Here is a 121,896-nt window from a genome sequence, read left to right as displayed (position 1 = left end):
CAGTTTGGGGCTAAACTTTTTCCATTTTAGTTTTTCCAAGAGCTTATAATTGCTAAAAGTATTATGGAAGAGTGGCACTACCCTATTATTCCATGAAGATGAACCTGGGTTTGAATTTCTCTTCCCTCACTTCACTTGTGCCATTTGGACGTGTCACATTGAATGGCCTACAGATAGTAACGTATACAATAGATAACAAGGAAAGCACCAGACATCAGAAATAGTTCAGGCTGAATTGATATGCATGCATGTAAGCAGCATTAGAACTTAGAAGAGACACATCTCACAGTTCAAGAATCTGGTTGAAATGTAACAGCCCAACTTGGAGATCTGCTTAAATGATGATCAAAGTTACCAAAAAATTCTAACTCTTTATTGAAGAAATCTCAAAATTGTACAAGGTAACACTCACGGGTATACACAATTTGCCGACTGGCATGTTCAAATTAATACACAGAACAAATGACTAATCAACAACAAATACATTATTCTGATTCAAGGATTATTTATACACCGGGAGTTGTGGAACCAAGAGATGGTCTATGATTTCTACTAATGGGTAGCTGAACATAAACCTCATGAACCTCCTGCTTATAAACCTCTCCTCTGTCCCTGTCTATAGCATAACAAACATATACAGTATCAATCACGTTGTCCAGCACATGTACAAAGAAACCCAGCAACACAATCAGTAGCAACCATGCCAAAGCAGCAACAAAGTATGAATCAACCCCAAGATCGCTCACACCCTTTAATATAGCACAGACCTGCTTATGCACATCCATTAATATCAAGAATTTAGAAACAGAAAGGAGAGATAGAAAGAAAGAAAGCTTCAAAAAGTTTTTTAAGCTCAGAAAGTAATGAAGATCATATAAACAAAGACAGAGAAATTATCAATGTTGGTCTAATAGTATTGAAGGCCTTCTCAATTGACTGATGTCAGAGGTTCGCAACTAAGACTTGCCATCTTTTGATAAGTTAAGAGTGGCACAGTAACACAGTTTTATTTTTTATGATATTTAATCATTTCATGTATGCTTTGGAGAGAGAGAGAGAGAGAGAGAGAGATCTTTCTTTTTTAGTTCCAACAAAGACTATACATGTGAATCGGGGATTTTCTCCTCACATCATCAATTCATGACAAGATCCACTTGAATCAGTAATCATTGAAAAGCAAAAATGATTAGGAAGTCAGAAAGACTACATACCACAATGGCATATATAGCTGAGAGGACAAAAATAATTCCACTCAATAGGCGAGTGGAGATGGTCTCCACAAAGACAGCCGAGAGAAGATTACGTTTGAGAAGCTCATATGTCATTCTTGCAGATGTGCAATAGGATTCACCAGTTATTGCCACAAAATTAATTGTAAATTTGTTAAGAAAATCAACTGCTGACAGCAAAACATTAACACAGCAACGTAGTACAAGGTTCACAATCCCTGGAGTATCATGTCTTGCACTATCAACAGCAGCACGCACCACACGTACAGCACAAATAAGTAGACCAGATAGACATATTGTGCCTGATGAGGGGCCGAAAGCATTTCTGCAAGTGTTTACAATAAAAACATAAGGAATCATATACCAGACTGTTGACATTTTTCTCAATAAAAAGTACTCAGCTAGGCATAGTTAATACTTAATTCTTTTCTTTTCCTTTTTTTTTTTTTTTTTTTTTTTGGGGGGGGGGGGGGGGGGGGGGGGGGGGGGGGGGGTTGTGGGGGGGGAGGAGAGGGGTGGTGTACTCTTCTCCTTCAAGGTTTGGAGAAATATAAGAAACCTCCTCCTCTGTTCATAAACGACACTCTAGCCCCCCCCCCCCCCCCCCCCCCCCCCCCCAATGTTCAAGGTTTGGAGAAACATGAGAAATATATGCTGTATGGCCATATATGTGCTATTATAATTGAGTCAAAACAGATTTAAAAAAAAAAAAAATTAAAATCACATCCAAAACAACCATGGATGGTTTACTACCACATCAGTTATATGATAACATAAATCACGAAAAATAAAATAAAATAAAAGTAATAGTCTACGGGCTAAGTGTCATTTCTGAAAATAAGAGGAGGTTTCTAACACTTCCCAAACCTCAAAGGAGGTTAGTCCTCCCCTCCCTTTTTTCTTAATGTGCTGAAAGGTTTGGCAGACAAGTAGAGGGAAACACTAAATAAGAGGCATTTTGATAGTGAGAACATAATCTTAATCCTATTTACTGAAGATTGATTTGGTTCTGAGCATATTCAACAGGATATAGGACATTATAAAGAATGTGAGATTCATTGCACCAAATCAAAGTACAGATTTACAAACAAAAGATCAAAAACTTAAGAGTTCAATAGTTACAGTAAATTTCCAATGTTCTACAATTCAAAGGCTTGAGCTGGACATCTATGCCAGGTGTGGCCATGCAACTGAAGGCCAGAGTGATCTGACACTACCAAGTGAACAGACATCCACGGAAACATGCTGCTATTAATATTCAAAACAAAGAAAAGAGTGTGGGAGGCACCAAAAAGTTACTGAAAATAACATACAAATAAGACATTTTCACTTTCCAATTCCATTAACACAATTGATTGAATTGAAGTATTCAAGCAAATATATATTATCCGTTTATCCTGATCATATGATGTTTATTTCCATTTAGTATGCTTGTCGGTTAGTCGAACAGAATTTTGTGTGAAGGTTGCAAAACCACAATAGAAGAGGCCACTTGACAGCACCCTATCCCACAAGTGCTGCTCTCCAACATGGTAATTTTAAAGCATACATGAACTACAAAACAAAGTTGGTCCTCAGACTACACAATAACAAAAATTTTAGAGCAACACAAACTTGGTCTCCATTGGTCCAATAGAAACCCTTTTCCAGAGGAAGGTAGCTATCCAGTTCCATAAGGGCAATAAGAAGGGTTGCACATTTCACCAAGGCAGGGAATTTCAAGTAGTGTCTTAATTCTTGGTACCCCATGGCAACAAGTAGCGATCAATGCCCAATAGACACAATGCAAGCACTGCTATTATCTATGCCTTCCATGACAAAACAATCATAGTAGCTTACCAATTCTTTTATCACCAACAAGCATTATTGTTTATGTTGATATATAACAATTCAGCACCAAGAAGCTATTATCTATCCTAGATTCAATCATTCATAAACTTCTTCAACTAATCCTAATTTCATTTAGCCTCCATTTGTCACAACGAAAGTGTCACATCTATGACACTATACCCAAAAACAGTAGTCACAATTGGATCTCCTTGTATTTGCTTATATACTCTTTCTTAACCTAGTACATGCCCGAGATGAGACTTAGTACACACCAAAACACACACACACACACACTAGATTTAAACACAATCTCCAACAGCTAATTCTATTTTCATTTAGCCTCAAATTGTTAAAACAAAAGTGCCGTATATACATTATGCCCAAAAAGGAGCAGTCACAATTGGAGCTCATCATGATTGCTTATATAAACTACAGCAGCCTAGGACACGCCCGGGATGAGACTTAGTACACACACAACCTACAGCAGCCTAGTACACACCCTGGATGACACATACATACATGCATATGTAATGACAAATTACATGTGTTTGTTGACAAAATATCCTAGATTCAATCACAATCTCCGACAACTAATCCTAATTTTACAAAAATAGCACCACATTTGTGCTATACCCAGAAAAGAGCAGTCACAATCAGAGCTCATTGTAATTGCTTATATTACCCACATCAAACTAGTAAACACTTGAGAATTTCATTTAGCCTCCAATTGTTACAACAAGTGCCACATCTAAGCTATACCCAAAAAAGAACAGTCATAATTGGAACTCCTCACAATTGCCTACATAAGAATATAACCTACATCAACCTAGTAAACACCTGATATGAGACTCAATAAACATGAAAACACACACACATACATAATGACATGTTATATGTGTTTGTTGACACTATATCCTAGATTCAATCACAATCTCCAACAACTAATCCTAATTTCATTTAGCCTCCAATTGTCACAACGAAAACACCACATCTACACTATAACGAAAAAAAAAAAAATCACAATTAAAATTCCTCATAATTACTTACATAACCTACATCAACCTAATACACACCCAAGATGACACGCAGTCACACACGTTATAGGTGTTTATTGACACTATATCCTAGATTCATCACAATCTCCGAAAACTAATCCTAAAAATTTTATTTAGCAACCAATTGTCATGACGAAAGCACTACAACTACACTATACCCAAAAACAGTAGTCACAATTGGATCTCCTCGATCTCTTAATTGCTTATATACTCTATGTTAACCTAGTATACGCCCGAGATGAGACTTAGTACACACCAAAACACACACACACTAGACTCAATCACCATCTCTGACAACTAATAATATTTCATTTTGGCTCCAAATCTTGTAAGTCACAACAAAAGCTCCTCATCTGCGCTATGCCCAAACAAGAGCAGCTACAATTGGAGCTCCCGTTATTGCTTGTATAACCTACATGAACCTAGTGCACACCTGAGATGAAACTCAGTATACACTAAAACACACAAAGTCATACATTCATACATAATGACACATTATATCTGTTTGTTGACACCACATCCTAAATTCAATCAAAATCTCCAACAACAAATCTTAATTTCATTTAGCATCGCCACATATTCGCTATACCCAAAAAAAGAGGAATCACAATAAAAACTCCTCATAATTACTTATATAACCGACATTAACCTAATACATGCCCAAGATGACACTCAGTCTCACACACGCACACACACATTATACTTGTCTGTTAACGCTATATCCTAGATTCATCAAAATCTTTAACAATTTGTCCTAATTTTATTTAGCCACCAATTATTACAACAAAAGTGCCACATCTACACTATACCCCAAACAAGAGAGCAAACACAATCAGAACTCCTCGTGATCACTTATATAACCTACATCAACCTAGTACACAGCCCAATATGAAACTCAGTACACACCAAAACACACACACATGCATACATATAAAAAATGACACATTACACTTATGGTAGCAGAAATTCACCTCAAGGAAGTCCTTATGCTCCGCCTCGGAGGCTCATCCTTAGAGAAATACCACTGTGCAATAGTCCCACTGATCACAAAAACCTGAGCTTCCACCATAACCGCAGCAGACCACAGCATTGTCAATATGGCGAGCGCAAAGTATGCAGGCACCCACCCATCTTGCTTCCACACACAACTATACTCTCCACTCGATTCCTCAACCACAATCTCCCCATTCTGCCTCGAAAAAACCAAGAACACCACGATTGGCGCATAGTACACCACCAACCCAATCGTCAAAGACGGCAACACCACGAACAAGCCCAAATTCCTATAAAGCGCATCGGAGGCAATCTTAATGATCTCCACAGTGAGCTCGATTCGATGCCAATTGACCACGAAGATCCAGATAACCACGGCGATTATGCAGAACACGAAGATGAGGACGAGAATTCGGTAAACCAAGGGGAAATCGTCGCTGCAAGTGGAGCTAAGAGTGCAGGCGACGAACCAATAAACATTGAAGAAGACTGGCATGACGACAAAGAAAGGAAGCGAAACGTAGACAAGCTGTTTGGTGTAACGCTTGAGAGAAAGAAGTAAGAGAAAGCAAATGGGTACGGTCAAAATTAAGGTAATAACGAAAACCCATATCAAAGAATTTGAAAAACTCGAAGAAAAACCCGTCAGAACTGAAAACGAAAACGAAAACGAAAGGTTTGTTGAATTTGACAGAGTGGATTCGGTGCACGAAGTTGAATTGGAGTCATAGGTGAAAGAAGAGAGGTTGGAATAGCTGGTGTTGCGGTGGAAGATGGAGAAGATGCCGAGGACGAAAGTGCAGAGAACGAAGAGGAGGAAGAGGAAGAGGAAAGGGAGGTCTTTGAAGGATCTGGGAGAGTGGTTGTACGTGATTTGAAGGTACTGTGTGGGATCGGAGTCCTGTTCCGAGTCGGCTGGGGTGGCGTGCGGCGGCGGCTGCGGGTCTTCGAGCGGCGGAAAAGGGTGGTGAGGAGGAGAGGAAGGAAAGGGAAGTGGTGGTGGTGGTGGAGGTGGTTTGGAGAGAAGGGGTTGTGATGGGGAGGAAGAAGTGTCGTATAGAGATATGGGTTTGCTGGGTTGCTCCTCTGTGCTGCCCATTACACAGAGAGAGAGAGAGAGAAAGAGAGAGAGAGAGAGAGAAGTGTTGCTGTGTTGGAGATGGTGGTGTGTGGGACTAGGAGTCTAGGATGGAATCATGTTGTTGTTTTTGACTGTTAAAACTGATTTTTGTAAGGTGTCTTTGGTGTGTTTAGGTGTAAACTGGTGCAGGTGAACTTGTGATTGTGTACATGTGTGCATGCAGCAACTTACCATTTCTAAAATTGAGCACTCACATCACATGGATAAGTATATTAGCATTAAAAGGGTTAAATTTAGCCCATCAAACCCCAAAAATCACCTGTAGTTAAAAAATAAAATTGTGTAAGTTTATATTGTTGCTATGTGATTTTTTTTTTAAAAGTAAATTCTTATGCCAAGGGGAATACTCTTATAGTGACTTAAAAAAATTAGTTTATTTATTTATTTTTGGATAAACTAAAATTGGTTCTTCTATTTTGTCACAACTTGATAAAAAGATTAATGAATGCAAATAATTGATTCTTTCTTTTTTTAATTTTTTATAATTTAACAATGCCACTGGGAAAATTTGAAATCTGTACATTTATGTTAAAAATATCAAAAAAATGTTAATTAGTTGAAAACTTTCTAACCATACTTAAAAGAAGATATCAAAACTTTTTCCTCTAATAGAAAAATGCATATGTTCCTCTCATGTACTTCCTTCTTATTATTCTTTATAACTCCATCCATTATCTTCTGTATTCTTGTTGCCTTCACTTCACTTCTTCTCTCCTCTCTCCCTCCCAATTTTCATATTCATATCATAGTGTGTTACAGTTATTCCCAACCAACTTGCATTAATTAAATGTGCTTGGCTGTGTACCCAATTAGAAAACCCTGTGGATAATTGGTAATTGACCATTAGGCTTCAAACAATGGGACAAAGTCAAAACCCAACTCAAAAGCACGTTATAGCCTCTACAAAACTAATTTTAAAAGCCAATCATATCAACATAGCACTTGCCGCTTGGGCTTCTTAATAATACACATTGTGGGGGCTGTCTGTCTTTGCCGACTTACGTAATTGATAATTCTACAATTAAGTGCCTTGTGATCTATTCTGATTTTCATCCACCAATTACTTCTATAGCCTATAGCGTAATTCTTTTATGCTTAGTTGGTTTCGCTCTATCAAATAATTTAAATAAAAATAGATATCACATGACATATAACTTTTAAAACATGAAGTGCCTTTTAATCGCTAAAGTTTAGCTTATCTAATCAACGGCCCAACCACTAGATGAGAGGAGAGCCACTATATTTTTTGTTGGTAAAACATGTTACAAAATTTTACAAAAAATTTTACAATCGACAAATTTTTTTTTTTTCAAATTTAACTAAATTTTATAATGAAACAAAGAGCAGCATAGCAATAACATGAACAAAAATAGGGCCTTTATAGCACTCCCTCCAAATTCAATTTGGATACACTTCTTCACAGCCATGTCCAAATGAGCTTGAGACCTATATACCATATCTCATAGAATTTGGGCCTGCTTCTTCATATTCTCACATAGAAAGCACTGAAGGAAATTAGGGCGTCCGTAATGCCCAAAAGACTTGAAAAGTGAACAGAGTGACATGCCATAGCTCCAGGCCCATTATTTTCTACAATAAAAGGGCTAGTGAACTTTATGTTACTGTCCAACATTAAGCCATAAATCATGATTCATGAATATTGCTCTCCCTCTTTTTAAATCCACTTTCCATGGCATATGCTTGAAAAGTTATTACTTCAAATTAGTTCTATTGCGCACGATGAAAGTGATGTATCACATGATTCTCTTGTTGTATTTTACAATGAAGTTGACATTATAATACTTTTTTATATAAAAAAAAAATTAAATTCATTTTTGTTCACAAGAGAAAAGCAAAAGAACGAAGGAATTAAGTAAAGTTCAAAATGCAAATTAAGATGTGCATTCACCGAAATTTTGAAAGTGATTCAAAAAGTTAATAATGACTAAGGAAACCAAAAGTATATCAAAGAATATGCATAGAAAATGTAGATTTACAATTAGAAAATTTCAAAGTGATTCATAAAGCCAATAATGACATGTGAAACTAAAAGCAAATCAAAAACCAAATGATAACATTCAAGATCGAAGAAGTCAACAAGTCAATCAAAGGCCATGGAGACTTAAAGAGAGTAGTAACAAAATTCAAAGGGAAGTATATGCTGCACAAAAACTGTGTAAAACATACTATGTGTAATAAATACAATCCAAATTCAAAAGTCTATAAAAATTAAATTTCACTGCAGAAGAAGACACTATCTATCGTAAATCTCTCCACGCATACATTTCACTTTATGTGTTAAAAATTTTGTTCAACACCACACACTAATATATACTAGGGTGTATAATTTTTTTTTTAAGTAAAAAAAAAAAAAAAAAAAAAAATCATCAACAACAACAACAAGAAAGAAGTACACATGATGTATACAAGAAAAGAGAGCTAAAAAATAAATAAAAACAAAATAGTTATCTATAGCCCTGGGAGTCCATAAAATCTAGTAACTCCTTAATCAAAGAAGACATTGAGCAAGTTCAAAACGATTTTACGTCAGCCACAAACCCAGCTCTATCGAGTTTATAATTGCAACATGTAGTCTTTGCTAGGATTCCTTTGGAATATTAGGAATACATAAATGTCAAAATGAAAAGATAATAAAATCAGCAGTGATGAACTTTATCTCAACTAACATTTTATCTTTGCAACGGAACTGGAGAAAGTATACCGAAAAGATAGATATTTTCTATCATATTAGTACTAACTTATAACCTCATGCATATACATGGATACATTTAAAGATATACAATAAGATACATAATATAATTCATATATATATATAATTTAAACACTATTGATAGTCATTTTTATATTTTGTTAACAAAATTTTTTGTAAAGATATTATTAGATATTAAATGTAAATTGTCCATTTTTTTTTAATTATTGTGAAACATTTTTTTTTTTTTACTATTCATTTATTCTAGACTCTTTAGTTTTTGTACTTAGGGTAAGTTTGGATATCGCTTATTTTGCTGAAAACTGAAAACAATAAAAAAGTTACTGTTCACCAAAGGGTTACTATAGATATGCCTATTTGCACTGTTCATAAAAAAAAAGGCCTGAAATGCGTTTTGACATAAAACGTGGTCGCAATAATTGGTACCTAAACAGTACCTTAATAACTTACTTGACGAATATTTATGATTTGGTCTCACATTCGATTCAAAAATTAAGAAATAAAACTCTTTAAGAATAAATAATTTAGAACACATGACGCAAAATCGGAACTCTAATTTGGAATTCTAATTTGAATTTCTCTCAGTTTCACCTATTATTATATATATAGATCAGTTAGCAATCGTAATGTTTTGAGAATATGGATTCAATCCCACTATTATTATAGATGAATTAATTTATGATTTAAAAAAAAAAATGACCATTCAAATTCAAATGCTATAAATTCTAATAATCATGACTTGCAATACAAGGTACCAAGTAGGACGGGCCAATAATCCAAGTAATTTGCTAAAACTTATATAAATATGAGTGGATAAGTTTATAAAACATAAACAACTAGTCGCTAACCCGTGCGATGCACGGGAAAGCACAAAGATTATCTACAAAATCTATATAACATTATAGTTATATTTGTTAGTTTCAAACACCCTGTTCTTGAATTATCAAATTATTAAAAAAAATTAACCCTCTTGTTTTCATAGCTCATATTTAAACAATCGCAGCAAAAAATTTTTCTATTAATAGTAAAATTTGTGTAAAGACAAATTACAGTTTCATGTAAAGTGTACATACCCATACTCTATACCTCTAAGGAAGGAAACATCACAAACCCTTTACATATGTAGGATAGATTTAAAACAAACTACATATATTCCAAGTTTGATAAGCCAACTCAATTGTAGAAAAATGTTCTTTATAAAATTAGATAGTAACATATTTTACAAAAGGGGGCAATTTTTTGTAACTCTATCTTGCTGCTCATATTCTGCAGTATACAACAAAGTGATTTATTTATCTAGGTATAATGGGCAATAGCATTGGTTGTTCTTAAGCACAATTCAATATAGACAAATGAGATAGAAAAGAAAAAAAGTAACATAACAAATATAAAAAGTACCACTGTTCCAGCCCTCCATAACTCCATAAACAAAATCCTTTCCTAGCCTAGAAATACAAAAAGTTCCCTCCTTCCCCACATACCTGAGAGGGCCAAGACCACCAACAACTCTCCACAGCAGTCAAACTAACCTCTCAAAGAAACCCAAGGAAAGCACGACCAAAAACATATAAAGCTTCCTCCTTTTTCTTATTGAACCAAGAAACCTAACAAAGGCAGCTTCTTTTCCCATTCACCTTGCACAACCAACAGCAAGAACATATACAACAAAGCAAGCAGCAAGGCATAGGAGCAAAAAATAGAAAATAACTCTATCTCTACCTGATGACGTTGAAAATTGTCACCAATGGGTCACACCGTACTCGCGACTCGAATCGAACCTGCACGACAAGAACAATCGACGGACGTCCTTCACAGGGCACCGGTGTGGTGCCGGCCAAAGGTTCTCCGACGGTCAAGTTAGAATTATTCTTGTTTTTACTTAGAGCGTTAGAGAGGGTCAATTAAAGCGTACCTCGATTACTGTGGGTATTAGACCTTTTATAGTGATAGAGGGTTGACTTTTCCTTTTTGGTTTTCACATCTTTTCAATGTGGGACTCTAGTCCCAATTCTTCTAAGCGTGGTGAGCAAGGATTCCCGTTTCCGGATCATGGGCCCTTATTGGGCCTGTCAGCGATGGACCTTCAACGCGCGTGGGATAGCCCTTGCACAGGCCCAACAGTCCCAACCCGTCAGGCCCGTTCAGGTAGCCCTTCAAGAACGGCCGTCAGGCCCGTTCAGGCGGGCCCGTCAATCAGGGCCGTCATGCCCGTTCAGGCGGGCCCGTCAATCAGGGCCGTCATGCCCGTTCAGGTGGACCCGTCAAGCAGGGACGTCATGCCCGTCCAGGTGGGCCCGTCATGTATTCCGCATTTCTAACCGTCTTCAGTTGCCCCCTTCACCCCAATGGTCCGCCAGTTTTTAGGATATAGGATCAATGGGGTGACGATCCTAAAGTGAGGGTATGACGGGTATTTTTACGACGGAAGGAGGCTCATGTGATGGGGAGTTTAAAGTTGTCATAACGGGTTTGACGGATCTACACAAGATAGGATGACGGTTCAAATGAGGAGTCCGTCGATTACACCAATTACAGACAGGCTGTACGAAGGTAATTAATGCCGATGACACGTGTTGCAAGCTGATTGGACCTTGTCTCGGATCGAAGCGACGCTTCGACTTCCGTGCATCTCTCTTATAAATAATGGAGAGATTCCTCTCATTTCTTCAGATTCAGTAGAAATCAAGCTGTCAGAGCTCACCCGTCACCCTTGTCAGAGCGTACCCGTCGTAATTTGCTGATCCGTTCATTTACCTTAGTCGTCAACGCCGTCCTTCGTCACTTCGTTGGCAAAACTGGTAAGTGCTCTTCTTAAAACTCATACTTGTTTTAATTTTCCTTACAATCCACATCCGTTATAGACACATAGACCGTCAGAGTCTTAGGCTCTTGTCATTTCGTGTAGGAAATGTCTAGTGCGTCGAGTAATCAGTCAGTTATTCGTGATGGGGTGGATTACGAGGAAGTATATCCGTCCAGTCAACGAGAACAAGGTAGTCCAGATGATAGTAGTCCGTCCACATCTTCCTCGTCCTCAACATATGAGGATCTGGAGGTGGTTGATCCAGACGAGGGACCTGGTGTTGGTGAGGATCAAGTTGTCAGATCCGTCATTGGTGCTGATGGGCTTAGGAAGTTCGTCATGCTACCAGAGTGGACGGTGAATTTCTTCACGTCCGTTATCAAGGAAAAGCACTTTAAGACATTTAGAGATAATTACCAACTTCCAGAGAATGTTACGATCCGTCTACCCTACAAATCAGAGAGGTGTTACTATGACGGGGTAGAGGGAGTCGGGGTGTATGAGCAAATGTTGAAGGCCGGACTTAGATTTCCATTGAGTTCGCTTCACCGTTTGCTCCTCCGTCAGCTGGGGTTATCTGTGAACCAGATTTCCCCTAACGCTTGGAGAGTTTTTATAGCGATGGAGGTACTGTACGGTGCCATGTCCAACGGAGAAAGGAGGCTGACGGTTAGGGAGTTTTTCCACTACTACCGTCCGGACGAGATTGACAAATCCAGGGGGATTTATAGCTTCGTCCCTAGGAGTCCGTTGCTGAAAGTAATCTATGATACGCCGGACTCAAATAGGGATTGGAAGAGTCGGTTCTTCTTCCTAGAAGGCGACGGTTGGATGGGTCGTCCTGGGGAGACAGATTTCATGCCCGTCGACACTACTTGGGGCATATTGGATCCGTCTAGTATGGACTATCCTCCAAACTCTAACATTACTAAGTTTCTTTTTTTTTTTTTTTTTTTTTTTTTTTTTTTTTTGAATATAATCTAACCGTCCTCTTTCTTCTTTTGCAGTTAGACGACGGCCCCAAATTGACCTTGAGGAGTTTGCTTTCATTGAGAAAATCCTTAAAAAGACCAAGCCGGAGGAAAGGACTTGGGCGAAGCTGGTAACACTAAATACCATTCACTGGTATTGCGACGGACCGGAACCTACAGCGGCTGCCGTCAAGTACGAAACACAGATAAGGAGACGTAAGTTCGTCACCCTTTAGTTAAAGAAATTGTGCATCTTATTTTTTGTTAATTAACTCCCCCGTCCACGTTTCAGAGATGGACGATGCCAAGAGAAGAGCCTTGATTCGGTCAAAGGCTGCAAAGAAGACTGCTGACGACACTCCTCCTGCGACGGGCCCAAGCAATCCGTCTGCTAAGCGGAAGACTCAGCCCAAAGCGGACCGTCAGGCCAAGAAGGCCAAAGTGTCTCTAGATCCCGTCGTGGGACTCATGGCGGAGCCCCCGAAGACGGTCACTCCAACCAAGCACGGGGTTGGCAAGGGTTTGATGAAAGGCCCGTCGAAGGTTGACGAGAAGCCGCCCGTCCTTCTTCGAGAGGATTCTAAGCATGCCTTAGAACAGATTTCCTCCATCATCTCGGCGGAGGATTATGAAGACTTAGGCAACCACTCGACGGAGGCCATGGGGGAGACGGGCCTGTTTGCCATCACACAGGTAAGATAGTTCGTCTACTATTCAAATGCAACTTAAATCATCTGTCGAAAGTTTGTTTTATAACTGTTGTGATTTTTCAGGCAATGGTCATGATGAAGGGGCTGATGGGACGGTGCCTCAGCCAAGAGACGGCCTTGGATCGTGTACGGGCCAAGGCGGAGAAGACGGAGGAGGAACTCCTCCAACTGCAAAACTGGAGACCTAAAATAGAGAAAAAGCTTGAGCTGTCGGAGAAGGCAAGGAAGAGCCTTGAACAGACGACGAAGGAGGCAAAGAAGGCTCTAGAGAGCAAGGACAAAGAGATAGCCGAGCTGAAGAACAAAGTCCGTCAGGCTAAGGACGCGGCGGTCCGTGAATACCGTGACTCCGACGCCCTAATCACTGAGCTGGGCGATTCTTTCCATCAGGGCTTCATGGATGCCTTCCGTCAAGTCAGGCAAGCTTATCCAGACGTGGACCCTTCCAAGTTCAAAGTTGAAGACCCGGTCCAGTCATCCGTCGTGCCTGTTGCCTCTGAGGATACAGACGACCTCTTTGATGTCGACGACGCCGTTGTTGACGAGGCGCCTGCACCAGCAAAAGATGACCAAGCTGAGGCTGACATGGAGACAGTTCCACAGCCCGTCGATAATGCGGACAAGGCTCAGTAGAAGGATTTTTATTTTTATTTTATTATTTTTCTTTTTGGAACAATTCTCATCTGTTGTTGATGATGTGTAAACATTGCCGTTTAATGGCCTATTTTGTTAAATGAATCCGTGCACTTCATTTTATATGTTTTGTCGTTGCTTGACCTGTTTACATCCGCTTGCGTATGAGTATGCTTTTGATCTTAAAAACTTATTCTTTGCAAGACCTGTGGAATGCTCCGTCCATCTTTTTGATACTACTTTGTTATGTAAGATGATTAGTCCGTCTTCTTTGCTTCATCTTAATTCCGTCCACGTTGTGGACGATCCGTCCAACCTGTGAACTTTAAGTGGTCATTTTGTGGACTAAGTTATCCCCATTTAGTATAGTCCGTCCACCTTATGGTGATCGTCCTTGTAGGATGATCCGTCCATCTTGTGGACTTAAGGTGGACTTGAAGTGGTCGTCCATGCAGGATGATCTGTCCATCTTGTGGACATAAAGCGATCGTCCTTGCAGGATGGTCCGTCCAGCTCGTGGACTTATATTTTTCATCCGTCTATCTTGTGGACTTAAGGCTATCATCCGTGTAGGATGATCCGTCCACCTTGTGGACTTAAGGTTGTCATCCCTGTGGGATGATCCGTCCACCTTGTGGACTTAGGGTGATCGTCCTTGTAGGATGATCCGTCCATATTGTGGACTTCATATTGTATCCGTCCATCTTGTGGACTTTAAGGTTATCATCCCTGTAGGATGCTCCGTCCATTTTATGGACTTAAGGTTATCATCCATGTAGGATGATCCGTCCACCTTGCGGACTTAGGGTGATCGTCCACGTAGGACGATCCGTCCATCTTGTGGACTTCATAGTTTATCCGTCCATCTTGTGGACTTAAGGTTATCATTCCTGTTGGATGATCCGTCCACCTTGTGGACTTAGGGTGATCGTCCTTGTAGGACGATCCGTCCATCTTGTGGACTTCATAGTGCATCCGTCCATCTTGTGGACTTTATTTTCTGCTCGTCCATCTTGTGGACTTATGGTTATCACCCCTGTAGGATGATCCGTCCACCTTGTGGAATTAGGGTGATCGTCCTTGTAGGACGATCCGTCCATCTTGTGGACTTCATAGTGCATCCGTCCATCTTGTGGACTTTATTTTCTGCTCGTCCATCTTGTGGACTTATGGTTATCACCCCTGTAGGATGATCCGTCCGCCTTGTGGACTTCATTTTGTTTCCGTTAACTTTGTGGACAATCGCAATGACATACATTCAAGTAGAAGATCAAAATTGCATCTGACTATAGAAATGCGTAAAGGAAAAGTGCCTGCCCCCTTGGGCTTAAAAAAGGCACGTCAATATTGTAGCAAAAATATAGTTAAACAGTTGAAAGAAAAGTTAATAATGCCAAAAAGTCTTAAAAGAAAAACTGGTTGTCGTGTCGCTATCACTGGTAGTATTTCCTCAAGTGCTCGGCATTCCACGGATGTGGTAGCTTTTCTCCGTCTATTGTCTCCAGGTGGTATGTCCCTTTCCTTTTCCACGACGTAACTCTGTAGGGTCCTTCCCAGTTGGGGCCTAGTTTTCCCTGTGTAGGGTCTCTAGTTGTACCCATGACCCTCCTGAGTACGAGGTCTCCTACTTGGAAGCTTCTTTGTCGGACCCGGGAGTTGAAATGTCTGGACATGCGATCCTGGTATCTAGCGATCCTCTGCTCTGCTGCCGACCTGACCTCATCTATAAGGTCCAGCTGTAGCCTCATGGATTTGTCATTCCTTCCCTCGTCGTGGTTGTGAACCCTGTAGCTTGTGAGCCCAACTTCCGCTGGGATGACTGCCTCGCTCCCGTATGTCAGTCGAAACGGTGTCTCTCCTGTCGGAGTCCTCGCCGTTGTCCTATATGCCCACAGTATGCTTGGCAGTTCTTCTGGCCATATGCCCTTTGCCCCCTCGAGCCGAGTCTTGATAATCTTTAGCAGGGATCGGTTTGTGACCTCAACCTGACCGTTAGCCTGAGGATGGGCGGGGGACGAGTAGTGGTTTTTTATTCCTAGCTGTGAGCAGAAATCACGGAAGGGGCCGTTATCGAACTGCCTCCCGTTATCTGAGACAAGGACTCTAGGAATACCAAACCTACATACTATGTTCCGCCAGACAAAACTTCTAATGTTCTTTTCTGTAATGGTGGCCAAGGCTTCCGCTTCTACCCATTTCGTGAAGTAGTCAATGCCCACTACCAAGAACTTTAGCTGTCTTATCGCCGTTGGGAAAGGTCCCATGATGTCCAGTCCCCACTGAGCGAACGGCCATGGAGCCGTTATGGGGGTTAGCTCTTCAGCTGGCTGTCCGATAAAATTGCTGAACCTCTGGCATTTGTCGCATCTTTTAACGTAGGACTCAGCATCCTTTTGCATGGTCGGCCAGTAATACCCAGCTCGTAACAGTTTGTGCACCAACGACCGCGATCCAGAATGATTCCCGCATATTCCTTCGTGTACTTCCCTCATCACGTAGTCTGCCTCTTCAACCCCGAGACATCTTAGGTAAGGACGGGAGAAACCTCTCTTGTAAAGAATGTCTTTTATCAAGACGAACCTTGCCGCTCGGACTTTTAACTTTCTCGCTGCCTCCTTCTCTTCAGGCAATATCCCGTCCTTTAGGTATGAAGTTATCTGCGTAGTCCAGTTTCTTTCGGAGCGTATCTCCTGCATGTTGTCGGGGTCTATTAGCGGAAAGATTTGAACAAAGGAAAGCACATTACCCGGTGTTATCATATGTTCTGCTGAAGCGGCTTTGGCTAGCCGATCAGCGGGCTCATTGTCTCCCCTGGGGATCTGGACGAATATTGCTTTTAGCCCGTCGACTCTAGCCCTCACTTGATCAAGATATCTCTTCAACCTTTCCCCTTTGCATTCATAATCTCCGTTTACTTGATTGGTCACGACTTGAGAGTCGCAATGCACGACCACACTTTCAGCTCCGGCGGCTTTGACTAGGTCGAGTCCTGCTGCTACCGCTTCGTATTCTGCTTCGTTGTTGGTAATGGGGAAGTCGAGACGGACCATAGATTCAATCTCGTCTCCTTCAGGTGACAGCAATATTATGCCGGCTCCTCCAACTCGCTTATTGGATGATCCGTCGGTGTAGATGTTCCACTGGGGGGGTTCTTCTGCCCCCTTGTCCGCGTCATGCGTGAACTCTGCTATGAAGTCGGCTACAGCTTGTCCTTTAAAGGCCACACGTGGGCGGTATTTGATGTCAAACTCACTCAATTCTATTGCCCACAGCGTCAGTCGACCTGCGGCCTCAGGATTACTTAGTGCCCTTCGCAAGGGCTTGTTGGTCATTACGTTCACGGTATGGGCTTGAAAGTAGGGCTTGAGCTTGCGAGCCGCCGTGACCAACGCAAAAGCGAGTTTCTCCATAGGTTGGTATCTTTCCTCGGCACCGCGGAGCGCCCGGCTGGCGTAGTACACGGGCTTCTGTGCCCTGTCCTCCTCTTTGATTAAGGCCGCGCTGACGGCCACAGTGGAGACGGCCAAATAGAGGAAGAGCTCTTCACCTGGTTGCGAGGGGCTCAGTAGAGGTGGTGAAGATAGATAGGTTTTTAACTCCTCGAATGCTCGTTGACACTCGTCCGTCCACTCGAATGACTTTTTCAATGTTCGGAAGAAAGGTAAACATTTGTCCGTCGCTCTCGACACGAATCTATTCAATGCCGCTACCTTGCCGTTAAGGCTCTGTACTTCCTTCACGTTTCTCGGGGGGGCCATCTCCATTATGGCTCGGATTTTGTCCGGGTTAGCTTCAATCCCCCTTTGAGATACCATGAATCCTAGGAATTTTCCTGCCGTTACACCAAACGCGCACTTTCCTGGATTGAGCTTCATGTTGTAGGATCGAAGTGTGCCGAATGTTTCCTTGAGATCTTCCAAATGGTCTTCCTCCTTCCGGCTCTTCACCAGCATGTCGTCGACATAAACTTGGACGTTCCTCCCGATTTGCTGTGCGAACATCTTGTTCATTAGTCTCTGGTATGTTGCCCCTGCATTCTTCAGACCGAATGGCATTACTTTGTAACAGAAGAGACCTTGACTGGTTACAAACGAAGTCTTCTCCTGGTCGTCCTCGTGCATGCGGATCTGGTTATAACCCGAGAAAGCATCCATGAAGCTTAACAATTGGTGTTGAGCCGTCGAGTCCACTAGGATGTCGACCCTTGGAAGGGGATAGCTATCTTTGGGGCATGCTTTGTTAAGATCGGTGAAGTCCACGCACATCCGCCATTTGCCACTCGTTTTCTTCACCATTACCACATTCGCCAGCCAATCGGGGTAGTAGACTTCCCTGATGAAGCTTGCATCTTGGAGTTTGCGGACCTCTTCCGCTATTGCTTGGTCTCGTTCCGGGGCGAATACTCTCTTCTTTTGTCGGACGGGTGGAAACGAGGGCAACACGTTCAACTTATGTACCATGACCGAGGGATCGATTCCTGGCATATCGTCATGGCTCCAGGCGAACACATCCTTATTGCTTCTCAAGAAAGCCACGAGCTCTTGACGGATTGCGGGTTTTGCAAGCGTTCCGATCCTGGTGGTTCGGTCTGGATTGGAACCGTCGAGAGTTATCTCCTCTAGCTTCTCTGTAGGTTCTGTCGTCGTTCGGTGTTCTTCTATGTTCAAAGCCTGGATCTGGTCTTCCACCTCCATCATAGCTACGTAGCATTCTCGTGCGGCAATTTGACTTCCGCGTAGCTCTCCTACCCCATACTCTGTTGGGAACTTGATCATCAGGTGGTAAGTTGATGTTGCCGCCTTCCACGAGTTGAGCGTGGGTCGCCCAATAATAGCATTGTAGGCTGACGAGCAATCGACCACCAAGAATGTTACGTCCTTGGTGATTTGTTGTGGGTAATCTCCTACCGTCACCGATAACGTGACTGCGCCCAAAGGGAATATTCTACTCCCTCCGAAACCAACGAGCGGGGCGTTTGTTGGTATCAGCAGCTCCCTATCAATCCTCATTTGTTGGAACGCCGGATAATACAAGATGTCGGCCGAACTACCGTTGTCGACCAACACTCGGTGGATGTTGTAATCGCCTGCCCGCAAGGTGACGACGAGGGCATCGTCGTGTGGATGGTGTAGGCGCCTTGCATCCTCTTCCGAGAACCCGATGATAGGGCCTTCCCTTCTTGCCATCTTTGGCACTGTGCCTGCTAATTGGACATTCTATACCATCCGAAGATATGTTTTGCGAGCCTTTTTTGACGATCCGGCCGCACCTGTTCCTCCAATTATCATCCTTATGTCCCCCAATGGGGGCCTTGGTCGCTCGTTCTCTCGGCGGGGGTGTTGTTCTTGTGGGGGTTGATCCGTTCTCTCCTTACTAACGAACTTCTTCAATTTCCCTTGTCGGATAAGGGTTTCGATTTGTTGCGTCAAATCATAGCAGTCGGCCGTGTCGTGACCATGGTCACGGTGGAAGCGGCAATATTTGTCTCTGGACCTTTTGTTGGGATCACTCTTCAACTTTCCCGGAAACGTCAGGGATCCTTCGTCCTTAATCTGCATTAGGACTTGGTCTATCGGGGCGGTCAACGGAGTGAAACTTGTGAACCTTCCGCCCATTGGTTTTGGGCGTCTCTCCTCCCTTCGATCTCCCATCCGTCCTCTCTTCCGCCCCTGGTCCTGTCGGGGGTCCTCTTGTCTGTCCCTTTTCTTGGGTCTGTCTTCTCGGGCTAACAATGCGTCTTCAGCGTTCATGTACTTGGTGGCCCTGTAAAGCACCTCTGACATGGTCTTTGGGTCGTTTTTGTATAGGGAGAACAAAAACTTACCCCCCTTCAGCCCGTTCGTGAACGCTGCCACCAATATCTTGTCGTCGGCTTCGTCGATCGTGAGCGCTTCTTTATTGAAGCGTGATATGTAGGCCCGTAACGTCTCCTCCTCTCTCTGCTTGATATTCATTAAACAAGCTGTGGACTTCTTATACCGATGTCCTCCGATGAAGTGCGTAGTGAACTGAGCGCTCAGCTCCCTGAAGGTGCCGATGGAGTTTGGTGTCAGCCGGCTGAACCAAATCCTTGCCGCGCCCTTCAGGGTTGTAGGGAATGCCCTACACATAATTGCGTCCGCCACTCCCTGAAGGTGCATCAGGGTCTTGAAGGTCTCTAGGTGATCGAGGGGGTCCTTGATTCCGTCATAGCTTTCCATGCTCGGCATGCGGAACTTACTCGGCAGGGGGAAGGAGTTGACGGACGCTGTAAATGGCGAGTCAGTCCGGTTGACAAGGTCGTCAAGATCGCTGGACACTCGCCCCTTGAGAGCGTTCATCAGGACTTCCATCTGTTCCTTCATCGCCTGCATCTCCGCGATGATGGGTTGTGGAGCTGTGTCCGTCACTGAGGGGATGCTAGCGTCCCGTCGCACTTGTTTGCTCGGGGCGTTACTCTCCTGTGGTCCGTCATTATTTCTCCTTTCCTCACTGTTCCCTTCTTGATCTTCTCCTTGGCTATTCACCGCTGCACTCTTTTGATTCAGCTGCTCTGTCAGGTCGTGGTTTTGTTTGGTGAGGCGCTCCACGGCTGCGGCGAGCGTCTTGACCTGTCTCTCAAGGGCAGTCGTAGGGGCTTCTTCTTGGACGTCATTTGTGGTTGCCATCGAGCGCGTGAGTACCATGTAACTCCTTTATCTAGGAAATGTTACCGTATCCGGTCGTCTTTCCCACAGACGGCGCCAACTGATGACGTTGAAAATTGTCACCAATGGGTCACACCGTACTCGCGACTCGAATCGAACCTGCACGACAAGAACAATCGACGGACGTCCTTCACAGGGCACCGGTGTGGTGCCGGCCAAAGGTTCTCCGACGGTCAAGTTAGAATTATTCTTGTTTTTACTTAGAGCGTTAGAGAGGGTCAATTAAAGCGTACCTCGATTACTGTGGGTATTAGACCTTTTATAGTGATAGAGGGTTGACTTTTCCTTTTTGGTTTTCACATCTTTTCAATGTGGGACTCTAGTCCCAATTCTTCTAAGCGTGGTGAGCAAGGATTCCCGTTTCCGGATCATGGGCCCTTATTGGGCCTGTCAGCGATGGACCTTCAACGCGCGTGGGATAGCCCTTGCACAGGCCCAACAGTCCCAACCCGTCAGGCCCGTTCAGGTAGCCCTTCAAGAACGGCCGTCAGGCCCGTTCAGGCGGGCCCGTCAATCAGGGCCGTCATGCCCGTTCAGGCGGGCCCGTCAATCAGGGCCGTCATGCCCGTTCAGGTGGACCCGTCAAGCAGGGACGTCATGCCCGTCCAGGTGGGCCCGTCATGTATTCCGCATTTCTAACCGTCTTCACTACCTTTCCCAACATCCTTGATTGTAGGTCCTTACTTTCTCTTATCTTCTGCTTTAACATATATAGTATTAGATTAGATATTGATTTGAAATCACGTGAATAAACTGCTAGCCCCGTCCTTGCAATAGGATTTCAGAAAGAGCAATTAAGAATTTTGATTGAATAATTAAATTTATTAGTTTCTAACAATTTACGATTTTTAGATAAGTGGTAATTTATTTATAAATAGCTTCTCTCTCTCTCTCTCTCTCTCTCTCTCTCTCTGTGTTTCTCAATTAATCATTATATCTCTGTCAAAGACCTAAACTCTCAACCTAATAATATAGATTCAATTTTGAATGTGTGTTTGTCTTCCTTATAATCTCAAAATTGAGTTGTGTGTTCAAAACTACGCAGCAAACCATTACTACCAATCCATATAACAAAATGTAATAAGGGAAACAAAAATCATCAAGCAAAAAAACATTTCTTGACAAAAAAAAAAACCATTTGTAAGTGAATTTAATATCAGGGTCTGAATTGTAATTTGTGAGCTTGATTGAATAATTTAAAATTGGAAAATAAATTGAATATAAATTAAGTCAAATCAATGTCAAGACCATGTAAGAAAACATTTTTTTTTTCACATTAAATTCAATAAAGAAAATTGAGTATAGCACATACACAGCAAACTGAATTAGTGAAAAAACCTTCAACTGATCCAAGTTCAATCAAACATAAACTTTGTCAATTTATATAAAATAAAAATCGGACATAGTAACTTTATTTTTTTGCTTAGAATCAAGACAAAAAAATTTACTATTAAATTCCCACGTTACTATCATAGTATCATCATAAGAGAATCAGACCCAATCTTATAAAAGGATAACATGAGTAAGACCTAGTAGTTGAAGGAATTGAGTTTTATAAAAAATTTGTTAAAAAAATCGGTTAGAAAATTATGAATATTAGCCTGCACCCATTATAGACCAGCAGATCTGGCCTTAGTATCATATAAATGAAGTACCAACACATAGTGAATAACAGAAGGGAGAAATAATTTGTACTTTTGGGCCAATCTGCTAGTGTGGGGTCCTCCCAAGCTTGGCCAGCAGCTTTGCAAGGAACTACTCTCTTCTTGGTTTCTGCTTTGTGCTCAATCTCATTGCTTGCAAGGGCATGTATTTGAAACAATTGTTGTGCCTGTTCAAATACAGCACTTAATTATAAAAATATAATATTTATTTATAAAATAAAGAAAAAACAAAGATCAGAAACCATCCGCACGATTTAATTCTCCTTTTCTTTTCACAATGTTTCCACAGGTTCATCCTATTAACTATTACCTAATTGGGAAAACAATAGGGGGGGGGGGGGGGGAGGTCATCAACCTCAAATGTGTCATTTACAGCATCTCCATATTGTCCAATGTATTGGGCACAACAATTTTACACACCAATACAGCATTACAAAAAACCCAGATATATATTTTCAACCCATAAATAGGGCAAAACCCAAGTGGGGGATTTCCATTGAATTTGGTTCAATTTGCAATGAGAGGAATAAGATGATGACATTAGAATTTAGAAGGCTAGATACATTACAGACCAGAAGTTGACAAAGGAGCTCCATATCAAACTAAGATTGGAAAAACTAATAAGGAATTGGGATCCAAGACTTTAATAAGTTAGGTGAGAAAATATTGTATGAAACCCCAACCCCTTAAAAAGGCTCAACTGTCAATATACAAATTTTACATATAAACCACACATAATCAAAACCATACTTCTAACAACAAAATATACTAAAGAAGAAAATATTACAGAAAATTAATTTATATATATGAAAAGAAACATATACACACAGCAATTTCTTCATCACAATTTGTGAATAGAACACTACAATATACTATGATATTAAAACTCCAAGCATAAAAGCAGATTTAAAACAGCAACCAAATATTTGCTGTAACTATTAAAAACCTGCTCCATATCTGTAAAGAAAAAAAAAAAAAAAACCATCATGGTATACGTTGACCATAACCCAGAAACTTAACTTAAATCCAAATGTTACAATTTCTTCCCATAAAGCTCTGCCTAAAAATATAGTTCTGCAAACTTTTGTGGAATATAACTTTCATCAATTGTTCAAATATTGAAAGGACAACACAAAGTTCAACAAATGTTAGAATTTCTTCCCATAAAGCTCTGCCTAAAAATATAGTTCTGCAAGCTTTTGTGGAATATAACTTTCATCAATTGTTCAAATATTGAAAGGACAAAACAAAGTTCAACAACTGGTGCACAACATTAAACCTGGTCATAAAAATTAGTTTTTTTTTTTTTTGTTCCCTTTCTCTTATGGCAGAACAGAAGCTTTATATCAAGCAAATGGTGTGTGTCTATGAAAAGTGAAACTATTTTGATTCTAGGAAAGTTAACTAACCTGGGTTGGAGGAGAAAGATGAAGAAGAAGAACATCATTTATCAGCTACGAAATCAGAGAAAGAAATCAAATTAAAAAAAAATTAATTTAACAAATCCTTAGGTGTAAATTAAATGAAATCAACAATAATCAAACTGAAAGCAATTCAAACATTAACGAATTAGTAAAAATAAATAAAAGTTTAAACGTTTCACAGATATTTGATGCGATTCGTACTAACAGATTTAATTGTAAAGAGAGAAAAGAGTGACCTTCTTTGGAAGAGTCAGCAGTTTGGGCTAATACCTTAGAGAGAATGATTGAGAGGATTAAACCCAGATTTTGAAACCCAGAGGATGAAACCCAGAGGTCTGTGTTAGGAAGGGGTGAAGTGGTTAGAGAGAAGAAAGTTTTGGATGAGTATACTTGAGAGCTGAAGAGATAATCAAACGGTGGAGCCGACAAATATAGAATTGGAGAAGGGTGGTGCCGGAGAAGGTGGAGGCATTGAGCCGTTGAGCAGAGATTTGCGTGTGGGGGAATGGCAAAGCGTTGTCTGCGTTTTGGAGGAAGGAGAAGGTAGAACGTGTTAGGGGCTTAGGGTTCTGATTTTGCGTTTAAGTGTTTTTTTTGGGTTTAAAAGTTTTTTTTTTTTTTTTTGGTTAATGATTTTTTTTTTAATATTATGCTGACGTGGAAAACTGTGGAAGCTTCAAAAGCTTCGGTTTTATATATATATATAGATGAGAAAGAGAGTGAGGAATCGCATTAAAAAAAGCTAGAAGAAACCATTTGATTTTATAAAAATTTAGCGTTGTTTACTTGGGGAAGTGTCACACTCATACTAATAAAAAATAAGGTTATCCCAGGCTTATTCCTTACATGCTCATGCCTAATTATCAAAGTCAACGGAAAGGAACAAGCAAGATTGCAATATCCTTGATATATAACTCATACTGGTGTTTTGCAATTGTGTTATGTACATTCCTTGAAAGCCTGAGGCCTTGTAGCATTTTGCCCTTTCCTACAAAAGCATTCATGGAAGGCACCAAAGGGTAAGATTCTCAAAATAATCTATGATCCTCATTTCTATGATTCTAATATGCTTCTTTTTCCTTTCCTCTTCATTTTATTTTTCTAAATTTCGGTCAATGTTAAGAAACTAACCCAAATATTAACTTTCTATCCAAAGTTCAAATCCTTTTACAATGGCTTCAAGATAACTTTGGTTGTATAAAGTACTAAAAATTTGTATTTGAGACTTATCTTGTTCATCTTTTGCAGGCATGAAGATGTTATGACTGTCGATGTGCATACTGCAAAAGATCTCCTTGGCTCAGGTCACCATTATTTAGATGTGAGGTGGGATCTTAGATGTTAGTTTTTTATCAGTTTGATTAGCTAAATAATTCCAAGTTTTAAGCTATGATACAATCTCAAGGCCTATGTGAATGCAAACATGACATAAGTTTGACATTGTTTTACAATAATAATAAAATGGTGGAAGTATATGAATCTATGTTTAACAGGTCAGTTGAGGAATTCAACAAGAGCCACATTGATAATGCAATAAATGTTCCTTACATGTTCATCACCGAAGAAGGTCAGTTTGTCAGTTTCTTGTTCATCATCTTATTAATACACTTCTGTTTCATTAGGCAACCAAAACCAAAAACAAAAAGGGATTATGATTAGGAGCTTGAAATTCCTGCAAACTCATTTCACTCATTTCACCCAATTTCCAAAAGGGATTATGATTATGATTTAGACTATTTCTTCCCTCATTTTTGATTCTGTTGACAAACAGGGAGAGTGAAAAACCCTGACTTTCTCACCCAAGTAGCTGCCATTTCCGAGAAGGAGGATCACTCAGTCGTGGTAAAACTATTACTCACTGTTTCATTATTTGCAAGTGGGTGGACTGGCATGTGGTAGGATGTGAATGTATTCATGACTTGTACTATATGTTATTTTTGGGGTGCTTACAAAACGTTAATGACGAAGAGGGATTTGAATTCAGGATCTTCTTATGGAAAACCAAACAGTGCTACTGAGCCAATATGGTTGTTAAACTTGTATATGTTATTCAAAGTCATAGTTTTAACGAAGACGAAAATAAAAGACTATATAAGTTTAAGAGTTCTTCAGCACAATAGTGAAGATATATAGAAATCATTGTTGAGGTTAGAAGGGAATGTAAAAGAAAACTGCATATACAAGTATGACACTTAATGATAATTTAAAAAACAAAGAAAGTTTGGTACCACTATCTAGCTATTTATAACATTTTTCTTAATACTGTGAAGGGTTGCAATAGTGGAGGCAGATCATTTCGTGCCTGTGTTGATCTGCTTAATGCGGTAAGTTTATTTCAGAGCATTTTATTGCCAAGTATTTTAGATATACTATTTACTAATATGTTGTCCCAGCAACTCGAACCCAAGATCCCGAATCTCCAAGCACTCAATGGTGGATGTTATGTACAAGTGCTTTACCCTAATTATTTTGAAAGACAAATTAGGATTACTATAGTTGTGGACGAAATACGTAGTTCTTTATACCATTTATGGTTTTTTCTTTCCATTGACAAAAGGATAACATAGATAGATTTGGTGATGGCAGGGATATAAACATGTAACTAATATGGGAGGGGGTTACTCAGCATGGGTTGACAGTGGCCTTGCTGGTGACAAACCAGCAGAAGAGCTTAAAACTGCTTGCAAGTTTCGCCCTTGAAATGCTGATTGATACACCTTATTTGTATGTTGAAGCCAAAGCATTTGTATGTGTGTGATTACTGTGAAGTTTAATGGATTTGAGCAAAGGAGAAAAATCAGACAAAGGATAAAAGAGTTCAGTGTATGATTGTTTGGAAAATTGTACCGTATGATAACAGTTTGAGATACTACCAAGTTCATTTCTTTTTTATTCCTCTACAACAAAAATGCTTGTATAATAATGGTTGCCAAATACAAAAGACATAATACAATATTTCCAATAAGACCTACAACTATCAGATCTGGGAAATCATGACTGGTAAAATTTCATGGACATGTAACAAAGGGAAGAGAATTTGAATAAATTATCTAAACCAAATTTGCAAAGTGGAAACAGAAAAACTTGCTGCTATTCATATGCATGTATAGGGGAACTTATCTTTCCTGATCTCACAAGCTCTTCGTATCCTCCAGAGTCAGCAAGAACAAACTTCTTTCTAGGATCCCCACTCTAGTTCCATATATGGAAATATCATATTCATTTTTTTAATTAAATTGTGTATATAATTTGCGTATTTACTTTTTGTTTCTAAGAGAATTTCATCCCTAAATAAAAAGTTAAAAAAAAAAAAAAATTTATCAATGGTTGATAACACTACTCTTTTTTTTTTTTTTTTTTTTTTTTTTTTTTTTTTTTTTTTTTTTTTTTTTTTTTTTTTTTTTCCTTGAGAATGAAAACTACTACTTTTATAAAATCAGCCAAGTTCAGCAAAGAGTACATCAGCTAAGTGTGGTGGGACATCCTCCGCCCACATTGACAAATCTCTGACATTTCTTGCATGTCTAGCTAGGTTATGGGCTATTTTATTATCACTTCTACAGACATGGGAAAAGGTAATACAATTACTTGAAACTAGCATGGATTTTGGTGACTCAAGAAGATGGCCAAATGAAGAGAACGAGGCTTCCTTGCTTCAGAGGGAGTTAATCACTACTTTCGAGTCTCCTTCAAGTATAAATTCTGCAATACCTAGTTCTTGTGCAAAGGCCATCACCCTTGCTGCTGCCATGGCTTCCACTATGTCTGATGAGAATGGTAGAGGAACTTGTTCTGACAACGAGGCTATTGCATTTCCTTGACTATCATGAACGACCACCCCTAGGCCAGCCTTGCCTAACTCCGGAAAGACGGCTCCATCAAAATTCAGTTTAAGGTAGTTCGAGGGAGGCAGACTCCAATGAGCTCGGGGCTGAGGTCGAGAGGCTGCTGATTGGCATTTGCCTTCTTCTTCTTTTGTCCTTTTAGTTCTTTTCCTTTTCCCACTGCTACAATTTTGTGTTTACAATATAAAAAGTAAAAGTTCTGTATGACTAGACTAGACAAAAATAAGTGAAAGACAAGCTTAAAGCTTCTGTAGGCCCCTCACCCCTATGTAGTGCTCCTATGTTCCTTTATTTTTCATTTGCTTTGATTTGATTTCCTTATAATATATTATTTGTTATTATAATAATCAATATATTATATACCGTATGGCATTATTATTTACAAATGTACTTGATTAGTTTGATTAAAATATACCATATATACTACTATATTAACATGCATTTAGTTGTTGTTTATAATACATATTGAGTTATGAAGTATTGTACATTACTCAAAAAGAATTTTATACATGACACCCCCAAAGATAAATTTCTGGCTCTGCCATTGGGGTTGATGTTAATACTCATTTTCACCTCACATTCTTTACAAGCCTGATTCAACCAAGCTCGACTTCTTTGAGGGCCCAATTCATGTATTATATTATATTTTAATCTTTTAAGCATGGTCCAATCCCATGTGACATCTTGGGAGAAATTGATAAAATGTGGTTTGGAGGGTATGGGTCGGTTTCTTTTGGACCTTTTGCATTAGCCCAGACCACGCGTGCTACCAAGTGGGTAAGGGACACTAGTAGCACTTCAGGCTCATGGAGGAGGTCTTGTATCTAAAATTTCCACCCCAAAAGAGCTTTTATGCTCTAGGTGACTGTGGCCCAAAGTTTCTACCCGAACCCATTTTTCCCTTTAAAAATATATGGCTTTCATAGGCCAACTCCAACTACTAGCCCTCACTTAGGTGAGCCTCCTAAGAGTTTGAAACAACTAAAACTTAGGAGTTGATGGGGCTTAGCCAAATCTTTCCTAAATTATGCATAAAGTAAGCTACTCTTTTACCTAACTAAAGCAAATCTGAACCAAAAATCAACTTAGCACTTTGGGTTTCGCATTCCTCACACACACTACTAGGCTATTTATAACATAATTGAGCACATACTCATTGGGCTTAGGCCTTTTGGGTTAAAGTGTGTTTCTATATGTTATATTAATTATTCAAGGAAGCTCCCCAAAATGTTTATTTCTCCAACAAGTGGTATCGGAGCCCATGGTGGTGTGCGGTGAAGGTGGTGAGGTGTTCATGGTCCCTACCCAGCGAGGACAGAGAAAGCCTAGATAGCCCATATACAAAGATCCTGGAGAAGAAAAAAAAAAAAAAAAAAGCCCAACAAATGAATAATGCTAATGGTGCTAAATAATGGTGTGATGCGAGGTTCCCATGGACATGGACGTGCGGGATTCCCATGGATGTGCATGCGGGGTTGACACGTGGTTCCCATGGATGACGTACGAGAGACCCATGGATGATGCGTTGATGAAGTGAAAGGCCCATTAGGCAAGGGGGAGTGAGAAGGACTTGTTCATGGCCCACAAAGAGGTCTTGAAGCCCATAGAGAGGCAGACTCACACGTAAGGAGGAGATTGTTGGGTTACACGTGTGAGTGAAGTCCCACATTGAATAAAGATGAGAAGAATGAGTGATTAGTATATTTGTAGTTTAGTACCGGTAGGAAATAAAATAAAATGGAGGACTTATTTCTTTTTTTTTATCTAAGATTTTTTTTTAATAAAAAAAATCCTAATCTTAAGTGTGTCTTTTTGTGTGAAACTCCATCATCGAGACCTGAACCCTAACTCTTGCCTCCCACTCCATTTGAGAATAACTTATCTAGTTTTTTTATTGAAATTTTTTTGTAAAGTATAATAAAATATACTTGTACTTTGGAAAAAAATTTTAAAAGTGAGAAAAATGCGAATTTAAAAAAAAAAAAAAAGTTATACATAAAAGCTAAAAGCTAAAAACTGAATTAAAAACTAAATACTGAGCTTATAAGATTGATGCTAAACAGTCATTTAGTGGGTGGATTTCCTCAAGGATGGTAATGTTTCTAAGTCAAGGCTTCTGTTTGAGTACTCCAATACATTGGATGTAAGCTAAATCAGTAAATCCGCCCTATATGAATCCCAATCTTTTTGTCTTTTTGAGTTTGGAGTAACCTTCTCTAGTTTCTGTTTGATCAAATTGTTGGGTCGAGAATTGTCAACCCTCACAAGACCAACGGACAAGACAATGCTAAGCCCATCTCAAACTCCCAACATCTCGGTTTAGGTCATTAACTTTTGTGAGAGTCTGAGAGAGTTTTTTTTTTTTTTTTTTTTTTAATATATTTATTTTTATTTATTTATTAAAAGATAGAAAGTGTGTGAGAGAGGTTTGCACAAATAAAATTGCAGGCTTTTTTTTTTTTTTTTCCTTACTTTACCGAACACTTATGTACTTTGCAAAATTTAGCTTCAAATTGGTTTAGAATTATCTTTTCCGACTTATTATCTATGTGTATTGTTAAAAAAAGATCCTAATCTTAAGTGTATTTTTTTGTGTAAAACTCCATCATCGAGACTTGAACCCTGACTCTTGCCTTCCACTCCGTTTGAGAATAACTTATCTAGTTTTTTTATTGAAATTTTTTTTGTAAAGTGTGATAAAATATACTTGTATTTTGGAAAAAAATTTTGAAAGTGAGAAAATGCAAAAAAAAAAAAATAATAAAAAGTTGTACATAAAAGCTAAAAGCTAAAAACTAAATTAAAAACTAAATACTGAGCTTATAAGATCGATCCTAAACAGTCATTTAGTGGGTAGATTTCCTTAAGGATGGTAATGTTTCTAAGTCAAGGCTTCTGTTTGAGTACTCCAATACATTGGATGTAAGCTAAATCAGTAAATCCGCCCTATATGAATCCCAATCATTTTGTCTTTTTGAGTTTGGAGTAACCTTCTCTAGTTTCTGTTTGATCAAATTGTTGGGCCGAGAATTGTCGTCCCTCACAAGACTGACGGACAAGACAATGCTAAGCCCATCTCAAACTCCCAACATCTCAGTTCAGGTCATTAACTTTTGTGAGAGTCTGAGAGTTTTTTATTTATTTATTTATTAAAAGATAGAAAGTGTGTGAGAGGTTTGCACAAATAAAATTGCAGACTTTTTTTTTCTCCCCTTACTTTACCGAACACTTATTCACATTACAAAATTTAGCTTTAAATTGGTTTGGAATTATCTTTTCTGACTTATTATCTATGTGTATTGTTTAAAGTTTAAACAAGTCGCATAAACGATGATCTCTTCAATCAACACTTAGAAGATTGGTGGAAGAGAGCTACAAACCAATTAAAAACTAAAATGGTGTTTGGTTTGAGAAAAAAAATGTTTTGAATTCTATATTCATTTAATTTTTTTTTTTTTGTGCGACTCACTACTAAAAAACTAGTTTAGTCATGTTAATTGTACTCAATTTTCATTTTTAGTATCCAAAAAACAGAGTTTGCATACAAAAATTGAATACATCTTTTGCCCGTCTTCATTTTTAGTGGAAATGGATATAGTGATTTATGGCTTAATGTTGGACAGTAACATAAAGTTCACTAGCCCTTTTATTGTAGAAAATAATGGGCCTGGAGCTATGGCAAGTCACTCTGTTCACTTTTCAAGTCTTTTGGGCATTACAGACGCCCAACTTTCCTTCAGTACTTTGTATGTGAGAATATGAAGAAGCAGGCCCAAATTCTATGAGATATGGTATATAGGTCTCAAGCTCATTTGGACATGGCTGTGAAGAAGTGTATCCAAATTGAATTTGGAGGGAGTGCTACAAAGGCCCTATTTTTGTTCATGTTATTGCTATGCTGCTCTTTGTTTCATTATAAAATTTAGTTAAATTTGAAAAAAAAAAAATTTTGTCGATTGTAAAATTTTTTGTAAAATTTTGTAACATGTTTTACCAACAAAAAATATAGTGGCTCTCCTCTCATCTAGTGGTCAGGCCGTCGATCAGGTGAGCTAAACTTTAGTGATTGAAAGACACTTCATGTTTTAAAAGTTGTATGTCGCGTCATATCTATTTTTATTTAAATTATTTTATAGAGCGAAACCAACTAAGCATAAAAGAATTAAGTTATAGGCTATAGAAGTAATTGGTGGATGAAAATCAGAATAGATCACAAGGCACTTAATTGTAGAATTATCAATTACGTAAGTCGGCAAAGACAAACAGCCCCCACAATGTGTATTATTAAGAAGCCCAAGCGGCAAGTGCTATGTTGATGTGATTGGCTTTTAAAATTAGTTTTGTAGAGGCTATAACGTGCTTCTGAGTTGGGTTTGACTTTGTCCTATTGTTTGAAGCCTTAATGATCAATTATCAATTATCTACAGGGTTTTCTAATTGGGTACACAGCCAAGCACATTTAATTAATGCAAGTCAGTTGGAAATAACTGTAACACACACTATGATATGAATATGAAAATTGGGGGGGAGAGAGGAGAGAAGAAGTGAAGTGAAGGCAACAAGAATACAGAAGATAACAGATGGAGTTATAGAGAATAATAAGAAGGAAGTACATGTGAGGAACATATGCATTTTTCTATTACATGGAATATAAATTTGTGGCGATAAAAGGGAGGAAAAAAGTTTTGATATCTTCCTTTAAGTATGGTTAGAAAGTTTTCAACTAATTAACATTTTTTGGTATTTTTAACATTAATGTACATATTTCAAATTTTCCTAGTCGCATTGTTAAATTATAAAATATTAAAAAAAAGAAAGAATCAATTATTTGCATTCATTAATCTTTTTATCAAGTTGTGACAAAATAAAAGAACCAATTTTAGTTTATCCAAAAAAAAAAAAAAAAATTAATTTTTTTAAAGTCACTATAAGAGTATTCCCCTTAGCATAAGAATTTACTTTAAAAAAAAATCACATAACCACTTTTCAAAAATATTTATATCAAATTATCTATTTTATTAAAAATATTATTTTTTTATCAATTTTTAAAATTTTTCTCTTTGTTTAAATAAGTAAAGAAAGCTTTTTTTTCTTTTTTTTTAGAAATAGTAAAAAAAAAAAAGCATTAAAAAAATAGATTCGCATATAAACCACAACGGTGCAAACTATAGCAACAATATAAATTTACACAATTTTATTTTTTAACTACAGGTGATTTTTGAGGTTTGATGGGCTAAATTTAACCCTTTTAATGCTAATATACTTATCCATGTGATGTGAGTGCTCAATTTTAGAAATGGTAAGTTGATGCATGCACACTTGTACACAATCACACAAGGCCACCTGCACCAGTTTACACCTAAACACACACCAAAGACACTTTACAAAAATCAGTTTTAACAGTCAAAAACAACAACATGATTCCATCCTAGACTCCTAGTCCCACACACCACCATCTCCAACACAACAACACTTCTCTCTCTCTCTCTCTCTCTCTCTCTCTCTCTCTCTCTCTCTCTCTCTCTCTCTGTAATGGGCAGCACAGAGGAGCAACCCAACAAACCCATATCTCTATACGACACTTCTTCCTCCCCATCGCAACCCCTTCTCTCCAAACCACCTCCACCACTTCCCTTTCCTTCGTCTCCTCGTCACCACCCTTTTCCGCCGCTCGAAGACCCACAGCCACCGCCGCTCGCCACCCCAGCCGACCCGGAATAGGACTCCGACCCCACACAATACCTTCAAATCACGTACAACCACTCTCCCAGATCCTTCAAAGACCTCTTCTTCTTTTGTCCTTTTAGTTCTTTTCCTTTTCCCACTGCTAGAATTTTGTGTTTACAATATAAAAAGTAAAAGTTCTGTGTGACTAGACTAGACAAAAATAAGTGAAAGACAAGCTTAAAGGTTTTGTAGGCCCCTCACCCCTATGTAGTGCTCTTGTGTTCCTTTATTTTTCATTTGCTTTGTTTTGATTTCCTTATGTAAGGTTGAATTTATTCAACCATCTAATTGGCTTTATTCCGTGCCAAATTTGCTTGTAATTCAGCATTTAGTAACCCTGTATTTAGGTGGGTTTGTTGTAAGGGTAGTGAGTGAGATAGAGTAAAGATTGCTCAAGAGTGTGCAAGAAAACAGAGTGTCGCGGCTGGAACTCGCGGGTGGACTCGCGGCTGCAAGCCGCCAGAAGCTGCACACGTGCCAAGCATGCTGGAAGATGAACAGTCATGCTAGCTGGAGCACTACAGGACAAAACAGGACAACTGGCCATACGGTTAACTCGCGACTGGATCTTGCGACTTGGTCAAGCCGCGAGCCACCCCTGTTTTGGAAAAACCTGACGTTTCACATTCCTCTTCACTCTAGTATAAATACCCCTTTAACCCACGATTGAAAGAGAGATTCCAGAGAGAATTTTGAGAGAGAAACCCTAAAGAAAAACAAGATTGTTTCACACACAATCCCTACCTTAGAGTCTCATCAAATTCCCTCACTTTCTTCCTCTCCATCCTTGAGAGGCCTTATACCAAACCTGGTTCTCACCATTATCATCTCTGTGAGACAGTCGTTTGGAGTTTTGGGAAGCAGTTAGGAAGGAGCCAATATTCATTGGTTGATGCTACGGTCTAGTAGCGGAATCCGGGAAGTTAGAAAAGAAAAAGGTTCGGCGCAACCTCGTTGGAGCAAGAAGCTTGGAGGGCTTAGGTGCACTGGGTAGATTAGGCTTGGAGGGTCTATTGCTGTCCTTGTATCCCAACTGTATTTTCTAGTGGATTGATTACCGCTTGGAGGGCGGCGGAGAGGTTTTTCGCCGAGGTCTTCGGTTTCCTCTTCGATAACACATTGGGTGTTATCTTTGTGTTTGCATCTTCCTTCCTCTCTATCTCTGCCTTTACATTATCTGCTGTGGTTTTATTTTGTTATGACTTAGATAGTTGTTTAACCAATTTCATATTATAGCATATGTTAAGTTTCCGCACACTAGTTGTTTGACATATTGCTTGTGTTGGTTAAGTTGATTTTTGGGGGTCTAAACGTTCAAAAGTGTTTTTGTACACGTTTTTGAACTTTCACCTTATAATATATTATTTGTTATTATAATAATCAATATATTATATACCGTATGGCATTATTATTTACAAATGTACTTGATTAGTTTGATTAAAATATACCATATATACTACTATATTAACATGCATTTAGTTGTTTTTTATAGTACATATTGAGTTATGAAGTATTGTACATTACTCAAAAAGAATTTTATACATGACCCCCCCCCCCCCCCAAAGATAAATTGCTGACTTTGTCATTGGGGTTGATGTTAATACTCATTTTCACCTCACATTCTTTATAAGCCTGATTCAACCAAGCTCGACTTCTTTGAGGGCCCAATTCATGTATTATATTATATTTTAATCTTTTAAGCATGGTCCAATCCCATGTGACATCTTGGGAGAAATTGATAAAATGTGGTTTGGAAGGTATGGGTCGGTTTCTTTTGGACCTTTTGCATTAGCCCAAACCATGCGTGCTGCCAAGTGGGTAAGGGACACTGGTAGCACTTCAGGCTCATGGAGGAGGTCTTGTATCTAAAATTTCCACCCCAAAAGAGCTTTTATGCTCTAGGTGACTATGGCCCAAAGTTTCTACCCAAACCCATTTTTCCCTTTAAAAATATATGGCTTTCATAGGCCAACTCCAACTGCTAGCCCTCACTTAGGTGAGCCTCCTAAGAGTTTGAAACAACTAAAACTTAGGAGTTGATGGGGCTTAGCCAAATCTTTCCTAAATTATGCATAAAGTAAGCTACTCTTTTACCTAACTAAAGCAAATCTGAACCAAAAATCAACTTAGCACTTTGGGTTTCAAAACCTCTTCTATTGACCAAAAACCAATCACTTAGAGTACCTTAAAACTCAATATATAAACCCCTATTTAGATTCAAAACTGGAGGAAAAAAGAACTAACCATGTTTTGCCCTTAGGGCTGAAACTTTAGAGCAAAAGCACATTATGCTAGCTAACATTCTCACAATTCCGAAGCTTGGGGGTGGAAATATGGGTAAATGGGAACATTCCCTCTCTTCCTCACAACCTCCCTCCATTTCATTTTCTCGTTGACTCCAGGTTGAAGTTTTGAACCTATCGTGTTTCTAGTCATTTTTCAGCATTTTTGTTATTGGCATTCTGATTTCTCTCTTATTAAAGCACCATTAGCTTTTGTTTGCTATACATTGTGAATTTTGGGCTTGACACTCTCCAGAAATAATAAATTCTAAAGATCCCAAGGGCAGATTTGGCACTTTCTCGCATTTTTGGCCCTTATTGTAAAAATGTCCCTAGCAAAGTTACATTAGGTGTAACTTGAACCCATTATAAAGTACTATAATTCGGTGGACTTGTACGGTTGGATCACCTAGTCCTAATACACAAATAATATGAACTGATAACCATTTTTATTGTGGATTACCTAACAAAGTAGATACATTATGTTGAAATGTAAGGATCAATGATAATCAAAGTAATTTTTGCTAGTTCAATCACTTCGTGATTCTCTCTTGTTACCAATGATTCACATATAAAGGGAATCCTTTGGTATATACCTTCACAATTTATAGCTTTGTTAGCTCCATGCCTAACCTAATCTATCACTTCACAATAAGACCTTGCAATCAAAGCCATGTATGCACCTTTGAATTTCTGTAGTGGATCACGATAATTAGAGAAGTAAACCTTAGTTTGTTCCTTATCCACTGGATCCATGAGTTTTTTTTAGAATTTATGGGATTTGATCATACGTAGCTTGTACTATGTCAACGATTATTGCAATTGAGAGTGAGACAAGACGATGTTAGTTGTAGTCCTCAAATTTCTTACAAATGTTTGTCCATCTGATAATAGCTTAAAAGTACAATATTATCTTACTTTTGATAGGCATTATCACATTTATTTTGTGTTTATTCCCACATTTACATGTAAATATGAGAGTTTTCTAGTTTCTCTAAAATATTCTCATTACGTGTATTTTTCTTTTGTAGGAGATTAAAACTAATGAGCTAGTCATGCACACATGAAGCCAAGAGAATCCAAGGGTGAAGATCAATTGAGAAGTGGCTTTTAAAGAATTTAATGAGTCAAAGATGTGTGGAAACATAAAAGGAAAGAGGGAAATTCGTTTGAGCTAAAGATAGAAAAAATCCTGGCAAGGAAATATTCTGACTAGTTTTGGTATTTTGGCCATAGCTTTTTACTCCAATATTGGATTGATTTGATTCTTGTGGCCACAGAAAAAAGACTTAATGATATACACTTTATAGTTTATCAAAACTTCAGAATTTGCTGTTTTCAAGGCCAAAACTGACCTAAAAGTGACCCATAGTTGACATAATGTTAACACAAAGATGTGTTGAATATAATGCAATAATACCATATTGTTTGAGGGAAAGAGAGATGATTGCAAATAAATATTAATACAAGTATGTCTTTATTGATTATATTTTTTATATAGTACCCCCAAGAGGTAGCAATTGAGTTACAAAGACCTTAGCAGACCCATTTTTATTATAGATCAGATAAGATTATGTTTACAACATCTTACAATGACTTTATCATTGCAATTATAACAGAAGAAATAACAATTAGGTTCTCCATTTTGGAAGTGAGATTTGATATTGGTGATGGACGTATTGGGGGGACCTCATATTCATAAGCACAATGTTGAATGTTCACAAATGCATTCAAAAGTATAACGTCCTCTTCCGAATAAGATTTTGCTACGGCAAGGTTTTTGATAGTAATCATTGTCTTTTGTGCATCAGTTAAATTGGTTTGGCAATTCAAAAGTCGAGACCGATCCAGTGGGTCTGTGAGTGATGCAAGAAGATTTGGGATTTGACTAGCAGCTTCGTCGAATAGTTTCAAATTCAAATCAGCACTAATAATTCCCAGCGTATATAGATCAGCTGTACTACTCCGTGGGTCTGAATGAAAACCTGACAAGCAAGACACATTGTTCGTGGCCTTTTTGCAAACGCTTTCAATAAGGGCTTGATCTGCATTAGAAACATGGTAGAAAAGAGAGGTGACTAGTAGAGGGATAACCAAGATTGATAGGCAACTAATTGGAGATGCCATTTTCTTATTCTTTTTTTAGTTCTTTGTCAAGAATGATGTTGTTGGTATGGAAAACAACACAATAGAGAAGTGGCTTTTAAAGAATTCAATGAGTCAAAGATGTGTGGGAAAGTGAAAAATTCGTTTGATATTGTTGGTTCATGTATCTTTAGGCTTTCTATTTATAATATATTAGGTTGGCACGATAGAAAACCATGTGTAAAGATAGTTTTTTTGTGTTTTTTTAATGTTTGGTAGCATAAAAAAAGATGAGTTAAAAGGAAAATTATCTTTGATCAATATAAAAAATATGACTTATTGTTAGAGATTGTTTTCCATTAAATATTTTTTGGAAAACAACTATATTTCACAGCAAGCTAAATAAGGGAAGTTAGGAGGATGCTTTTCAATTCATTTAAAGTTTCTACGAAACATTGAAAATTGAGATAGTTTTATAGAAAATGTTTTTTAGAAAATGACTCGTTTTCTAGAAAACATTAGCGCTGAAACAACAGAGCATATGTTGACATGGAAAACAACTCTATTTCATGCCAAGTTAAATAAAGGAAGTTAAAAGATAATTTTCATTTGACCCATTATTTCTAGATACTACTAGACAAAAGATAACGTGAAAAACCATCGAAATAAACAACATTAAAATTTCTTGAAAATGAATCATTTATCAAAAAGAATTATTTTTAGAAAACTATCTCATTTTCCAATATTTGATAACAACCTTAAAATGAATTGAAAAATTATTGTTTAATTCCCTTTATTTAGCTTGGTGGAGATAGAATTGGGTCAAACAAAATAATGGGTCAAACAACTTCTCATGTAAGATAATGATCTTTTGCATGAATGTGCATGATTGCCCGTAATATCTAGATCAATTATGACTGTCCTCTCCATTGATAATTATTTGTAGTTACATGATAAAGTCATAATTTGCAAGTCCAAGTTGTTACTAATAGCAAATTATTAGTTGTCTATGATGATAGATTTTTAGTCATTATCTTGTCAAGGGTTATCAATGACTTTTTCATTATCTCATGTAATTATTTGTGGTATTAAATATATTAGTTAAGACAAACCTCCCACACACATGCATAAATACATGCATGTGTGTGTGTGTGTACTAGATAGTTTTTTTTTTTTTTTTTTTTTAATAAATAACTTGTCATCTTTTAAATTACAATAAGTATACAACAAAATACAACAATTTAATGACAAAAGAAAATTTTAAAAGTTCCACCGAGACTTTTAGGGTGGGGGGGGGGAAGCAAGTAGAGTGGTTATATAAAATTTTTATTGTCATTTTGGTCTTGCAAATAAAGGTTTCAAGGTCATTTTTGTCATTTTTTTTGGTTTCAATGGCATCACGGTTATTTTTTAGGTTCTAAGGGTATTTCAGTAATTTTAAAAGGTTTTAGGGGGTATTTTGGTAATTTTTTAGGTTTCAAGGACATTTCGGTCAATTTTTAAGTTTCAAGTACATTGTAGACATTTTTTTAGATCCTAAGGGTATTTTACTCACTTTTTAGATTACAAGGGCATTTTAGTCATTTTTTATATTTCAAGGTCATTTCAGTCATTTTTTAGGTTCTAAGAGTATTTCGGTAAAAAATGACTGAAATGACCTTGAAATATAAAAAATGACTAAAATGCCCTTGTAATCTAAAAAGTGAGTAAAATACCCTTAGGAGTCTAGGATGGAATCATGTTGTTGTTTTTGACTGTTAAAACTGATTTTTGTAAAGTGTCTTTGGTGTGTGTTTAGGTGTAAACTGGTGCAGGTGGCCTTGTGTGATTGTGTACAAGTGTGCATGCATCAACTTACCATTTCTAAAATTGAGCACTCACATCACATGGATAAGTATATTAGCATTAAAACGGTCAAATTTAGCCCATCAAACCTCAAAAATCACCTGTAGTTAAAAAATAAAATTGTGTAAATTTATATTGTTGCTATAGTTTGCACCGTTGTGGTTTATATGCAAATCTATTTTTTTAATGCTTTTTTTTTTTACTATTTCTAAAAAAAAAAAAAAAAGCTTTCTTTACTTATTTAAACAAAGAGAAAAATTTTAAAAATTGATAAAAAAATAATATTTTTAATAAAATAGATAATTTGATATAAATATTTTTGAAAAGTGGTTATGTGATTTTTTTTTTTAAAGTAAATTCTTATGCTAAGGGGAATACTCTTATAGTGACTTTAAAAAAATTAGTTTATTTATTTATTTTTGGATAAACTAAAATTGGTTCTTCTATTTTGTCACAACTTGATAAAAAGATTAATGAATGCAAATAATTGATTCTTTCTTTTTTTTTAATATTTTATAATTTAACAATGCGACTAGGAAAATTTGAAATATGTACATTAATGTTAAAAATACCAAAAAATGTTAATTAGTTGAAAACTTTCTAACCATACTTAAAGGAAGATATCAAAACTTTTTTCCTCCCTTTTATCGCCACAAATTTATATTCCATGTAATAGAAAAATGCATATGTTCCTCACATGTACTTCCTTCTTATTATTCTCTATAACTCCATCCATTATCTTCTGTATTCTTGTTGCCTTCACTTCACTTCTTCTCTCCTCTCTCCCCCCCAATTTTCATATTCATATTATAGTGTGTGTTACAATTATTTCCAACTGACTTGCATTAATTAAATGTGCTTGGCTGTGTACCCAATTAGAAAACCCTGTAGATAATTGATAATTGATCATTAAGTCTTCAAATAATAGGACAAAGTCAAACCCAACTCAGAAGCACGTTATAGCCTCTACAAAACTAATTTTAAAAGCCAATCATATCAACATAGCACTTGCCGCTTGGGCTTCTTAATAATACATATTGTGGGGGCTGTCTGTCTTTGCCGACTTACGTAATTGATAATTCTACAATTAAGTGCCTTGTAATCTATTCTGATTTTCATCCACCAATTACTTCTATAGCCTATAACTTAATTCTTTTATGCTTAGTTGGTTTCGCTCTATAAAATAATTTAAATAAAAATAGATATGACGCGACATACAACTTTTAAAACATGAAGTGTCTTTCAATCACTAAAGTTTAGCTCACCTGATCGACGGCCTGACCACTAGATGAGAGGAGAGCCACTATATTTTTTGTTGGTAAAACATGTTACAAAATTTTACAAAAAATTTTACAATCGACAAAATTTTTTTTTTTCAAATTTAACTAAATTTTATAATGAAACAAAGAGCAGCATAGCAATAACATGAACAAAAATAGGGCCTTTATAGCACTCCCTCCAAATTCAATTTGGATACACTTCTTCACAGCCATGTCCAAATGAGCTTGAGACCTATATACCATATCTCATAGAATTTGGGCCTGCTTCTTCATATTTTCACATACAAAGTACTGAAGGAAAGTAGGGCGTCCGTAATGCCCAAAAGACTTGAAAAGTGAACAGAGTGACTTGCCATAGCTCCAGGCCCATTATTTTCTACAATAAAAGGGCTGGTGAACTTTTTGTTACTGTCCAACATTAAGCCATAAATCATGATTCATGAATATTGCTCTCCCTCTTTTTAAATCCACTTTCCATGGCATATGCTTGAAAAGTTATTACTTCAAATTAGTTCTATTGCGCACGATGAAAGTGATGTATCACATGATTCTCTTGTTGTATTTTGCAATGAAGTTGACATTATAAAACTTTTTTATATAAAAAAATTTAAATTCATTTTTATTCACAAGAGAAAAGCAAAAGAATGAAGGAATTAAGTAAAGTTTAAAATGCAAATTAAGGGTGTGCATTCACCAAAAATTTGAAAGTGCTTCAAAAAGTTAATAATGACTGAGGAAACCAAAAGCATATCGAAGAATATGCAAAGAAAAGTGTAGATTAATATCACTATTAGAGAATTTCAAAGTGATTCATAAAGCCAATAATGGCATGTGAAACTAAAAGCAGATAAAAGATCAAATGATAACATTCAAGATCGAAGAAGTTAACAAGTCAATAAGAGGTGATGGAGACTTAAAGAGAATAGTAACAAAATTCAAATGGGAAGTATTTGCTGCACAAAAATTGTGTAAAACATACTATGTGCCCGTTTGGATTGCCCGTTTCCTGGCGTCTGCGTTTTGGTTCTGAGGTTTTCTCTTTTTTTTTTTTTTTTTTTTTTGGTTCAGCTCGCATTGTTGACTTTTGCACAGTGAACAGTGCATTCGTGCACTGTTCACGGACCCACAAATTTCACTTTTCAGCAACTTTTTCATTAAAAATGGGTCCCACAGCACTATTCACACATTTAAAAATTATTTTTCTACAGTGTTTTCAGTTTCAGTTTTCAGTTTCAGCAAAAATAAGCTCAATCCAAACGGACCCTATGTGTAATAAATACAACTCAAATTCAAAAGTCTATAAGAAATAAATTTCATTACAGAAGAAGTCACTATCTATTGTAAATCTCTCCACGCATACATTTCACTTCATGTGTCAAAAGTTTGTTCAACGCCACACACTAATATATACTAGGGTGTATAATTTTTTTTAAAGTAATTAAAAAATAAAAAAATAAAAAAAAAACCCACAAAGCAAGTACACGTGATGAATACAAGAAAAGAGAGCTAAAAAAATAAATAAAAACAAAATAGTTATCTAGAGCCCAGGGAGTACATAAAATCTAGTAACCCCTTAATCAAAGAAGACATTGAGCACTATCAAGTTCAAAACGATTTTATGTCGGCCACAAACCCAGCTCTATAGAGTTTATAATTGCAACGAGTAGTCTTGCTAGGATTCCTTTGGAATATTAGGAATACATAAATGTTAAAATGAAAAGATAAAAAAAATCAGCAGTAATGAACTGGAAAAAGTATAAAGAAAAAGACAGTTCTTTTCTATTATATTAGTATTAATTAATAATCATAGTGTTTTGAGAATGTGGATTCAATCCCAGTATTATTATAGATGAATTAATTTATGATTTAAAAAAAAAAAAAAAGCTTTTGACCATTCAAATTCAAATGCTATAAGGTCTAATAATCATGACTTGCAATACAAGGTACCAAGTAGGATGGGCCAATAAATTCAAGTAATTTGCTAGAACTTATATAAATATGAGTGGATAAGTTTATAAAAACATAAACAATTAGTCGGAAACCCATGCAACGCACGGGAACTTACCTATTTATAATAGACTAAAATAATTTTATAAAATTTTAAATTGATTATGAAACTATACTATTGCGTGAATTGCTCCTATCTTTTGGAGTTACAATTTGATGAATAAGCCATTACTTGAACATGCAATGGGTTGCAAAAAATCTAGCTAACAAATTTAGATATTGAAAAAAAATAACTAAAAATTATGATGTTAAAACATCCGAAAGGAAAAAAAAAAAAAATCAGAAAACTTACTGGCACTACCTAGAAATTATTGAAACAAAACAAAATATATATGACTACCAAGTAGAGAAATATAAGAGAAAGATAGGTTACCTTCAAGAGAATAATCCATAGTTATAATAGTTGAAATTTGCTAAATTGTTTCAAATATTGCAAAAAATTGAACCCAAAAATTTAGATGGTCAAACTTTCAAAAGACAATAAAATTAAAAATCAAAAGATTCAGAACCTACAAATTATAAAAACAAAACAAAACAAAGAGTCATTATTGTGAGACAATTTCAGTAAGGATGGAAAACTTTTCTAAGTTTTTTTTTTATCAAATTCTTCCTAATTGATGAAAAATTTGGTTCAAACATTGTCAAACACTTTGAAGGTGCAAATAATATAGGCTTCCAACATAATCTTTAATTAATAAACAATGAAGCATGACACCATAAGAGAAAACATAAGATAACATATAGTGCATATACCTTACTCCACAGCTGTGAAAAAATATCTACACAAAAGGAATTGAAAACTTGTACAACAAATGCAATAAGCTACTTCTGATGTGAGACAACCTAACATACGTATCCATAAGCTAAAACTTAATGTTATAAAATCTAAAATAATATAGAATATAGCATCTTTGAACCACACAAAAAGTTAGCAAACTTACTACAATACTTGTAGTTATACTATATATTGTAAAGTACTACTCCATCACCAATGAAAGTCATGTAAAATCTCATGGGGCTTGGAAGAATAGACAGTCGCAAGATCACCTCCACCAGACACAAAACAAAAGCAAAAAAAACTTATTCACAAAAAAGAGAAAAAGCAATAGCAAGTGTACCAAAGAAATTGAAGCTTAGGATTTTCTCTCTTAGTGGAGACGGATATAGGAGATTGCTTTAGGGTTTTCAAAGATTTTGTCTCTTATATATATTGTTGTGAAATTTTAAAATACTCGCAAGTGTACAAACCGTACCGAAGTATAGTTGGACAAGAACGAGGTCGAACCCACAGAGACTTGTATGAATGTAGGAAAATTAATTAAACCTTAACCAAATTAATCCTAATCTAGTTTAAATAAAAATTGGTTGGTTGCAATAAAATAAACTAAGCAAATAATAAAATTAAGCAAATAATTAAACTAAGCAAAGATATAAAGCAATAAAAAGATGTAAACAATCAAGAGAAAGGAATTAAGGTTTTGGAAATTAAGGTTAAGGAAGCAGGAGCACATCTCTCTTTACGATTGGAAAAATCCCATTGTTGTGAACTTTCAGAAAAATTCTCAAGAAATTTGTATGCCTCATCATCTACAAGAATCAAAAATCCACCACCATTCATGGACTCAATCATGTTACGATTTGTCTGAGTCAAACCATTATAAAAATATTGTACTAGTCTCCATGTTTCAAAACCATGATGGGGACACTTTAAGATCAAGTCCTTAAATCTCTCCCAACTCTCATAAAATTTCTCTTGTTCATCCTGATAAAAATCTGCAATTTCTCTCCTCAAAGCATTGGTCTTGGCCATTGGGAAAAATTTAGAGAGAAATTTTGTGACCAACAGTTCCCATGAAGTGATAGATCCAGGTGACAAAGAATTAAGCCATGCTTTTGCCTTATCCTTCAAGGAAAAAGGGAATAAACGCAAGCGAACAGAGTCATCAGTGAAATTTTGAAACTTACAAGTAGCACAAATCTCAAGAAAATCCTTCACATGCATATAAGGATCTTCTCTATCCAATCCATGAAAAGTAGGAAGAAGGTGGATTATCTGTGGCTTCAACTCAAAATGTGCAGCAGTGGTTGCAGGCAATACTATGCAAGATGGAGGGTTGGTGGTTATGGGTGAGAACAATTCCCTAAGAGTTTTTGAATCATCTCCAGTTTCTCCCATTGTGGATGAATAATCAAAACTAACAAGACGATTTTCTTTATCACGTATCCAAGTTCTCATACACCAAGCACAAAGAAATAAATTTTTTTTTTTTGTTTTTTGTTTTTAAAAAAAAATAACTACAACTAGTAGAAGGAAAAATTCAATTAAGACCTAATTTATTTTCCTAACCAAGTCCCCGGCAACGGCGCCAAAAACTTGTTGTGAAATTTTAAAATACTCGCAAGTGTACGAACCGTACCGAAGTATAGTTGGACAAGAACGAGGTCGAACCCACAGAGACTTGTATGAATGTAGGAAAATTAATTAAACCTTAACCAAATTAATCCTAATCTAGTTTAAATAAAAATTGGTTGGTTGCAATAAAATAAACTAAGCAAATAATAAAATTAAGCAAATAATTAAACTAAGCAAAGATATAAAGCAATAAAAAGATGTAAACAATCAAGAGAAAGGAATTAAGGTTTTGGAATCCGCCTTGTAAGTCATATCAGCATATATTTATGATCATTAATTTTTCCCAACTTACTACATGATAATCTAGAAATCAATCTTGCTATCATGGAAAATATCATCATTAAAATCCTTATTTTAAAAATCAAAAGCATGTTCTTCTTCGCTTCTTAAGTATAAAACCAAATCATCAATTGTATCCGTAGCCAAACAAATCACAAGATATATCCAATTCTAAAAATCAAATCATAAATTGTATCCATTGACAGACAAATCACAAATGATATCCAATTTTATAGTTAAGAATTAATAAACCAAGCATTCAATTAATTAAGATAAATCCTAAATCATGAGAAAAACATGATTGAACTCATATCTAGAATTCCATCTTAGTCAATTGATATGAAGCAAGAACAATTTAAATCATTAAAGAACAACTATTGTGGGAAAAATCAAATCACATAAATATTATTGATAATCGTTAACAAGGTTTCATCCTCAACCCTAATTATAAATTTAGCTACTCATGGTAATTGAAAGAAAACACAAAAATAAAATACTAAACATTAAACTAGACAAATAAAATAAAACTAACTGTCATGGAAGAAAACCAAAGAAGTAGCCGCACTCTCTATACATTCAGCTCTCAGCCCTAGCACTAGCCTCCCCTGAATTTTGCCCTAAAGAGCCCTTAAATAGGTCAAGGAATCCTATTACAAGTTAAATTCTTGTTTGGAGAAAATCCCAGATTTTTAGGCTTCACTTAACCGACTATTTTGGCCCATTTAATGTCAGAATTTGGACTTTTGGTAAACTACAAAGTTGTAGTCCTTTAAGTTAAAGTTCCAGCCCAACTTGAATCATCTCGATTGGACATCTGAGCCGAAAGTTATGCCAAAAATACTAACTGATATGCAGTCTGGAATCCTAATCCGAATTGGACTTGGATTTGGTGCAAATTTCTTTTGATTCTTTGCTCCAATTGGACTTAAATTTAATTGGGTTGGTCTTTTCTTGAATTCATGCCTGGCTGAATGTAAGTTGGCTTGATTCAATTGTCTTAGCCCCACTTTGCATGTAAAGCCCTTGTTACCTACAACACAAACATATTATATAATCAGTCACAAAATAACATAAAAGTAAGGCTAAATATGTAGATATGTGAGTACTTTATTGTATATATTTCATGCACATCATATATATATATATATATATATTTATATATAAGAGACTCCTATTAGGACTCTCTCACCATTTAATTTTAAAAATTAAAATTTTTTTAAATTAAAATGATGATGTGGAAAATTGTGGGAGTTTCAAAGGTTTCGGTTTTATATATATATATATATATATGGATGAGAAAGAGAGGGAGGAATCGCATTATAAAAGGCTAGAAGAAACCATTTGATTCTATAAAAATATAGCATTGTTTACTTGGGGAAGTGTCACACTCATAGTAATAAAAAATAAGGTTATCCCAGGCTTATTCCTTACATGCGCATGCCTAATTATCAAAGTCAACGGAAAGGAACAAGCAAGATTGCAATATCCTTAATATATAACTCATACTGGTGTTTTGCACTTGTGTCATGTACATTCCTTGAAAGCCTGAGGCCTTATAGCATTTTGCCCTTTCCTACAAAAGCATTCATGGAAGGCACCAAAGGGTAAGATTCTCGAAATAATCTGTGATCCTCATTTCTATGATTCTAATATGCTTCTTTTTCCTTTCCTATTCATTTTATTTTTCTAAATTTCGGGTCAATGTTAAGAAACTAACCCCAATATTAACTTTCTATCCAAAGTTCAAATCCTTTTACAATGGCTTCAAGATAACTTTGGTTGTATAAAGTACTAAAAATTTGTATTTGAGTTTGACTGTTCATCTTTTGTAGGCATGAAGATGTTATGACTGTCGATGTGCATACTGCAAAAGATCTCCTTGGCTCAGGTCACCATTATTTAGATGTGAGGTGGGATCTTAGATGTTAGTTTTTTGTCAGTTTGATTAGCTAAATAATTCCAAGTTTTAAGCTATGAAACAATTTCAAGGCCTATGTGAATGCAAACATGACACAAATTTGACATTGTTTTACAATAATAATAAAATGGTGAAGTATATGAATCTATGTTTAACAGGTCAGTTGAGGAATTCAACAAGAGCCACATTGATAATGCATTAAATGTTCCTTACATGTTCATCACTGAAGAAGGTAAATTTGTCAGTTTCTTGTTCATCATATTATTAATACACTTCTGTTTCATAAGGCAACCAAAACCAAAAACAAAAAGGGATTATGATTAGGAGCTTGAAATTCCTGCAAACTCATTTCACTCATTTCACCCAATTTCCAAAAGGGATTATAATTATGATTTAGACTATTTCTTCCCTCATTGTTGATTCTGTTGACAAACAGGGAGAGTGAAAAACCCTGACTTTCTCACCCAAGTAGCTGCCATTTCCGAGAAAGAGGATCACTTAGTCGTGGTAAAACTATTACTCACTGTTTCATTATTTGCAAGTGGGTGGACTGGTGGACTGGCATGTGGTAGGATGTGAATGTATTCATGACTATATGTTATTTTTGGCGTGCTTACAATAAGTTAATGACGAAGATGGATTTGTATTCAGGATCTTCTTATGGAAAACCAAACTGTGCTACTAAGCCAATATGGTTGTAAAACTTGTATATGTTATTCAAAGTCATAGTTTTACGAAGACGAAAATAAAAGACCGTATAACTTTAAGAGTTCTTCAACACAATAGTGAAGATATATAGAAATCATTGTTGAGGTTAGAAGGGAATGTAAAAGAAAACTGCATATACAAGTATGACGCTTAATGATAATTTAAAAAACAAAGAAAGTTTAGTACCACTATCTAGCTATTTATAACATTTTTCTTAATACTGTGAAGGGTTGCAATAGTGGAGGCAGATCATTTCGTGCCTGTGTTGATCTGCTTAATACGGTAAGTTTATTTCAGAGCATTTTATTGCCAAGTATTTTAGATATACTATTTACTAATATGTTGTCCCAGAAACTCGAACCCAAGATCCCAAATCTCCAAGCACTCAATGGTGGATGTTATGTACAAGTGCTTTACCCTAATTATTTTGAAAGACAAATTAGGATTACTATAGTTGTGAACGAAATACGTAGTTCTTTATACTATTTATGGTTTTTTTTTTTTTTTTTTTTTTTTTTTCTATTGACAAAAGGATAACATGGAAAGATTTGGTGATGGCAGGGATATAAATTTGTAACTAATATGGGAGGGGGTTACTCAGCATGGGTTGACAGTGGCCTTGCTGGTGACAAACCACCAGAAGAGCTTAAAACTGCTTGCAAGTTTCGCCCTTGAAATGTTGATTGATACACCTTATTTGTATGTTGAGGCCAAAGCATTTGTATGTGTGTGATTACTGTGAAGTTTAATGGATTTGAGCAAAGGAGAAAAATGAGACAAAGGATAAAAGAGTTCAGTGTATGATTGTTTGGAAAATTGTACTGTATGATAACAGTTTGAGATACTACCAAGTTCATTTCTTTTTTATTCCTCTACAACAAAAATGCTTGTATAAATAATGGTTGCCAAATACAAAAGACATAATACAATATTTCCAATAAGACCTACAAATATCAGATCTGGGAAATCATTACTGGTAAAATTTCATGGACATGTAACAAAGGGAAGAGAATTTGAATCAATTATCTAAACCAAATTTGCAAAGTGGAAACAGAAAAACTAGCTGCTATTCATATGCATGTATAGGGAACTTATCTTTCCTGATCTCACAAGCTCTTCGTATCCTCCAGAGTCAGCAAGAACAAACTTCTTTCTAGGATTCCCACTCTAGTTCCATATATGGAAATATCATATTCATTTTTTAAATTAAAATATTGCGTATATAATTTGCGTATTTACTTTTTGTTTCTAAGAGAATTTCATCCCTAAATAAAAAGTATAAACAAAAAAAAAAAAAAAAAAGCATTTATCGATGGTTGATAACACTACATTTTTTTTTTTTTTTTTTTTTTTTGAGAATGAAAACTACTACTTTTATAAAATCAACCAGGTTCGGCAAAGAGTATGAAAGTTCAAATATGTGTATAAACACCCTTGAATGTTTAGACCCCCAATTTACATATTAACCAATTCAAGCTTTATGTCAAACAATTAGTGTGCGGAAAATGAACATAAGCTATAAACAGAATTGGAAATCAATCTAAGCCAATTATAAATCACATCCACAGCAGAAAAGAAAAGGCAAAGATAAAGGGAAGAGAGATGCAAACACAAGGACAACACACGATGTGTTATCGAAGAGGAAACCGAAGCCCTCGGCGTAAAACCTCTCCGCCGCTCTCCAAGCGGTCAATAATCCACTAGAAAATGTAGTTGGGATACATGAACAGCAATAGACCCTCAAAGCCTAATCTACCCGATGTACCTAAGCCCTCCAAGCTTCTTGCTCCAACGAGGTTGCATCGAACCTTTTTCTTTTCTAGCTTACCAGATTCCGCTACTAGACCATAACATCCGTCATCCTTGGCATCTTCTAATGCTTCCCAAAACTCCAAAAACACTCAACACTCTAAATGGGTGTGGGTAGTGTTTGGATAGAAATCTCCTCTCAATAGGTATGACAATGAGAGAGGGAATGAGAAGAGACTACAAAGATTTCTCTCTAAGAATGAATAGCTCTCTCTAATTAGGTAGGTGTTTTGAAGAAACCTCTCTTAGGGTTTTTCTCTCTGAAAATGGCTACACATATTTTGTGGGAATAAGGGGTATTTATACTGGTGTAAAAATGGAATGCGAAGAGTCAGTTTTTCCAAAACAGGGTTAGCTGGCAACTTGACCTCGTAACTTGACTGAGTCACGAGTTCAAGCCGCGAGATAGCTGAATGGCCAGTCTGGATTTTTGTCCTGTAGTGCTCCAGCTGGCATGACTGTTCAGCTCCCCTGCATGCTCTGCACGTGTGCAACTTTTGGCGGCTTGCAAGCCGCAAGCCTCCCGCGAGTCTTAGCCGTAAGTCTCTGCTTCACTGCACTGTCTTGAACATTTCTTCACACTCTCTCACACACTACCCTTACATGATTCCCACCTAAATACAAGGTTTCTAAGTGCTGTATTATAAGAAAATTTGTCACGGAATAAAGCCAACACATGGTTGATTAAATTCAACTTTACAATCTCCCCCTTTGGCTATTCCGTGACAAAACACCCTAAAACAGACTCTAGACTTAAACGTGAGTTTGGGAACAATGGCAAAACTAACTCACACCTAAATCTAGAAACTGTGAAGCTCTTGAATCATATGAACATGAATCTCCTGAAACACAACAATACACTATGATCATTGTATGTAGAAAAGCATGAAATGCATATGAAACAAGCTAAAGGTGATCAAGCAAAGATGAAGTGAAGATTCAAATCATGGCTTGATCAACCAAGTAATCACCACAAGGTAGTGATCACAGTGCTCATTCACACTTGGAATGAACACTTGAACATACAACTTAACAAGAACAAGGAAAGATACTTATATGCTCAACACTCAACCAATGCATAATACACAAAGTATATGCATCTAGGAACAATCCTACAAGGGCACAAGAGTGACAGTACATAAATCAAAATGCAAGACATTTAGATAGAAGTACTGATTTCAACATAGCATAAAAGGCTGCATTAAGCAAGGTACAAACCATAAAGCCTACAGAACATAAACCCTAAAAGCTTATATACGCAACATGGGTACAAAGCACAAAATACTGAATATAAACTTAAACAATATAAACTAAAAATGCTGAAAGTTTCTCCCCTTCAAAGTGATGAGAAGCTGTGATGCACTTAGAACATATATACTTGTAACCTGAAACACTTGCGCAAAACACATTAGACCCTCAAGATAAAACAAGTAATAAAAGGATTAGTATAATGTAACAAATAAATTGCGATCAAGTAAACATGATGTGAAACATGTGTGCAACTTGATCATACACCAAAACAGTCATATAGAAATAACTACAATGATCACATAGCAAAGCAATTGATCATCCGAACATGCATTCAATGAAGCACAATAGCATAAGGAAGTATGCATGTCCAAAACAAAAACATGATGCGATGAGAACCACAAAGCATAACTCAAAGCACCATAAAGCCAACAAGAAAACAAACAAAACAAAGTTTTCTTATTATCTCAATGTCTTCTCCCCCTTGGTATATGCATCTCCCCTATGAAATATCTCTCCCCCTACAAATGTCCATGAGAAATAGAATTTCTCCCCCTAAGGATGTGCACAAGAGTCATATAGAAATGACAAAATACTCTGGTATATTCTCTAGAGTATACTCTCCCCCTTTTTGTCAGGAATAGACAAAGGGTCAAGAAGAAACGAGGGCAAGAGATGAAGGTACAAACAATGCTAATGATGCATGAGGGGTGCGAGATGAATGAGAAAATGAAGCTCAAACCCAAGACAAAGTAAAATGCTGCAAAGTATAAGGTAAACATGACATGCTAGGATGAAGAAGCAAGGTATAGACCAATGCGTGACAAGGGTAGCAAGGGTGTGTGCAAGAGGTGGCTAAGTGCAATGCATGACCAATGCATGAAAAATGCATATGTGGGGTAAGGTGTGTTAAATACACAACCAATGAACCAAACATGTTCCTAATGAGGAAACATGAGAAACTCCAAAGTTTGGTACTCACCGAAGTCCAAACAAGCTAGAAAATGTCTAAGAGGCATTGTATTAAACACCTAGCATGCACACTATGAACAAAAATGTGAAGCAATGCATGAACATCATGAAATCCACCCTTAATACATGTTCTTTCTGCCACAAGGGGCCAACATCCAATGCATATCAACAAAAGAAACCAATCCCATGAAGAAAATTGACAAAAAATAAGTTTTCCCAACCTCTATGATAAAAATCCCAACCAAGAGCACAAAACTCTCCAAAACATAATCTAAGAATCAAAATTAATGAAAAGAGTTTATAATTACCTTAGAGATGTTAAGGGAATGAAAAATCATTCAAATTGGTTGGGTTTTGATGTAAAAATATTGAAAGAGGGGTTTTAGAGAGGATGGGAGAGGTTTAAAACAAGTTTCCCATGAAAAAGTTCTTTAAAAAGCTGATTCTGGGCTTTTCGCGACTGGCGAGTCGTGAGCCAAGTCGCGAGAGAGCCGCGAAACCTCTCTGTATGAACTCGCAGCTTAAACTCGCAGCTTGCAAGTCGCCAAACTGAGTAGCCAAAACTGGCAGCTTGCTGGCAGCTCACGCAAGTAGCCAAAATGAGTAGCTAAAAATTCTGACACTTGTTTTTCAAAACAAAACATGTTTAAACATTGAAAAACAAAGTAAGCACTAAATATAAACACAAAAAGTGATAAAAATCACTTCCAAAAACATATAAAATGATCAAAAATCTTTTTGGATTAATCCATATAAGATTGAGCACACACACATCACATTTAAACAAGTACAATCTAACAAATGAATAAGACATTCATTGAACATTAGGCAAGTGTGTTATGTGTGTGTATCAAATGTGGAATAGTCCTTAGTCTAGAGTGAAACTTCAATGATCAATTCAATCAAGTCATACACAACTAGTACTAAGTCAAGTGGTCTATCTCAATTATAGAAATGAACATATATGACCTCCCACAAGAAAATGATTACATAAGATTGAAACTTTTCATTTGGCTTCTTACAATTCATATCATTTGATCATTTTGAATCAATACAACTCATTTTGAGCAATACATCTTATTTTTGAGATTGATGCCTGAAATTTTTGATATTTCAATTTAATGAACAAGCCTTTGGCTTTTTGGGCATCATACATTTTCATATAAGTTGCTTTCCCTTTTTCCTAGTCGAATACTAGTATGTGCGACGGTTTTTGCAGCTCATTATCTCTTTTCATTTTGAGATTTACATTTATTGAACTCTTTAAGCAATAAAAATAAAAGAGTGGGAAGAGATATAAGCACAAGTCTACGCATGAATCAAAACTAACATGACTATTAACTAATCATTCATGACAAGCTTGAAGATCGATTTACAACAATCACACAAAAATGTCAAGATTTTTCCCACAAAGATATAAGTGCAAAAATAACAAGCTAAGCTCGTAAATGCACAAAGCTATTTGTACAAAGGTACAAGGCCAAACTCACATGTGATATGTGCTCAAACATATACGATCAAATTTTTTGAATTTTTCACTTTTTATGTGGTTTTGGATTTTTTACTCACACAAAGCAGAAACATAAAAGTAAGATCAATAACAAAACAATGCATACAAATAAATGTAAGATGCACAAAATGCATGATGATATGACATTTAATGCAAGAAGGGTCCTACAAAGATCGAAAGAATTAGATCAAGGACCAAAAAGAGCACAAGCTCAACCATATGAACCCTTCCTCATCCAAACGGAACGATTGTTTGGAATGAGTGTCTCAAGAGAAGCGAGACGAGGGTTGGAAGAATGAGAACCAGAGATGCACATAGTCAAGGAGTTAAGAGCATTAAACATTTTCTTTAACAACATGCTATTTTCACTCAAAACCGGTTTATTCTTTTTAGCACAACTTCCAAAAAGCTCAAGTTTTTCTTTCCTTTTAATTCTTTTAAAAGCATGAAACTTAGAGCATTGAGGTCTTAGATGACCAAAGACACCACAATGGTGACAAACAATATGTTTAGGTCCACTAGGCTTTTTAGGAAGGGATCTAGCAACATGGTTTTGTTCCCTCTTCAACTTATGACATTGAGGTCTTATATGACCAATCACACAGCAGTGGTGGCAAATTGGAACAAACTTAGATCCATTCAAAACCTTAGGTTGAGACCTAAACGAATGCTTTGACTTAATAGCCTTTCTCTCCACCTTTTGATTTCTTTTATGTGGAGGAATGTACACCGATTTGTCCTTTAAGATAGAACACACACTAGGCACAAAATCGGGTACCACAACATGATTGCAACAAATATTATCATCCTTTTTAGCAATAGGTTCAGCAATCAAACACTTGGCATGCATCTTAAGAGATTCATTTTCACATTTTAACTCATCAACAAGTTTGTTAGACAAAATAAGTTTAGCATCTAAGTCCATATTCAAACATTCAAACTCTTTCAGTTTTTCAAGAGAAATTTCAGCAAGTTTTTTATATTTCTCAACCAATCTGTTGGATTTATTGTGCTTAGCAATCAAATCATCATTTTCACAAAATAACTTACTCAAATTCTTTTGAAACTTCTTAGCATTTTTCTTCAAGAGTTTGTCAACAACACCCATAGATTCAAATAACATGTCATCACACTTATGAGGATTAACACTCATAGAGTCATTTTCACAAACACGTGGCATGTTATATTCATCACCAACCAAATCATACAAAGAGGCATACAAAGCACAATTCATGGCAAATAAACACAAGGGGTCAAGGATCACACTTAGGTATTTAAACCACAACAAGTGTACCTGCTCTGATACCAATTGAAAGTTCAAATATGTGTATAAACACCCTTGAACGTTTAGACCCCCAATTTACAAATTAACCAATTCAAGCTTTATGTCAAACAACTAGTGTGCGGAAAATGAACATAAGCTATAAACAGAATTGGAAATCAATCTAAGCCAATTATAAATCACATCCACAGCAGAAAATAAAAGGCAAAGATAAAGGGAAGAGAGATGCAAACACAAGGACAACACACGATGTGTTATCGAAGAGGAAACCGAAGCCCTCGGCGTAAAACCTCTCCGCCGCCCTCCAAGCGGTCAATAATCCACTAGAAAATGTAGTTGGGATACATGAACAGCAATAGACCCTCCAAGCCTAATCTACCCGATGTACCTAAGCCCTCCAAGCTTCTTGCTCCAACGAGGTTGCGCCGAACCTTTTTCTTTTCTAGCTTACCGGATTCCGCTACTAGACCATAGCATCCGCCATCCTTGGCATCTTCCAATGCTTCCCAAAACTTCAAAAACACTCAACACTCTAAATGGGTGTGGGTAGTGTTTGGATAGAAATCTCCTCTCAATAGGTATGACAATGAGAGAGGGAATGAGAAGAGACTACAAAGATTTCTCTCTAAGAATGAATAGCTCTCTCTAATTAGGTGAGTGTTTTGAAGAAACCTCTCTTAGGGTTTTTCTCTCTGAAAATGGCCACACATATTTTGTGGGAATGAGGGGTATTTATACTGGTATAAGAATGGAATGCAAAGAGTCAGTTTTTCCAAAACAGGGTTAACTAGCAACTTGACCTCGAGACTTGACTGAGTCGCGAGATAGCTGAATTGCCAGTCTAGATTTTTGTCCTTTAGTGCTCCAGCTGGCATGACTGTTCAGCTCCCCTGCATGCTCTGCACGTGTGCAACTTTTGGCGGCTTGCAAGCCGTGAGCCTCTCACGAGTCTTAGCCGCGAGTCTCTACTTCACTGCACTGTCTTGAACATTTCTTCACACTCTCTCACACACTACCCTTACATGATTCCCACCTAAATACAAGGTTTCTAAGTGCTGTATTACAAGAAAATTTTTCACGGAATAAAGCCAACCCATGGTTGATTAAATTCAACCTTACAGAGTACATCAGCTAAGTGTGGTGGTACATCCTCCGCCCACACTGACAAACCTTTGACATTTCTTGCATGTCTAGCTAGGTTATGGTCTATTTTATTACCAATTCTACGTACATGGGAAAAGGCAATACAATTACTTGAAACTAGTGTGGATTTTGCTGACTCAAGAAGATGGCCAAACGAAGAGAACGAGGCTTCCTTGCTTCGAAGGGAGTTAATAACTACTTCCGAGTCTCCTTCAAGTATAAATTCTGCAATACCCAGTTCTTGTGCAAAGGCCATCGCCCTTGTTGCTACCATGGCTTCCACTATGTCTAATGAGAATGGTAGAGGGGCTTGTTCTGGCAGCAAGGCTATTGCATTTCCTTGACTATCGTGAACGACCACCCCCAAGCCAGCCTTGCCCAACTTCAGAAAGACGGCTCCATCGAAATTCAGTTTAAGGCAATTTGAGGGAGGCGGACTCCAATAAGCACGAGTTTGAGATCAAGAGGCTGCTGATGGCTGACTGAGGGATTGTTGGCTTTGTTGGAAAGTGGCCAAAGACTGGGTAGCTTGTTGGAGGACTTGTGCTCTGGGAATAGCATTTGAACTAACTTGGAGCAGGTTGTGTCGATGCCAAATCATCCACATCACCATAGCCATGAGTTCCAAATTTTTTCTTTTCTCGTGAAGCACATTAATCAAATCTCTAGTGTTTGAAATTGCATATTGTCTCCGATCTTCAAAACCTAGAACAGCCTCCCATATTTCGTCTAGCATGGCACATTCCCATAATGCATGAATTATCGTTTTGGACTTCACACCACCCTGCTCGCATTTGTCTTCTAATAAAATCTTCCACCTTAATAAGTTATGCTTTACTGGTATAGCTTTCTTGCACACTCGCCACATGAAATGCCGCACTTTATTAGGGATGTTAAGCCCCCAAACCTGATTCCAAATTCCACTTTGCCACTACTGGTTGGCTGTAAGAATCTGCACAAAGTTGAGTTTAGTTAGAAATTTTGAACCCGAGCTTATAATATACTTACCTAAGGGGGTGAGGGGCCAAATGATCTTGTCCTCCATACGAGTATGGCTCAATGGAATGCTGAGAACTAAAGCAGCTTCATCAGGTGACAATAATCCATGCACTAAGTTTAAGTCCCATGTAGACGTGGCAAAATGGGTGGGTCGAGTTGGGTTAGGGTCGAGACAATTGGGTTGGCGGGTCAAACGGGTCGCGAGTCAAAACGGGTCATTTTTAAACAGGTCAATCGGGTTGTGGGTTGGGTTGGGTTGAGTTGACTCGTATTTTTCAAACAAGTTTTTTTTTTTTTTTTTTTTTTTAATTACAAAAACAAATCAAAGGCAACCTGTTTAGAGAGGATGAATAAAATCAATTAAGAAAATGAATTGCACTTAATGCCACTAGTTAATATCCTTCCAATTATGATAGTTTTAAGCATTATAAAAATTATTTATAGTCATAAATTCATAATGGAAAAAATCTTCAATGTTAATAGTTCACTGTCAAAATGTATATAATTACAAATTTACATCTTCAAAAAGAGATTGATCTTAAAACAAACAAAACAAGTAAGTCAACAAAGTAATAACTTGTTTATACTTCAATGGTAATCCAAAACATTTTTAAATGCTCCCAAAGGAAACCCAAAAGAATGTGTACATTATTAGCCAATTAAACTCCATAGTCCATAAACCACTTCAAAAACCAAAAAGGTCCTAATTTAAAATCCTTTGAAGAAAAAAATCATGAGACATATATAACTATAAATAATTTAAAATTAAAAGTTGTTTTTCAAAAGTAAACCCCCTAGCAAATGACATAAACCACTTAGCAAATGACATATTGCTTATAAATGAGTAAACTGGACATTACACAAGGCAATTAATATGAGGGAGTGAACAGGAAATGCTGCACTGTGGTTAGTATGTGGTAGCCCTAAAATTGGACCCACAAATTAAACATATAAGTGATTAACAGCAATTTACACAAAAGCAAAATCATAGCAATATAATTTCTACGCGCACACAAAGGAAATGTAAGCATAATTAATTCAAAAAACATCTTAAACATTTAAAACCATTATTTGAAAATGTCAAACGAGATTGAATAAAGGCTGGACAGATTAGTCTATTGAGCTTGGTGGAAGTTGTGAATACCAAATATATAGGTGCAATACAATGCAATGAACTTTTATAAGACAAGCTAAGTACGGAAAAACATAAATTCCTATTTTCTTCATTCATGTTGTCAACTTTGTCCGGAAGAAATATGGTAGAATAAAATCACTCAATCTTCTTCTTCTTCCTTCATGAATAATATATGATCTCCATTTTAGATTTGTCTATTTTTCCCATGATAGCTAGTACTTTATGTTTTGATTTTCTTTTTGAGTGGGAGTACTCAATCAAAACCAACACTAAAGAATTCCAAGCCATTCATGGCTACTTCTCTAATGTGAGCTTCCAAAGATGGGACGCTACTCAATGATATTAAATGTGATGGTCTGTTATGAGCCACAATAAATGCTAATGCTAGGAGAGTCAATGAATATTTCTTTTAAGGATTGAAGTAATGACACCACCGCGCATCTTTGGTGCGGTGGCCACTCCACAAGTATAAGTGCTTGTGGGGTGTGCGAGGCAAGGGCCGGAGTTCAAGTCTCCAAGAGGGAGTTTCACACACATATATACTTAGATTAAACTAGAGTAAAAATTCTATCTTGTAAAAAAAAAAAGGATTGAAGTAACGACTAGTCAACCTACATGACCAATCTTATCAAATGTTTGTGGATTTATGTCTTCAACATAGGAAGAAGTTGGATGCGCCTTGTTGTTGACCCAAGAAGATGTTGTTTGAGCTTCATGGTTAACCCGACACACCTTATTTGGTCCTATCAAGATTGACCCCAATATCTAATCTTTGATTTTTGAAAATCTAATGTGTCAAATAATCAAATAGTTTAAACATAAGGTTTTATAATGACAATAGTTATAGTTTTTAATTACCGGTATTTGAAACTATGCACGAATGACTTATCTATGTTGCATGGGTTTTAGAGCAATGGTATATTTGAGAAATGCTGATAAAATCATTCAATTAAACTTTTAATTTTTTTTTGGTATGCAAAGATTCCCTCTCGTTTAAATTCTCTAATTCTCTCTATCTTTTAGCCAAAATTGACACACAATAGCACAAAAAATCATATAAATGACCATTATTTTATTATTATTTTTTTTTTTTGGGGTGGGGGGGGGGGGGGGGGGGGGGTTAAAAAAATGTCATGTGTCTCACATGTGACTAAAAATTAAAGTTAAAATTGTAGGCTTCTAAATGGAAAAGGAACTTAACCAAACTTTTATACTCCAATTCTTTCCAATTTTTAACTAAATTTGAGACATGATATTCTAAAAAAAAATACATATAAACAACACAAACTAAATAAATGACTAATAAATTTTTTTAGTGGTCTCGTATGAGTCACATCTAATGTAATAATTGTTGCACTAAATCATTATGAAGCTTGCCTGTTAGGACACTCAAAAAAAAAAAAAAAAAAAAAAGCTTGCCTGTTAGGAAGAAATATTTATGATTTCAAAACCTAGAACAGGCCATGCTTACTTGAAAAATGTGGATTGAAAGTTTTGCAGCTATTTACGGTCAAATAAAAAAATTAATTGGTCTTAGGAATATAATTTTAGAAGAGTGATGGGATTGAAATTAGATTGGGCCAGCGAAGGAGAGGAAGTGAGTCAAGGGACCATACTCATCGATCATGGTTGTCTTAACTTTATTGGGCTAGTTCCTCAACGTGGGTTTTGATTTGCATGTTATATTGAGCTTCTTTTTGTGCCGATTCTGCAGCTTGAATGAGAAACTTTTTGGTGTTCTACACGAAAATCCATCAGGCCTGGTTTTGAAGTTGTTTGATTGGAATAAGAATACATTTGAATTATTTGGACCCATCTCATATCAATATGATTTGGACCCAATCCATGCATTCATTGCGTTGTTCTTTTTTTCTTTTTTTGAAAGAACCCAAATAACTTCTTTATTGAAAGCCAATTTTCATTTTTTTTAAGGATGAGCAGACAGTAAAATGTCAATTAAGTGCATATTCAAATCCATGTGAGCATCCATGAATGTTTAAAACTTGAAAGTAGTCCAGTCTAAACACCAAGGAACTACAAATTCAAAAAACATAACGTAAAGGACAGATTGACTCTAGATTTTAAAACCAAGTTTATTCAGATTCTTCTAATGCCAAGTATAAATTTTTTTTTTTTTTTTTTTTTTATCAATAATTTGATTAATTTCATTGGTAATGCGTTTGAGAATTTGAAGCGAAAGACACAATAAACATAATTTCCAAAAAAAAAAAAGAATGAAAAAGATAATATTATTACACCAAAAGAAAATACAAACAACATAAACTCAGCAGCACCTAGCAGTAGCAGCTAAGCTACCAACAAAGTTCAGCCTACAGCAGAGGACTCTACAGTCCTAGAACCTTGATGGTTGATACCATACACAACCAAGGTCAAGCTCCAACCAGAACCGAACCAACCAACTTGACTCCTTAAATACAATTTATCCCAAAGCTTACCGATCATGACCAAGATAAGTTAAGCAGCCAAAGAATCCGCTTGACATGGATTCATAGCAAATCATAAAGCCCTCTATATCCACCCAACATCATTCAAGATGGCTTTAACCAACTGCTGCTCTGACACAAATTCTATCATTCTTTTGCCTCTAAATATGATACCATAATTTAAATCTATCTGTAAGAGAGAAATTTATTTTGTACTAAATTAGAAACATGTGATCTCTCTAGACATTATTTATCGATCCCACAACATGTTCCTCCTTCATGTTGGGAGTAGGCATTGAGAATCCATTGGATGCTGTCCAGATTGATGCGAAACTCTGTCGAAGCCAATCACATAAACTGTGGAATGCCTCAGAAGTGGAATGCCACATTGGTTCAAGAATTTCTTGACAGCGTCGAACTGATTGGACACTCTGTTGAAACCAATCACATAAACCGTGGAATGCCTCAGAAGTGGAGTGCCACATTGGTTCAAGAATTTCTTGACATTGTAGGATTGATTGGAAACTCTGTTGAAACCAATCACACAAACCGTGTAATGCCTCGGAAGTGGAGTGCCACAATGATTCAATAATTTCTTGACAGAGTTCGAGAATCTGTCTGCGTGAGCGATAAAGTAACAATACCATAACAGATGCACATATAGTGCAGATGAACCACCCAAAAGGAGGAACAAGCATCAACAAAATTAAGTCACAAGTAAAAACTCCGGAAATGAGAAACACACCCTTGAAGAAAGGGAGATGGGTTCTATTGAAAGTCGGTAGTATTGTCACTACCATTGATATAGTGAAGATACATACATCTATTATTAAGAGCAACATGAGTGCACCATGTGTGTTGAATAGAGATACATCTGGGCTCTGATACTTCCATCCGAGAATGGTAAGCAGGGGTACAAACAGAACGCCAAAAACAGCAAGCCATTTGGTGTATGAATGGAGTTCTTGCTCATTCCTAAAAATAGAATATAAATTGCTTCAAAATACATACACCATATAGTTTAAAATGAATTAAATCAAACTCTGTCACAGTGCATTTGCATTTTTTGGCTTGTATTAAGACACAGTGAAGATACTTATTGTCTCAATTTTCAACAAAGTTGGACTTGGAATTGACTAACCAAATATTTGTCTTATGCTTAAAGATGCAGTTATCTTATAATTGTAACAGAAGAAGCCAAGTGAATCACATATTGCTTACTAATTGGAGTAATGTTACCTTCAATCATGAGTTACATTTAATCCATGCATTAATTTTTAATTGAATTTAATTTGTCTTAAAAATTTAACATTTAGTAGTAGGTAAGTTAATGGTCAGGAATCATGAAATCTAAGATCTATTGGATGCTTGGATTGACAATATAGAAAAAAAAAATCCATTGCAAATCAATTCGGAAACTCAATTGCCTAAAAAAAATTAAAACTCAAAGAATCAACAAAGTCACAAACTTTTGATGGGTTGACCCTCAAAGAATCATCCATAATTTGATCAACCCCAAATTTTAACTATTTCCCAGCTAAGAAAACAAAAACCTTTTACGAATCTATCAGAGTGGTTGAAGTGTGGGATTTTGAAGAGAGAACAGTTTGGGAATTGACAGTGAAGAGAGTGGAATGAGGAAGAGACTAGTCTTGAACTTGAAAACAGGGGTCTAGTCTTATATATATATATATATAAATGCAATGCTAAAAATAGAAATGATGCAAAAGAAAAATGAAAGAACAGTAGCTGAGATGAAAGACAGAATAAATAAATAATGTCCATAATCTTGATTGGCACCTTAAATAAAAGTTTCCATGTCTATCATCTTTATTAGCCCTTAAACTAAAAGTTTGCATAAAAGAGAGAGACAGAGAGCAGGGTCGGGTTGTATTGGGTAAAAGTAGAACCCAAATATTACACCCAACACAAAATGACAAGGTAGAAAGTTCGGACAGTAAAATTTAGACAGACCAATGTATATGTCAAAATTTCAAAGAAATCCAAACCAGAAAAAAGACTCTTGGATCATTTTTTTTTTGGTTATCTGAATTCGATGCATTTAACAGGTCTTAATGTCCTACAGACACAAACAAAATATAGATTCTAGATTTTGTGCCACAATCTTCTTAGCTATACAGCTTTAAAAAACTTCCCACTAAACTGTACTTGAATATGCAAGATAAATGGAACATTAATTGAAGGCACATAAGCAATTGTTAGTTATTAAAGCACCAAAATAAGTAAATGATTTAAGGCACATAAGCAATGCATATGTAAGTAAAGCACCAAAAAGTTCTCGTTTAAACTTGGTATGGAAAGAACTTAGCACAGAAATGGACTTGAGCTATTAGTAGAATTCATGACAAACTTAGAACAAAAAGTTAAAGAAAAGAGATAGCTATGTACCTGTCGGGAAGAAGATCAATGAAGCTGTTCATGTCCATTCTTCTAAGGGGAAATGAAGTTGTAACACTTGCAGCTCTTTGCTCTCTGTGTTTTGTTCTTATTGCTTGTGCAGAGTATCTAGGAATGGTACTCATATATATAGACTATAGAAGACAGAGTTGAAGTGTGGAATATTTAATGTATCTTTAGACTTTAGAGACTTTCTTTAAAGTAACAAACATTGGTGGCAATTTGGCAAAGGCAATGATACGGACCGTATTGATCAGCTCCGAATTTTTGAATCATTCGGCTGAGGAAATTTACATCACTAATGTCAACTGGTCAGAACTCAGAAGATAGCTTAGATAAAAGTACTTGTCAAAAATCAAGGACCCACAATAAACATTTCTTATTCACATTAGAACACCAAGGACCGATTGTCTATTTGCATTAACTTGAAACACACTCTCTCTCTCTCTCTCTCTCTCTCACACACAGTGGAGTTTCGAAACCGAATTCCCTTAAATCTTAATAAAGAAAAAAACAATCTATACCATAAAGCACAAAACTCTTAATATATTACTTTACAATTGAATAATTTTGGCCTATATGTTAGTTTGTACCAATACTATTTGCCTTCTTTTTTCTTTTTCAATTTTTTTTTTTTTTTTGTTATGTTTTCAAGTATAACAAAATATATACAACTTACACTTTCGAACGAGTTAGTTATTTCATTCTCTGTTTTTGGATAGTGATCTTTTAAGGATTCTATTATAAGTGCCCTTAAGACATTTGTTAATGAACAAATTTAGGAATTATTTGATACCATTTTTATGGAAAATATAAAAAAATTGTAAAATAAATCTAAAGTTTTTTCTTTTCTCATTAAATGTTTCTAAAAATATTTTCTAAATTAATATCCTTAGGGCATCATTTAACTTTTCTCATCTTTTAAATCTTAGCAAGATTTCAGATTTCTTTGTTTGTTTTCATCTTCTATTTTTTGGCTAAGTTGCAGGTTTACTAATTTTCTTTGATTTCAAGCAAATGTCACCTATATATTCTTAAGTACATCAACTAATTTATCAAAAAGGTACATGAACTCTGAAAACTACAAATGCTAAACTAAGTTATAACTTAAGTGATTGTATGATCGTATCACTAGCAAAAGCATATTTCTGTGATATTCAAACATGGTTTGGGTCTAGTGTTCTAGCCTCCAATGCATTGAACCCAATTGGATGTGAACACATGTCCAGAATTTGTTATATGTTTGAATCATGTTGGTTCTGGTACATTATAAAGTACTAGTCCCAAGCATTGTCATTGTATTTAAATCTCTATGTTGAAGATTTATTTTCTTAATCAAGAACATCTAAACTTAATATCTATCCAATTCAACACTTCCTTATAACAAAAAATAATACTCCCTCCGTCCCACTTTGTTTGTCCTCTATTCCATTTTGAGATGTCCCAAAATATTGTCCTGTTTTTAAAAATAAAATTCATTAATTTACTAATGTTCCGATTATACCCCTATTAATTTACTAATTCAATTCTTTGATAAATTTATTTAAGGGTAGTTTTGGAAACTTAAACATTTTTAAAAGGTAGACAAAACAATAAATGATGTTCCCTTAAAAAGATTGACTTTTCAAACAGGACAAACAAAGTGGGACGGAGGGAGTAATAATAATAATTCCACACTTCCCCTTGCTAAGTAACTAAATTGATTTGTTGATTTTGTATTTCACTGGAAAATTTGGGGTCAATGTTGCAAGAAGTTCTAAGTTTTTTTTTTTTTTTTTTTTTAAATATATTTTTTAATTTTAGAGATCAAGACACAAAAAAGAGCTAAGAGATAACAGAAAGTTAAAATATTTGATTTGTTGTTAAATAGTGCTTGTTTTAAATAAAATGAGCATTTAGAGTTAAATTACAAAGGGTGAAAACTTGTGTTCATTGCCCTTTTTTTACACTAGACACAATACGATTTGGACACGGGTTCGTTTTAACACAATACGATTAATTAGCTCTGGTGCTGGGCATGTGTCTAAATCATATCATTTGTAATGTAAAAAAGCATTGAGGTTTGTATCTAATCACAAAAAGCCAATTATTCCAGTTTAATACTTTTGAGTGTGAATGTCAAGGTGGTCAACTTCAAAGGTGTCATTTTCTATTGTGATTTCTCTGACGTTTCCTTCCCCCACTCATGCTCATGCCTCCAAACAATTGCCTCCAAAACGGGAGGTATCAAGTATTATACGGCTTCCGAATTTATCTTTTGGGTTGGGAGTTGGGACTTCCTTTTACTCTTCCACCTCTAATCTTCCCATCTGTAGACTGTAGTGTACCTTTGTTTGTAGTTTTTTTATTTTTATTTATTTAAAAAACGAGTAGAAAACGCTAAATATCACACACCAATTCATTTATTATTATTATTTTTGAGATTGAAAGATAGAACAGTACGTTTGAATTTTTAATGTAACTTCTTGTATCTCCGTCATAATACCTTTTTTTTTTTTTTTTAATTTTAATAATTCAATACTTAGAAGATTTGTTTTGAATCTTGAACATCTAAATTTTTTTTTTTTTTTTGAAAGAGAGTTTCAACCTATGGCGTCCGCTCCTGATAATTGTTTTTTATCATCAGACCAAGACACCAATCAGTTTTTGGTGTAGACGGAGATTGAACCCTAGATTTCTTATATAACCACTAGAGACTTTACCAGTTGAGCTAACTGGAACCCACCTTGAACATCTCAATTAAAAATATTATAATATACCAATTTAACTATATGGCTTCCGGGCTTGCCATATTATTTGAAGAGAAAGTCTAGAGACACAAATAATTTGATAAAAAAAATTTCATTTGTTGACGTAGAAGATTGTTAGTGGTGGGTTCAGATTAAAACCGGTGAAGGTTTATTAACTTAACAGATATGAAAAAAGTTGTCAAATAATTTGATAAAAAATTTGACATCTATTGATATTCAAGATTATTACTAGTAGTAAAAAAAAAAAAAATGATGTTAGTAATCCAAATAAAAACTAGTAGAAGCTTTACTAACTTAAAATGATTGAAAAAAAAAAGGTGAAATTTTTTTTTTTTTGAAATTTTTTTATGCTTTACTAACTTGAACCATGCATGATATAAAGTTCTTGACGCCAGATTCAAAGGATAGTGGGGTCATTTTGGATGACTCATTCAATACGTTAAAATTGGAGACAAATTAAATTAAAAAAAAAAAAAAAAAAAAAAAAAAAAAAAAAAAAAAAAAAAAAAAAAAAAAAGGTGGGGCTGCCTCTAGATAACTTTTGGGTGTTGGTGGGGAAATAAAAGGATCTTTTTCAAAACTTTTGAACGAATAATACGAGTTAAACGTCAGTAATACAATGTGTCTCAGTTGTACAGTCAAAATTTCCAAATTCATTCTATGCCATTCATTTAAGGAAACGTAAGGATATCCTTCATCTGTAAATGTAGGATACACTATTGTCTAATAAATATTTGAAAATCCTATTGCTGTAAAAACTAAATGTACTTGCAAAATAATAAAATAGCAAATTATTACAACAAATAAAATTTAATTCCAAGCTTAGAGCAATCACTTCAATCTAACTAATTTTTTTTTTTTCTATTTTAGTATAAGAATTTACTTCTATTTATTTATTTACATAATCATTTTTACAAAACACTCATATCAGATTATCTATTCTCCAGTTTACAACTACAAAGGCTAGATCCCTTTTTAGTTGTACTCTGGTTATATAATGTATTATAAACCCGGTTTAAAACATTAATATTACTATTTTTGTGTGTGTCCTAATAAGTATTACTGTTTACTCAAAAAGAAAATAGGAATGTTTATCCCATATTGGTTGTGTGTATCTAGTATCCGTTGTTTATAACTCCAGTCTACAAATACAAAGGTTAGGTCATTTTGTAATTGTACTCTGATTATGTAATATATTATAAACCCGATTTAAAACACTACTATGTAGTTGTATTCTGATTATATAATATATTATAAACCCGGTTTAAAATATTAATACTACTATTTTCGTGTATATTATAATAAATATTACTGTTTACTAAAAAAATTATCAATTCTCCCTTTTTATTTTATTTAAATACTCATATTCTTTTATTATTATTATTATTATTATACTTTTGTCATCTAAACTCTCTCTCTCTCTCTCTCTCTCTCTCTCTCTCTCTCTCTCTCTCTCTCTCTCTCTCTCTCTCTCTCTCTCTCTCTCTCTCTCTGAGAAAAGAAGAAATTTCTCTCAATCACACTCATCGAAGTGTCAAAGACTTGAAAAAATATCTTTCTCTCTCTCTATTTGTTGAAGCTTGTTATTGTTGTCTCTTTTATTTTTCTTTTAATATTGACTTTTTGTCATATATAAGTCATTAATTTTAGGCGCATTTAAAGAAAAAAAAAAGCATAGGTTTATAAAAATGTATGAGTGAATCTCTTTAGCAAAAGAATTTTTTTGTCTAAAAATAAAATCGTACACATTTATATTGAGAGAATTAAGGCTATTGGAATACAATGGTGTATCTAGCTTGGCCTCCTTTGAGAACGATGCTTTCTTTGATGGACAAAAATTAAACTATTAGTTTCCAGTAGTAAATCTTGAATCCACAAAGGGTTCATTGAATTCACAAGATGATAAACTGAAATTCACTAGAGAAAAGTTCGAGAAAAACTCTGCAATTTTATTGATAATCATATATGAAAAACGTTTACAGACTTAGGGGCTTATTTAAGAGCTCTATAAATCTTGACAGACAAGAAAATATATTCTAAAATAACTCCTAATTAATCCCTAACATAATAGGAACCAATTTTGATTTGAAAAACATTAAAAGCACCTAAAAACAAAGAAATAAATGCCCTAATCCTAAAATAATGAAAATTACAAATAAATACCAAAAAATAACAAATTACATAAATTAATTTGGAGATTCTTTCCTACATCAATTTTCCTTTTAATATTGACTTTTTGTCATATATAAGTCATTAATTTTAGGAGCATTTAAAGGGGAAAAAGAGCATAGATTTATAAGAATATATGAGTAAATCTCTTTAGCAATTTTTTTTTTTTTTTTTGGGTCTAAAAATAAAGTCATACAAATTTATATTGAGAGAGTTAAGGTTACTGGAATACAATGATACATTTAGCTTGGCTTTCTTTGAGAAAGTTTTAGGCTCCACTACTGTTTGTCACACTTGATGCAAGAGATTAATATTTTGATTTAGCGGATGAACTGGACATAGTTGGTCATTTCTTAGAGGGCCAAATAGGATTATGACCAAGGTAAACAATATCCCCTAATTTTTTCAATGATGAATGGATTTGGATCCTCTCCATTTCCCTTTCAAAGGAATAGTCTATTTTATGGACAAGATTGATTTGAAACAGATGTAGGGTAAAAAACATGTTGCCTCAATTAAAATCTAATTAATAACCTAACTCAAAAAATTTAACTCTAGCTAAACGCACATTTGACTAAGCAAATTCCCTTTCTCTCACCACCAAATACCTGTGAAATACTTATGTTCTTTTGAGGGAGAATATTGGTTAAATGAAAAGGAAAGAAGAAAAATTTAACAATTTTTGTCCAGTAGGTATACATAGATTCAAATTTAAACTGTTACATAGATAATAAAACTGAATATTTCCATATAAATTGTGTGGTTCTTTTTTATGGAACAAAAAAGAAAGCATATTTTCAAGTTTCACAACATATGGTAACATTTCATACAAGTGGATAGGTATAATATTTTTGAACTCTCTTGTCAAAGAAGCTAGAAGTTTTTCCTATTAATTACTATTTATTCATGCATTATCACTAAGCAACTACATTGATTTATTAATTGTGAAATATTCAGCCTATGGCAAGAAATATGTTTGCTGCAGGCTATTGATACATTGGCTTTTGAGTGTGAGGCAAATGGGTTTCCAAGTGTACTGTTAAGGACTCTTTTTCTAGTCGGTACTTGAACATACATTAACTTCTAATGGCTAAAATTGAGAGTTTAAAGAAACACGTTTCAATCTTAACCTTACAAAAAAAAAAGTTTGCAAAAGTTAAAAGTGAATAGATAAATTTTTTTTTGAGAGAAAAATAGAGGCTATTGCATGTGGTGCAATAATGATCTTAATCCTTTACGGTTATTTATGATCTCAATCCAGATATGAATTCTCTATCCCGCATCCCAAAAAGACTTAAGCCCAAACCAAACGCTAATTTTTTTTTTTCAGAGCCTGACTGATTTGTTTAACTGAAGCCCAATTATCTCTTCTTTTTTGTGGGCCAGCAGACTTATTACAAGAAATTGAATTGCTTTAGACTATGTTTTAGCATTCATGATCGTTTAAAGTATGAACTTATGCAATTTAAACATTAGGAATATACAAAATCTGCTCAATGAAAGAGACAAATTGGCTCAGATCCAATTGGTCATATATGATAAAAAAAAAAAAATTGGTCATATATTCAAACCAAGGTTATTCATATTCTATTGATTCATACATTACAAATTTTATCAACAATCTCATGAAAATTTAGCTTTGAGGATTGAGTAAAAAAGAACTAACACCGTATTCCATATTTGTGCATACTAAAAACACCATCTCCATCCAATTAGTGTGTCTGAGAGAGTAGAATTATGGTCAAGCTGCTATTAAACATTATGCCATTTCTGCCACTTATATCTCTGTCTCGTTAGGAGTTAGCATTGGAGATTCATTGGGTGTTTGGGAAGGTTCTTGCCTCATTGATTTAAGAATTTCTTGACAGGAATTGAGAATTTTGGGGTATGTGCCATAAAGTATATATACAAGACCAAATGCACATATAATGAACATGAACACCCCAAAGGGTGGGACAAGGATCAAAAGAAGCAAGTCACAGGCAAAAACTTCAGAAATAAGGCACACAATTTCAAATAGAAAGAGAGAACTATTGCGGAAAGTTGGTAGTGTCACCATTGCCAATGCTATAGTGCCGGTACATACATCCATTATTAATAGCACCATGATCACACGATGTTCATGGAATAGAGCACCATTTGAGTTTTGATACTTCAATCCAACGAGGGCAAGCAGAAAACTAAAGGAAAAACCGAACACGGCAAGAAATTGCTTGAAGAAACGGAGTTCTTGCTCAGATCTAGACATAGAAACATTAAAATGCCTCAGATTATATTCAAAATATAGATTTTAAAAAAAAAAAAGATAACGTTTAACATATTATTAAAGGGTGCAAATATAAGAATTAAATGAAAATCTGTTTCCATTTGTTTTTTGGGCTAGGTTGCTAACAGTGTACAATATGGCATATTTTCATATGTACTATAACATAGTGAAATGTTTTGGTGTGCATATATATATATATATATATATATAATAGGGTGAAGATAGCTTGAATTTTTAACTAAAGTTGGACAAAGATTGTGAAAACTTTATCCCATGTTCAAAGATGTTAGCTACTTAGTGTGTAAAATGTTTTAATATTGTGCCAAAAGTCTAAACTAAACCTTGGCTTAGTAAATCCCATTTTCTTAAAAAATTGGGATAATTTTACCAACAATCATGCATAAGGTAAAATCTTTGCATATATATATATATATATATATATCAAATGGTGTAAGAAACTAAGAATCTCCCATATAATATTTAGATTAAACATGGCATAATGGTGTAAGAAAATATTCATATTTACATTGTCTTTTGGTCAATTGTCTGGCCCAATGGTTTTATTTTTATTGAGGTCTAGTTTTGTCAATTAAAAACAACTCATTTATCAACTTTTTAATTTATTTGTATGTGGAAAAATTTTGAAAATCTTACTTAAAAAAAAAAAAATATATATATATATATATATAATTTAACTAACTTTTAACAAATAAACAAATATATATATATATTTTAAACGACAATTTGTCTGCTTATTTGCTCCAAAATATCATGATCATAGTTTATGCACCATGTATTAATACAGGCTTGTAGCTTAGTTGGGTTGCCCTCAGGTAGTTCAACACACTGAATCCGGGCTTTAGAAACACGCCAACACATACACAACACAACAGAGAAGATGGAGTTCAGATTGCTGATTGTAGGCCAAACTTGAATATGGAAGCTTCAATCCAATTCTTGAAAAAACAATAAAAGAGGCACATCCAATTTCTCTTTTCATTTTCATATCTATCATTAAGTACAATTTAATGAACATTAATTGAAGGCACATTATAAACAACCAACCTTATTTAGTCAAACACTTAAAAAGGGAAAATGATCATGTAGGTTTAGGAGCTATAAAAAGCGTCTTGTTTGTTTAAAAAAATTAGTACTAAACCATGGAGCTTCAAGTCTTTGCACTACTAGAATTCATGGCTAAACAGAGAAATGTAGAACCAAAAAACTAAAGCAAAGAACTTTGTACTAACCTTTCGGAAAGAAGAATATTGCTCAAATTGTTGCTGTCCATCCTGAACTGAGTGAGGAATTTGGGTATGTTCGGAACAGAGGGAGATGGAGAGGAAAATGGAAATGGTTTATCAGCTGGGTTCTGGTCTTTTTTGCTTGCTTCCATTGCAGTTGAAAGAGTGGGGTATTTATATTTGCTTCTTGGTCATTTTGGTGGACCATCCCAAAGAAAACCAATAGAAAATTCCTTTTGAGTATCATAGTCTGCATAAAGATTACAAAATCCGAATTATACGGGAGTGTACCAAACGGCTTTGGGCGAATGTTTTATTGATTCGGGAAAAAAAAAAAATGAACCATTCTAAAAAGACATAAGGATACTCATATAGTCATATATTTGTACAACATGTGCTTTCTATTTGTTTACGGTATCCATGATTCTTTATGATGTCAAAGTCTCATGGTCTGATACAGGTTTTTTTGTTGCTTGATAGTATATTAAATCTATAAAAAATTAAACTTTCCAACAGTTAAATGAATCTTAGTGAGATTTCTCACTTCTGTCTGTTTTTATTTATTTATTTATTTTCTCTTAATCTGTCCCAAGGTCTGCCATACCAAAGTACAAAAAAGTAATTGCATGGATTTAATGATTTATCATTTGTCAATAAATCAAAACAAAAAAGTAAAAAACTCACTAGTGTGATGAGTATGTGCATTTAATTTTCATTTTAAAATATTTTTTCTTTAAAAAAAAAATAGCATTCAAATTTAATTTTGTAGTATTACTTTGGTGTAACACAATACACAGCATTTGGGATCAATTTTGCAGGTAGGTTAAGATTTGTTATTGCCTTTATTGGCTGTTATAACGAGTAAATTCTTTAAAATAAATTCTAAGCCTTGAATTATGTGTAAAAAATAAGCCACTTATTTCAAGCTATCCTTTTCAAGTGCGACTTCCCTAGTTGTTTCCTGAATCTTGCCTACGTGGCTACATGTATCAAATCCACACCAGTCTTTTAAAAGGAGCCAAATGTTTGGGCTGTCCGAATTTTTTGTTTTAGTTTGGTACGCGGTCGTATTATTGGCTTTTTTATTTTTTGACCTAAACTCTTCTAATCTTTCTATGTCATTGTCAAGAAAGGAAAATTATTGACTTTAAAAAAAAAAAATAATATCTATTTTTTTTAATTGAGCAAACAAGAGATATAGGGTGCGTTTAGATATCGCTTATTTTACTGAAAATTAAAAACTGAAAACACTATAGTAAAATAATTTTTAAATATGTGAATAGTGCCGTGAAACCCATTTTTAATGAAAAAGTTGCTAAAAAAAAGAGATTTGTAGGTCCCTTAAACAATGCACGGAACCCACTAGGGTGACATAAAGCCACTGAAATGCGCTTTTCCCAAAAAAAAAAAAAAAAAAAAAAAAAAAAAAAAAAAAAAAAAAAACACGGACTTGGATACTGCATGCGTGAAACGATACATAATTTCCTTAAAGTAATTCTCTCGTATTTTTAGTTAGATGTGCGAGATATAGCACTTATTTGATTTTTAAATATTATATATCTTATGTCAAATTAATAATTAGGGGAAGTAGAGGATTCAATAAGAGAGGATCTTAATCCATAATTGCCAATTTATTTGATGTTCTTTTATCATTTTCTCTCATTTTCATTTTAATCTTTAGACATCTAAACAATGGAGAGTACTTCTCCCCTATTTATATTTAAGACATCCAAAAAATGGTAAGGGATAGCCATTCATCTCTTGTCTTCTCATGAACGGAACCATGATTTTATCTTTAGGGGGCCAAAACATGAATACATTTTTTTGATCTATCAAGAATAACAATAATATACTAAAGTCAAAATAAATACATAAAAGATCAAATTAGCCTACGTTCAATGTTAAAAATATAGGACAATGTTAATTACTCAAATTTTGTTCAAAATAAATGTTAATTACTATTCGATCCATAAACATATTTTTTATGCATAGTTTAAGACTACAATAACTTGAAATTTAAACATTTAATTGATGATATAACCATTTGGTTTTTTATTTTCTTAAAATTTTGCAAGCATGTAATTAGAAAATGAGATCTAATGATGAATTTTTCAAAATTCTCATTAAAAAATAGATATAAGGGGAGTATGAAAGGTTTCTTTCCATACTAGATTAGTTAGAAATTTTGTTCAAAAATATATCAATCAAAAGACACAAGTATATATAAGATCATTTTCCATTTTGTTGGGAAAGCTAGTTTTAACTGTATATATGGCTGAAAATGCTCATTCTTGATTTTATGGTCCTTACTAGCTATAAAATTTTTGAAATTCAAATGCTAAACTAAATTGTGATTATAATGGTAAAGTTGCATTTTCAACGGTCATTTTTCTTGATTTATGAAGCATTACAAATAAATATTGTTTATCAACAATAAAATATTATCAGTTCTAAAGATTCATTTGTCTCTCAAGGATTAAGAAATGTGTTAAGAATAACAACATCGTTGCTTGGTCACTAAACCAATGTGTGTAATCATCATCCCATACCCCATGGTACATTTTCACTTGGACTTTTTAGTAAGCCCCTACGTACCACTAGCACATAGCAAGGCATGCCACTACTTGACCCCATTACTATGATTTCTACATTTTAGGAAATATCTAATTGTCATTGATGACGAAAAAAAAGTCCCAAACAATACTCTTAGAGTATTTTATAATCTTCAATTGGTTGGGTGTCTTTTACCTTATTTATGCATTCTCTTTGACCCAATTTTGCAATTTGAATTTACATTTTTTTTGGGTGTTTTGCATTAAATCCTGTAATGCTATATTTTATTTAGGATAGGCCCATATATAAATTTTCTGTATCACATCTCAATAAGATTTAAGCCCAAACCGGGCACTTATATTTTTTCAAGGGCTTGACTGATTTATTAAATTGAAGCCCAATTCTTCTTTGAGCCCATCAGACTCATTACGAAATATTGAATTGCATTAGAGTGTGTATTTGGATCTATTTGAGCATTCATGAATGTTTAAAGCTTTTAAACAAAAATAAATAAATAAATAATGTTTAAAGCTCAACTCATCAATGTGAAAGGCAAACCGGCTCGAATCCAATTGGTCCATATCTTCAAACAAAGGTAATTCATTTTCTATCGATGCAAACATTACAAATACATGACCTCCATCCATTTAGTGCACGTGTGAGAAGAAATTAAGTTAAACATTAGGGATAATTACACATAACCCACCTGTGGTTAGGGCGAAAATCACTTTGCCTACCCGTGGTTTGAAAAGTATCACTTAACCCACATGTGGTATGTTTCCGTCAATCTCCGTAACCCACCTCAAGCCCAGCTGTTACAAAAACACCTCTTAACACCAAAACACAACATAACGCGAATCAAAACACCCAAAACTCAGAAACTTTTCAAGAGAGAGACTTGTGGTGAGATCAACGTGTTTTTCGTTGTTTTTATATCTCTTTTTCAGCCTGTCCTGGCCCGGTGGTTTCATCTCATCACGGTGGTTCTGGCTCTCCATAAGTGGTTACAAATTTTCTCGCCATTAATGAGTTGTGGCTCTCCATTTTGGTGGTTTTGTGTCACCATTTGTGGGTTTTGTTGGTTTTTGCATTTGGGTGTGCTTTATTTTATTTTTTTGCAGAAATCACGGTGGCCAGTGGTTATGGGTTCACAATAGAGAGAAAAGAAAGATAGAAGTTTTCCCCATTGCCTCCCTCAACCCTTTGGCTAACTCCTCGAATTAAAAAAAAAAAAAAAAAAAAAAAACCCAGTTGCCCATAGCCACCAGAACCTCCATAGCCACCCGACCCACCATTTGAAACTGTAGAAACTAGAAAATGATCAAAACCCAGTTGTCCAAATCGCATTTCAGAACAGCCCAAATTCTTAAACTCGGCTCCATGGCTAGAACTCAACGGGTGAGAGTAAGAGTAGCACGAAGAACAAGTACGAAACCCACTAATCTGAACTGGGTTTGTGGGAATTCGAGTGGAATGCGAAATGGGTCTGCGAGAAAACCCCATGAAACTGAAAGAGAGTAGGGATTTGCGGGTGAGTGATACTGAAAAAGAGATATAAAAACCACGAAGAACACGTTGATCTCACCACAAGTCTCTCTCTTGAAAAGTTTCTGAGTTTTGGGTGTTTTGATTCGCGTTATATTGTGTTTTGGTGTTAAGAGGTGTTTTTGTAACGGCTGGGCTTGAGGTGGGTTACGGAGATTGACGGAAACATACCACAGGTGAGTTAAGTGATACTTTTCAAACCACGGGTAGGCAAAGTGATTTTCGCCCTAACCACAAGTGAGTTATGTGTAATTATCCCTAAACATTATGTCATTTTAGCCACTTGCGCCTCTATCTCGTTGGGAGTCATTGGATGTTTGGAATTGAAGATTCTCTCGGAACCAGTTACGTAAAGTGTGGACGGCATGAGAAGTGCAATTTGAAATTGATCGAAGAAATTCTTGACTGCAGTTGAGAATCTGTTTGTACAAGCCATAAACTAAATATATGAGGATAAATACACATATAATAAAGACAAACCATCCAAAGAGAGGGACAAGGATCAAAAGCAGCAAGTCAGACGCAAAAGCTCCAGAAATAAGACACGCTTTTGAAGAAAGGGAGATATCTTCGTTTGGAAGTTTGTAGCATTGCTGCTGCCAATGCTATAGTACAGGTACATACATCAATTGTTAAGAGTAACATGATTGCACCATGTTCGTGGAATAAAGCAGCACCTGAGCTTTGATACTTCAATCCGAGAAGAGCAAGCAGAAAACTAAATAAGAATCCAAATAGAGCAAGCAATGCGGTGAAGAAACGGAGTTCTGGCTCACTGCTAGACCCAAAAAAAAAAAAAAAACCATAAAATGCATCAGATTTTGTGCAACATACATTTATAGGGTGCAAATATAAGAATTAAATGAATATTCGTGATATTTCATTTGATTTTTGGGATAGGTTACTAACAAGTGTGTAACTTGACATGTTTTGGTATGTGTATATAACACAGTGAAGATGGCCTCAATTTTAAATAAAGTTGGACATGAATTGTGGAAAACTTATCCTATATTAGAAGATGCTAGCCACTTTATGCATAAAATCTTTTGATGTGCCAAAAGTAAAAAATTGTGGGTAATTTTACCTTCTATCATGAATTGGATATGCCAAATAGGGATGGCAATAATAAGGGGAGAGGTTAGATTGAATACAAAATTATAAATTACATGTTTCACTTTTTGTATTCCACATTATACTCTATTAATCATAACTTGTCATGTATTCAATTAATTTTTCTTATAAAATAACAAAAAGTTTAAAATGGAGAAGAAAATAATAGACACATCGTATACCTCAATTGATAGAATATAAAATGAAACAAAAAAATGGGACATAGTATATATTTGTATTCAAATTAGATTATGAGTGTCTCATCCACACTTTACAGAAGGGAAAATCTAAGCAAGGTTGGTTAGGGTGGAGGCATTTTCCATCTCTTATATTTGACTCTGTCACTAATGATATACTCTCTCTGTCCTAATTTATTTGTCTAGTTTCAAAAATCTAATTTTTTAAAGAAATATCACTTATTGTCTTATCTATTGTATAAAGAGATAGTATAAGTTTCCAAAACTACCATTAAATAAATTTATCAAAAAATTGGAATACTCAAGGCCTGTGTGGTAACGTTATTCTAGTAACGTTGTTTATATTTTTTGAAAATACGTGTAGGTGAAAAAGTATGTGAAAATTTGTATAATGTTATTTAAAAACTGAAAATATGTATTTAAACACATGTACTAAACAAATCCTTAAAATCTGAAATGGTTTTGGAAATAAAATAGGGGCACAATAGAAACAGGAAAATTATTAGGTACTCCCAAAGTATCATAAATGCGTACTCCCTCCTCTCACATGAATAGTGGGTCCCATCATGAATTTAATTAGTGGGACCCACCATTCATGTGAGATGAGGGAGTACACATTTATGGTATTTCAGGAGTACCAAATAATTTCTCATTGAAACATTAGTAAATTAATGAATTTTAATTTTAGAAACGTGACAACATTTTGGGACATCTCAAAATTGAATAAAGTCGTGCAAATTTAAGTCCACATTTTGGGACTTCCAAGAGTTTCCAACTAAGATGTTCAGGATTTAAGTCCAATTTATTAATTTCAACTATCAAATTATTAAAGAAAAAAATAGAAAAAAAATAACTAATGCAAAATATAGTCGTGCAAATTTTCTTTAAATGGTGTAAAAGTCCCCATTTTACATTAAACATTGCATAAAAAGGGTGTGTAGAATATACTTATTTACCTTCTGTTTTGGTCAAGGTCTGGACCCCATGGTTTTTTGTTGTTTAAATAAAATTCATTACTTTTTTTTCTCAACAATAACAACTAGTAACAACCTACCACTTAGGATTTGTTGTAAAAATATTGTAGACATATCATTTTTCTATAAAATATGTTTTCCAAAATCAAACATTAATTGAAGACACATAAACAAAAATCTTATTTAGTTAAACATTTACAGGGAATCGATCATGTGGGTTTAATAGCTAAAATCGTCTTGTATGTTTAAAACCCAAATAAAATAAAATAAAATAAGGAAAAAGCTTACATTAAAATTGGCTTGAATGAAAAATTGATAAAATCATAAAACTATCACCTTGTACTTTTAGTCGCTAAAATGTCAATTGATAAAACTATAAATTTATACTTTTAATCACATAAATAATATATACAAATAATTTTATGAGTTATCACAATAAATTTAGGGAATTTCCTCAAAATAAATTCAGTACACAAACTATACTTACTTTGATTTCGAAAAGTGCAGGAAGCAGGACATCTACTTAATTACTTTGCTTTCAAAAAGTGCAGTAGGACTGGAGGAAATCTACATTGCTTTCGAAAAGTTTCAGTAGGACACAGAACCCAATTTCACACTAAAATTCATATTCATCTTCTTGTTCCTCAATCTAAATGTGCAAATCCAAAATGGTAAAGCCACAAATCCCAGTCCCTCCTAAAACACTCGCTCCTCTCGCACAGCCTCTCCGCAAACCCCACAAATCCAACCCACGTACGAAAAATTAGTAGGGGCTCCGAGAGATGACATCCAAGAAGAACTTGTCCAATTAACCCTTGTGAAAATCTTGTAAAAGTTAATTATATTAGCATTACTCTCAATTTTAAGCCTTGAATAAGGTTTTTGTTTTGTTTTTTTTAAAAGCAGATTTTACGTACTCATTTTCAAGCAGGGCAAATTTTGTAGCAATCATTTTTTAGTGTAACTTCCCCGCATGTTTCCTCAATCTTGCCTACATGCATCGAAACTGCCGTCTTTTCAAAGGAGCAAAATTTTAAGGTTGTCCGAATTTTTATTAAATAATTACTTATTAGCACTTCTATTTTCTTTTCTTTTTTAGGATAAAATGAAAATTGCATTAAGTTTGATTTTACTTTCATTCAATTAAGTTATTTATATTTCAAATTTATTAAATTCAGTTTATTGTCCAATTTTGTTATTAAAAAAAAAAAATCTCTTTAAGTACACTGGCGGTTCCACGTTAAAGTCAAGGTGGTCATAGGACCACCCTAGCCTGGAAAAAAAATCATTATTATATATAAAATTTAAAAACTTTATGATTTTTTTACTTTTAAAAAAAATGTGTGATCACCCTAAATTTTTTTACCTTGAACTCCTTTTTGGCTCTCCATAAGGGTTTAAACGTGCGACCTATTGCTTCCACATTAAGGGCTCTTTTTGTAAGAAACTTTGCAGCCAATACAAGCTCCTTGCTGTGTAGGTTTTTGGACTTTGACAGACTGAGCTTTGTATCTTCCTTCTCTGTCAGTGAGAGTTTTTTCCAATCGTACAAAATATCTTCCATGGGGTAAAGCGAAACTGAATGGGTACGAGAGAAAGTGTAGACCACACGTGAGAGGGATGGAGATCAAGAGGAACCCTACTGCTAAGGATGATTAACAGAGGGGAGGAGTTATCATTCTGGGGAAGATAATAAGGTTCAATGTTCTAGCGACTCAGAGAACGACTTGGGCAACTCAGAGAGCAGCTAGAGCGAGAAATCTTGTTGTTATCAGTTTATAACACTACATTAATCCTGAAATCTCACTCATAATACATTTATTACCTATTTGGTTCAATTTATTTTGTAGTATTTTAAAATCTATGCTTAAAAAAGGTGAGATACTAAAAAAAAAATGATTGGAGTTGTGTTTGCTCTCTTATTCACCAGTCACGACACGGATACGACACACATTTAAAAGAAGCCATGAAGTCTCATCTTGTATAGAACCAAAACTTCACTCTTTTTGTTTTTTTAAAAATATTTATCCCCTTATCTCACTAAAAACATATCTTTTTGTTTTAAAATGATATAGTTATTTTCTAACAAAGTATAGTTGATATAATATATAAGATTTTATAAATTAAGCTTTCTATATTTGTTATTTGAAAGTGTTTTAAACTTTGTAAGTATTTTTTTTTTTAAAGGAAACAAAATGAGTTTTATATTCAATTATTATATAACGTGAGAAATTTTGCAAATAATTTAATGTGTGGTTGGAATTTGATTCTAGTACTCCTTAAAAATGGTTAATCCTCTGTATGTTTTGAATGACCTAAAGAGGAAACATATAAAAGTAAAACTATCACTTATATTAGGAAAAAAAAAGGTACAAGACTTTAATAATATAATAAGAAAATTGTAATTTTATCAGGAACCTACCAACATTACAGTAAGAAGATAACATAATTTTCATTAAGTTAGGGCCTTTTGTAGTGGTATTTTAGGTTAAGTAATGTGTTTGAACTTGATAAGAGAGTGTAATTAAGTGTGTGTGTGTATGTATTTAACAGTTAATTTGTTTCTCAAAAATATATATATATATATATATATATATATTCATGAAGTGGCTCCTATTTCTACTTAAACCTCTCCTCCCAAAGCATTACCGAAATGGACCAAATGGGCTGAAATAGACCAAATGGACCCAAATGGACTAAATTAGAACGAATAGACCAAAATACATGGAAGTGGACCGAATTGGCTAAAATAGACCAAAGTGGACCGAAATGCACAAAATAGACCTAATGCTATTAGCAAAACTGGAATCCAAAAAATTAATTAATAACAAGAAAGAGCAAGTATATTAGTCATATCAACAATTGAAAGATGATGTTAGCAAAACTTGAATACAAAAAATTAATTAGTAATTTTGCATCTCAAAAACTAAGCATGTGCTTTAAATTTGTTTTCAAAAAATTATAGCATAAAAAACTTAAAATATTTTTTTTAATTGATAGTTAAAGAAAAGGAAAAATTTTACTTAAAATTGTCATTTTATGCCTCAAATTTTATAGAACCAACCCTAATTGTGTTTCACTGGAAAAAAAAAAAAATGCATATGCTCCTCACTTGTACTTCCTTTTTATTATCATCTATGATTCTAGCCATCAGTACGTCGATCACCTTCTCCTTTAATCTTTTCTTCCCCATCTCTCTCCATGGACCAAAAATAGGGTTAGAGTTATTCCTAACCCAACTTGCACTAATTTAATGTGCTTGGCTGTGTGCCCAATTAAAAAACAAACAAACAAACCTATGTGAATAATTGCCTGTCGAACACTAGGATTAGTCAAAACCCAACCCAGAAACACGTTCTAACCTCGAGAAAATTACGACCATATCAACTTGTGGGGATGTGTTTTGACATGAGTTCTACAATTAGGCGCCATGTGATCTATTCTAATTGACCCCCACCAATTATTTATTTATTTCTAGTAGTTCTTTTATAATGATGAGAAAGCAGCATGAAGTTGCTCATAATAAGGGATAAAGCTCCCCTGACATGTTTAAGTCCTAACCTCATATTATTCTTTTCTTAGTTTTTATATTGTATCATGTTTTTTACACGTTTATTTTTTACCTATTTCACTATTTACAACAATTCCTTTCTTGCTTATCTCTTAAATAACTTATCCCATAAATAAATGATCAAATGCCGTTATTTCTTAACTTTTTTATAATTTCAAATTCTGAATTTTTGTTATAAACTTAAATTTTAAATACTTAGGATAGAAAAATAAATGTTGAATTTTACATATTTTAAGCAGCAATCAGACAATAAGACATATATATAACTTTACAAGTATTTGCTATATTTCTAATATTTTTAGATTTCATAAAATAAAATAAAAAACTTATAGATGAATTTTTTTTTTAATTTATTTTAAGGAATCAAATTAGATGTCTAACTTTCAACTGTTAGTAACTATGAATTGGTTATTTTTGTTTCTTTCTTTTAACAATATGAAACATATACTTGTAATTACAATTGTTTATTTACAATTTATTGTTTTACTGTTATGGATTAATAGATTTAAATTATTTTTCTTTTAATATTGTCTTTTAATCTTACCTTCCTAGACTGAAATCTTCACTTCACCACTAATCATGCTCCACATAATTGAGCCCTATTTACCACATCCCTTATGGAAATTGCTAGGGGAAACATTTTTGACTTTATACAAACTGAGCGTTGTTTACTTTGGGAAAATGTCATACTTATAAAGAATAGGGTTATTTCCTAGGTGTTCATTATTTTCTATCATAATCAACTGAAAGGAACAAACAAGCATGGGTTATTTTTTATATATAACCCATACTGATATTTTGCAATGGTGTTCTGTATTCCTTAAAAGCCTGAGGCCTTATTGCATTCTTCCCTTTCATACAAAAGCATTCATGGAAGGCACCAAAGGGTAGGATTCTCAAGATAATCCATAATTGTCATTTCTATTATTGTAATTTTGATCTTTTTTTTTTTCCTTCACTCTTCATCTTATTTGGATAAAATGCACCAAGACCACCTTGACTTTTATACTGTTGCAGTAAGATCTCTTTAGCCAATTTAGTACATAAAATTTGCTAATGTAGTAAATACTAAAAATAGACATCTTCTGTTAAAAATTCATCAATTTGCTCATAGAAAGGTGATATGGCAACTCAATATTGTATGTTTTTATTTTGTTTTTTAAATCCTGGGTTGTCAAGTCACTTCTTCATTAGCAAATTGAGAGGGTTACAAACTTACAATATCGAAGTTTAGGTACTAAATGAGAGAGGTTGATGAACTCACTGCAATGGTCAAGTCATTGATAAGAAACTAACCCAATATTAACATTCTATCCAAAGTATTTTGTTCTTTACAAATGCTTTTGTAAGCTTGTTATTTTGAGTCAGATTTCTCGTCTATTTTTTTCCTATTTATCTCTAGTAGGACCGAAGATGTTACAATTGTCGACGTGCATACTTCGAAAGATTTGCTTCGCTTGGGTCACCATTATTTAGAAGTGATGTGAGATCTTAGATGTTAGTTTTATCATTTTGATTAGCTAATTAATTTCAAAATGACACTAGTTTGACAGAGCTTTATATGATAATAACGTGGTAAAGTCTATGAATCTATGTTAAATACTCATCCAAAAAACATAAATCTATGTTTAATAGGACATTTTAGGAGTTCAACAAGAGCCACATCAATAATGCATTAAATGTTCCTCGTATGTTTATCACTAAAGAAGGTAAGTGAATTTCTTGTTTATCATATTATTCATATTCTTGTGTTTCATATGAAAAAAAATATATTATTATCTCATTCAGATCTAAACACCATGAAGAAAGCTATCTTAATAATTGTCCAAAACTTTTACAACTTTGAGCTTCAGGTTCAGTTTCAGTTTCCTGCAAACCCATTAATTCATACAAACGCTGTGCATAATATGATTTAGACTATTTTCAGCCCCATTTCTGGTTCTGTTGAGCAAAGGTGAAAATGAGACAGAAATAAAAAGAGTTTATGTCTGTTTGGAATGCTTGTACCATATGATGTATTAATTTTCTTGCCTCAGAAAATAAAATTTGAAATTTTCCATTCCTTTTGATTCTTTTTGTTGGCATGTAATGATGTAAAGCATATCTCTATGAAGTTGTTTTCACCCAAAAAAATAAAAATAAAAATAAAAAACAGTTTGGGATACTAACAGGTCATTTCCTTTTGATTCCTCTACAACAAACATGTTTGTGTCAATAACAGTTGTCAAATACAAAAGACAATACAATATTTCCAAGAAGGCCTACGACTATCAGAACTGGGAACTCATGACTTGTAAAATTTCATGGACATCTTACAAAGGGAAGAGAGTGTGAATCAATTATCTAAACCAAACTTGAAAAAAAAAAAAAAAATTGCTGCTGTTCATGTATAAAGGAACTTATCTTTCCTGATCCCATTGACTCTTGGGTATCTCCCCAGAGTCAGCAATAACAACCTTCTTTCTAGGCTTCCCACTGTAGGTTCCAGCCCCACCTTCAATTGCAAACACAGTGTCCATGCCTTGAATGACCTTGCCAAAGACAACATGCTCCCCATCCAACCTGGAATTTTAGCCCATATAGCATATCACACATCATTTGTATAGATCTACTTTGGCAGCAGAATAAGCATATTAAGCAAAGACCCAGGGTATGAACTTTTAAGCAGTGTTTTTTATTTTTGAAACAAGATAGAAATTCTACTCTAGTCTAATCTAAGTGTATACGTGGGTGAAGCTCCTTTCTGAAGACTTGAACTCCAATCTTTGCCCTCTACACCCCACAAGCACTTATACTTGTGAAGTGACCATCGCACCAAGGATGTGCAATGGTAAGCATTTAAATTTTGAACAGGCTGAAGCTGATACAATAAGAAGATTGTCCATATAATAATGAAAACTCGCTTTTGGCAACCATAGCTGCCCCCATTTTCTTCAAACAGGAACCAAATTCACAATAACAATTAGATGGTAATTTTATTAATAAAAAGAAAGAGAAATATGAAAATTTCAGATGGTCCTCGAGAATATAGATGCATGAGTTTTGTTAAAGTAGCGTGCAGGAGAGGATTGTCATTAAGGATTCAAAATTCCAAAGAACTGAACATGTCAATCAGGACTTAGGAGATGCTGGACCTGGAAATTATGTGCAGGTCCACCTGTTTATACTTTTTGTCTTAATATTCAATAATACAACCCTGGAGAATAGCTTACCAGCTGGCTTTGACTGTAGTGATGAAAAACTGTGAGCCATTGGAATCAGGCCCTGAATTCACCATGGAAACAACACCTACAAAAATAAAGTATGGTTTCAGAGAAAGGACAGTAAAAAGGAAACTCCACAATTGAGAAAATATTGAGCATTAGGAATCATAAATTATTACACACAGCTCAACCACTGAAAGAGTCTTAAGTAAATGACCTGCATGTGAATGTTTTATCTTGAAATTCTCATCAGGAAAGGTGCCACCACCATATATTGATACAAAACCCCTGCCATCACCATAAACAATATCTCCACCTTGAATCACAAACCCAGATACTATACGATGAAATGGTATTCCTTTATAGTGGAGTTTTTTCCCATGGGCACCCTCGCCTTTCTCCCCTATGTTTAAAGTGAGCAAGTTATAATCAGCATATTGATAATAACAACAGCCATCAGGTTCAGTAACCCATAAAACAAGTAAGAAGACCCCAAATACCTGTGCATAAAGCCCTAAAATTTTCTGCAAACAAAGAAATTCAGGCATTAGGCAACTAATTGGCATGAGATCAAATACTGAGACAACTTCATTTCAGTTGCTATGAACTCAACAGCTTAAATTCAAGCAAACATGTCTTGCTAAGTAAAGAAAAACAAACCATTCGGAAACAAGCCAACTAGTTAAGATAATTTAGGTAACTAATTTTTTTATTGGTGATTTAGGTTACTAAAATACTGAACATAAAAGAATACACAAACAATCTTCAGGACATACCAACAGTTTTAGGTACAACTTGGCCATATAATCCGATCACGATTCTACCTGCACAAATACAGGTATAAATTGGCAGTTGAATATATAAAAAGGAGAAAGAAATATAAAAAACTGAGCTATAATGACTGACAACAACAGTGTATGTTCTAGATTTTAGACCAATCATTATTCTATCTAATGGCTTACTGTCAGAACCTTGATTAGTTCAAACAACTTGAATTTTATGATATTTCCAATCAAAATGGCCCACGATTTAGATTTAACTGATCTAAAGATAAAGTGCCAGTTTTAAAAAACCCTAGCGTAAGTAAAAAATTAGAGTTGGACGGTGAATAATGACAACCTTGGTTGTTAAATGACTTCACTATGTGCAGATAGAGCTGCACTGCGATCCCTTGGAAAGATTGCAAATACTTTAAACCCTCCATGGTATCCAGACCACCAAGTAAAAATAGACCATAGCCTTGGAACTACCATTTAAAAAGCATAGCATCCGCCATCCAAGAATCAATCATAAACTGCTCTTATTTTTATCCACATACCACATAAAGCATAGAGGTATTGCAATTTTTTTTTTTTTTTTTTATAAGTGGTGGTTTTTGTGTGTGTGTGTGTGTGTGTGTGTGTGTGTGTGCGGATAAAATCAATAGTTACACCATTTGAAGATGGTGGAAAAAAGAAGAAAGACACAAAGATACAATTGCACAATTACATGGTAGGCTCCATAACGGAACGCCTTCCTCACCAAAATCATTGAAAAATATAAATTTTGATGTTTACAAAAGTAACACAATTAGTTTAAGTAGGGGAGGGATAATTACCAAGAAATCAAACATTAGAAAGGAGACTAACTTATAGGATGTAATCAAAAAAGAAAAACTAACTCATAGGGCGCATCTAGTCAGATCTTATTTGGATCAACAAACAGAGAAAAGGATTTGAAAAGCAAATACCAATGCTCGTATATAGACAAAGAACAGGGTTGGGGTTTGGGGAGATAAATATTTGTCTTTTTCAATTATTAGGACAAGAAATTGATCATTGCTCCTTTATTTTCAGTAAATGATTAACAATAAGAATGTCAGTCTTAACCATTCGTACATGAAGCCTCGAGAGCAGCTGTGTGCTTATTGCAGCAGTTCAAATCAAAGTGTTAGTATGAAAGCTGTACCTTGACGTTGTTCCTCAATATCAACATCGAAGTAAACTCTGTGGGTAATTTCAGGCACCTCTTCTGCTTTTTCTTCACTCTACACATTAAAGGAAGCAAATCAATACAGTTATAAATATTGCCATTAGATAAGGGTTGATGGTAGTTGAGCATGAAATTATCAGTCCAATGAATCAACATGCAAAAACATAAATCAATGTATAAGCAAGTAATGACAAATGAGTGAAAAGAAATTTCAATTCTCAAGCATGCAGATATGGCCATTCCTCTTCACAGAAGACTTGTGATAATATTTCAATAAATAGCAGACTCTTGGGACTTCATCATGAGGTGATTGCTACATAACAAGAAAAAGAGATAACAATGGAACCTAAAATCCCTTTTAGTATCTAAAGGGCCATATTTTTCACTTTCCCTTGTATATTAAACCTTTATCCTATCTTATGTAAAAGGGTAACTTGGAACTACAATTCAAATATCCATGTAACAGTCTCCTACCTATATCGCACTGATTTATCCAAAAGAATTCGTTTCAATTAAAATTTGGTTATTCACTATGTATGAGGATCCCCACTAAGCATCCATGGCTGAATGGTAAAAGTGCCCAACTCATAATTGTTGAATTCGTAGGTTCAATTCCTACATGATGCACATCAATGGACCCTCCAATAAGTCTATTGGAATTAGCTTTGTATTATTAAGAATCTCATCATAGAATCATAGATCTCCAAATTATCAGACTAACTACCATTTTGATATTAATATCATTAAATGCCTTAGCAACACATTTTCTCTACCTAGGTGCATAGTTGCAAGAATCCTGCAGAAGTGAATCTGCTCCATAAGTAAACCCCTCCTGCACAACCTTAACAAAAATGCAAAAGAAGCTTGATACCCCAGATTGACCAATTCCAACTTAACATGCAGTACAGCAATTCACTACATGCACAGCAACAATTGAAGTTCTACAACAAACTTTTATATGGCTTGGGCTTCCACATTTACCACCTTTGGATTGATGGTAATGCTTTTTTTTTTTTTTTTTTTGAAGTAAAAAATTTTATTAGAAAGGGAAAAGAGAATGACACAAAATAACATGTGTACAATCCCTTTTCAAAGAATGCAACTCGCAAAGACTGTCAATAAAAGCAACAAAAGACATCAAAGGGATGCCGCCTAGAGTATGCATCCAATCAAACAAAGACAGTAAAATTTGTTCTTTGATCTCATGAGCAGGTCAACTCCATCAAAGACCCACCTATTTCTTTTGTATCACAAAGTCCACATACCACATAGGGCAAGGTTTGCCATACAATAGTGGTTCTGAAACCATCATTGTCAACTCTCCAACATCTAACATAAAGATTTGGACATTTGGGCATCACCTAAGTTAGTCTTTTTGATTATTTGACGGTTGGGGGTGGGGGGATTTGAACCTTGAATGTTTCCATTGGAGACACCAAGTGATGCCAACCAGTTGAGCTACAAGGCTCTTGGCATTGCCCAAGTTAGTCCTAGCACCACAAAAACAAGGGATCATACATCAGTTGCCGTAGGGCAATGAAGAACCAAGTGATCAACAGTCTCCACGTTACCCCTACAGATCTGATTGTAATGCTCTTATTTAAATTGTCAAGATTAGATTTGAGGCTGAACTAGCTCATGCTATTGTAGCTAATATTTGGTTTAGGCTGTTCGGTCGAAAGGAATTTATAACTCCATTATGAGTAGAGCTCTTTGCTGCTTAAGGAAGCTTCCAGTCTGTGTCTTTAATGAGCTGGCCCTCTGTTGCTTTGATTAGTCGTTTAGCCTATGTCTTACAGTAGTCGCTGCAGTTGGCCCACTGTTGCTATCTCTCTCTCTGTTCTAGAATTTGTGCTTCATAGTAGCTTGTGCTCTTTGTATTTATCAGTTTCAGCTCAAGATACTTGATACTTCTTGAATGTTGTGTCTTTAGTGTTAGTTTCTTAACGAAATTTTCTCATTCATTAAGGGAAAAGGAAAAAAAAAAAAAAAAAAGGTATTCTAACAATTTTCCAATCCTTCCCCTCAATCTTTTTGTAATTTAAGTTAAAAGTAGATGCTATTCATTTAAATAAAACACAAGTATTGAAATTTTCTACCCACCTATTCCACCTTTAACCCAAATGCCCATTACTTACTTTGTTTCCCTTATCAACTTTCAAGCAAATTCAAAATGTTAGCTACAACAATGTTACCATATATGAAATTCATACAATGAACATGTTTATCTCTTCCAATTGCACCCAACCAAGCATTGCTTACACACAAAATTCAAGTGCAACTAAAGCTACCCGTGCTCATTTTTCCAATTACACAACAAAAAACCACTCCATTCACAGCATTCAGATCACACACACGCACACCAAAGCCAAACAAAGAAAACCCATTATTAAATATCCAAAACCCAGATCAAATTCGCAACCAAACTAGCTAAAACTCAACCCCACTCACACAATCAGATCCGTACACATACAAACCGAAATTGGTTTTATTTATATTATCCCAAAAAAAGCCTTACCTTTTTGGGGTTGGAGAACGCGAAGATGAGGAAAATCAAGAGGACAAGGTAGAGAAAGATGAAGCGTGGCTGGACCAGAAGCGAGATCGCTCGACGCATCGTTTTGGGTTACTCTTGTGTGTGACTGTATTTCTCTCTCTCTCTCTCTCTCTCTTTTGAATCAACAATTATATCTAAAGCTTTCGTGGCCTTCCATGAATGAAGAAAATAACAGAGCTTTTCACTCTCTCTCTCTCTAGAGGAAGAAGGAGCAAATGTAGCAGTGTCAGTGGCCTCTCTCAGAGAGAGTGCGGAAATCTGTCTCTGGGATTTTTGGTCTTTGGCGCTGAAGAGGAAGGAAATAAATTTCTTTTTTATATAATTAAAAAGAAAAAATAATAATAATAATCGGATAATTAAAAAGAAATTATTCTTTTTTTTTTTTTTTGAGGGGGGGGGGGGGGGGGTGGGGGAAAGAAATTATTCTAATAAGAAGGATTTATTTATTTATTATAGGCTCATAAGTCATAAGAAGGATTAATGGACCGTGATTAGTTTTTTTTTTTTTTTTTTTATTATATATAGGCGAATGGGTGATTAGTAATAATTAAATATGATTTAATTTACCAACTAACATAAAACTTTACTTAGATTAGTATCATGTCATTGAGCATATTTTATGACAATCTAATCAAACTCTTACAAGCAATTAACCACTTTTGCCAAAACTAGTTAAGTAATTCATAAGCTTTTCACCGCTGACGAGTTAAATAATTTTTTTTATTTTTATATATAGGATGAATTGGTAATTAGTATTAATTAAATATGATTTAATTTGCCAAAGCTTTACAAGTCAATTAGCATAAAACTTTACTCAAATTAGTTTCATGTCACAAAGTATATTTTACGACAATCTAGTCAAACTCCTGCAAGCAATTAACCCCACCTACCAAAACTAGTTACTAAGTAATTCAGGAGCTTTTTACTACTAACAGGTTAAATAGCTTATTTTCATGACTATGAGGTAGCTTTTAGTATTTTTAATTGAAACATTTTTTGGTAAACAGGATAATTTCATTAACTAAAAGACATAAACACAGAGCATATATGCTCATACACAATTCCGACAACATCAAGGCTGAGCAAAAGGGAAACATCTGTAGTGGGGAGTGGAAATGATTTGGTCAAACATGATTTCAAATTTCATCTCCCCCATTATAACAACCAATATAAATATAAGACAAAAATGATTTGGTGTTCAAATGTAGTGGTTTGGTGTTCAAATCACCACTGCGCTATTTTTGTACCTATTGGAATTTAAAAATAAATAAATAAATAAGTTTTTTTTTTTTTTTTGAGAAGAAAAAACAAATCTGGTTTAGTTGGATTTGGGGATTTTTGGATCAATAAGATGTAGTTTTCTTGTTTTTGTACCAAAATTCCAATTCTCAGAGCTGTGTCCCTTCAAAAGAAGAGCTGTTTGTGGACCCTATAATAGGTGGGTCCAAAGAGGCAAATAAATTAATGACCTGAACTGAGATGTTGGGAGTTTGAGATGGGCTTAGGATTGTCTTGTCCGTCAGTCTTGTGAGAGTTAACAATTCTTGGCCCAACAATTTGATCAAATAGAAACTAGAGAACGTTACTCCAAAAAAAGACCAAAAGATTGGGATTCATATAGGGTGGATTTACTGATTTAGCTTACATCCAATGTATTGGAGTACTCAAATGGAAGCCTTGACTTAGAAACATTACCATCCTTGAGGAAATATATCCACTAAATGACTGTTTAGCATAGGCTTATAAATTCTGTTTTTAGTTTTTATTTCAATTTTTAACTTTTAATTTTTATGTACAACTTTTTAAAACTTACTTTTTTCACATTTTCTCACTTTTAAAATTTTTTCTAAAGTCCAAGTATATTTTATCACATTTTACAAAATAATTTTAATGAAAAGCTAGATAAGTTGTTCTCAAATGGAGCTGGAGGCAAAAGTCAAAGTTCAAGTCTCAATGATGGAGTTTCACACAAAATGACACACTTAAGATTAGGTTTTTTTATTTTTTTATTTTTATCTTAGATTTTTTTTTTTTTTGAGAAGATATTTTTATCTTAGATCATAAAAGAAATAAGTCCTCCATTTTATTTTATTTCTTACCGTGACTAAACTACAAATATAAGATGAATGAGACCGTTGAGAACCTGTTCTTGTCCCATCATCTAAGGCATTCATATGGACCTTAAAAGAAATCTTAGGCCCAACTAGACATACAGATGAGCATGGGCCTAGACTGATCAAGGTTTTTAAGTAGGCTTAAAATTGTTGATCTAGTGTGCGTTGCACAAAATGGGGCCCTAAAATGACCCCAAAAGAAAGAATTGACATACATATGGGTCTTTTTCCAATGTTTTTCTTTTACTAGCTGTTGAGGGTCATTTATGAGAATTCAAGTAGAAAGAAGAAAAGCTCAACAACAAGGGCAGCAAAAAATTGGCAAGTAGATGGCAAAACCATTAGGCCCAAGCGGTAGGAATAATAGATCACAGGCCCATGAAATAAACAAATGGGCCTTGAAGAGGTAAGTGGGCTTAAGGAAGCCCGGAAAGAGAGAAATAGCATACCCATGGGCAGTATATGATGTAGAAAAGTGAGAAAGGGTCGCCGCAGGCCCAAAGTAATGCAAACAGAGAAAGTAAGGGGTTCATGGGCTTCTCATGAACCCCAAGGATGAGAATAAGTTAATTGGGCCAGGAAAGCCCAATGAAGATAGTGAAAATCCATGGGAAAATAGAGTTGGTAAAAGGGCCAAGGAAGTCCAAAGAAAGCAAGTGGGTCAAGGATGCCCAAGAGAAAGACAAAAAGGACACAGGAGCCCATAAGTAAGAAAACCAATGGCCATACCAAGCCACTGGGGGAAAGAGTAAATGGCCGGCCTAAAAAGGCTCAGCAGCATTGAGTCATTACAACAAGAATAACACAACAATATGGCAGAAAATAAGGGAAATCAAGAATTGGGCCAAAGAAGTATAAGGCCCATCATCAAATAAGGCTCAGCTCCTAAAAGGAGCGGGAAATCGAAAAGTAGCCCACACAAAAGGTCAAAGAAAATAGACGACAGGCTATGCAGGCAAGTCTCCAGACCATGGCAGACGAATGAGCAGCAGGTAGATTTTGGACACATATGGAACGAAGGCACGCGTAAGGCCCAGGCACCACCAGCCTATACCCAGCCAATACAGGGCATGGTAAGGTTGGGGGTCAGAGATTCAGAGGGCATGGTTTGGTGGTGGGGAGAGGAGAAAAATCTATTTTCGAGGTTCCGGTTCAGGCTCTTTTGGGGAAGTGTCCTGTTGGGATGACTTACTATCCAAAAGAAGCAAGCTGAGTTGGAATCACTAAGTGCATGCCATGAGGGATAGGAAGAGAGAAAGAACTCAGACTGTAGCAAGAAAGGGTGCTACGGTAGACAAACAAACAAAATACTCTTCTTTGTCTGGTGATGAGGGGGTGGCACACAAACGGTGGTCAGCAAGTACACACAGACCAGACAAAGGAGGTTAAGGGTTAAAACAGTAAAATCTGGTCATGGCAGGCACTATAAAAAGAGGATCTTGCCGTGAATAGAAAAACAGAGCAACACCAAGGACCTTAACTAAGAAATAGGAATTTGAAAAGAGAAACCAAAAAATAGAAAAGAAACGAGTGAGAAGGAAAGAAAGAAAACAACCAGAAAGAAAATAAAGTGAGAATTAGAATGACAAGCATGCACCGGTAGATTGATTCTCTCTCTCCCTCACGAAATCCTGCTCTCTGTAAAAACCATAAGGAGCCTCTGCGCATAAACCATTCAGGTCTGTTTCTGAGTTAGAATAGCAGGCATGCACCGGTAGATTGATTCCCTCTCTCCCTCACGAAATCCTGCTCTCTGTGAAAATCACAAGGAGCCTCTGCGCATAAACCATTCAGGTCCGTTTCGCTTAGGGTGGTTAATCTCCACGGTAGGACTTTTCCTAAGAGATTAATTGAATTGAGAAGGAATGTTCTTTCCTCTCTGGTTTTGCTCCTGCGGACTAGATTTTAGTTGATTTCTTCATCTTCTGATTAACCCATACATATTAATATTTATTCACTTTTGTTATGTTCTTTTCCTTCTATAAAATTGATTATTAATACTGTAATTGTGTTTGAGGATTGTTTGGTCATTACCCACTGAGTAGCTAGATATTTTATTTATTTTATTATTATTATGTCTGTCTGCCACAACTTGTCCGAAACAGCTCTGCTTGCCACAAGCACGTTCCTAGCAAATTTGGCTTAGTTTGCGCACAAGCCGAACCAACTTGAGTTGCAGTTGGACCAGTCTCAGCTCCCTTATCCAGAAAACTTGGACCTAGTGCCACAGAAAGCAGCCCTACACCACTAGCCCACCACTTTACATTAGCTTTCTTCCAATTTCCTATTTTTAGGATCTTACTAGCAAGAAGTTATATTTTTGTTAAAAAAAAAAAAAAAAAAAAAAAACCTATGATAAAAGAGAAGCAATTGGGGAAAATAAATGTCAATTAGTTTACTTGGTAAATATCAATCACCATGGCTCTTGTGTGGCACAAGTCGATTTTTCTGCCCCTTTGCTAAACAAACTACTCTTTTATCCCCTCGTGAAAAATAGTAGAATAATTCCTATTATTAGATATTCGACGCTCGTGGATTGCATTTGAGTCTTATTATCCTAGGTTTTTTTTAAAGAAAAAAAATAATACAGCCAAATTAAAAATTTTAGTCTTTTTAAATAACACTTCAATTTGTAAAATACTAGTTTTTAGAATCTCTAGAAATATATAGTTTAATAAAATAATTCTCTTCAACGGTATGGATTACATCAACCAACAATATAGTTGGGAAAATATGATTGTCAAAGGTTTTTTTTATTATTATTTATTTATGGGAATTGTCAAAGATATTATTCATTCTAGAACCAAAAAGTTAATCGAAACACATCAAAAAAAAAAAGTTAATCGAAATAGCAATTCTTTTCAAATCAAATGTTTGAATTCTTTTCGTGAGAGACTGTTTTGTCAAGATGCTGAAAAGGAGTGTCTCAGACTTTCATATTTCTTCTAAAGTATTATTTTTGAAACCTAATGTACGTGCTATTGACTGATGTCCTTTCAAGAGGAGGAAAATAAGGTTGGATTGGGAAAAAGACTAAAACTACTATTCAACGAAACTACAATTTAGCGATTTACCTTGTTATGAGCCTACCCATTGAGAACAATGATTAGTCTCTAGTTGAAAGTTTTAGGAAAATATTGTAGAAGAAAAAAAAAAAAAAAAACAAAAAATTTGAGTAATTTTCATTTTCTTGGCCTAGTTTAGTGAATATTGGATAAGACATAAAAGCATTCGTTTTTGTTTTTTGTTTTTTTTTTTTTTTTTTAAGATATGTGTTGTGTTTGTAATGCGTCTAATGCATTGGAGACTAATTTAGTAAATACTGAATAAGATACAAAAGCAATCGGTGTTTTTTTTTTTTTTTTTTTTTTTTTTTTTTTTTTTTTTAACATGTGTTATGTTTGTGTTGGATATAATACATTGAAGATTAGATGCAAATTAAATCAAATTTTAATTATTCACTTTTTTTAAGTATATAGAAATTGTAAAATTCTACAAAAATAAATTGCATAAAATAAGTAACAAATTTATAAATGAGTGAGATTTTGGGATGAATGTAGACACTATATATATATATATATTCTATCAACCATAGAGATAAAAGATAAAGACAAAATAAAAAGGTAGATTTACTTAGTCATGTTTCAAATCAATGACTTTTCATATGACTGTAAAATAACGTGGTGTTGCATCAAACCCATTAACATTTAGCCGAAGACAGTTTGATTCGTCTGGGGCCGCCATATCTTTAATTACTTTTTGAGATATAATCTCCACCGTCAAGGAATTAAGTCATGTTTGTATTTTGTACCTTCAACAATAATATTAACATATGGATTTTAATTAACTCAATTGATATATTAAAAATTGATTAGTGTTTTGGTTTGAAGATAAAGAGTTATTATTAAGAACGAATGTTATAGATTAAAACTACTTTAAAAAAAATTAAAAATATTAACCTAACTTTTTTTATAAACTAATATTAACATAACTTGAGTGCAAGATAGATCTGGTATATATATCTTAAAAATTGATTGTAATGATTTTGGATTATTTTTTTTGAAAATATTTCAAGAGGCGCTAGTTGAGTTATAAAATCTTTGGTTAATCTAATTTTATTTTATTTTATTATTTTATTATTATTTTTTTGGGTGAAAAACTGAACAAGTTTGGAATTAGTGAAATTGACATGTGATTTGTGATTTGTTGGCAAGGGAGAAAAAAATGATGAAAAGATGGATGATCAAGAGGAAAGAAGTAATTAAAAAAATTATTTAATTTTTTAAGAGAGAAAAAGTAATAAATATAATATTTAAAAATAAATAGGAAAAAAAAAAAAAAAAACTAAGAGTATGATTTAGTTGTACGTAAAGAATGGATTAACTTCAATAAAAAAAAAAAAAAAGGCCTTTTAACTACAATTAGACTAAAAAACTGTTTCAATTGATGTGAGTGCTCGATGTTGTACCAGTTTAAAACCCCAAATATGTATTTTGTTGAGTATTGACCATAGGTTTGTATCATGGGATGGGCAATATATATATCCATCAATATTAACTAGTACTTTAGATGACTTCATTGCTCTGTTATTATTATTTTTAGAAGAACTTCATTGCTCTATTTGATTGTAGGGGTGGCAAATGGGTGGGTTTGGGGTGGACATAATTGAGTTGGGTATATAAAACCCATTTACCCATTAAAACCCATTTAACTAATTGCTTCTAACCCAAATCCAACCCAACCCAATTATTATGGATAAACCTCAACCCACCCAATTATCCAATTCTCAAAATTACCAAAATGCCACTAAAGTGAAAATGAAGCTTCAATTTTATACACACACACACACATATATATTAAACCAGAAACTTTTTTTTTTTTTTTAAATTTTCCCAAGGTTTTTTTTTTTTTTTTTGATAAAATTTTTTAATCAATTTTTTTAAACTAGTAACCTTTTTCTAGAACTATTTTTCGTTTATCTACTCAGATTTTCCATCACTTTCCTTCATTTTCCTTTCCAACCTTCCAAACAAAGAATAAGCCAATACACATCAATGGAGAAATTCAAAACCCTAGAAATCTTGTAGAAAACCCCAAACTCCTACGTCTTCCACCTCTACTTGAACCGTCCATCTCAACACTTTCACACGACTTCTTCTCCGAATTCCCCAAAGCCCTCGCCTCCCTCGACCAAAACCCTAATGTCAACATTGTAGTCCTCTCTGGCATCGAAAACCACTTTTGCACTAGGATCGACCTAGGAACCCTTGGCTCGATCTCCAAAAATTTCGACTTCGATGATCACAGACATGGCGAAGAAAAGCTCCGGAGACATATCAAGTACCTCCAGGGCGAGGTCATCGTGATTGAGCTGTGCCAGAAGCCGGTGATTGCTAGGATCCAAGGGGCGTGCATTGGCAATGGAATTGATATCGTGACCGCCTGTGACATAAGGTTTTTTTTTGGTGGAAAGGGCTGGGTTGAATTTGGGTGTATTGTTTTTGTGTTAAATGGGGTTTAGTGAGTTTTTAGTTAAAACCCAATAATTCCTGGGTCTAATTGGGTTGATGCCCATTTAACCCAATTAATAATTGGGTGAGTTTGGGTTTAATTAAAGTGGGTGGATTTGGGCGGGCAAATGGGCTTGGGCCCACTTTGCTACCCCTATTTGATTGTGATAGAATGATAGAATATCTATCTAATAAATTTTGAAGTTTTATTTGGCTTGACTGCATAATTCAGGCTATACCATCTACTGAAAATATTAATTGCTAGTAGCTTACAACTAGTGGAAATTTCACTTGGTATTGTTTTATTCCTTATAATTCCTCTTCGATCTGTTTCAACTTAACATGAATTCATGTTTGTAATAAGCTATTTATTAATTTACAATCACGATGAAATGGGTTTTACTTATATTATCCTAAATTTAAATAAAAAGCCTACCTTTTCGGGGCAAGCTTTTAAAAAGGAAAACAAATTAATACAGCCAAATTAAGATTGTAGTCTTTTTAAATAACAACTTCAATTTGTAAAATACTAGTTTTTCAGGGGAAATTCTATGGTACCCCAAAAAAAGGGGTATGGTACCCACTAATAGGTAACCTGCTATATCAGGTTACTTTTTTCTCACATTTGACGGTTCCATCTTCACATTGTGCAATTCCAACTTTACATGTGACAGTTCTTTTCTCACATTTGATAGTTCCATTCTCACATTGTGCAGTTCCAACATCACATGTAATAGTTCTTTTCTCACATTTGGTGGTTCCCTTACTTTTTCTCACATTTGACTGTTCCATCCTCACATTGTGTAGTTCCAACATCATATGTGATAGTTCTTTTATCACATTTGGTGGTTCTCTTACTTTTTTCTCACATTTGACGGTTCCATCTTCACATTTGGTAGTTCTCTTACTTTTTTATCACATTCGACGGTTTCTTCCTCACATTGTGCAGTTCTAACATCACATGTGACAATTTTTTTCTTACATTTAGTGGTTCCTTTACTTTTTTCTCACATTTGACAGTTCCATTCTCACATTGTGTAGTTCCAACATCACATTTGACAGTTCTTTTGTCACATTAGGTAGTTCCCTCATTTTATTTTTTTCTCATATTTGATGGTACCAGTCTCACATTGCGCAGTACCATCGTCACATTGGGTAGTATCGACATCAAAATGGGTAGTACCGATATCACATATGACCCTACTTTTATCACATTCAATAGTTCCCTTATTTGTTTTCTCATATTTGACGGTTTTATTGTTCACATTGGATAGTACTAACATTACATGTGACCAAAATACCCCCAAAACTCTAAAAAAATACTAGGATAGAACATGAAAAATGACCGAAATATACTTAGAACCTATAAAATGACCGAAATGACCCTAAACCTAGAAAATGACCGAAACACTCTTAGAACATAAAAAATTACTAAAATGACTTTGAAACCTAAAAAATGACTAAAATGATCTTGTAACCTAAAAAGTGACTAAAATACCCTTAGGATCTAAAAAAGTGTCAATAATGTACTTGAAACTTAAAAATTGACCGAAATGTCCTTGAAACCTAGAAAATGACCAAGATACCCCCCAAAACCCTCTAAAATTACGAAAATACCCTTAGAAGCTAAAAAATAACCGTGATGCCATCGAAACCAAAAAAATGACTAAAATGACCTTGAAACCTTTATTTGCAAGACCAAAATGACAATAAAAATTTTATATAACCACTCTACTTGCTTCCCCCCCCCCCCCCACCCCACCAAAAGTCTTGGTGGAACTTTTAAAATTTTCTTTTGTCATTAAATTGTTGTATTTTTTTTTTTATACTTATTGTAATATAAAAGATGACAAGTTATTTTTTTTTTAAAAAAAAACCTATTTAGTATACACACACACGCATGTATTTATGCATGTGTGTGGGAGGTTTGTCTTAACTAATATATTTAGTACCAAAAATAATTACATGAGATAATGAAAAAGTCATTGATAACCCTTGACAAGATAATGACTAAAAATCTGTCATCATAGACAACTAATAATTTGCTATTAGTAACAACTTGGACTTGCAAATTATGAATTTATCATATAACTAAAAATAATTTTTATTGTTCCATCATAATTATTGTCAATGGAGAGGACAGTCATAATTGATTTAGATATTATGGACAATCATACACATTCATGCAAAAGATTATCTTACATGAGAAGTCATTTTTTCTAGGTATAAGACAATTCACTAAATCATAAACAATCTCTCATTCATCCATTGAAAAAAAAAAAATTCACTAAATGATAAACAATCTATCATTCATCATTTTATACAAATCACTATCATTTGGGTGATCGAAAATAATCATGTAGTGGAATTGTTTTAGCATTTTCTTTAATTTTTTATCATTGTTCCTTTTCCGGTGAAGCATTTTTTTATAATTTTGGAACATTGTTCCTTCTCTGTTGAAAGCACTAAATTTGATGCCAACTTGTATTGCAAACGTTCCAACCAATTCTCCTACAAAAATTAGACACTATTGATAAAGAAGCAGTTTAAACAAATTATGTGACAACTAGAAAATTTACTTCCAAGAAATATATTACCAAAAAAGGTAAATTGGTGTTGAAAATATGTATATACATGTGTTTAATAACATACATGCTACAATCATGCCTGAAATATGAAAAATGTTAAAAAAATAAAATAAAATGACAGCAACCAATATCAATAGCTTAGAATGTTTAGACTTTCTCCACACTACCAATTTTTGGTGGCTAGAACTAAACCAGATGCAAAGGTATTAGATCACATAGAGAAGCGCACATTGATAACCATGTTGCTCCTATAAAGGTAGCTCTGCCATTCACCCATTATGTTTGCAAAGACATTTTCCCTTTTCCCACTTAGGCATGGAAGAAATATAACAATTACAAGCAATCCTAGCAAGAGTGAAGCATGCAAATAAGAAATGTTTTTGCTGGATCCCTTTCCTCACCCTTCAGAATTACAAATTCAATATCAAGAAACCAATTTTCTCTCCTCATTACTTATGATATAAAAACTATAAAAACAAAATTTGAGAGTACAAGGCTTCACATGAATATTGTTCCTCAATCATTCAGAAAATCACACTTAATTCACTCACAAGTCTTGTAGAATTTGGAAAAAAATTGGTGTGAAATCGAATAATATGCAGAACTTCTTCAAGCTAGAGGAGGGCAGTTCACAAACCAACTCGAACAAATTTTTATAGCCAAATTTTTGATCATGTGAAACTTTCCATGTTGTTTGTTGTAATATATTAAATATGTTGCTTGATGAACTGTTATATTCTATAGGATGATTGAATCATAGTATGTTTGTTATGGTAGCTTTACAAATTTGATGCTATGATCAGGACAACTTCTATTGCTATGCGGCAAACAGGGAAGAAAATTGATTTAGTAACTGCTTATGACTATCGATCAATTTTGGTGCCTTTGTTGAAGTCATTAATGCAAGTTTGTGTTGGATTCTCCTTACAATTTTGTTGAAAATTCTATATAGTTATTGTGGGGTCAAAGAATTTGACAACCCCGGCCCACTTTATGCTAAGCCCAAGGCCCATGCCGAGGAGGAAGAAATGGCTGAGGACGAATGAAGGAAGCCCAAATGGCCTAGAAACATCGCCGAGGACAATCCTGTCCTCGGCCAACCTAGATCCTAGAAGGGAAGAATGGCACGCCATCGACGGCAACCTCGCAGAGTGTCCCAAGAAAAAGGACAAGTACCGTAGAACAACCATGAGAGCATGGTGTAGGAATAGTTCAAGGAGAAACTGTCACCTCCGCATTAAATACCCACAACTACCGTTCTGGCTACATTAATGAGGAAATGACCCCTGAACAGTGCAGTCTTGGTTGCTGCAACTCATAGAAGGTTTGGGAAGGTGGCTGATGGGACTAGCACTCGAGTAGTGACCTGCATGATCAACAGATGGAGGGCCAAGATCGACTGGAAGGGGATATATAATGTGAGAAATCCTCTAGAAAAAGGGATCCGGAATGAAAAGGAGAGGACGGGAGCAATTTGCATGATCCTAGAAACCTTTGTAACCAAGCACTGAAGAAAGAATGAGAACAATAATTTCCTCGGAAGAAATGCCTGAGGACAGAATTTCATACTTTAGCCTACGTCCTTGTTATTCAACCCACTCATAACCATGTCTAGTTGTTGTACCCTCACTAAGGCCTAGTTCTTAAACCCATTATCTATAAATTTATTGTATTGGGCTAGTTGGGCTTGAGTCCACTCACCTAACAGAAGAAGTACTCAAATCCAGTCCCTACAATTGGCACCGTCTGTGGGAAGAACTTGTGTGTTGGTAAGAGCAGCAGTCAAGCATGGTAGAATCAAGCCCTCATCAGGTAGGCTCCCATCAGCCTGAACCGGCTAGATCCCAACAATAGGGTAACTTTCCCAACCCTGAACGTGACCAAAATGAAGAGAATGGAAGGTTTCGAAAGGGAAGTGTGCACACCACTCAAACCAGTAGAAGCCGCTCTTGTGTGGGCAATCACGTGCTTCGGAGACAAAATAACAACTGGGCCATACAACCAGAAGAAGTTAGGAGTCATGTATCCCAAAGACAGAATGATAAGCAGGCCATGCAGCGAGAGATAGAAGATTTGAAGAGAAAGCTGCGCCATGCACAACGAAGGCGATCTCATTCTAGGGCTGACATGCCCTCCGATGATGACTATAGGCCAAGATCCAAGCGAGACTTTCTCTCGCGAAGAAGAGCACTACCGAAGGCATGAACGTAAAAGCCCACCTCCTATGGGCTTGGGAAACGATGCCATGAGCAGGGCACTAGATCAACTCTCCAAATCACCTTTCACACGCCACATAGAAGGGCTACACTTCCTTGACAATTCTGACTGCCAATCTTCGCCATTTATAACGGCAAAATAGACCCCGTGGAGCATGTGAGCCAGTTTAACCAAAGGATGGCTGTCCAGTCTAAAAATGAGGTGCTAATGTGCAAGGTTTTCCCAGCTAGCTTGGGACCAGTGGCGATGAGGTGGTTCAATGGCTTAAAGATGAATTCCATAGATTTGTATAGGTAGCTAACCCAAGCCTTTGGCTCCTATTTTGTTACGAACAGCAAAGCTCCTTGTCCCTTGAGTGCTTTATTGTCGTTATCCATGCATGAAGGAGAAACTCTAAAAGCCTACTCAGAGAGATATTGGGAGATGTATAATGAAATGGATGACAATTTTGCGATGTCGCCATCAACACCTTCAAAACTAGTCTCCCAGCCGAGTACGGCTTGAGGAAGTCTTTAACTGGCAAGCCCGCCACCAGTGTACGTCAACTGATGGATCGGATCGATAAGTATAAACGGGTAGAGGAAGACCAGTTGTAAGGTAAAGAAAAAGAGAAGGTTATCCCTCAAGAGAGGAGGGATTTCAAGTCGGACCGATATAACAACAACCGCTCGAGGAGAGATTTCATAGGGTAGTCTGGAGTAACCAACACACAAACTGTCAATACTATATTCCGAGAACCAGTATATCGGGTGTTGGAGAAAATCAAGAACGAGCCATACTTTAAGTGGCTGAATAAAATGGCAGGAGAATCCACGAGGCGCATTTAGAACTTTTATTGCCAATACCACTAGGGCCACGAACATACCACGGAGAACTACAGGAACCTCTGGAACTATCTAAACTAGCTAGTCCGAGAAGGAAAGCTGAAGCACCTTCTACATCATCCCAGGGGTCATCAAGGCCAGACCCATTAGGAACCCTAGAGAGATACTGCCCTAAGGCCACCCGTAGGGACGATCAATGTGATCTAGGCCACGCCAGGAAGAACAGGCACGCGCCCTTTATGAGTGTTATCTGTGGCTCAGTGACCTGTCGAGGAGTCCCAGCCAAAGTCGAAGAGGACCAGAAATAATTTTCATCCAATCTTGAGTTTTTCAGAAGAAGACAAGATCAGAACCACCCAGCCCCATGACGGTACGCTGCTGGTCACTCTCAAAATCGAGGACTACGATGTGAAAAGAGTGACGGTGGATGGTGGCAGTGGGGCCAAGGTTATGTACCCCGACCTCTACAAGGGGTTGAAGTTAAAACCGGAAGATTTGATGCCCTATAACTCTCCTTTGTTGAGTTTCGACGAGAAGCTTGTTATTCCAAAGGGCATAATTAGGCTATCCATCCAGACTGGCCCAGAGATAGTAGAGGTGAACTTTATCATGGTGGACACCTACTCTCCCTATACAGCCATCGTCGGTAGGCCCTAGCTCCATACCTTAAGGGCTATTGCCTCCTCATTGTATTAGAAGGTGAAATTCCCGTTAAGGGACCAGGTTCTCAAAATCCGTGGTTGCTAATCCACAGCAAGGCAATGTATGGTGGCTGCCATCTCACATCGGCTCGATGCGGAGTCCTCGACCTCTACTGAAAAGAATTTATAGCAATCAAAGGCCCCAGTGACGCCTCCTAGTACAGCTACCGAGGAGACGAAATGCGAAGATCTAAAGGAGGAGGTTATTAGTGGTGACCCGGAGAAGTTCTTTCGGGTAGGGGCTCAACTGCCTCCTCAGGAGAAGGAGGAGCTGATTGAGTTTTTCAAAAGAAATATTGAAGTATTTGCATGGGATGCCTGTAATGCTCCCGAGATTGATCCAACCTTCATCTGTCACCATTTCAATGTCAACCCGTCCATCACTCCTAAGAAGCAGTCACCCCGTTGCCCATCAAGAGAGCACGTCGATGCGATTAGGGACGAAGTGGCAAAGTTTAAGCGTGTAGGGGCTATCAAAGAGGTTTTTTACTCCGAATGGTTGGCCAACACCTTGGTGGTCAAGAAGAAAAGTGGAAAATGGCGGGTTTGTGTAGACTTTACGGACTTAAATAAAGCATACCCAAAAGACCCATTCCCTATGCCTCGGATAGACCAGCTGGTGGACGCAACAACAGGCCATCCTCGGATGAGCTTCTTGGATGCGTTTCAAGGCTATCATCAAATACCACTAGCCCTGGAGGATCAGGAGAAGACAGCCTTCATGACACCTACTGGGAACTACCACTACAAGGTAATGTCGTTCGGTCTAAAGAACATAGGGTCCATTGATCAAAGGATGATGATAAGAATGTTCGAGCCGTAGTTGGGGAAGAGCATCGAAATCTACGTTGATGATATGGTGATGAAGAGTAAAGTGGTGTCCGAGCATTTAGGAGACCTCGGTAGCACATTTGATGTCTTAAGGAAGCAGAAGTTGTGCCTAAATGCTTCAAAATGCTCATTTGACGTGAGATCAGGCAAATTTTTAGGCTACATAGTTACTCATAGGGGAATTGAGGTTAACCCTGACCAGATCAAGGCTATCAATGATTTAAAACCACTGTAAAATGCCAAGAAGGTCCAAAAGCTTACCAGAATGATTGCAGCCCTGAATCGATTCATTTCCAGGTCGGCAGATAGATGCAGACCCTTCTATCTCTTGATTAACAAGTGGAAAGGATTTGAATGGTCCGAGGACTATATCGTGGCCTTCCAGCAACTCAAGGAATACCTATCCCGACCACCTATCATGTCCAGTCCTGAGGCTGATGAAGTTTTATACGCATATATAGCTGTGGCCCCTCATGCTGTGAGCTTGGTGCTAATACGGGATGACAATGGCCTTTAAAAGCCAGTCTATTATGTGAGCAAGTCACTACATAAAGCTGAGGTCAGATACTTACCCTTGGAGAAAGTCATACTAGCTGTGGCCCATGCTACGCGAAAGCTCCCCATTACTTTCAAGCCCACACAGTGGTTGTTCTAATCCAACTACCCTTGAAGTCCGTACTTTGGACTGCTGATTACATTGGAAGGATTGCCATATGGAGCACAATTCTGGGAGCTTTTGACATCAAGTACGTGCCTTGGACCTCCATAAAGGGTCAGGTCCTAGTTGACTTGGTGGCCGAATTTGCTGAACCACCAGGAGAAATAATAGCAGAGGAGTGCAACATGGATGGAAAATCAGTTGGAGTAATCTCTACGCCAGGACCCCCATGTTGGAAGGTGTATGTTGATGGCGTAGCAAATCAAAGGGGGTCCGGAGTGGGACTAGTCCTAATATCTCTTGAGAAGACTACCATAGAGAAATCCCTGAGACTTGGGTTCTCAGCCACGAATAACGAAGCCGAATATGAGGCCTTGTTACATGGAATGGCCATGGTGAAGAAAATGGGAGGAAAAGGAATAGAGATGTTCTCGAACTCAGGTAAAGGGAGAGTTGGAAGCCAGAGATGCGAGGATGAAAGGGTACTTAAGCCAGGTCAAACGCTTGCAGTCAGACTTCGATCTTTTCAATCTATCACACATCTCCAGAAGTGGAAACATTCATGCAGATTCATTGGCCACGCTTGCTACCTCCTCGGCAGGGGGTCTACCTCGAATTATTATTGTCGAGCATCTGGATAGAGCAAAGGAGGTTCCAAAAGGCATGGTCCATATCCATGAGGTTAGGGTGGGTCCTAGCTGGATGGACACTATGGTGAGGTTCCTCAAAGATGATATCCTGCTCGAGGAGAAGTTAAAGGCTGAAAAAATACGAAGAAATACCCCTTAGTTCTAGTTGTTCGAGGACCACAAATTGTATAAGCGCTCCTATTCTCGGTCATATTTACTGTGAGAAGCATCAGAATTACTGCTTGAAAAGCTGCATGAAGGGATCTGTGGGAGTCACACAAGAGGAAGATCTCTGTCGCACCGAACCATTACCTAGGGATATTGATGGCCGAGGATGTAGAAGGAAGCCCTAGAATATACTAAGAAATGTGACCAGTGCCAAAGGTTTGCCCTAATTATTCATCAGCCAAGAGGGGTCCTCAACCCTTTGTCCAGTCTATGGCCATTCGCCTAGTGAGGCCTGGATATTGTAGGCCCTTTCCCCAAGGTAGCAGGAAATAAGAGATATCTGTTGGTCGGTACAGATTACTTGACTAAATGGGTCAAAACTGAGCCATTGGCCAACATTAGAGATGTGGATGCTAAGAAATTCATCTGGAGAAACATTGTTACACGATTCAGGGTCCTTCGTAACCTTATTTCAAATAATGGACTCCAATTTGACAGTAAAGCTTTCAAAAGATACTGCTGCGAACTGGGGATCACTAACACATACTCAACTCCAGCTTATCCTCAAGGAAATGGACAGGCCGAGGCTGTCAACAAGGTCATAGTCAACGGGCTTAAGAAGAGACTGAATAACGCTAAAGGAAGATGGGTGAAAGAGCTGCCGCATGTCTTATAGACTTACCAGACTACACCACGATGGTCAACAAGGGAGACACCTTTTTCCATGACCTATGGGGCCGAGGCCGTTATCCCTCTAGAGGCAAGCTTCCCAACGCTAAGGACGAGCTCCTTCTCTCCAAGCAGTAATAATGAACTACTAGGGAAGAGCCTGGATTTGAACGATGAAAAAAGATAAAAGGCAATGATCCAGTCGGCCTATTACCACCAGAAGCTCAAGCAAAGATATGATGCCAATGCGAAGCTGAGACCACTAGCACCAGGGGACTTGGTGTTGAGGAAAATTGTGGGTGTTGCCAAGAACCCATCTTGGGGAAAGCTGAGACCCAATTGGGAAGGACCATACTGAATTATTTCAGTAGCAGGAATAGGTGCATACTACTTAGAAGACTTAGATGAAAAAGATGTATCTCATCCATGGAATGTAAATAACCTGAGAAGGTATTATTATTAACAATAGGATTTCTCTAGTTCAAATTTTAAGTCCATTATGATTATATGTCTTGTATCTTAGCGACCATCTAAGTACTAGATAGAACCAAAGTCTTGTATGGTTCTCAGACTCAAACCTATGGGGAAACTAATTACTTCAAGAAAAATCTAAGTACTAGATAGAACTAAGGTCTTGCATGGTCCTCGGACTCACACCTATAGGGAAACTTGTTACTTTAAGAAAAATCTAAGTACTAAACAGAACCAAGGTCTTGCATGGTTCTCGGACTCAAACCTATGAGGAAACTTGTTACTTCAAGAAAAATCTAAGTACTAGACAGAACCAAGGTCTTGCATGGTCCTCGGACTCAAACCTATGGGGAAACTAGTTACTCCAATAAAGATCTAAGTACTAGATAGAACCAAGGTCTTACATAGTCCTCGGACTCAAACCTATTGGGAAACTAATTACTTCCAACAAGAGCTTAGGTGGCAGGTAGAACCCAAATGTTGGGCGGATCCTTGGACCACAACCTTTGAAGAAATTGGCAGGATCAAGCATTCATGCAAGTTGCGAATATAGCCTAAGTATATGCTTGGTACCTCAGATCACCTACTCAGTCCCCGCCCCCTAAAAATATGAGCAAATGCAAACTAAGTGTCCCTTTAATGCCGGTGATTTAGAATTTAAAGGTCTAATTTCAAATGTGATATGTACATAACCATTTTTACCCGTTAGGATAACCAACTCACGAGACACAAGATCCACACTAATAACAATAATACTAATAACAATAAACACATAATGTAAAAAAAAAAAAAAAAAAAAAAAAAAAAGAAAAAAAAAGAAGAAGAAGGAAATTTCATACATTTAATCTAAAGGTAGCAGTCTCAGCCTCCCCAGGAGCAACCTCAGCCTCGGAGCTAGCAGGGGTAGTTCCTGGATGGTCGGAGGGTAGTATACATTCTCTACTTTCCACAGGTCGGATGAAGCCTCAACCCTAACTTGTTTAAGGGCTTAATTCCAAACCTGGGAATAGTAAAGCCTGCATACTCCAGGTACTTGAGCCTTGAGAGTGGCCTGGGTCTTAGCCACTCCCAAGTCATAAGCCTCCTCCTCGGCTTTCTCTTTGGAGCACTCAACCTCCATCCTGGCAAATTCCGCCACTGCCTTAGCCCTCAAGGCTTCATCCTGAGCCCACTCTGCGACGTTCTTGGCCCCCTCTGCCTCAACCAGTTTCTTCTTTAAATCAGTGATTTGCTCTTTGGCAATCTTCAACTAATCCTCGACTTCGAGTAGGCACCTCGTTTGGTTCTTGGCTTATTTTTAAGCGTTAGCTAGGCCTGATTTAGCGCTATCTTTGGCCCTTGTCATCTCCTTCAACTCCTCCCTTGCTTTCAAGAGATCAGCCTCGAAGTTTTTAAGGGTCCAAGTAGCATCCAAGTGCTTGTCATGCTCGAGCTCCAGGGTCCTGTTCTACTCGTTAGCTACCTCTTCTAACCTATAAGTGACCTGGACAGCCTGCCAATTAAAACAAGCACATGATAAGTTGGAAACCAAGGAACAGAAATCAATGGAGTCACAAGTGTTAGAAATCTTACCATGCCCAAATACCTCTTGATGCTGAGAAAGACCTCCTGCCTCCTCAAATTCCCCAGCTCGGCCATATCGGCGGGAAGTAGTAGGGACCTCTCCAACGCATCGACCGCATAGGTGCCTTCACCCCCTCAGAAGTCCCTAAGGGAGGCGTTGTCCATCAAAGGCTCCCCGTGGAGCATTGGGACAGGAAGCCAGGCCTAGGGCTCGGATTGGGGGGTGACTTCTTTCTCTTGGCCCTGGTGCTCGATTTTCAATTGTTTTGAAGCTCGTAAGGCTTCATCTTCCTCCCAATAGAAGTGAGACCTCCTCTCATCCATGGACTCTTTGCCTTTGGAAGCCCTCTTCCTTTTTGGATCGGCGGGCTCGGGCCGAGGAGGCAGAGTTGATTGAGAAGGAGGAGGAAGTTTGGATCGAGGAGATGAAGGCTGCGATTGGGTGGAAGATGACTTGGTATGAGCAGGCTGAGACTTAGGTGGAAGCTTGGATTATGGCTTCCCCAATGCATCCTTCCTCAGCTGGCCTTCAATTAGGTCGAACAAGCTAGTTGGAGGTTTCCTTTTAAAACCCATTTCAGCCTGAGAAGAAGTCCCTACTGATAGGAGATCCGCTTCAGTCAAACTGGAGTCGCCCAAATCACCAGAAGGATCCTAGGATAGACTAACTTGGTCAAATACACCAAATTCATCTTCGGACGGACCCATCACCCTCGGCCTCCATTGCTTAATGGGATAAAGAAGGGCCTACCAACAGGATGCCTTTGGGGATAGGAGATCCTTTGAGAAGCAAGAACCTGTGTTCCGCTACAATGATTCTGTGAAGCCGAGGATCTCTAGCTCTGATCACGTACTCGAGAATCTTGTGAGCGGCACTGACTTGGTTGTCAGCTTCATTCATAAAGACCTTCACCTTAAGGATGGTTTCCAAATCTTCCCGGTTGACTAAGTGAAAGTGTCATTCAAAGGCATGTAGATCTGCCAAAAAAAAGAAAGCCTATTTATATTAGCCACCGAACAATGCAAACTATGACAACACAAAAAATTAACCCTCTCCCACTCTGAATACCCCTCTTGGTTCTCCCACCTCTGTAGGACAAGGAAGGCCATCGTGCCATTCCCTAGACATGATGAGAAAGTCCTTATTTAACCCTTTGCTGGACTCGGGGAGGCACTGAATAAACCGAACCTTATCATCCCTCGTCTTTATATAATAGGATTTACCCCTCAGGTGTTAGAGGTTATAGCACCAGTTTATATCGTGATGGGTTAACCTCAACTCCAGTTTCTCGTTTAAGGCGTCCACACAACCCAGGATCTTAAACACGTTGGTGGCACACTGGGTGGGAGCTAATCGAAAATTCCTAAGGTAGTCCCTCATCACCAGCCCCATAGGGATTCTCACACCACCTCCTATGAAGGCGATTATTGGAATCACTACTTCACCCTCTTGTCTCCTAAAATGCCACTCCCCTTCTTCACAGTATCTCAAACCTACATTACGGGGTATCCTATAATCGATGACGAATTTTTCCATCACCTTTTCAGACTTAACCAACTTTTTTAACTTACCCATCCCTAAAAACTGCTAAAAGAGTCGGGGAAGGACAGGAGAAAGAGAGGAGTTAGAGAGAAAAGAAAACTTACAGAAATGAGGAGAAGCTCCTCGGATAGGCTTTTTATGCTGATAAGAGACGTAAGTTTGGCTGGAGATTTGACTGAACTCAGGATATGTGTGCAAGAACTCTTGAGTGCAAAAGTAAAGAGACAAATCGGTTCAAATAAGTATTTATACCTCCAATTAAAAATAACCGTGCGGGTTTTCCCGCCCATAAAGTTAAAAAAATCCCCACCGTTAGATTACCATCACATCGTTGAATGTGGGGAGCACAGAGTCGCCAGAATTTAATAAGGGTGCGCTTCGTATATCGAAGCACTAGGAACATGCCTTAGACAAGTGAAAAGGCTCTGGCACTGATGGAGGACAAGACTTGACAAGCCATGATAAAGGCCCGAGGACACCAAAATCCTCCTCTCTGTCCGAGGAGCCGGACAACAGGATTTTGTGGGGCTATTGTGGGGTCAAAGAATTTGACAACCCCGGCCCACTTTATACTAAGTCCAAAGCCCACGCCGAGGAGGAAGAAACGGCCGAGGACGAATGAAGAAAGCCCAAATGGCCTAGAAACATCGCCGAGGACAATCCTATCCTCGGCCAACCTAGATCCTAGAAGGGAAGAATGGCACGCCATTGACGACAGCCTCCCAGAGCGTCCAAAGAAAAAGGACAAGTACCGTAGGACAACCATGGAAGCATGGTGTAGGAATAGTTCAAGGAGAAACTGTCACCTCCACATTAAATGCCCACAACTAACGTTCTGGCCGCATTAATAAGGAAATGACCCCTGAACAGTGCGGTCTTGTTTGCTGCAACTCACAGAAGGTTTGGGAAGGTGGCTGATGGAACAAGCACTCGAGTTGTGACTTGCATGATCAACAGATGGAGGGCCAAGATCAACTGGAAGGGGATATATAATGTGAGAAATCCTCTAGAAAAAGGGATCCGGAATGAAAAGGGGAGGACAGGAGCAATTTGCATGATCATGGAAACCTTTGTAACCAAGCGCTGAAGAAAGAATAAGAACAATAATTTCCTCGGAAGAAATGCCTGAGGACAGAATTTCATACTTTAGCCTACGTCCTTGGTATTCAACCCACTCATAACCATGTCTAATTTTTGTAACCCTCATTAAGGCCTAGTTCTTAAACCCATTCTCTATAAATTTATTGCATTGGGTTAGTTGGGCTTGAGTCCACTCATCTAACAAAAGAAGTGCTCAAACCTAGTCCCTACAGTTACCTTTTTTCCTTTCTATGATTTAATGTTTTCAGAGTAGTATTTTTTTTTTTTTATAGGCACGCCTAGAGGATTTGGCTTACAAAGATGCTTAAGAGAAGTCTAAGGCTACAACAAGAGCGTTGTTGTCAACACTTGATCTTAGTGACAAGAAGGGTATTCACAAAGGAGGAGGTGGGGCAAGACAAGGGCAGGGAAAATCGAATGCTAAAAGGAAGAAAAAGGATCACAGAAAGAAAAAGGAATTAAAGGTGTTATATACTGGTTATTTTTCTATTTCCTCTTTATGGTAGTAAAGTTGTCCAAATCTACACGTATATAAATTCACTAGAAAAAATGGAACTAAAAGTGGGAAACATGTTAAATCTCAACATAAGATGACAGAAATTGTAGAAATATACTTGAGAATTGGATTCTAAAAAATTAGGATATGGAGGAACTACAGTTAAAAGGTGAAACAAATCCAAAACATAGTGTGAAAGAAATGGATATTTTAGAGGAACCAAGTTTGGAAAATATGGATCAAGGTTAGGTTACATGAATAGTAGTAAATAAGGACTTGTAAGAGTAATAAACTGCGCAAACATTGAAATACAACAAACATTGAATGTAGGTACTTACTAAAAGTGATTATCACAACAACTGGTTAATTGCATCTAAAATATGCAGAGAATTGTAAACCTCAATTGTCTTTCCTTTTTACTTTGACTTAGTCTCAACCTCACCTCTGCATAGGGTTTAAACTACTAATTGTTAAAAAAAATTCAGGCAGCTTCGTTATACTGATTAGAGTAGATCTGGATAATTTATATGTATATTCATTAAAAGGTATGAAACTAGTAGCACGTTATCCATATAGCCACAAACTATACAATTAAGGCCATATAACTTAAGATATACACCTACCTAGTTCAATTAATTAAAGTAAAGCAAATATCTTTTGAATAGACCAAGTAACCACAAATTCTTTATCAAGCAAAGTAAATATCAAATTTCTTCAATATTGGGTATTCAAGTAACCACAAAAATTCTCTCATTACTTTCTTTGCCCAAAATCAGACTTTTATCAAGTAGACTAAAATCGAGAATTATAATAGGAGAAATAGAGAAAGAGAAACCTGTTTGATGGATTCAATGCTAGAGAACGACTGGAATTGAAAGACTCAATTTCATTTTTTGTGAGTCTTCCTTAGTAGCCGTCTAGGTTTATTGTGGCTGATTTGGAAGAGAAGAAGCATAGAAAGAGAGGGTTTTGTTTAGTCGCCGTTTAGGTTTCTAGTGGCTGTTTGGAAGGGAGGAGGCATGGAAGAAGAGTTAGAAGGGGAGAAAGAAGCGTACGAGTGCAAAAGAAAATTCTGCTTCTTTTTTTATTTATTTTATATATGTAACTTGTTCTACTGTTAACCAGTATCCACTCAAATTAAATGACTGGTCAAGATTAGAACACCAATAAATTAATGGATTAGAATAAGTGGGTACTGTACCCCCTAGAAGGTGATGCTTTGGCAATGAGATTGGACTTTTGAATGAAAATCCCAATGGCAGCACCACAATTGTCTATATCGAAGTCATCCTACAAGAAACCATAGTATAACGCACTCAATATACTATTATACTCTATAAAAAAATGAAGAAAATATGTGACTTACCAAGTGAGTTACTATTATACACACTTAGCAATGGCGTATCTCCCAAAGTACACTTATTCTACGTAATACGACAATGCAACACACTTAACAATCCCTATTGGAATGAAAAGGGGTTGGCAACAATGTTGGCACTCAAACAAACGGAATTGATGCCTGTGCAAAGCATCGAGTTCATCGACAATTATATAGAAGGAATAATGCCCGTAACATTGCCACAAGTAGCCTAAGCATTGCCACAAACATAAGCATCTTTGTACTGAACGAGAAGTACTCAAAGCATGATCAAAGAATAGATGCTTTATGGAATCACCAATCTCGTCTTCGCCAACACTCTCTAGTAACAAAGCTATGGAAAACATGCCTTATGCAATAGTCTCAACACTTGATGCCTTACAATGGTGAAGAGGCCAAACAAGTAATGATAATCCTCTAAACATGATATTTCTTGCATATGTGTAAGTTCCTAAGCATTTCAACACTCGACTAACTTCTTCAACTTTAAAAACATCATGTTTTAATGTATAATGCTTGGAGTGAAGAGAGGGAAAACCATTGAGTGCGCCCCTCCTGCCCTTTCATAGTCACCAACAACCCTATTTTTAATGCCGCACAATCAATAGCACCTTCAAGTGTCTTAGTGTTAACACCTGAAAGTTCAAAAACGTGTACAAAAACACTTTTGAACGTTTAGACCCCCAAAAATCAATTTAATCAACACAAGCAATATGTTAAACAACTAGTGTGCGGAAACTTAACATATGCTATAACATGGAATTGATTAAACAACTATCTAAGCCACAACAAAATAAACCACAGCAGATAATGTAAAGGTAGAGATAGAGAGGAAGGAAGATGCAAACACAGCGATAACACCAGATATGTTATCGAAGAGGAAACCGAAGACCTCGGCGAAAAACCTCTCCGCCGCCCTCCAAGCGGTAATCAATCCACTAGAAAATACAGTTGGGATACAAGGACAGCAATAGACCCTCCAAGCCTAATCTACCCAATGCACCTAAGCCCTCCAAGCTTCTTGCTCCAACGAGGTTGCGCCGAACCTTTTTCTTTTCTAGCTTTCCGGATTCCGCTACTACACCGTAGCATCAACCAATGAATATTGGCTCCTTCCTAACTGCTTCCCAGAACTCCAAACGTCTGTCTCACAGAGATGATAATGGTGAGAACCAGGTTTGGTATAATGGCCTCTCAAGGATTTGACAATGGAGAGGAAGAGAGTGAGGGAATTTGATGAGACTCTAAGGTAGAGATTGTGGGTGAAACAATCTGGTTTTTCTTTAGGGTTTCTCTTTCAAAATTCTCTCTGGAAGCTCTCTTTCAATCGTGGGTTAAAAGGGTATTTATACTGAAGTGAAGAGGAATGCGAAACGTCAGGTTTTTCCAAAACAGGGGTGGCTCGCGGCTTGACCTCGCGACTTGACTAAGTCGCGAGTTCCAGTCGCGAGTTAACCGTATGGCCAGTTGTCCTGTTTTGTCCTGTAGTGCTCCAGCTAGCATGACTGTTCATCTTCCAGCATGCTTGGCACGTGTGCATCTTCTGGCGGGTTGAAGCCGCGAGTCCAGCCGCGAGTCCCAGCCGCGACACTCTGTTTTCTTGCACACTCTTGAGCAATCTTCACACTATCTCACTCACTACCCTTACAACAATCCCACCTAAATACAGGGTTACTAAATGCTGAATTACAAGCAAATTTGGCACGGAATAAAGCCAATTAGATGGTTGAATAAATTCAACCTTACAATCTCCCCCTTTGGCTATTCCGTGACAAAACCCTAAAACAGACTCTAGACTTAACATGTGAGTTGGGAACAGTTGATCAAAACTCACTCACACCTAATTCTAGAAGCTGTGAAGCACTTGAATCATATGAACATAAACTCCTGAAACACAACAATACACCATGATCATTGTAAGCAGAAAATTATAAATGCATATGAAACAGGCAATATGTGATCAAGCAAAGATGGAGTTAATAAACAAACCATGGCTTGATCAACCAAGTGAACACCACAAGGTAGTGATCACAGTGTTCATTCACACTTGGAATGAACACAAGGACATACAAGTTAATAAGCACAAGGCAAGACACTTGTATGTACAACACTCAACCAATGCATAGCACACAAGACATATACATCTAGGAACAATCCTACAAGGGCACAAGAGTGACAGTACAACAATCACAATGCAGAACATTTAGATTAAAGTACTGATTTCAACATAGCATAAAGGCTGCACTTAAGCATGGTACATACCACAAGGCCTACAAACTATGCATAAAACATAAACCCTAAAAGCTTACAAAAGCATATGGGTACAAACCAACAAATACCTGAATAACATCATCAAACAACATCATCAAACATATATAAAAGTTTAGTAACAGTTATACACCAAAACACAGTGTATCAAAACCAAAAGAACCATAAGTTCTGAAGATAAGACGAAAAACAAAACAAAAGTATATAACATCATCAAACAACATCATCAAACATATATAAAAGTTTAGTAACAGTTATACACCAAAACACAGTGTATCAAAACCAAAAGAACCATAAGTTCAGAAGATAAGACGAAAAACAAAACAAAAGTATGTGTGTGTGTGTACTCCCCCTATCACTATGCACACTTCCCTTTGAACTTTTCTCCCCCTTACTGAATGCTCTCCCCCTTTTTGTCACGAATAGCTAAAGACTCTCGTCCAACTTTCGTTGAATCTCATCTAGCTGATTCTCCATAGTCTCGAGGCGCATTTGGACATGATTGTTTGTGGAGTAGAGAAGTGCCACAAGCTCATCAACGCGTTTCTGAATATGCTCAAGAACACTGCCAACTCTGTCAGTATGAGAAGCAGTTTGTGCTTGCGGAATACCAGCCGGTGAAGCTCCAGGAACATCACGAGATGCAGAAGTGGTATGTGCAGGTGTCTCTGAGTCAGGAGCAAATGAAGGAACCGGAGAGATGTGAGCACTTCTTGGTGATTTGGAGGAGTGACTTCTGCTCGCTTGAAGAGTGAACAAAGAAATGGGACGTTGACGAGTCAACATTTTACCATCTGCAGGAGGAGTAATGCCAGCACTAAGGATGAGTTTCATGACGAGACTGCAAAATGGAATGATTCCTCGAGCTGTAGATCGACAAGCGGTCTTCCTCAAGTTGTAGTAGATGTGAGCACATATATCAATGGGGGCTCCAGTAATGAGATCACACAGAAATATAGCTCTCCCAAGATTAATGAATGTAGTGTTGGACAGTGGGTAGAGATTGGTGAACATGATCAACTTCAGTGTGGTCAACTCAGGTGCAAACTTTGCGGTGCTGATGGAAGTTCCTGCACTAGACACCTCATGATCGTGTCCTAGGATTTGTAGAATTTCCCCAACCTCTGGATTTCGTTCATCATAGGGAGTTAAGTTCACATTCTGAGGTCTGGTGATGCCGAGAAGATCTGCGATGGAGTCTGGGGTAACACTAAACTCTGTTCCTCTGACGCAGAAAACGAGGACAGGTCCAAGATCAGATGCATTGGAGAAGCATTCTTTGACCAGCTCATCCATTGGATCATCAAAGTTTCCGAACAAGTTTGCCCAGTCTCTTTTCTCAAAGATTCGAGGGATGAATGTAGTCCCTAAGGTGTTGAACTCTACTACCCGCTCCACTATAGTTGTTGACTTGTCAAACACATTTGAGTAGGCGTGTGAGTTCAGGGGAACTCTGAATCTATCCTCATTGGGATCTTGAGATGCTTGAGATGATAGACGAGTCCTTTTAGCAACTGGGGATGCTGATTCGTCAGCAACAATGTCTTTACCCCTGGAAGATCGACGAGACATCTGCAAGAGAACAGGCCAAACAGAAAAGAACCAAGCAACAATACCCCACAAAAGAGTGTCAACAAGATTCAGTAAAACCAATATGTCAATGTAGAAACCCAGACAAAAAAAAATACAGACCCAACCAAACCTTCCAACAATACACAGAAACACAAACTAATCCGTGCATCAAATTTGGTAAAAGTGCACCAAGAAGAAGAAATACATCACAACTGTCATTGAGACAGGTTAACAAGACCATGATATGCAATAGGAAACAGCAATTGAATCATTTTGAATAGATAACATAAAACACTCCATCAGAGACATGAGCATGGGGAAAATATTTCAATCATGAAGAAACCAAACATCCACACATCAATATTCAGGCAAGTGTAATGAGTAAGTCACATAAACACCAAACCCATTTCAGAAAAGATTCTCAGATTCAATAATCAGCAAAAAATCAGAACAATGAAAAAACACATTGACTGCTCAGCATGAAAACGAGTGAGAACAATACCAAAAACAGGATACTCCATACCCATTACACATAGAGATAAGAATAACGAACACAATATCAGTCCAAACAGTAACAGAAATATGCAGGAAAAAAGAAACTGAGATTGAGAAAGCAAAACCCATACCTTTTCTTGATGATTTGGAGAAGAAACGAAGCACCAAAGAGGTTTGAAAAATGGATTCACGAAGAGTTTTGGGAGAAAACAGCAGTTTTAAGAGAAGATGAACAGTTACAAAAGTTCGAGGGAAAACTGAAAGAGGTTTAAAAACTGCTCCTGTTTCTGCAAAACACGCGATTTTCGCGACTGGTTCAAGTCGCCATACAGTCGCCAGCTCAAGCCGCCAAAACACTCAAGAGGAAAATTTTGAAAAATTTTTCTAAGTGTTTTTCGCGACTGGAAGGTCTACCCGCGAGTGAGTCGCGAGCTGAGCCGCGAAAATCTCTGAGTGAATCTCGCGACTGGACCTTCCACTCGCGAACAAGTCGCCAAAACTGACCAGCGAAGATGCGACTGAAGCTCGCGACTTGACATACCCGCGACTGAGCCGCCAAAACAGGGCAAAACTGTATTTTTGAAATTTTCAGATTTTTCCAGCAAAACACTTTCCAAAAACACCTAAAACACTCAAAAATCTTTTTGTGCTTGAATTAACAAAGATTGAGCATGTGAAAACACATTTTATCAAGTACAATCACACAAATGAATATGGCATTTATTGAACATAAACTTGTGTGTTGTGTGTGGATATCAACACTGAGATAGTCCTTTGTCTAATGTGAAGCTTCAATGATCAATTCAACCAACGCATACACAATTAGCACTAGATCATGTGACCAATCTCAATTATAGAAATATGAATATATGACTTCCCACACAACTTGATAACATAACTTGGAGCTTTTCATTTGACTCCACTTTCAGCCATAACATTTGATTTTTTTGAGGCAATCATCTCTCATTGTGAGAGGGATAGACAACACTTTTCTTTGAAGAACAGGCCTTTGGCCTTTTTGAAAGAAATTTCACTTTTGATATAAGGTCGCTTACCCTTTTTCCTAGTCAAATACTAGAATGTGCGACAGGCTTTTGCAGCTCAATATCTCTTTTCATTTGGAGATTTACATTTAGTGAGCTCTTTTTAGCAAAACAAAAAAAATAAAAAGTGGGAAGAGATATAGACACAAGTCTATGCATGTTTCAAGATCAACATAATCATTCACTAATCATTCATGACAAGTTTGAAGATCTATTTACAACAATCACATAGATTTCAAGATTTTTCCCATAGTGATATGAGTGCATGAAGACAAGCAATGCTCGAAAATGCACAAAGCCATTAGCACAAAGGTACAAGGCAAAACGAGTCTTAAGACAAAGCTCAACAAAGTCGATCAAGCTTTTTGATTTTCAAATTTTTATGTAATTTTTGGATTTTTGACTCAAGAAACAAAAAGATTGATAAAACACAATTAAGAAATATTCACAAACAAACAACCAAAATCAAAAACAACAAGCATACCAAACAAACATAGTCACAAAGCATAGGAAGTATTAATGCATGGACATGTTGTAATGCTTATGCATGAGTACCCCTTTTCACCCACACGTCACTTGCGTTTGGGGTGATTTCCTTAAAGGATTGGGTACGGGAGTTAGGGCTTTCAAACCTTCGTGAGAAGCTTTCCAAGCAGTTGGTGAATGCACCAATCATCTTCATCACGTCCATCATTCCGGGATCTCCATTTTGCTCTCTAGGTTGATCCCCTGCCCAAGTTCTCCTATCAATTCTTGGTCCTCCTGACCTTTGAGGAGTAGCACTGTTCTTTGCTCTCAGCTTTTGGCAATTTGGTCGAGTGTGCCCTTGAAGTCCGCAGTAATGGCACACATACATTCCTCTAGGACCTCTTTGTGGTCGAGGACGTGACTTGGCACGAGACTCAGACCTGCCCACATACTGATTACGATGATTCAGCATCCGTTGGTCCACCACATTCTTCTTCTCCTCCACCTCGAGCTTCACACCAATAGGGTCAGCTGCAACTGGATCTTTGGCTTTGACAAACTTCACTTCTTTGGTGACATTTCCAGTTGAACTACTTCCTCCGCTATATCCCAGTCCGGATTTGTCTGAGAAGCTCTTTTGAGAAGATATAACATCGTCAAGCTTTTTGGTGGTGACCCTCTCTATTTTTGCATTTGCTTGAACAACCTCACTTTCAAGAAATCTCACTTTAGTGTAAGCTTCGGAGAGCTCACCATTCAAAGTTTCAATCTCGCATTTGGCCTCCCTATACCGGATTAGGAGACTTTTGTAGTCCTCCTCAGCCTTCTTCATCTTTCTCACAGCAGCCTTGGCCACCCTTGTGTATTCACCAGATTTCTCCAAAAGTGAGTTGTAATTTTCTTGAAGAGTAGCTGTGCTTTCTTCTTCTTCAGCTTCCGATTCTTCAACAATTCCTAGTGAGTCATCCTCACTATGTTCTCCAAGGTCTTGAACAAGCAAATTCAATTCATCCGAAGACTCAACATGAGCAATAGTCATGAAAGCTGAATAGTTCCCTTTTCCATCACAGCTCTCTTCAGATTCTGAGTCGGATGAGTCTGAATCACTCAAGGTCGTGGCATACACCTTGCCTTTTGATTTCAAATAATTAGGACATTCCTTCTTGAAGTGTCCATGCCCGTTGCATTCAAAACAAGTAACACCTTGTGTGGATTGGGATTCTTTTCCATCTTTCCTTTTGAAATCCCTCTTCTCCCTTCCAGAATTTTGGAAATTTCTCTTATCATCAAATTTCCCATTGTTTTTGAATTTCAAAAACTTCTTGAAATTTTTAACAAGATAGGCTACATCCTTGTCCACCATATCTTCTCCCGACGAGCCTTGATCTTCCACCTTCTCATTAGTGGTCTTTAGAGCAAGGGATTTGCCCTTCCGTTGATTTGGCAGCGACATCTCATAGGTTTGTAGAGAACCAACCAGCTCCTGAACCTTGATGTCGTCAAGATCCTTGCTCTCTTCAATGGCTGTTACTTTGGCACGGAAGCTTTCCGGCAATGATCGAAGGATCTTCCTTACAATCTTAGAGTCCTCCATCTTCTCCCCCAAGTTAAACTTGCTGACAACCACTTCATTTAACTTCCCATAGAACGAGTCGAAAGACTCATCCTCACTCATCTTGAGCTCCTCAAACCGAGTGGTCAGCATTTGTAACTTGGTATCTTTCACCTTCTTCGTGCCTTCATAAGTTGTTTCCAGAATCTCCCATGCATCTTTGGCAATAATAATGTGAGAAATCCTGTGAAATTCATCTGGAGACACACCACAGAAAATAGCATTTAGTGCTTTACTGTTAGCATTAGATGCAGTAAGTGCTGCCTTATCCCATGTGGATTTGGCTGCCTCAGGTTTGGCCCAACCAATCTCAACAGCATCCCACACGGATTCATCAATAGAGCATAAAAAGGCTCTCATACGAACCTTCCAAAATGCATAATTACTTCCATCAAAATATGGAGGTGCATTAAGGGATTGAGACCTATCCATCTCAAAAAGAAAGGGAGTCAAGGATCACACAATGGTAATAAAACCAAACAGATGTGTACCCGCTCTGATACCAATTGAAAGTTCAAAAACGTGTACAAAAACACTTTTGAACGTTTAGACCCCCAAAAATCAATTTAATCAACACAAGCAATATGTTAAACAACTAGTGTGCGGAAACTTAACATATGCTATAACATGGAATTGATTAAACAACTATCTAAGCCACAACAAAATAAACCACAGCAGATAATGTAAAGGCAGAGATAGAGAGGAAGGAAGATGCAAACACAGCGATAACACCAGATATGTTATCGAAGAGGAAACCGAAGACCTCGGCGAAAAACCTCTCCGCCGCCCTCCAAGCGGTAATCAATCCACTAGAAAATATAGTTGGGATACAAGGACAGCAATAGACCCTCCAAGCCTAATCTACCCAATGCACCTAAGCCCTCCAAGCTTCTTGCTCCAACGAGGTTGCGCCGAACCTTTTTCTTTTCTAGCTTTCCGGATTCCGCTACTACACCGTAGCATCAACCAATGAATATTGGCTCCTTCCTAACTGCTTCCCAGAACTCCAAACGTCTGTCTCACAGAGATGATAATGGTGAGAACCAGGTTTGGTATAATGGCCTCTCAAGGATTTGACAATGGAGAGGAATAGAGTGAGGGAATTTGATGAGACTCTAAGGTAGAGATTGTGGGTGAAACAATCTGGTTTTTCTTTAGGGTTTCTCTCTCAAAATTCTCTTTGGAAGCTCTCTTTCAATCGTGGGTTAAAAGGGTATTTATACTGAAGTGAAGAGGAATGCGAAACGTCAGGTTTTTCCAAAACAGGGGTGGCTCGCGGCTTGACCTCGCGACTTGACTAAGTCGCGAGTTCCAGTCGCGAGTTAACCGTATGGCCAGTTGTCCTGTTTTGTCCTGTAGTGCTCCAGCTAGCATGACTGTTCATCTTCCAGCATGCTTGGCACGTGTGCATCTTCTGGCGGGTTGAAGCCGCGAGTCCAGCCGCGAGTCCCAGTCGCGACACTCTGTTTTCTTGCACACTCTTGAGCAATCTTCACACTATCTCACTCACTACCCTTACAACAATCCCACCTAAATACAGGGTTACTAAATGCTGAGTTACAAGCAAATTTGGCACGGAATAAAGCCAATTAGATGGTTGAATAAATTCAACCTTACAATCTCCCCCTTTGGCTATTCCGTGACAAAA

The 121,896-nt window shown here is 36.4% G+C and overlaps 5 protein-coding genes and 1 non-coding gene across 7 annotated transcripts; 4 read left to right on the top strand and 2 right to left on the bottom strand.

Moving 5' to 3' along the window:
* Positions 1 to 351: 351 nt before the first annotated feature.
* LOC126705415 (uncharacterized) lies at positions 352 to 6,325 on the bottom strand. The gene is made up of 3 exons (XM_050404417.1): positions 5,086 to 6,325; positions 1,212 to 1,554; positions 352 to 767 (listed from the first exon to the last, which is right to left on the bottom strand). The coding sequence occupies exons 1-3, from the start codon at positions 6,204 to 6,206 to the stop codon at positions 507 to 509; spliced, it is 1,725 nt and encodes a 574-aa protein (XP_050260374.1). The 5' UTR covers positions 6,207 to 6,325; the 3' UTR covers positions 352 to 506.
* Positions 6,326 to 12,751: 6,426 nt separating this feature from the next.
* Positions 12,752 to 14,096, top strand: LOC126705178 (uncharacterized). Its single transcript, XM_050404102.1, has 2 exons — positions 12,752 to 13,446; positions 13,527 to 14,096. Exons 1-2 carry the CDS (start codon positions 13,048 to 13,050, stop codon positions 14,094 to 14,096), a joined length of 969 nt encoding a protein of 322 aa, XP_050260059.1. The 5' UTR covers positions 12,752 to 13,047.
* A 10,653-nt stretch (positions 14,097 to 24,749) lies between these two features.
* LOC126706740 (protein HIGH ARSENIC CONTENT 1, mitochondrial-like) lies at positions 24,750 to 26,760 on the top strand. The gene is made up of 6 exons (XM_050406274.1): positions 24,750 to 24,889; positions 25,119 to 25,196; positions 25,364 to 25,437; positions 25,642 to 25,712; positions 26,141 to 26,194; positions 26,457 to 26,760. Exons 1-6 carry the CDS (start codon positions 24,873 to 24,875, stop codon positions 26,568 to 26,570), a joined length of 408 nt encoding a protein of 135 aa, XP_050262231.1. The 5' UTR covers positions 24,750 to 24,872; the 3' UTR covers positions 26,571 to 26,760.
* LOC126706741 (protein HIGH ARSENIC CONTENT 1, mitochondrial-like) lies at positions 24,848 to 49,143 on the top strand. Of its 2 annotated transcripts, none has more exons than XM_050406276.1 (6): positions 24,848 to 24,889; positions 47,466 to 47,543; positions 47,710 to 47,783; positions 47,988 to 48,058; positions 48,488 to 48,541; positions 48,821 to 49,143. In XM_050406276.1, exons 1-6 carry the CDS (start codon positions 24,873 to 24,875, stop codon positions 48,932 to 48,934), a joined length of 408 nt encoding a protein of 135 aa, XP_050262233.1. In that variant the 5' UTR covers positions 24,848 to 24,872; the 3' UTR covers positions 48,935 to 49,143. The 2 variants fall into 2 exon arrangements, with proteins under 2 accessions (XP_050262233.1, XP_050262232.1); XM_050406275.1 differs by lacking the exon at positions 24,848 to 24,889 and adding an exon at positions 47,161 to 47,237.
* Positions 44,630 to 44,738, top strand: LOC126707756 (small nucleolar RNA R71). Its single transcript, XR_007649063.1, has one exon. It is a non-coding gene; the product is annotated as a small nucleolar RNA R71 (small nucleolar RNA).
* Positions 49,144 to 83,753: 34,610 nt separating the features above from the next.
* On the bottom strand, positions 83,754 to 89,630 carry LOC126706200 (peptidyl-prolyl cis-trans isomerase CYP21-1). Its single transcript, XM_050405532.1, has 7 exons — positions 89,291 to 89,630; positions 86,749 to 86,827; positions 85,578 to 85,625; positions 85,302 to 85,325; positions 85,019 to 85,204; positions 84,811 to 84,886; positions 83,754 to 84,160 (listed from the first exon to the last, which is right to left on the bottom strand). The coding sequence occupies exons 1-7, from the start codon at positions 89,387 to 89,389 to the stop codon at positions 83,998 to 84,000; spliced, it is 675 nt and encodes a 224-aa protein (XP_050261489.1). The 5' UTR covers positions 89,390 to 89,630; the 3' UTR covers positions 83,754 to 83,997.
* Between the last annotated feature and the right edge of the window lie 32,266 nt (positions 89,631 to 121,896).

Source organism: Quercus robur, chromosome 11 (assembly GCF_932294415.1).
Source record: "Quercus robur chromosome 11, dhQueRobu3.1, whole genome shotgun sequence".
In the NCBI taxonomy this organism is placed as follows: Eukaryota; Viridiplantae; Streptophyta; class Magnoliopsida; order Fagales; family Fagaceae; genus Quercus; species Quercus robur.
This window is presented reverse-complemented; position numbering and strand designations above follow the sequence as displayed.

Bases quoted from the DNA above. Each gene is read 5' to 3' on its own strand.
- LOC126706741 (XM_050406276.1), top strand. The intron at 47,544-47,709 runs GTGGGATCTTAG...TATGTTTAACAG, and splicing joins CACCATTATTTAGATGTGAG to GTCAGTTGAGGAATTCAACA. The intron at 48,542-48,820 runs GTAAGTTTATTT...TGGTGATGGCAG, and splicing joins GTGTTGATCTGCTTAATACG to GGATATAAATTTGTAACTAA.
- LOC126705178 (XM_050404102.1), top strand. From the start codon at position 13,048: ATGGACGATGCCAAGAGAAGAGCCTTGATTCGGTCAAAGGCTGCAAAG. The intron at 13,447-13,526 runs GTAAGATAGTTC...GTGATTTTTCAG, and splicing joins GCCTGTTTGCCATCACACAG to GCAATGGTCATGATGAAGGG.
- LOC126706200 (XM_050405532.1), bottom strand. From the start codon at position 89,389: ATGCGTCGAGCGATCTCGCTTCTGGTCCAGCCACGCTTCATCTTTCTC. The intron at 85,326-85,577 runs GTATGTCCTGAA...CTTTGTTTGCAG, and splicing joins AGTTGTACCTAAAACTGTTG to AAAATTTTAGGGCTTTATGC. The intron at 84,161-84,810 runs GTAAGCTATTCT...CTAAAATTCCAG, and splicing joins ACTACAGTCAAAGCCAGCTG to GTTGGATGGGGAGCATGTTG.
- LOC126706740 (XM_050406274.1), top strand. The intron at 25,197-25,363 runs GTGGGATCTTAG...TATGTTTAACAG, and splicing joins CACCATTATTTAGATGTGAG to GTCAGTTGAGGAATTCAACA. The intron at 26,195-26,456 runs GTAAGTTTATTT...TGGTGATGGCAG, and splicing joins GTGTTGATCTGCTTAATGCG to GGATATAAACATGTAACTAA.
- LOC126705415 (XM_050404417.1), bottom strand. From the start codon at position 6,206: ATGGGCAGCACAGAGGAGCAACCCAGCAAACCCATATCTCTATACGAC. The intron at 1,555-5,085 runs GTGAATTTCTGC...AAACACTTGCAG, and splicing joins AGCATAAGGACTTCCTTGAG to AAATGCTTTCGGCCCCTCAT. The intron at 768-1,211 runs GTATGTAGTCTT...GTGCATAAGCAG, and splicing joins CAGCTATATATGCCATTGTG to GTCTGTGCTATATTAAAGGG.